Consider the following 144,179-nt stretch of genomic DNA (forward strand, 5'->3'; position numbering starts at 1 on the left):
TGAGGAGCAGTGGTCACACATTAGGAAGGGTAATTTTTGCCCTAAAGATTGGGAGGACCTGGTCTTCGCTCTGAATCGGAAGATCGAAGGTAGCTTCAACCCGGAGCACACAAGAAATCAAATCGACACACTAAAAAAGCTCCACAAAAAAGAGTTTTCCAAACAAAATTCTACTGGCAGTATCCCGAGCACTTGGTCGTTCTTTCTTGCGTGTGATGCTTGGTGGGGGAAGACTCCAAAGTGCTCAGGGATACCTGGTGCACTTGACAGCGAAAGCCACATGCCCGTATCCTCAATAGCAGATGCACCTATAGACCTAGATGATGTTGAAATCAATGGTGGCTCAGGTGAAAGTCCACAACCAGATTTTGTGGATTTGGACGGCGTATTGGTAAGAAGGTCAAGCAACCTAAAAAATCTAGCTTGGGCACAATGGCCAAGACGAGGGGTGATGGGATGAAACAAATTTGTGAGGCCTACGAGCGTGTAGAAGATAAGAAGACAAGCACCTCGAGAGAGCTTGAGACGGCTAGGATGCTACATGAGGAGAGACTCGCAAGGATAAGAGAGGAGGAAGCGACCAAGCGTCACCAGATTTTCTTGGAGATTGTAAAGCTTATCTCCAAGAAGCCAAAGTAGTAAGTTCATGTATACCTATTCACAGTAAAATCTTTATTTTCTTTGAGTGCAACCACATTACATTGCAGAAGAAATGATATATTACCATGTTTACTTTCATGCAGGTGAGGTTTTGCAGCCGCACTCCATTGTGTTCGCACGTGAGCATCCCTACTTGTTCTCAGGTATGTTATAACTTAATTTGCATTTTGGACATCTGTTTGCTTGTGTCGTTATTTTGCCTTTCCAAATCAGTATGTTTGTTTCCAATCATATGATGGAAGAGTGGGTACATCTCTTTGGGATGATGACATTATTGCGTGAGAGTACACAAGGACAAGCTACTGCATCACATGGCCAACGCTTTGAGGATTTGGAGAATAACAACTTCTTCATACATATGTTTGCTTATGCTTGGTTATGTTATGGGATGGCGGGGGCACTTGAGTCAGTGGCATGGCGTTTTTGCACCAAGAGTATGGTGGTGCCAACACACATTCTTTCGCAATGTGCAAAGTGTGCTTTGGTCTTCGGCTCACTTGGAAAATCAAGATCCCTACTATTTTGCGTATCGCATGTCTCGCAGATCCTTTCATGTGCTTCTAAACATGATTCGTCCACATCTACCTACAAGCAGAGACAAATTTGTCAGAGAGACCATTTATCCAGAGGCCGCTCTTTCTTGCGTCCTTTGGCGGCTCGCGCATGGACACTCCTCACGAAGCATGTCGAATCTTTTTGGCTTGGGTGGGAGCACCATTCGCAAATATGTGGTGATCATTTGTCACATTTTGAGCAGTGCTGACTTCTTTCATAGGTTCAGCATTAGAGTGCCGCATGGAGACCGTCTTGAGGAGATAATGGCAGGATTTTAGGCTATTTCTAGTTTTCCGCATATTGCCGAGGCACTTGATGGAACTCACATCCAGCTACAAAGAAAGCTAGCAAGAGAGTTATATCCATCACAATACATCAACAGGCATGGTTTTTTGAGCATCCTCCTACAGGGTATTGTGGACTCCAATAAACTTTTTTAGAGTGCAGTTTGTAGGCTGCAGGAGGGGTGCATGAATCTTCTCACTTCAAAGAATGCGACTTGTATGGTCAGCTTAAACAGAGAGAAGCATTCGATCGGCCACTATTGCACATTCAGGGGGAGACAATACGGCCTTATTTGATTGTAGACTCAGCCTACAAAGTGAGTACGTTATTTTTTATAAAGCCATATCAAGTGAAGACAGGGGAATTTTTACGTGAAAAGCGAGAGTTTGATAGGAAACTCTCAAAGGGGAGAGTGAATGTGGAAAATGCCTTTGGTCTCTTGAAGAATAGGTGGCAAATTTTACGAGATCTCAACGTCAATCTTCTTTTTTCACCTTGCGTGATAGGAGCATGTTGTTTCCTACACAACTTTGTGCAGATTCAAGGCAAGATGGAGCCTCAAGATCAGCGAGATCCATATCCCAACTCCCAAGAGCCACTTCCCAATGATGGCGGTAATCTAGCTCACCGCGAGATGGCCTTGTGGATAAGGGCATCCTTATTCCATCATAGTAGCTTGAGGGTTCAAAATGCGGCAGGTCCAGGTGTAGTAGGTTGTGAATTCATTGATTACTCTTATTTTTTAAATTGATTCTTTCTTTTTTTTCAACTAATGTCCAAATTATGTAATCTCTAATTTCATGAAGTTGTGTTTTGCAGGGATTGATGATGATGCAGAGTCCGAGGATTGAGTCATGTCCTCAGGGATGTAGTCTTTTTCATGTATCTTGCTTTATGGCTACAATGTTTTCATTATGATTCTTTAGCGTTTTCTTTTATGGCTACCAATGAGAAACAATGCCGAAGCTTTTGTATTGTTGTCAATGATCCTTTTTTGATATACTTAGAACAACTTTATTGATGGCTGTCAATCACTAGTTTATATGGTTGTCGAACATCGAGATCATTGTTCGTCCTGCATTTTTTTTAATGCATTTTGTACAATGTTATTATGCATTTTTTGAACGGACATGAACGGACGGCCACATGTGTGCACAGGACGTGGCCAGATAGAGCAGGTTGTTTTTTTTACCAAATGGAGTCATGAACGTGTGCATGTGCGTGAAATGGCAAAAAGTTCACATCCATTTGCTGGACTTTTTTGAGAACGGATGGCCGAGAATGGCCTCATGTGCGCTTTACACATCTCTCTCTCTCTCTCTCTCTCTCTCTCTCTCTCTCTCTCTCTCTCTCTCTCTCTCTCTCTCTCTCTCTCTCTCTCTCTCTCTCTCTCTCTCTCTCTCTCTCTCTCTCTCTCTCTCTCTCTCTCTATGTCGTTTTTCTGAGTAGTCACTCTCTCGGTGATTTTTTTTTGTATACAAGTGCATGTATGGATTAACCGAGTAGGTAAGAAGTTGCTCATGATTATTTCCTCATGTTTAACACACTGATTTATGCACATGATGCGATGTGTTTATGATCACATGTGTGCATAAAAAGCACTTTTCGTTTCACTCATAGAGGCAGTAGGAACATTGTTTTGGTCATAAATCACAAACCGTTATGAATCAGCCCGAACCCTTTATAGCAGAGATAAAACACATAATTTATAACATTTTCTCTCTTTGGTGTCATATGAAAAACACGGACGAGCTAAGAGATATGGTCAACCCTCTTAAGGCATCGGCCACAAGATCATATTCTCATAGCAACTCCATCCATCTTCGTTGCCACATATTAAGGTCAGGGTGGGTGTAGATCCACTTCATGCTTTTATGGTCATTTGAACCCCTTTAACCTTGGCCCCATGTTGAGATATATCCATAAGCACATGTCTATATTCTACCCTTCTTCCCATTTATTCTCCCACATTAAATGATCAGTTTGATATGAGAAAATCATTTGGGTTGGTTAGATATTAGATTTTATGACAAGTGAGCATCTCCTTAAGAGAATTCTTAATGAACATAGGGAGAGTACTTAATTGAAGATAGAAAAATAAGCATGAATAATACTTGCAAAAGAGAGAGAGAATTAGAGAAATTGACAACAATTGAGGACCAGATTTACTTGGAGACGATCCCTCCTCCAAAAGGCTTTTGTATTATAGGTTCTCCCATAAAGAGAGACTTGGTACAATACATTCTTTGTGTTCCTTGAGACCTTGTTGATTCCATGAAGATGGTAAGCTTTATGCACCAATGTTATGCCCATAGTTAACTTGCAATAAACATGAACTTGTCCCCGATCTCAATCCCAAGACCTCAAACGCCTTCAAAGGTGAAGAGAGCTAGCAAGGAGTGAGGGAAGGGAAGAGAAGATGTTTTTTTACAAGAAATAAGTAGTCTCCTCACATATCGTTACTCTTAAATCATAGCATAGCATAGTAATGGAGATGAAGAAGATGATAAGAAGTGCTTTGAAGCTTGACTCTTGGTTGAATTTTCATTCCATAGCCAAGAGGTGCTAGTGTAGGCTCTCTACTTCTCAAGCTTGGAGAAGGAGGTGGAGTTCTTGCTCAACACGATTGTATGCCCAAAAAGGAGGCCCTCATCTTGCTTTGGTCAACCCCTCTTTCCCTTAGCACTAGCTTGCACTCTATTGGCCCATGCCAAGGCCTAGCCAATCATATGCTTTGTTTGTAACTAGAAATAGAGGTAGCATTTGGACAAGTGTCCTCCTTTCCCCATTTCAGAGAGAGATCTTAATTGATTATTTAATTGAATATAAATTCTCATTGGACCTCCCTTAAGGCCATCCAATAGGATTCAGGCACACTATGAGGAGAGCATGGCTAGGGGCTTGACATGTGTCCTTTATGCCTCTTGTGGAGAGGGTGGCTCTTGAGAGTGTCGGGTTGTGTTCTCTCTCATCTCCTACCTTTAGGGCTCACCCCCTTCTTTGTAGGCATCATCTTTGACTTGAACACCTCAAGCACCTTGGTCATCAAGCCCCTCAAGCACTTTAGTCACTAAGCACCTCAAGAACCTTAGTCACTAAGCACCTCAAGCACCTTAGTCACTAAGCCCCTCAAGCACATGCCTAGCTTGCCTAAGGTCTAAAGTACCTAAAGGTCCTACATCTAAGGACTTTTAGCATTAACCTTTCGAGGTCTTTAATGAATATAACTCTAAGGTCTTTTAAGCTCCATTATCTGCACATTTTTTTTCAATAGACATCTCCTTTTGAGTCCACACATATCTATGTTCTATGCTGAAGTAGCACTAACAACACGTAATATGTTCTAGCTTGCTCCCCTTTTATCTTCCCATATTAAATGATCAGATTAACATGAGAAATCATTTGGTAAAATTAAATATTAGATTTTATGACAAGTTGTAAATTTGGGGCTATACTTTAAATGGCATGTGGATCTAATCGAGAAATTGGGAAAATATACATGGATTGTGATCCATATTGGGTCACAGATTGGGTCAAGACTTTGTGGGTACGTTCCTATAGCTAATCCTTGCATACTGGTGGAACCTTTTCAAATTCATATCTAAATTTACCAAGTTAATATAATTTCCTAGTTTATGGCCCTGTTTCCTTGACTTTGACCATATCTATTTTTTAGAATCCATTTTGGTGCATTCTTGTGGCGAATAGGTATTAGCTTTTTTTTATTTGATGCTTTTAACACCTCCATGTCTACTTGTTCTTCAAGTTTTACTCCAATCGGACTTTGACTGATCCTTCCATTTTAAGGTCCTTTTTTCCCACAGCTCTAACCGGTTGATACTAAGTGACTTTGCGGGTGCAAGATTTTGGGATTTAACCAATCTTATGAGTTTTTTCACACTTTTGATGCCTTTGATAGTCCAATATTGCTCTATTGATTTGACGTTTGCTTTTAGAACTTGATTTTGTCTCTCTCAGGTAGTTTTATTTAATTTTTATCCTTATTAGCAAAATATTAAAGAAAATTATTAAAAGTAATTATTATTTGGTAAAAAAATTAGCCAAAATTATTCCTTACACTCATATACAGAAACGTTCACTCTAGGCATCATGATTGTCAACATTTTGTCATATGGCTCATTCTTGTGTCTCATAGGAGGTAAAACCAAATAAAAAGCAAATAAAAGATAAAAATTAAGTGAAAAAAAAACTTTATACACTATACAAATGAATTCTTAGCATCTTATAGCTCATCATCTTGCAATATGCTATTACTCCCGCCTTCCCATTTTGAGTTTTCTCAGACAAAGGATTGTGCAATGTGCATGGGCGATAGCATGGTTTATATGCAAGGCCATGTAATGTGGCCCTATTATGCTAATGAAAACAATGCATGGGATAACAATATGTTATCCGAGGTGTGGGTATTGAATTGATTGTTCAGTGGTTTTTTCTTTCCAGGCTCTATCTATACTAAGTGGTCCAAAGAAAAGCGATTAAAGATATCATGCTCTGTTACTGGTGGATTTGTGGCCTTGGGTAGCCAAATTTGTTTAGGTTTTTTTGCCATGATTGACTTCTTCATCTATACATGCCTAAAGTATTGTCCGTTGAAGTGTCGTACAGGTGTGGTAATCATCATTGGCTGTGGATTTGCAACAAGGGGTTGTACCTCCTACATGTTATCATTATCACTTTGTGCCAAGGGAGTGATGTAAGAGGTGATGTTGAGTTGGAACTTTAAAGTATCCTACTGCCAATTCAAAATTGCTTTGTAAGTTTGCATCCAAGGAACACCTAGGATGACTGCTTTGTTGAGATCTATATCTACCATTACATGAAATTGATGTGGGCATTGATGGCTATCGATGTTGATTGGTAGATTGTCTTGTCCTAAGCTAAGTAAGTTTCTACAATTTTCAATCTTGAGCTCTATCTAATTTTTCGTTAATGGTACATTTTCCATATTCATGTAAGTAGATCATTTGATGATATTGTCTTGAGCTCCTATGTCCATAAGGGATTGCTCTATCAACCCACCCAAAAGTTGTATTTTGATGCATACATCCATACCTCCAAGCCAATTTTTCTATGTCTGTATTGCTTTGATTTGAGGAGATGCTATTGCTGGTTGTACTGGACTTTTCACGTTGTTTTGTTGTTCCTTGCACTTTTAAATCCACAATTAACTTCCTCTTGAGCCTATACTTGACTAGCATGGGCTTGCTTCTTCCTTTTAGTTGCTTCGTAGATCTTCTCTAGCATTTTAGTGGTTAATGAAAAATGATATTTCTTCAACTCTCAATCACTGATCCAATTGGGCATCTCTTCTCCCTGTAATGTTGCAAGCTTTATGGATCCACTTGATGATATGTCATGAATCATAAAGGGGCCATTCCCTCCCTTTTTTAACTTCTTGGAGTGTTTTTTCTGGGTGTAGACCAATACATAGTCTCCCTTTTTTCATTCCTTATTGATTACATGTTGATCACTGGATTCCTTCATGCATCTTTTTTGGGCATAGATGCGTGCAATAGCTCTTAAGTGTGTCTTGTCTAGCCTTTCAAGAATATCTAGCCTTTGTGATAGCATGTGACCTGTCATTCAAAGTTTTTGGCTACTCGCAATGTCAAAATCAAGAAATCTATGGGCAGTACGACATTAAGACCAAACACCAGGTTAAAACGTGTTGTTCTAATTGATGCTTTGTATGCTATTCAGTATGTCCATAAGGCTAAATATAGCTCTTGGTCTCAATCTGCTCTCGACTTACTCATTATCTTTGTGAGCATTGTGCATAGGATTTTGTTTGTGCTCTCTGCTTATCCATTAGCTTGAGGGTGATAGGGTGTTGATTTATGATGAATTATCATGAACTCATATAGCAAGAGTTCTATCACTTCATTAGGAAGTGAGTCCCTCTATCACTAACTATCTTGATTGGTAGCCCATATCTTCTAAAAATATTCTTAACAAGAATTGCACTAGTAGTTTTGTATCGTTATTTTGTGTAGCATTTTCTTCAACCCATTTGGTGAGATAATCCATGGTCACTATGATGTATTGAGCATGTGTACGATATCCAAGAGGTGCTATCATCCCGACAAACTCTATGTCCCACTTGGAAAATTCTCTTGTCTTCATCATTGATCGTAGATGCATTTCATCTTTTTGCATAGGTACCTTTGTTCATTAACAATTGTCACATCTCTTCACGTAGGCTTTAGCATCCATGAACAAGTTAGGCCACCAAATTCCTACAACAAGATTTTCTTGTGCCATTTTGCTAGCAAAAAAATATCCGCCTTTTTGCCTTCCATGAGCTTGCTCTAGAATCATAATATATTCGCTCTTCATGGCACACATCCATAGATGATCATCTTTTCCTCTCTTGTAAAGGTGATCCTCAATCAACACGTAACTCTCTTCTTTGGTCTAGATGGAGTTTATCTTGCTTTGCTCAACCCCTTTGAAAAGGTTCTTGTCATTCGGTAATCCACAATGTATGAGCTCCACTAGGTGCAACCATGATTCTAAATAGTGTTGCATGTTCAATAGGTGCATTGATTGTGCAAATGTTACATGAACTAATGTAGTCATAAACACTTTTATACATTTTAGGTCAATATACACCTAGTCTTTTTAGTCTCTGATATGTTTGTGCTTCTCCATTGTAAATTCCTATATTCTTCACAAGAGCCTGCTCAAGTACACATTTCTCTCATTTGTCTCTATAGATAGCCATAATATACCATCATTTCCTTACTTGTATGGACTTCAAGCTATAAGCACAAGTGTTTTGGTTTCTACAATGATAATTGTTTGCTTCTCAATTTGTAATGACACAATGGTGAGCAAAGTTATGAGATGTTCACTCCATCTTGGTACCATCTCAATGTTGAAAAGGTAAGAATCTAGCAAATCATCATCGACCCCAATGGGTGCTTCTTTGTGAGTCAATCTCAAGAAATGGTCTACCCTCTAGTATTTTGTTCCTTTTTTTTACCACCACTATGAAATCAAATTGAAGTAATATAATGAACCATCTAACAATGTGCCTTGTATTGCAAGGTTTGTTCACCAAGTACAATAGTGCTTGATGATCTACCAAGAATACAAACTTTTTTGCAAGAGGGTAGTATCTAAACTTCTTCATAGCATAGATCACCCCTAGCCCTTCTCTCTCCATGGTCATGTAATTCTTTTCTACACTATTCAATTGTCTATTGAGTAAATTATAGAAAATTCCATGTTGTTCTCTCCACGCTATGCTAAAATGCATCCTATAGCATAAACTGGTGCATTAATGTGGACATGAAAGATCTTTGTCCAATCAGGAGCTTTTAGAAGTGGAAAATCAAGCTTTGCTTCAATGTTTGCAAAGCTTCTTCGCGTTCTTTGGTCCACTCAAATTTTGTGATAAGAGAGTAGAGAGGTTTGTCAATAATTGCATACATGTAGATGAATCGCCAATAATATCCAGAATGGCCCATAAAGTCTTGTACCTCCCTAACTTTTGTCCATCTTGGTAGAGCTACAATCACTTGAATTTTCTCAAGATCCGTAGAAATGTCATTCTTGGACACAATGTGTCCTAGAATCTTCCCTTGTCTTACCAATGAAGAAACATTTTACTATGTTTAACTAGATGGGATATGTTTTGCACTTCTCAAAGATCTTCTTCAAGTGTTCTATGTGCTCCTTTCTTAGGAGATTATGCACGCATAAGTTGTCCATATAGATTTTTGAGAATTGTCTTAATATTCCTTAAAAGCATCAACCTTTGGAATGTGGCAGGTGCAATATGTTAAGCCAAATGGAATTACTTTGTAATGGAATATGTACCATTTTTTAGTGAGGTATGTCTTATGCTAATCCTTAGGCTTTATTACAAGCTGGTTATAGCCTAAAAACTCATCAAGATAGCTATAAGCTTCCTTTTTTGCAACTCCCAAGCTATCAATTGATCAATAATTGGCAGGGGATCATTGTCTCTTATAGTAGTTGCATTTACCTACTTGAGTTTCAGACATACTCCTAATTTTCTGTTTTTGTTGGGTACTACCACAATCAGTGATACCCGGTTAGTGTGCTCGATCTCGTAGATAAACTCTAATTCTTTAAGCTTGTCTATCTCCTCCTTGATCTTTTTCGTGAAAGTTTCATTATCAATATAGGGACATTGTCTGCAAGGCTTTGCATCACTCTTAAGGGGTATCGTGTGTTGACAAATGTTTGGTTCTACTCCCTTAAGGTCTCTATATGACTGTACAAACGCATTTCTATATTTTTTGAGCAAAGCTATCAAAAGTTGCTGTTATTCCTCTCTGAGGTCAACGACAATATATGCCAGTTTTGGTTCTCCTCCTGGTTCAGCTAAGTATATGTGCTTGGCTCTCTCAAGACCATCATAAGATGTCCTTGGTTCTTTAAGTTCTCACATCAATTGTTATTCTTGTATTGTGTTTTTTTGGTAGTGAGAATGTGCATCAAATTAATCCATATATGAGCCATCTTCACTCTCCATCTTGGTTGTCCAAACTTCTTTCAAAGTTTGCTTCAAATTTTGATATTCTTGTTTTTGCTCAGTTTTTTGTTTAAAAAGAATTGAAAGAGTGTGTCTTGCTAAAGATGGTGAAAAAATGCATGTATGTGGGAGGAAAGGGGGGGAGGGGGGAAGAGAGATATGTAGCCAAAGGTTTACACCAAATGCTTTTCACTTAAGATCTCATCAATGGTGTAAACTATACATAGGGATGGGAGAGGGTTTAAGTAGGGAGTTGAGGAATCAGTCTCCATTTCCCGAAGAGGGTACAAAATTTAAAAGAGATAATCTTTTAGGAGGGATAATTCTATATAATCTTCTTGGATTGGTGGTATCTTCAAGAAAGAAATTTGATACAATCAAGAATGTACTCTTCCACAGAAATGAAGAGAAAATAGAGGTGAAGAGGAATTGAAGAATGATAAGATGAGACTAGTCCATCATAAGGAAAGTCTCTAGGCCTTCATTACAAAAAAATGTAGGTATAAAGAAGGAGTGTCCATGGAAGTGCGGTAACACCTCATCCGGATAAAGTAAAGGAGGATGCTTGGTTATTGTGCTGCAAAGGGTGCTACAAAAAGAAAGGGTGGAGGTCATTTATAAAAGGAGTTTGTTGAGGTTAGGTGAGTTTAACCAACAAATTACTATTTTGGAACTATGTGAAGTTTGGGGTTATTGGATAGCCATTTGAAGATGTTTTTTTAACAAAGTAAGCTAAGCTGAGCCAAAGGGGGTGGGGTAAAAAAGGCTCTTTGACAAGAGTAGGAGAGGGGGGTGCTTTAGAGTTCTTTTCAAGGAGCAAAGATCTAAAATTGTAAGAGATGTAGAGAAAACATGACATCAAAAGAGGGAAGGTATATCCTTTAGCCCTTAGTCTAGAGAAAAAAAAGTTGCAAATAGAGATGAAACTTGAAAGAAAAACTTCTGTAATGATGTATCTTTTAAGCTCAGTATGGATAAAAGAAACTTTTTGATGCATTGGGTGCCAAGATTTCCATGGAATGTAGTTATAGGAATTCAGAAATTTTTTATGGAAGTTTGTATAAATTACACCATGTGAAACAAATGAGGGGCCCTTAAATAAGTGTACATCTAGAATAAAGGCTTGTTGGGCCCTCTGCTTGCCAAGCCAAACTATCTTATTGTAGAAATAGTGAGAACCACGGATAATGTCATATCATGGGATAGAGTTGGTCTGACTAGTGCATGCCGGCTACAAGAGATTGTCAGTCTCTCAAAAAACACACTCAATCCCTATCTAGCTCAAAACCACACTCATATGGTGATAATTAAGCTAAATTATTGTCTCTAGGGTGGTTGAGATCCATGGTGATATATGCTACAAACTGGGCTCGCAGATTATCTACTAATGGGTCAAAAATGTGGGAGTGGAAAGTGAAGAAGCCAATGTAGAAAGCTTCCTCAAGAGTCTGCATATAGTACAATGGCAGAAACATGACTCTTTCAAAGAGTCCATAGATAGAATTTCATCACTTGGCTAGCTAGAGATATCATAGCCCAAGCCTTAGTTGGCCTCCAAGAATGCTATCCATGGTGCATCACTTTGTTCTGCATGGTGGAATTTCTGAATGCATGTGAGTATCATCTTGGCAATCTTGATAAATATGATGCACACTAAATCCGGGATTCTCTTGAAGATTTCCACTGCTTCACTGAGGGTCTTTATTAGCATATAATCTTCATTTGGCTTACCTTTAGGTGGAGTAAGCCTGGGGTAGTTGAGCCAACTTGGATGCTTCTTGAGAATCTATTGACGGCTTCCCCAGCTTTTGACTCTAGGCAGCATTGGGATTTTTTTTTTATTCTTGTGGATCTCTGGAGGGGCTTGATTATATAGAATAGTATACATGGGTGCCTCTTGAGCCAGGTCCTTCTCCACAATGGGTGTGGATCCACAACGTCAGCAACTTGGTCCTTTACTAGTTGCTCTTTCACTTTGATGACTTCATACTTGATGAGTGGATATGGGAGATATTGGTGATTCCATGTAGCTATTATTTGCTGAGATGTGAGTTGAGATACATTAGCTGAATGCAAAATTCTCTCTTTCCATTCCATGGCTTCTTTCTATGTATCCTCTGTTTCTTGACCTATTTGAATATTTAATTATTTTTACACTTTAGTAGTGGAGTTGTCTAGGGGCCCTTCAGGCATTGGATCTATCATATCTTCTTCTTGGATAGAGTCAAATGTTTCTACCCCTTCTTCAGCCTTTGAGGGCTACGATGCACTATCTAAAACTTTGTTATCTTTTGATTCCATGCTTTGCTCTTCCTCACTGGCTTCACTCTCCCCTTCTGAAGGTAAAAAAAAACTTATTGTTGATCATCATAGTTGAGATGTGAGTGCATCCGATGCTCCTTTGTAATTGAATTGGCCTATTAACTTGAGAGTAGTGGAAATTAGAGAGAGTACTTTTGTGAGAGTATTTTGTGAGCATAGCAGTTGCACATAATTGATAGTAGCAACATAAACAAAACATTTAGTTAACTTGGCATGAACAATACTTTTGCAAGAGAAAGAATTTAGAGAAAATGACAACAGTTGAGGACCAGATTTATGTGGAGCCAGTCCCCCCTCCAATAGACATTTGTATTATGATTTCTCCCATCAAGAGAGAGTTGTTATAATACAATATTTGTGTTCCTTGTGACCTAGGTGATGCAATAAACATGGAAAGCTTCATGCATCACAAGCATAACACAAACTTTGTGGAAATCTTTAACTATCCCAAGCTTCAGTCCCAAGACCTCAAACATTTTCGAAGGTGGAGAGAGCTAGCAGGGAATGAGGGTAGAGAAGAGGAAGAAGAAACATTTCATAGGAGAAAGAACTAGTTCCTCACTTATCATCACTCTTCTTGCTAGCATACATGATAGCATAGTAATGAAGATGGAGAAGATGGAAAGCTTAAGCATTGAATCATGGCTCTTGGTTGGATTCGCATTCCATAGCTAGGAGTGTTGGTGTAGGCTCTCAACCTCTCTACTTGCTTGGAGAAGGAGAGGGAGCTCTTGCACTTTGCACTTCACACAAAGAGAGTGTGTGTGAGTGTATGTGGGAGAGTATACCACCTAAGCAGACCGCCTACTTGCTTTGATCAACCCCCCTTGTAGCTCATGCTTGAATCTCATTGGACCCCTCCAGGCCTAGCCAATCACAAGCAAGAGTCATACCAAGCAACAAGGGCAGCCTTGAGACAAGTGTCCCCCTTTCCCCTTTGAGAGAGAGGCCTTGATAAATGCTAAAACAATTAATTAAATCTCCTAAACTATCATTGGACCCCTTGGGTGGCCAACCAATAGGCTTCAAGAACACCATGAGGGCAACATGAGGAGGAACTTGACAAGTGTCCCTTTGCTTTCTTTGTACTAGGCATGCCTTGTGTGAGTGTATGTGTGTTCTCTCTCATCCCCCTCATGTAGGGCTTGCCCCCTCTTTGTAGGGATTGAATGAATATTTGACTTTTGATACCTCAAGCCCCTCAAGCTTAGACCCAGTTCCCACTATAAGGTTGGCCCTTAAGCACTTTAAGCTTGGGCTCGATTCTCACCTCAAGTACAACCCTAGCATCAAGCATGTCAAGCACCTCAACAATATCAATCATCAAGCATCTCAAACATCTCAAGCACCTTAGTCATCAAGCACCTTAAGCTTGGGCCGCGTTCCCACCTCAAGCACCTCAATCTTGGGCCGGGTTCCTACCTCAAGCTCAACCCTAGCTTACCTAAGGTCAAAGGAATTTTACACTAACTATTGGAGGTCTTCAATGAAGCTAACCCTAAGGTCTTATGCTCCATTGGTTAGCCTTGCTCTTTGATAGACCATCTCTCATTTGGGCCCCTTTACCATTGGCCACGTGTTGAGATAGATCTATAAGCACATGTCTATATCTTAACCCTTGTTCCCATTTATTCTCCCACATTAAATGATCAGTTTAATATGAGAAAAGCATTTGGGTTCGTTAGATATTAGAATAAGTTTCTCACTTATCATCACTTTTCTTGCTAGAATACATAATAGCATAGTAATGAAGATGGAGAAGATGCTAAGCTTAAGCATTGAAGCATGGCTATTGGTTGGATTTGCATTCCATATCCAAGAGTGTTGGTGTAGGCTCTCAACTTCTCTACTAGCTTGGAGAAGGAGATAGAGCTCTTGCACTTTGCACTTCACACCATCACAGGGTATGTGAGTGGGTGTGGGAGAGTATACCCCGTAAGCAGCCCCCCTTCTTGCTTTGGTCGTCGACCCCCCACCCCCTTGTAGTTCATGCTTGAAGCTCATTGGGCCCCTGCAAGCGTGTCCAATCAGATGCAGGATGCATAACAAGCAGACTTGGGAGAAGTGTCCCCCTTTCCGCTTTGAGAGAGAGGACTTGATAAATGCAAAAAAATTAATTAAATTAACTAATTTATCATTGCACCCCTTGGAAAGTTAACTAATAGGTTTTTAGGCACACCATGTGGGAAACATGGGTAGGGTCTTGACATGTGTCCTTGCTCCCTCTTGAAGCTTTGGCTTACCTAGTGTGTGTGTGTGTGTGTGTGTGTGTGTGTGTGTGTGTTCTCTCTCATCCCCCTAGCTTTAGGGCTCGCCCCCTCTCTTGTAGGGATGGGATTTGACTTTTTGAACACCTTACCCTCAAGCACCTTAGTCAGCAAGAACAAGCTGACAAAGCACCTCAAGCTTGGGTAGTGTTCTCACAAGCACCTCAAGCTCCCTAGTCAGCAAGCATGACAAGCACCTCAAACATCTTAGTTAGGAAGTATGACAATCACCTCAAGCACCTTAGTCATCAAGCATGACAAGCACCTGAGTCAGCAAAAGCACGACAAGCACCTCAAGCTTGAGCCGGGTTCCCACTTCAAGCACAGCCCTAGCTTACCTAAGGTCAAAGGACTTTTAACACTAACCTTTGCAGGTATTTAATTAAGCTAACCCTAAGGTATTCTAAGCTCCATTGGTTAGCCTTACTCTTTGACAAACCATGTCTCATTTGGACCCCTTTACCATTGGCCTTGTGTTGAGATAGATCTATAAGCACAGGTTTATATTCTAACCCTTGTTCCCGTTTATCCTCCCACTTTAAATGATCATTTTAATATGAGAAAATCATTTGGGTTGGTTAGATATTAGATTTTATGACATTTTCTATTTCACTTTGGCCATCCGTTTTTGGGTGATAGGCCGAGGAGAAATTTAACCTTGTACCTAGATTCTCAAAGAGACCCTTCCAAAAATTACTAGTCATTCTAGGATCTCTATTTGACACTATGGATATTGGCAATCCATGGTACTTGAAAATCTAAGATATGAAGAGAGTTTCCATTTGATGTGCCTTAATAGTCTTTTTCACAGATATAAAATGTGTTTGTTTGCTAAATCTGCCAACTATTATCCATATTCCTGTATTCCCACGGATAGACTTGAGAAATCCAAAGATAAATCCATGGATACGCTCTCCCATGGTGAATTAGGATTTGGCAATGGCTGAAGCAATCCAGGTTGCTTCCTTCTATCACACTTTGTCTCTTGAAACTACTAAATATTTTGAAACATACTCTTGTATGTCTACTTTCATAGTGGGCCAATAGAAGTAGGTCTCTACTCTCTAAAGAGTAGGTTGAATCCATCTATGCCCTGCATAAGGAGGAGCATGGGATTTGTACATTACTTTTTCATGAAGTGAGTTAATAACGCATAGCCTATTGCCATAGAGGAGGTAGCCATCCTGCAAGGTGAATGGTTCCTCTTTCTTCCCTAAGTCAAGGGCTGAAATGACATTCTTAAAATTGGGTTCAGGAGCATACTCGTCTATCATGAAAGATAGATCATTGTGAGTTGCTATACACATCATATTTGCTCTTGGTCGTCGTAATACTGTATCAACCACTTGACTGTGCAATAATGTGAGTAGTATGAAAGTTAAATTGCAAAAGAAAATTTGCCCACCTCATTTGCTTTTCGAAAATCTTGGTTTGTGTCGTGAAGTACTTAAGACTTTGGTGATCCGTTAGTAGGATAAATGGAGTCCCCAAAAGAGAATGCTTCCATGTGTCAAGGGCATGTAGAACAGCTAGTAGCTCCTTTTTGTATATGTCCAATACTCGCTCGTTGAATTGAGACTTTGACTCTCGTATGCTATGGCATGCCCTTCTTGAAGCTAGATTGCTCCAAGGATATCTCCACAAGCATCACATTGGACCTCAAATGGTTTTGAGAGATCCGGTAGTGTAAGCATAGGTTGAGAGGTAAGCTTCTCTTTGAGCTTCTCACAATCATTTTGTTCTTTTGCAATCCATGTATACTTCACTTTCTTTTGTGTTAAGTCATATAATGGTCCTTCTATTTGCGAGAATATTACTATGAAGAGTGTATATTATGCACACGTACCAATAAATCTTTGTTGCTCATGTAGATTCCTTGGATTCGGCCATCCTTTTATTACCTCTAGCCAGGTTGGATCCATACGGATGCCATTTTGACAGATAACATGGCTGTTTGGTGGACACAATGAACTCACACGTAAAAGGCGGATATACACCAAACTTTGTTGTACTCGCTCATTTTTTCAAAAGAAGCGATGTAATTCTGCTAAAATGAGGATTCTTAATTGTAATATATTTTGTCATTCCCTCTAAGCCTCTCTGTGCCTACACACCATGTAAGTGGATGAATGGCTGTGGGAAAGTCCCCCTAGCTCTTAAGTCAAAACCCTTAGTTTTGAAAAACACACAATCATTATCTTTAAAAGAATTGGACGTCAACTGTGAGAACTCTTTGCTACTACAAGTTGTAATCCGCTTTTCTCCTTGTCTGGTAATCAGAATTTGATTCTGAATAGCACATTGTGTTCCTTGTCTCTTGCTCTACAATCTAAGTGTAATCATTCTCAATTCTGTTGTGGTTTGCAACGTCTTATTTGTGAGCTAATTGCATTTATTTGAGGTCTTAAATGGTTGTTTTTTTATGTTTTGACCTTGGAAAAGTGTTTCTATGCTTAAGGGGGGTCTTTCCGTATAGTTTTGTTTTAGTTTTTTGCACATTTTTTGTGATGGATCGTGATTTATGTACCTTTCCAAATGGATGCAAAATTAGGTAGGAATGTCAAGCCCCTAGGTAGGTTCCCTCATTCCTCCCAAGGTTGGCACACCATGAGGGAACCTAGATAGGGGCTTGACATGTGCACCCCTTGCCCAAGGGGCAAGGGTTGCCCTTTGGGAGAGAGAGTTGTCAAGCAACCACCCCCAATGTCATCAAATCTAATATCTAACCAAATGATCTTCTCATATTAAACTGATCATTTAATGTGGAAGAATAAATGGGAACAAGGGTTAGGATATAGACATGTGCTTATAGATCTATCTCAACACCGGCCAATGGTAATGGGGCCCAAATGAAAGATGGTTTATCAAAGAGCAAGGCTAACCAATGGAGCATAAAGACCTTAGGGTTAGCTTCATTGAAGATGTCGTAAAATCTAATATCTAACCAACCCAAATGATTTTCTCATATTAAACTAATCATTTAATGTGGGAGAATAAATGGGAACAAGGGTTAAGATATAGACATGTGCTTATAGATCTATCTCAACACGGGGCCAATGGTAAAGGGGCCCAAATGAGAGATGGGCTATCAAAGAGCAAGGCTAAACAATGAAGCATAAGACCTTAGGGTTAGATTCATTGAAGACCTCCCAATGGTTAGTGTAAAAGTCCTTTGACCTTAGGTAAGCTAGGGCTAAGCTTGAGGCGGGAACCCGGCCCAAGCTTGAGGTGGGAACCCGGCCTAAGATCTAGGTGCTTGAAGTGCTTGATGAATAAGATGCTTGAGGTGCTTGATGATTGAGATGCTTGAGGTGCTTGTCATGCTTGAGATGCTAGGGTTGTACTTGAGGTGAGAACCCAGCCCAAGCTTGAAGTGCTTAAGGGCCAAGCTTGTGGTGGGAACTGGGCCTAAGCTTGAGGGGATTGAGGTGTCAAAAATTCAAATCTCCAATCCCTACAAGGAGGGGGAAAGCCCTACATGAGGGGAGATGAGAGCCTCACACAAGGCATGCCTAGTACAAAGAAAGCAAAGGGGACACTTGTCAAGTTCCTCCTCATGTTGCCCTCATGGTGTGCCTGAAGCCTATTGGTTGGCCACCCAAGGGGTCCAATGATAATTTAGGAGATTTAATTAATTGTCTTTGAATTTATCAAGTCCTCTCTCTCAAAGGGGAAAGGGGGACACTTTTCCCAAAGCTACCCTTGTTACTTGTAATGCCTCGTGCTTGTGATTGCCTGAGCCTGCAGGGGGGCTCAACCAAAGCAAGCTAAGGGGTTGCTTGAGGGGTATACTCTCCCACACACACTCACACACACTCTCATTATGCAATGTGCAAAGTGCAAGAGCTCCCTCTCCTTCTCCAAGCAAGTAGAGGTTGCGAGCCTACACCAGCACTATTGGCTATGGAGTGCAAATCCAACCAAGAGCCATGCTTCAGTGCTTAAGCTTGTCATCTTCTTGTTCTTCATTACTATGCTACTATGTATGCTAGCAAGAAGAGTTATGATAAGTGATGAGCTAATTCTTTCTCCTATGAAATGTTTCTTCTTCCTCTTCCCTACCCTTATTCCCTCATTAGTAAATTTCAGAGGTCATTTGGAGGGCCTTCTAAGAAAAATAGAATTTTGACTTTCTCTCTCTAGAAAATAGGTGTGGTAAACTTGGAATAACCATTTGAAAAGTGGACTTACAAGTAGATTCTTGCCGCAGTGTCATAACGACCGTGATGATTGAAGAATAAATCATTTTCAGTTGCATTTACTGAACGTCCTAGAATTGGAGCGAGTTTCTTGTACATGGAATGTATGACTAAAGGAAATAGGATGTATCCTTCCAAACCTGCTCTCTCCTTACTCTCTCACTGTTTGTGCGTTGACCTTAAAGAAATCCTCCCTTTCTTGCCCTGTTGCATACATGGCTTCTTCTTCCACCCAACAAATGTCCTCCTTAAAATACCCTTCTATCATCCACACATTGACTTGGATCCCCAATATACACCACTGTGTAAGCAAGGCAACACTAACATCAAAGTGACACCAATCATGACAGAGAGACTTAGAGCAGAGGGAGCAAAACACTTAGATATTTGGACAAAAGGCTCAGTCTATCCATTGAATCCCATGACCAATGCTTTCCCTGCATTTTCAAATCCCACTAACTTATTGACCTTTCCAGGTAATGGAGAGAATGGATTGCTTGGCTACTGTTAAGCTCTAAACAACAAATAAGAAACTTATGAAGACATGGTGAAGCACCAAGAAAATGAGATTCAAAGACTTTCAAACTTGCATCATGAGGACCAAAAGATTGTAATGTAGTGCACACAAGAATCACAGGTCTTGCGAACAAAGGTATGGTCATTACAAAACAAAGAGACAATGTTAGGCACTCGTGTGTGAAAGAACAAACTACGAAATCTTGAAACGTTGAAGGTAGGCTTTGGCAGCCTTAAGAAAAGAATCCAAGCATTGAGGTGAGCATTGTAAACTGTCTAATTAATTTAAACTAATCTAAGTTTTTGTTTATGTTAGTTATGCTTTCTTTGTAGAAATTCCATCTATCCAGACAAAGAAAACATAGACCTGAAGGCCAATGTAAGAAAGCAGTTAAATCCATTGATAACTAGTGGTCTTGCAAAGGATATAATGCATGACAAAAAGTTTAAGGTTTTGCAACAGGATGTCGTTGACAGATTCATTTCAAAGAATGCAGTGCTTGCCAAGCATATACAGGGTACATTGGACTCCTTTGGAGTTAGTAAAAGAGGTTACTCAGCTATTCAACAGTCTATCTCTTCCATGTTTGTGAAGAAGGGAATAAAGTCTAAGCTTTTACCAACAGCTACAAGTGTTTGGAAGGAAAGACTACAACTCAATAATGAACAAACAGACTTCATAGGATGTCCATTTCATATTCAAGATATTTATAGCTCACAGGGAACTACTGTCACTTATGATGAGTACAACATATTTTAATGGATCTCACTTTGTTGCAAACTAAAATGGTAGAGTTCTACAATATCACATTCAAAGAGACAGGTGGTGTTCTACATTTTGTTTTAAAGCTAGATGAGTGTGAGATTCTTAAAGAGAAGAAGCTAGAGCGAGTTACGATCACATTAATGAATAGGGCTCTTTCCAAATGTCCCACTGATGACCCTTCATACTTCAGTGTTCAATCAGAAACAAACATATGGTGGCTTGGTGCATTTCAGGTAATCCAGTTTTCTCCAATTTTGCAGCTCTAGCAAGCCCTCTATTGTACCCAAATTTTAGATTTATTTTTTGTATCTCATAAGGATTGATCTTGCAGGTAAAGAAAGAAGACCATGACATTTTATTTTGGGTTTTCCGTCAAAGCCCTATTCCAGATATCATTGATAGGCAAATGAATCGAGGAGAGGTATTGGCTATAGATAGGAGAGGAGACTGTCAAGTTCAATGGCATCTTGCAAGTGACCTCAAAACAGTGAAGTGTACGTATAATTGTGGAATGGGTGCCATGGCAAAGTCTCCATGCTTGTATTGCATGGAGCCTACAAAAGTGATGGACCCAAAGTGGTGGCGAAAGGCTCCTACTCGTCACAATCAAGAATCTAATTTTTTACCAGTTCTGGATATACCACTTGTTGATGTCCATATTTGTACAATGCATGGTCTCTGCCGAATTGTAGAGAAGTTGGTATATCTATACATTGGGTTTGCTTGGAAAATCAAAAAGTCATCTGAACAACAAGTCGCTCTAGAGGTTTTGGAACTAGTTTTTTCAGATATTGGTCTACATGGGGGCAATGTGAAAATATAGCGAGACGAAAAAAGGTCAACCAATGAGAAAGATGTACCCTACAAACCATCCATAGGTGGGGTCAAGGCACGCCATTTTCTATCTAAACCTCAAGGTATGAAAGATGTGAAGCTAACAAAGTGAGGGAGAGTATATCACTCTACCTACATTAGCAAAGTTGAGTATATGCACTGGAAAAAACTTCATTTAGCAGTGAGAGACCAAGAGCCAACAACTCGTAATGCAAAGGGTGATGTGTGGCATTCCATTGACATATTATTTCAAATGTGTGAGAATGAGGATTGGTCGCATGATAATCCCAGCAAGTTTAAGTAGAACCTTCAGCTGCTGAAAAAATCCTTCAAGACAGCATGGACTAACACTCAAATCACTCATTACATGGTAAATTCAAAGCACCTCAGATAGTCTTAGTACTAAGTTTGTGTTTAAATTTTTAAATAAATTTCTTGTTTTGCAGCACATTATTTTTAATCATTTTCCATACTTCATCCAAAAGTATGGGAATCCAGGTATATGGAACACCCAGGGCCTAGAGAAGTCTCATTACATGGCTAGAAATGCCTACTTCAGACACACACAGCATGGAGGCTCTCGAAATAAGGCAAACAGTCTGAAGGAATTATTTCAGTGGTTTTATTGCAAAATCATTCATCGCATGCAACAAAAGCAAGTATTGGCCTCTTCAACAACCGTACAGGCAATCAAACATTTGCAACTTCAGAAAAGAAAGCGAGCAGACGCATTCAACAACTCAAGTGCTCTTGAAAGTCAAATCAAGTGGAGGGAGACAATGCAATGTGCCAATCATCGGTGGAACAAAAGAGTTAGAGTTCATATGATCAGATGTACCACAAATGCCTATAAAATTAAACTCAATATGTACCACAACTATTTCAACATTTTGATGATTTGCAAATATCATTTGGAACCTCGCCCTTGTATCTGATCATTAAATGTTTGCCATACTCTAAGAGTTCGGTAGGGTTTTCTTTCCATAAAGATAATGACATTGCTGTGTATGTGTAGTAATATGTTGCATGGCCCCCAGTATATCCTGGTGAGTAACCAAAACATTCTCTCCCAAAAACCTTGTCAATGAGGATAACTTTGTCAGTATTTTGTGGCAGCATTGGACCACCTAAGAAGCAAGATAATGTCTTCAAAGCATAGGTTGCAGTATTCCCCTCTTGTGACATTCCGTTGTGGAAGATTAGGATGGGTGCCTCACATAAACTAGGAAGATATTGTCCTAGAGCTGCATCCCTACCACGGAACTTTCTTCTTCGACAACAAAGAAAGTCGTCCTTTTCAGCAATCCATGACTGTACACAGAAGAAGTGTTTTTGTATGTCAGAGAGAGAGAGAGAGAGATGTGTGTGTCTGTGTGTCTGTGTGTGTGTGTGTGTGTGGGGGGGGGGGGGGGGGGGGGGGGGGGGGGGGGGGGGCAGGATTTTATACCATAAAACACTCATCTTGCAAAAAACGTTCATCCTTCCATAGGTTGACTGATCCGGTTGACTCCTACGCTGGTCGCTTAAACCAATCCTCCATATCCTGTTTACTAGTTGATGGCTTAAGATTATTTTGAATAGTTTGAAATGTGGCTTCATCCGGAGGGCTTTCTTTATACTTTTCTACCTTTTCAAAGCAGAGTTTAAGGCAGTCCAGTGGGCTACTGGAGATCTCCATTGCCTCCTCATCACTATTGTCATTTGAAACAAATCCATTCCTCTCCTCTTGATACTTGGAGATAGTGACCAGTGCAAAGTCCTCCCGCAAACAAAAAATACTTTGTATATCATGAAGGAAAATGTAGGTAAAGGTTGATAAGATGGTATGGACAATTAGAAGAATTGAAGGAGGACATAAGATGACATGTTTTTGGACTCTACAAAATTGAACAGATAGATGTGGATGATTCATTTATGTTGGCTCACATGATGTTAAGCATGGGGTTGTAGCACCATGTTTTTGGGGTCACAACAAATACATAGCATCTAGGTCAAACCCTGGGGGGTCATGCAGGGTTATGTTTGGTTTTGCAATATAAGAAACACGCACACCCTCAATCGGATTGTTATAGGGCAAGATCAAAGCTAACAAGACAATTCTAGATTAGAGTTGATTTGGGTAACTGCATTACAATTGAGTTGATTAAATAGGTTATTATTGTGTGCAATGAGACACATGTTTTACAGTTTGGCACCCTTCACCAAGATGGAGCTCTTTCAAACCTTGGGTGGAGCACGACCAAATGTATAGCAATACTTTAAGTGTCTCAGGTTGTAAGAGTTTTACATTGTAGGGTATTTTGTTGTCGGCTATATAGGAGTAAGCACAAGTTTTTGAAATTAGTTTTATAATGAGGTTCTTGGATTTAGTGTTAATGATTGCTAGCACATTTTGCATATGTGTTTGTGACTATGTATCAAGGTGCATGTACACACATTAAAGTAAGCCGTATGGTTCTTTTATTTGAGACTATTTGAGAGGCAACATATTTACTTTGCTACACTATCCTCTATAGAGTAGCTATTGAAGTCTTGATCTAGTCTTTCTCATTGTATGTGCTTGCTCGCTTTCTTGTTTGCTAGAAAGTACTCGCTCGAGGACGAAGATTCCTCTTGGGACTGAGGCTTGGGATAGTTAAAGATTTCTTCAAAGTTTATGCTATGCTTGTGATGCATGAAGCTTTCCACCTTCATTGCATCACCTAGGTCACAAGGAACACAAAGATTTTATTGTAACAAGTCTCTCTTAATGGGATAAATCATAATACAAATCATTATTGGAGGGGGGACCGGCTCCACATAAATCCGGTCCTCAACTTTTGTCATGTTCTCTAAAAACTCTCTCTTGCAAAAGTATTGTTCATGCCAAGTAAACTAATTGCTATGCCTATGTTGTTATCTTCAATTATGTTCACCCACTATGCTCGCAAAGTAATTTCTCAAAAGTACTCTCATTAATTTCCGCTACTCTCAAGTTAATAGGCCAATTCCATTACAGAAGACCTCCAATAATTAGTGTTGAAAGTCCTTTGACCTTAGGTAAGCTAGGGTTGTGCTTGAGGTGGGAACTCGGCCCAAGCTTAAGGTTCTTGACATGCCTGATGATTGAGATTCTTGAGGCGATTGATGATTGAGATGCTTGAGGTGATTGTCATGCTTGAGATACTAGGGCTATACTTGAGGTGACAACCCAGCCCAAGCTTGAGGGGCTTAAGGACCAAGATTGTGGTGAGAACTAAGCTCAAGGTTGAGGGGCTTGAGGTGGCACAAAAGTCAAAATGAATCCCTGCAAGAGAGTGGGTCAAGCAACCACCCCCCCTTCTTGCATGGCTCGCCCCCTGTTTGTAGGGATTCATCTTGACTTTTGTGCCACCTCAACCTTGGGCCTAGTTCTCACCACAAGCTTGGCCCTTAAGCCCCTCAAGCTTGGGTTGGGTTCTCATCTCAATTACATCCCTAGCATCTCAATCATGACAAGCACCTCAAGCGTCTCAATCATCAATCACCTCAAGAATCTCGGTCATCATGCATGTCAAGCACCTTAAGCTTGGGCCGGGTTCCCACCTCAAGCACAGCCCTAGCTTACCTAAGGTCAAAGGACTCTTAACACTAACTATTGGAGGTCTTCAATGAAGCTACCCCTAAGGTCTTTATGCTCCATTGGTTAGCCTTGCTCTATGATAGACCATCTCTCATTTGGGTCCCATTACCATTGGCCCCGTGTTGAGATAGATCTATAAGCGCATGTCTATATACTTATCCTTGTTCCTGTTTATTCTCCCACATTAAATGATCAGTTTACTATGAGAAAATCATTTGGGTTGGTTAGATATTAGATTTTATGACATTACCTCTCTATTGAAATCATAGTCGTCCTCGACTATAAGGTAGAAGAGATAAAGCCTTAGTCATTAGTCAGTCTTACTTAGGGGGGTAGAGGATCCCTTTTTACCCTACAAAATCTTTCCAAGATGGATGACCAATCATTTGGTGCTTGGGAGACATAGCTGCCGCAAGCATGTCTACTTCTTAGTCCATTTCACTCTCCCAAATTAGAGTGACAAATTCTACTTGGTGTTTGAGAGTCGTCATCACAAACATGATTCTAAGCATGCATACTATTTAAATTTGTGCACGATTAAAAAGAGAACTAGTCTTATAAACAAAAACATGGGTCATTTAAAAGAAATTTGTACATTTTCTTACTCTAATGTAGCATTGTAAGTATTGACAAGGTTCATACTATCCTTAAGATGTATTCATTGCATCCATCTAGCATCTTCAAAAGGATAATTTTTTAACTTAATAAGATATCGTCGGATAATCTTACCATGTCATAGTACCTTGTCTTCATGCCGAAGAATAGCTTTGGGTTGTAGCGCCTCTTCTTGGCCTTCAACTTTGGGAGGGTCTTCAATAATTGTGGGACGGGTGTCTAACCTCACTCCTATCTTATTGCATACATAGTAAGAACCATGAATATAATTGTCAATCCATGGGATGAAGCTGACTCGACTAGTGCATAGAGGCTACAAGAGGTTTTCAATCTCCTGGAAAACAACAGACAACTTGCATCTAACTCAAGCTACACTCAAATGACAAAAATCACCAAAAGCTAGTCTCTCATCGGCAAACAAATCACATCTGCTACAGCATCAAACGACATCCAAACGTTACGAACCTTCTAGGGTATGTTTATAAGACCTAATCACACATGGTTATGGTCTCAAATCTCACTTTAGGTCAAGTGCAAAAATCGCAATTATTAACAGCAATGAGTTTTTGACCTAGTTATTTTCGACCCAAAATGCATCTAAATGCTTAGCAATGATGCCCCAATACCCCCCACCTATACTTATTTTATGATTTTGAAGCTTAAATTCCTACTTATGATGAAATTAGGCCGCAAAATGACTTTTTGTAAACACAAAATGATATTTCATCATACTCAAAATAGCCCACTATCACAAAACCATGGCAAAAAATTAAATGCTCTTTTTTTGCAAAGAGTGCAAGTGAAGGATGAAAATCTGTAAATCACTCTCTTAGCCAACGACTCAAGCTTTAGCATATTCTCACTAGAGTCGAAAGACGTCACCGCATCAATTAGATAAATAAAGCCTACATACATAGTAACAATCGAAAAACACACTCAAGCTGATCTTGTGTAAATAAAAACATGTCTATATTCTATTAAAAACAATGGTCAAATTTCTACCTACAAAATATGATCCTTCATGCTCATCTTGTAGAATAGGTCAAAAGAATTTGGAAGTTGTGGACCTTCTACTTGTAGCCTTTCAGTCATAAGTGTAACCTCCCCATGCAAGTGAGCCCAATAAGTTTCCTTTTTCATGTAACTTCTAAAAAGTTTGTAGTCATCAAAATGAAGATATTGTGGATCCTTAGACTTAGTGAGACTCATGAGGTGCAAAATTATCTTCTTTCTACAATAAATAAGAACAACATATCAATTAATCATATAGAAAAATGAAATGGCACGAACGTAATTATCAAATGAGAAACAAATAGCTTCATTACCTCTCAGGAAAATTCCACACTAGTTGAGAGATATTCAAGTTTTTGTGCTCTATTGTTTTCTAGAGGCAATGGGTAGAACAAGGAAAGAGGAGAAGCTTCAAACCAAGCTTGATAAGTGAAGGGATTAGCAGATTGAGGGACATACTAATGACAGCGTATGTGATTGAATAGTAACAACAATACCAATGCTCTTAATTGGAAGTTTTGTTGTTTTTTAGCATAAATTTATGCTTTCTTATTTCCTACTACTATTAACCATAACTAGTATGTGACCCACACATTTTGCCGGCCAAAGAAACATCACATCTATTCTCATATGGCTATCTTCTCTTCCAAGTGGAACACTATAGATACTCTCTTCCTACATGTATAGTTTGTCGCATTTCTAAAAGTGATACATGATAGATTCTAATAAGCATGAATATATATAAGATGCCACAAAATATTCTTTGATACCAAGCTTGGGAGCTTCTCATGGACATTATATTTATGAGATATTTTATTAGGTGCTAGCCCTTGCTCAACAAACTTAGAAGTGCTCTACTTCTATCGGGGTGGAGAGAGAGAGAGAGAGTCCTCGTCCTTTTGGCCTATCTTGGTCTTTGGAAATGCTACCAAGCTTGATTATGTAGATCAGATATTAGCATGGTGTGAAGAGATGAAAGCTAAGAGAAGTCATTGTAATCATAAAACTTTCTTTGAAAATGATGTGGGTTTTAGAATTGGTTTCAACAACGGAAACACAATTAGATTCAATGTATCTGCTCGACTCTCTTACTTGTTACCTTGATTATCTAAGAGCGGTTTGCAAAATAGAGAAAGGGGAGGCATGCCACTTGGCATTGGTTGATTGGAGAGGAAACGATAGAAGGCAGCGGCTAAATTTAGTACGAGCTTCATGCAAAAAACAGCGCTATCTACTTTTGTTGCAATAAAGAAGGCAGAGGATTTTGTGCTTGGCACTGCCGTGGTCAATAGGTGCACTCTTCAAAAAGCCAGCTTGAGGAGCTTGCTGTCAGGAATGGTGTCTCTTGGAATGCACTGATTGAAAGATATGCACAACAAGAGTAGGGACAAAAGGCTCTATGTTTTTTTCAGCGGATGCAAAGTGATGGCCCCTGTCCAGATGAAATCACCTACCCATGCATCTTGAAGGCATGTGGCTCTTTGCAGGATGTTGATATGGGCTTAAAAATTCACTGTTAGTCATGGGCAGTTGCAAAAAAATTTCGTGTTTGGCAATGCCTTATTCGATATGTATGCCTTGGTCAATACGGTGCACTCTTCAAAAATCAGCTCAAGGAGCTTGCTGTCCGGAATGGTGTCTCTTAAAATGTACTTATTGCGGGATACGCACAACAGGAGCATGGACAGAAGGCTCTACGCTGTTTTCAAAGGCTGCAAAGTGATGGCCTTTGTCCAGATGAAATCACCTACGCATGCATCTTGAAGGCATGTGGCTCTTCACAGGATGTTGATATGAGCTTAGAAGTTCACTGTTAGTCATGGGGAGTTGCAAAATAATGTCATGCTTGGCAATGCCTTATTTGATATGTATGCCAAATGTGGTGCACTTCAAAAAGTACAAAAAGTGTGTGAGGAACTTCCTGACTAGAATGTCGTCTCTTGGAGTGCATTGATTGCGGGATAAATGCAACAGAAGTAGGGTCAGATTACTCTAAGCTTCAGAAAGTACAAAAAGTGCTTCATCAGCTTTCTATCCAAAGTGAATCTTGGAATTCATTAATTGTAGGACTTGCCCCACAAGGATAGGGCCAGAAAGCTATAATTTTGTTTTCAACAGATGTAAAGCGAGGGCCTCTCTTGAGATGCAATCACTTACGCATGCATCTTGAAGGCATGTGGATCTATGCAAAATGCTGCTATGGGCACAAAAATTGCCTTAGTCGATATGTATGCCAAATGCGGTGCACTTGAGAAAGCACAAAAAGTGCTTGAGGAGCTTCCTGCCTGGAATGTCGTCTCTTTGAATTCATTGATTGCAGGATACTTCAAGGTAGATGCCATCACTTGCACCATTCTTATAAATACCCTTCTAAGAGCTGGGAAATTGAAGCCAGCCTCTCATTTCTTCTTCTCTATGGTGCACGACTACAGAGGAATGAAGACAATATTCGACACTCCCAAAGGCTAATGAAGTTGGCAAGAATATTTTCATAGTGATGACTTAAAGAATTGGAAATGCACTCGAGATGTGATCACCTACATAAGCCTAATGGATGCCTTGTTGAAGGCCAAGGAAGGCTCTTATTGTACTAACCAAAGTGGAGAAGATGGGATGCATCATAGATGTGGTTACTTACAGCAACCTGATGGATGGTGTGGTGAAGGCCAAGGAAGTTGACAAGGCTCTGTATTGGCTCAGACAGAGAAGAAGGGTGCATCTTAAATGTGGTTGCCTACAAAAACCTAATGGATGCCTTGATGAAAGCCCAGGAATGAGGTGCATCCCAGACGAAGAAGAGAGGGTGCATCTTAAGCGTGGTCGCTTACAACATCCTAATGCATGACTTGCTAAAAGCCCAAGAAGGGGGTATATCCCAAATGTGCTCACCTACAACAGCCTGATGGATGGCCAGATGAATAACAAAGAAGTCAACATGGATCTTATTGTATTGGCTTAGATGGAGAGAAGGGGGTGCTAATGGTAGAAATCTGAGAAGATATGATTATGAGATCGAATCAGACATCATTGATGCAATGATGGGAACCAGGGTAGGCATGGTCAAGATGATAGCACAATTGAATACGATAGCCACATCACATTAGACATGAGCCACATGACAATGACAGTCGCCATGTTGGCCATTCTAGTCGAAATTGCAAAAGATTTAAAGATGATGATGATGACAATGGACACCTATCCCAAAAACTGTAATTTTGTGTGTGTGTGTGTGTGTGTGTGTGTGTGTGTGTGTGTGTGTGTGTGTGTGTGTGTGAGAGAGAGAGAGAGAGTGAGTGAGTGAGAGAGAGAGAGAGAGAGCATGTGGGCTGACAAAACGATAGATTCAACAAAACTTTAAGGAGTTCCCAGCCAGAGAGTACAAGTTTATGTGGAGATTTCGCTAGACATCATCGACATAGCAATAGAAACTGCATTTTTAGCATGATAGCAGAGATGTGAATGTGATGAAGATGGTGGTTATTTCAGAAGAGATGTAGATGGTCATCATAGTGGACATGAGAGACACAATGATGAAGACAATAATTATTGGCAGAAATGCAAGAAGATATGATCATGGAGATCACGACATACATGATCGAGGCATGATGGGTATCGCAATCGACATGGTTCAGATGATAGCACAAGTGATGTGATCTAAGGTTATACCACAGCATTGCAGTCTAAAATGATACAAGCTTACATAACATCGACTACAGTAATGGGTTCTTCCTTATGTAACTGCAATATTTACAAAATAAGGAAGTCCCTCCAACACTAGGGGAGAAGCAAAAGTCCCCCTTCAACACTGGAGGGGATAAAAGTGGCGAGGGAAGGGCACGTTCCCTACGATGTTATTATAAATGTGGAGTACGGTGCCAACTCCACACCACACGTATGGTTTTTTTTTTTAATGGTCACAAGCATCAAAATGCACGCAATGCATCTCTCTATTTTTAAAAATTGCAATATGCCAGTTTTCTTCTCCAAACATCTACTAATACAAAATTTCGTTTATCTTGCGTGGTTGTGGAGTTTTTGGCAAAAGAGATGCAACTGACCGATAACAACAATTTATGTCGTTTGGTAAAAGCCTCTTTTTGAATTCTTACCATATTCTCAGTGAAGCAATCAAGGCAAACGAGTTTCTATCCTTACATCTTTCTTGTGAGCAAGGCATGGTAGTAATGCACGTCATAACCTCCTATATAGTAGGAAGGGTGTCTTTCCTTGGTCTACCTAGGGTTGGCAAAAGTGCTACCAAGTCTAGAAGTACAAATTGGGTAAGTCAGCAAGTTCATAATTGCTCCATTGTGTAATCATTAAAAATTTCATGTCTAATGGTGGTGGTGTGAAACGATTAAGGCTCATAGTTTCCAATGTACCAGGAGAGATTCAAGTTTCAAAGAGATGAGTTGGCTTTCTTTATATATCAAGAGTGAGATTAACCCTTCCATCTATGCTTCTCTCTAAATGCCTCTATGTTTTGTGCACAAGCATGGTAATAGTGTACATCATCACCTAATCATAACAATGCATAAGAATCTTACCACAATAAGGTGCACACTATTTGTTCATGTACACTTTTACACCATTTTCAAATTTAATTGTGATAAAAATGAAAGCAAAATAAGGTTTCTCAATGGTTTATTTTTGCAAAAAAAAATTATGCTAAACTAAAGGACGTGGTGCAAGATTGAGTCTATGACTTGAAATCATGCATGTCATTGATATCTCTTATGTCAAAACCATCTCATGGAGTGTCACACATGAGTGGAGGACACCAATGAATTGCTTTGATACTAGTTGAAGGGCATGGTATGTGGTCATGCCCACATGCAGGAAACGGAAGAAGAAGGAGAGAAATTGGGGGACCAACACACCAAGAGAATGAGTGTGTGTTATTTTTATTGTTATATGAAGAGTAGAGTTAATGTTTGATCATGGGTGGCCAACCACAGGCCTTTAACCCAACACCTAAAGTCAAATGGAGGGGGAGAGTACTTCTCCCATGAGTTTTGTAGTTTCTTGAGAGAGCATGGAATTCAAAGGTAGTTTTTATGTAGGTGAACTCTGCAACAAATGGTGTTGTTGAGAAGAAGAAAATACACACTGCAAAAATTACAATGATGAATGAGAAGTACATGCCTCATTGTTATTGGGATGAGGTAGTTTCTTTATATGTACATTATGAATAGGACACATGTCATAGAAACACTTCCAAAAGAGAACATGAACCATTGGTAGATTGTAGATTAGAAACACTACCAACCTAGTATGTGAATCCATACACATATACCTCTATATATGTGTCATAGAAGAGAGCATAATCCAGTGTAGCTCTCACATACCTCAAATATGCATCTCATGGAATCCAAGTGTGGCATCCTCAGAAGCTACATAAATTAGCTCACCAAACCAACAACATAGCTCAAATTTGGTTGTGAGAACATCACTTATATCAAGCTTCCCCCAATCTTTTGATACATTGTAGCATCCTCCAATGCTTCTCCCTCATCAACTCAAAGATTCAAATTATGTCCCAAGTGTGTGGAAATAGGCTTCAATCAGCTATACCATACTTTGGAATTATATCCACCCCATAAAATCTTTGTGATATCAGTATGCCATGTTTAGTGCATATCACCTCAATCTCCAAAAAATAGCAGAGATCCCACTAATGAGATCATCCACATAAATAGTAATGATCACAATCTTGGTATCTATCTTCTCCATTATGAGGAGGATGATATGGATGTATTTATTATGGTGCTCAAAGATCTCAATAAAAAAATAATTAGGATTGGTGAGATTATTCCAAATAATACTCTCGTGTAGAACAATCTCGATGCTTTACCAGATTCTTATCACATTTTTGCCTCCACCTTCATAATTGTATGTATGATGTAGATCCTAGATTTCATAAGGGAAATTTCTTCTTATGAATCATTTGATTTACACAGGGGGGCTTGCTTCGACCCATATAAAGCTTTTCAAATCTAACACACATAATTTGGGTGATGTGTCCTCATAACCTAGTGGCTACTCCATATACACTTACTCTTGAAAATCACCATCCAAGAAGGATTTCTTGACATCCATTTGATGTACACCAGCCCTTAGTGGCTAGTGCAATAACAGCTCTAAAACTTTCCATCTTGGACATGGAAGCAAATGTTCCTCATGATCAATCCCACATGTCTTTGCATAACCCTAGCCTTGTACCTCTTCACATTGATGTCATTGTTGTGGTTAATTTGTATGCTCATCTATATCCAATAGGTTTCTTCCTTTAAGCAATGTCACTAACTCCCATGTTTGATTTATATACAAGGCATCCACTCCTCAATCATAGCCTCTTGCCATTTTACATTTTCATTTGTCTCATCAAAACATGTAAGCTCAACATATTGTGCAACTTTGGCCACATATACATGATCTGTAGCACATAACTATCATACAGCATTCTCTATAAAATATTCTTATTTCTTCTTGATCTACGTGGCCATGGATCACTACTAGGTTTCCTTTTTTCAACATGCAATCTTCTCACACATGCACTCCTAATCGAGGGTATACCAAGCTCCTCATCTCAAGGCTATGTGATAAACCACTAGAGTCATCATTTACATCATCATGTCCTACAGTAGCATTAGGAATCCTCATGTCATCATCAACCCTCTCTTTACCTTGCCTAGAGGTACTTTCCTAGATACCTCTTTGCCTTGCCTAGATACATATGATGAGTTTGCAGGCCCGTCACTTTTCACACAAATATTTTACGCCATGGATTTACAACATGGCTACTACCTTGTGAGCCGTGGTGTCCGCAACACCTATGATTGTGCATCAAAACTACTAGCAAACAATCACATTATTTTTGTTTACATTAGCCTCCACATAATCTCTACATTAGCATACTAACTTGGCATTTCATCACACACTATATCTTGGCTCACCCTCACTTTACATGTGACACGATTGTGGCATTTATAACCTTTATGTCCAATCAAATAGCCAATAAATACACATTTTTCAGCCTTTGGATCAAGTTTTGTCCTCAACTCATCTAGCACATGTACATAAGCAATGTATCCAAACACTTGGAAATGTGAAATATCATGCTTTCTACCCATAAAATTTTCCTTAGGAGTTACATCATGCACAGCTGCGATGGGAGTCCTATTCATAATGTACATCCCAATCACATGAGGGCATATTCTTCTCACGCATGTACACAAATGCAACCTCTGCAATGCAACACCATTTTATTGCAACATGGAGCTAAATGAAAATTGTCAGTGAATTCTATTCTTTTTTAGAAAATTGAATTTATGGGATAGGTATTTTCCCCCTCCATTTGACCTCAGATGAGCCTCAGATACTATACATCCTTTCCTATTTTCTTTTCAATCATAGCCCTAAAACTCTAAAAAATGAGTGAACTCTTCACTCTTCTCCTTCATAGAACAAATCCACACTTTACACGAGCAATTATCAATGGATGTTACAAAAAACCTCCTTCTTTTTATTAATGCATTCTTTGCAAGACCCCATACATTCGAATCTACCAATTCCAATAAATTTCTTGTCACATGTCTTTCTGTAGAAAGGAACCTTTTTCTTGCTTCCCAAGTTGAAAAGGCTTATAAATTTTCTACATTTCTACAAATTCAGGTAGCAAACCTGTGACAAGTTCTTTACTCTACATCAATTTCAGCCTTTGCATAACGTATATATGGAAGATTCTAAATCTACAAAAAACAATTAAACCATGTGGCAACATTTATCTGAAGCATGTTCACATTGAGAGTGAACATCCTTCCTATTTGTTTTCCTTGCACAAGAAGTTTTCCATTTTTCTTCTACTCGTGCACATACAAATTGTTAGCATTAAATCTGACCTACAATCCTTGCTCACCCATTTTGTCCATAGATACAAAAATTCTTGTTATGTTTAGCACATTGAATACATTAGACGTGTATTTAAATTGTCCAATTTCCATATATAATGGCACAACACGTGTATGTGCCATAGAATGTGTTGTGCCATCCCAAATTTCCACAAACGAGCATGTTGCAAAGTGGGGGGTTTTGCGAGCATTTTCTAGTGAGCGTTTTTTGGAATCTAGTGAGAAGATTTCAAAAATATTATAGAGAGATAATGAAAGAGATGAAGAAAGAGAATACATACCACAAACATCTATCTAATCTATTTTCGTGACTCTCCCTCTCAATCTCCATCTTCATTGCGAGAGAATGGGCAAGAGAGAAAGAGAGAGAGAGAGAGAGAGAGAGTGAAAAAAATAGATCGGATATGTCTTTGTGGTATGAAGAGAGAGAAAATTCATACCACAAAGACATATCCGATCTATTTCTCTCTCTCTCTCTCTGTCTCTCTCTCCCCACACACACACACTTTCCCAAAGTGTCTACGACAAATAAATTTCTAATACAAAGATCACTGTGGAGAAATGATAGCTTCGCACACACACACACACACACACACACAAAGAGAGAGAGAGAGAGAGAGAGAGAGAGAGAGAGAGACGGGGGGGAGGGGGGAGATGGGGGGACAGAGAGAGAGGAGATAGATCGTGTGATACATAGGCATACATATTGTAACTATCGAAATGCTTCATTGCTCAAATCTTGGACAAGAATAACAAAGCTTCAAAAAGATGGGCATCCATTATCTAGAGAAAGCATTACATAATATATTACTTGTTCTGCATAGGGAAGCACTTCACATGTTTCATCCGTGATCTACTTCTCAAAGGCCCGATTTTGTAGTAGTACTACCCTCTATGGGTAAGAGATTAGTTACCATGTGCCATAGCTGCTCCTTTCCTCATCCTCCTCTGTGATGATCCCAATTGTCTTTAAGCAAGAGATGGCATTGAAATTGCCCCTTTTCATTCAATCTTTGCAACAAGCGCATCTTGAGCTTTGTGTGCATTCGATAAAGGAAATACATTTATGATATTGCCTTGATATCGTGCTTGAACCATTGGGCTCCATATGCTGCTTGGCCGTTGGAGATGGCCTCAAGGGCATCCCAGGAACACTTAATGGACGTCTCAATATCGTCAAACATTGTGGGAAGATTATTATGCTATATCATCTATTGAGTGTAATTTTAAAAAAATGTAAAGACAATGCCATTTTATAGCATTTGAGAGGCTATTACTTCAATATTAAGTGAATAGATGACTGATGTGACATCTCAACAACCTCATACCCTAGGGCACAATGTTAAAAATTTTATAAAACAATGCATTGTAACCTAAGCAAGACAAAGAAGATACATTACAAAAGCTTATTTAAAAACTCAAAATATCCATAATCCTTCATCATTGAGATTCCAAAACTGCAAATACTTGGAGAGGAGAGAACGTGTTTTATTATAGAGGTAAGTGAATTAAAACCCAGTTATATATCTATGGTAGGATAAGTGCGCTCTCCAATGAGCGCATTGAAGACTTAAACTTCACCAATAACTGGCTAATGGATAAACATATTCTTGTTTTACCATAAGCGTAAAACGTGTAAGATTACAAAGTAAATGTATTTACACACAAGATATGGTCTCCTGCATACAATACAATCTTGAAAATTCGGGGACGTGCAAGTTGGAGCTTTGCAAATTTGAACATGGTACATATTGCCACCGTCTCCTTCTCCACGTGTTTCCACCTTGAAAACTTCAATCACCCCTTGGGCCCGACAAATCTCCTCAGTCACCCTGGCCTTCAAAGCTAGAGCCAAAGCAATTTTGTGAGTTGCATCTACTGAAATTGCTCTGTGATCTTTGTTCATACCCCATCTTGAGTGTTGGAACGACCACTCTTCATTGGATTATGTGACGCCTCCATCACATTCTCATTGGCAATTGGAGTTTTCACATAGTAGTAGGAGCGTACTCCCTTGCAACTTGCTCCACTTGATACCCACCTTCATATAATATTGCACTTCCTCCGGAGTAAGGTTTGTGCCAATTCGCAATGACCAAACGATCAGTACTATTCCAAACTATGTGTCAATATTGCTATCCAAAATATGGCAATGTAATACATGCTCACGACAAAACTAAAACCATTGGAAAACCATTCTTCTAGGATGTTTGTGATATCCTTCAAAAGAGGGCGCCAAAACTCCCACAATAGACCCTGTAATGAACTTGTCGCATCTACGTCCCCCATTAGATGTCCTAGTACAAGTCACTTTGCGGCATGTGCGAGTGCACCAAGTAGCCCACATTGCTTTGTTGATCCCACTCTCCTTTACCATAGGCCTTGTCCCTAAATTCTCCCTAATTGGCATGTTTGTAGACCCTTCACCTGCAAAATTTATCTTCCTTGGCCGTCCACCTGGCTACCAATCCTTGGTGTCTGAATTGTACTCAAATCGATGAGTTGACTCATCCTCAACAGTAATCACATATGCTGACAACCTCTTTTTTTAAGAAATTTCATTGTTGCCCGTTACAGTTGAGGGCACTCTATAACATGGGGTTCCCTTGGTGACTTCATTAATAATCCATGTTACATGTGCCGGTCGATTACAAAGCCACTCATAAAATTGTTGCAAGGACTATTGACCTGGCTATCCATGAATCGCGATTTGTATACCTCTCAAATTCGAATTTTCAATGTCTAGATGTGTTCTATTAGCCTTGTATATAGTCTCCTAGAGTTTCGTAGCATTTTCACCTCGTTTAGCTAAGAAACCAGCGAGTGATTAGTTGGCATGAGGATTGACCATATGCCAAACAAGACCGATTCTTGATTGTTGATTTGCAATTGCTCTTGTGCATCTTTCTATGTAGGTTCACTTCATTGAGTCTGACAAACTCATTGTGTCTATGTACCCATCCAAGTTGCTTCCCTAAGATTGATATATTGTGTATATTAGTGCCAAAAAGTTGTGTTATAGGCGTCCATCAAGGCAATCCGCTAATATTCGCAATGTTGTCAGGGATTCAGTCTTATGATGGTCGCAACCTTGTAGCAATACTTGTGTCCATCTACATTTTAAACCCATTCCATTTTCACTAGTAATGAAAAAACAAGATTTTGTAACTTGATAGAGTACAGGAGTGGAAAACTTGCTAGCTCTTTCATTTGGTAGCAAAGAAGGTTTGTGATTGAAGCAAAACAAAGCATTTTCAGTCACCAATTTTCTCATTGCTTTTAGAGTGTTGTGCAATCCACACCTATTATTCGTTTTTTCAATTTTTATTTATTTCTTTGCTTTCTTTCATTTTAAGTTCATAGGAGTAGGTTAAATAGAAAAAACATCACGAATATGAGCTGCAAAAGTTGGAGAAAACTAGGACAAAAACATATTTTGGGTGAAAAGACCAATCTCTCAAATTTGAAGAAGTGTTAGGAAACGGATCAAATGTGTCTGATAAGTTTGGTCCAATTCTATGGAAAAACATGGATCACACTTCATGTACCTCATAGCAAAAACAAAAAATATTTATAGATCCTAAATCCTCATCACCTACAATTATCAAGTCCAAACGAAAATTTTGAGTTTTTGGTTATAAATTAAATTCAACTACAAATGATCTCCTCTACAAGTTGTATAAATCTTGCAGCTAGATCATGCCAAACATGAATCGTGATTCATGTATCTTGGAGTGATACTTGGCCAAAAAAATAATCATTACAAAGAGACAACAAGGAGAAAACTACCTTGAGGGTCTTGTGACCAAAAAGTTGAAAATCAAGAAAATTTTGCCAAAACTCGACAGATGAACAAAAACCCTAGTGCAAACCCAAGAACTGAGATTTGACCCATCAAAAGAAGTCCAAATTGGCAAGAGGTTGTGGATATAGCTTGTAGACATAGAGAGTGATAAGCTACCAAGGTTTGAAGTCCACATCCGACTAAACATGGATCGTGATTCATATGCCCTAGCCAACTTAAGATATTGAAACACAAATAACTCCATTAGTATATATAGACAATGGGTAATCACCTCATAAAATCTCATGTCAAACCTTGCAAAAGTTATATCGCTATCCAACGATTTCTGCCAAATAAGAGGGTTGATACCACAAGAGTCCACAGGAATTTTCAAAACTGAATTTGGACAAGTAAAGTGTGTCATCCAAGCTGACTTGAAAATAGACAGGTCGATACAAAATATTGGCATTTTGGACAAACAAAAGAGATCCAAATTGGACATAAACTAACCAAGAAGACATAACCATCCTCATATCCAAAAAACACGGATCGTGATCCACTTCATAGTAGGGATATCTGAGTTGATGAGCCTATAGACATACCTAAGTACGTCCTATATTTCAAGTTTGGGTCAAAAATGCCCTTCGGAGACCAAACAAATTCTTGTTTCTGTCTTAGAATTGTTTTGAGTTTTGTTTCAAGTTAAGTTCCCCAAAATTGCTTTAACTTTTGATACACAACTCCAAACTGAGTCTGATTTTGCTTGGATAAAAGCTATTTTTAAACAAGATTGCCAAATTCAAACTTTAAGGATGTTGAGAATAGGTGTCCTAAGACGTGAGGGCCAGCAAGACTTAACTTTTCAGAGACTTGACAAAGGGCAAAAAGGGATTGTTTGCATTGGGCCAAGGTGAGCTAGTCAAGGACTCCCTACCAAGTTAAAGTTATGCTTGCATGACGTTCAGCTGGTGCAAAACTTATATGATCAACAGCTTCTCATACCATACCAATGTTTTACCACAGAGGTAACAGCAAGAAAGACTTACAATTTTGTGCAAACAAAACAGAAACCTTCACTCAAAGTAGGTGCTTTTCACCAGACACGGCTGAAACATTACAAAACGCTACCTCATCCATATTTTGAACTGGATAAAACGGCTCACATGTGAGACGTATAACTGCTCAACCAACATGAGGGTTGACCATGCAGCAAAATAACTTATCTGAGGTTTTTTGTCCTCATCGTGTGCTTGCTGTAAAGCAGTCAACATATTTCAAATTCGTCGAATTCAATCTTCAAAGAAAAGTTAAATCCATGGCCTTGACCCATGCAAGTTTGCCTGCAACGTGCCCTCTTTAACCAGAAAATATCCAAGTCTAGTGTAGCAATGATCGTATTGCAGCCACAGCATCTCCTTTATGCTCTCGCAACATGCGCTCTGCTACCTTTTTGTCAAGCTGGAAAAAGAGCAGCAGCTTTCACACAGGCAAGCAAACTTTCATAAAGGTGCAATGATTATGTGGCACGCGCTAGTACCTCAAGTTCAGTGGCAATGACATCCACATCGGCAGCATTTATCTTGACAGCAGCCAGTTCCTTCTCCCTGTCCAAGAATATATAAATATTGTAACAAGAAAGCTCAGAAAAATACAAACACAAAAAACACGTGGAAAAGGACCCAAATGATTTGACGCCTGGTTGAACCAGCACCTCCTTGCTCACCTCAATCGTTGTGCATTTCTATCTGCCGCTGCATCTGCTTTTATTGAGGCCATGGCCTGAAAACAAAAGTTACATCAGCAAGATGAGCCTGCTAAGAAGACCAGACTGGACTAGTTTTGCCTACTTAAGTTTTGCCTATTCTTCTTGGCCGATGCTTCCAGCCTATAATGCGTGCGGGAGGGGTCGAGGCTGGCGATGGCCTGCTCGGCACTCTCACTCTTGGGAAGTTCCCAAGCAGCGAAGCACGTGGGGCTGCCGACTGCCTCTTTTCCAGTGATTCGCACTTCTATTACCAGCCATCCCCCATTCAAGCTAGCCTCCACCAGCAACACTGTCTAGCGCCCAACCACCACACCAGAAAGCTCTTTCGGGTTAGAAGAAAACAAAGCTCACACCTAACTGCACACAGGAAGTAGCAGACTGGTAGTCTCGGAGGCATTCACCACCACCATTGATCACAATTGCAAGACCCCAAACAAAGAAACTAAAACTACTTCATTCTTCGAAAGCATTCCTTATCTTTGTTCACCATCAACAATCTTTCATTCCCGATGATCCTTTTCAAAATGTAACAAAGGTAGTTGAGAAAACAAACCTGCTGCACACGGTTCGAGTCAAGTTGCCGATCCTCAACATGGTCAGTAAGAGAGTCTAAAGCTTTACTCTGCTGCTGCAAGTCTTTGGAGTCCGGAGGACGATTTACAGGATCTATAAGTTCATCTGCCATGACCGCACTACATAAATGTTTCACAACAAATGCACGCATGAATTCTTGACTCAATAATGGCAACCATTCAGAAATTGATGCTTATGTCACAATTCAAGCTAGCCCCTGAAGTGTGATACTCTTTAGGATGAATCAACCTCATTTGTTGACCCTTCATGGTTTTTCCACACTAGCATAAACCAGATTGATGAGTTATGCACACCACAGCCAGAAAAGCCCTTAGCCAAAAAAGTCGGTCAGTGAGGACCAGGTACTCTCCACTAAGACTACCCTCATGCTGGAGCATCGTAAAACCACCTCACAAACTTTTCACATTTTGATGCAAAATGTGCCTGAACAAGCAAGCTCTCGTCCTCAAAAAAAGGGAGGCAATAAAGGTAAGAGTCCATCATATACACTATCTTAGACTGTTGTGTTTTGAACAAAAGTCTCTTGATGAAATATAGATTGATCCATTTTGTGCAACACAGAAGGATTTTTATTTTTAAAAAATGCAAATTATTCATGAAATTCCCACCTTCACCTATAACATAAGTGCAAGTTATGATATCATGGTACGAGACAAGAAACCATCAGCTCCGACGAAAAACTATTGACCATGAGCCTTTATGAAAAATCCTAGCAATTATAACCAAACTGTAGATGCTAGTAGTCACCACCATCACTTCTGCAGTCACCGCCACATTGAAAGTAAATAAAAAGAAATGCCAGTTACATGTGCAGGTAAATAAACCATGAAATGCCCACCTTCACCTATGGCAGACAGTGCAAGCTATGATTGATAATCACAAAGTACAACTGCCAGAGAGGTGAGCTATGCAATCTGCAACCATGCATGATATGTCAAAGACTCACCCTCAGGGCCTTTTTATACGTACAAGGGGCCCCTAAACTAGGCGCCCCAAAAGCTGTTTAACTATTGAAAACCAAGGCCCCAAAAACTAGCCCAAAAGCAACCCCCAAATTGCCATACCATGTGCCACGTCAACAGCACACAAATCACGGCGCGAATTGCAGAGGAAAGTGCCACATCAGCCTTACGTGAATATTTGCCATGTCATCAAATTTTTGGCCGATCCGGTGATTGTCAAGCTGCCTTTAAGTGTCCAGCTTGCCACTTCATCACAATTGCGACATGCACAGGCTCTGGCTGTAGGAAGCCGACACAAATCTGCCAAAAGCTCTCTCTACCGTGAAGTGAAACCATGAAGGCCAGTACTAGCTACCAGAATGAAATAAGTATCCGCTGTAAGAAACCTCCAGTAGCAGCTCATAGAAGCCAAGGGACTGAAAAACCCATGTGTTGTGCCTCCGAAATCAACCACACCCATTCCATCATACTTGGATGTGGTACTCCCAAATAAGATGCAAATCTACGGCACAACCAAACTGTAAGAGTGTCACGTGCACACTTCACCAGCGCTACGTGGACATGCTTTTGCTATAGTCTAGCATCAGTCGTAGTTAGCTTAGGACCTAGCCTGGCACTTTGTGAGCCTCTAGCAGGACGTGCATGCCCAGGCAAGTCATAGTTGCATGACCTCTCTTGCACGGTATAGCATTTCAGCACATAGGTATTACCGCGCGTGAACCACCTCTTAAATTGCATTTTATTAATAAGTGATTTTTCATTTACCCTTGTTGGGATGGCTGCCTGACCCAGGCATTTGTACCTTTTTTTTCCGAGAAAAAGATCCTTCTATTAGTTAATGAAACTGCCCATAGGGCTACAACCACCTCTACTAGAGAGGGCTACAACAATCATAAGGGGGAGACTCTCCCAACGAAAAACAACATATGTACAATTGAGGCTAAATCAAGAGATGGGAGGAGGGAAAAGCCACACAGGTGGACGGTAGTGCCATCTCAGCACACCCTGGACCATGGTGAAGAAAGGCCCAAGGCGCCAGAGTCGAAGGAAAGCCTCTCTACGCTCCTCCATGCGGTCGGAGCTGCCCTAGAGTCTCTCGAACTGTCCCCTGAGAGTATGGACCAGCTCTAGCCAAAGATCACGAACAGTCTTTGCTGGTGGTACAGGGCGAGCCTCAAAGATGCGGAAGCAGCGGGCCCGCCAAAAGAACCAGAGTGTCAAGCCGCAGATGAGCTCCCAACACTCCTCTCGCTCGCTGCACCACTCTTGTGGAGTAAGCTCTGTAGTAGGCTAGAGTGTAGGTCGACCCACCTGCATCACTATCATCCTGCTGTGGAGGATAACTCAAACTGAAGTGTCGGGCCCGTGAAAGTGGACCAAGCAGTTGTCCTCCAAGTGTACTGCCGTGCTGTGGAAAGAGCTGGCATCAGCCGAAGGACACGAAGCCAAACCTGTTGCTAAATTGGCTTTATCTTATAGAAAAATAATTCTAAATGAATCATTGGATTTATAAGTGAGAGGGTTTTCTCGCTTGGAACACCAAGGAAAAATAATTCTAAATGAATTATTGGAATTTTAAGTGAGAGGGCTTTTCTCACTGGAGACATCCGAGTACAGAGTATTTCTAGTGCGTCATTTAAAGTAATGACGAGAACACTGAGAACGGGAATATCTGTAAGGCCACCAGGAACGGGTACTTCTGATGCGTCACATCCGATGGGTGACAGGGAGCATCGGAAAGAAGTATCCGACCATCCGGGAACGGACATCTCTGATGCGTCATAGGATGGGTGACATAGAGCATTGTGAAGAAGATTGTACGGTAAGTTCGGTAGGAAAGGACTAGGTGATGGGTATTCCTGATGCGTCACAAGGTGGGTGACGGGTGCATCGGAAAGGGAATATCCATAGTCGGGAGGAAATTCCGAACTGTGTTAGAATTGTGCACAAGGAAAAACAAGCACTTGAATGAAGATGGGTTCAGAGGAAACTTTGAGGAAAAACAGATGCTTTTTGAGAAAGCGGGATTGCCTTTCGGAAAAGCAGATGCTTTCTCGCGAGGAAGTCTATGTCTACATTGCAACTGTGCATGTGATTGCATCCAGGGACGCCTGGGAAGTGCTGTGAAAGCATTGTTTTTAACTTATAAGGTTTTATTGGGTTTTTGGACAGATTCAGACCATTTTTAAAGGTGACCGACCGCCCACTTAATAAGTGGGCAGCCATCTGATAAATAAGGCAACAGATCAGCTAGCGTTTTCTCTCTCTCTTTTTCAAGTAGAGCATCGAAAAAAAAAAAAAAACGGCCGCGATCTCTACGCGAGCAGCTATTCGTGCCCGTGGCTAGGAGCTATAAAAGCATCACATGCCCTTACTCAGAGAGGAGGACCAATCTTTGCAAGGAGGAGATGCTGCTGCAGATTTCAGCCGTAAAGAAGACGTTGCCGGTGATGCCCATGGCTGCCCCAAGTGTACCATATGTCGCCAAGCCCCAGTGCGCGAGTTCCCTCGCGAAGAAGTGCCTACGAAGCGTGTTTCCATCGCGACGACAAGTTGCTGTTTTTCTCTGTTTTCAGCCCATAAACGTCGTAGACGGGGCTGATTTACGAGAAGGAACCCGAGAACACACCTCTTTTGTGTGTAGGATTGGAAGAGAGGATTTTCTATGGAGAGATCTCTTCCGGAGAATTGCTTTTCGAGAACAGAGTTGCGTTTCGAGCGTCGAGACTTTGAAGGTAACGATTTTTATGTTATGAACTGTGAGTATTTGTTTGCAGGTGTACTTCCTCTTAGTGAGGGAGTAGGAGCAGAGGAAGGTATGAGCCTCTGCAGGAGAAAAGCACTATGAGGAACTAGAGCCAGATCAGCCCAAGGGTTTCGTACCCAAGTTTGGGAAGCAGATCCACGGATTGAAGAGAGGTAGACTCTCGAGATGTGATCCGGAAGTTGAAATTCCCAAGGGAAGGACTTCGTGTCCAAGAAAGCGGAGTTATTCTGCAGGAACAGGACTCTGGAAACAGAGTCGGAAAAGAATTGCAGGGATGCCATGCCCTGAGTCTGGAAGGTGTGATCCAGAGGCGAGAACCTTGGTTCTCAAGGATTTGGAATAAGGAATGGAAGTTCCTTGGAATAGGGTTTTGCCCTAGGAATCGGAAGCTGAGGCTTCCGGGAACCATCGAGTCTTATTCTAGAACGAACGTGGTAATACGTTCAGTTCAAGTGTTTGTATAGACTTCTCCTCGGTAATAAAGATACTATTACGGGGGGAGACCAGCCCATCTTCTGGTCCCCAGTACTGTGTCAATCTTCTCACTCTCTATCTCTCTCTCTATTTATTTCTCTCTATATCCTCTGGCTTCAGTAATAAGTGATAAATCCTATTTATCCGAATGTATTTTATATTGTTATGCGCTCCCGTTTGTGACAGTGGTATTAGAGCATGGTCTCCTCTCTTTCTCTGTAAAGGAGGACGACTCTGGGAAGATACGGGAAGAAGCCATGACAAGCCAAGAGAGAAGTAAGCAGGCGGAAACCTAAGTCCTACAGGAAAAGGCTCGCAGAGTTGGAATTTTTTTCTCTCTGCAAGAAGTCGACACAAGACTTGGGATTCTCTGAGAAGGCGACAAGAGCATGATGCTCAAGAACCTAGAGAATCCAAGGAGCCGAATGCTCGAGATTCTTCAGAATCCAGAAAATATCCATGAACGTCAATCCAGAACTATAGCCATGAAATCCCGTCATTCCGGGAAGGATATGAAGAAGGTCTCTAGACCTAGGAACACTTCCAGTCAAGTTTGATACTTTTGACGGAAGGGAAGATGCCCCGAAAGCTACCGCTTTGATTCAACAAGTTTGAAGTTGCCTTTGCAAACGGCAATTTCTGAAAAAGCGTCGAAGATGAGGCATGTGATTAAACACCTCTAGGGGATTGCAAGTACTTTGGTGGTATACCAAAGCTCTGCAAGGAACTTACAACAAGACTTGGATTAAATTCAAGGCTGAATTTTTTGACAAATTTTTTTTCCTCTACACTTTGAGGAAGGCATCCAAGAAGATTGGGATGGGTTTGCCCAATAGGAACACGAGTGAGTCAAAGGAAGTAGTGGTTCACTCTTGCCAAGGTAGCTCCACTCTCGATCCTCTCTGAGGAAGGAAAGATGAAGAAATTCAACAAAGGACTTTTACCCGAATTTTGTAAACGCATCTGCAAGATACTTTGCAGCAGATAGTGGAGTCAGAAATAAAAGCTGAAAGTGTACACCTTAGTGTACATAGAATACAATCCCCGCAGTGGGACAAGAACCATTGAACACAAAAACAATGAATTTTTGTTACCTCTCCTCGAAGGATATGTTGCTATCCAGAGAAAGTTTGGAGTAAGGGAATTCAATCCAACTCTTGAGTTTTTTGAAAGGAAGACCCTCAAACTTTAAGTAAGAGGGTAGGTCTTTGATCAAAGTTAAATCTTTGAGGAACCCATAAACTAAGTATTGCTTTTATGCACGAGATATGTATGTGTCTAACCAAGACTGATCATTCTTGAGTGCTTATGAGAGTAGGGTTGAGTCAGAACATTGTTTTATACGATGAACTACTTTGCTTAACCATCTGGAAGGTCCATAATTGATCTCGTATCCGGTAGTTCACCAACAAATTACCTGCTATTGCGGGTAGGACGGCAGAAAGCAAGGAACCATTCCGAGCTTTCAACCAAGAAAAGCTTTCACTAAGCTTATGAGCCAACACCCCCTGTCACCAGGAGGTGTATTTTTCCTGTTGCCTTCCGTAAATAAGTATTAGATCTATTTATTTTATTTTTACTTGTTTGTCCCAAAACCCTTGGAAAGGTGCAAGTGGACATTGTATGGCCAGAATGAAACGGCTGCAGCCAAATGGGTTTCTCACATCGGGGATCTAGGTCGGTCAAACAGGGACTGCCCGGGCCAGTTAGCATTGAATTCTGATGAGTATGGAAGCTCGTGTGCGCCAAACTGGAATTTGGGCCACTCGTCAAGTCACTGCAACTTTATAAGTTGAAAGGGGCCAGTAAATTAACCCACATTGTAGATGTTGGTCAAATGGTAGTCTTCAATGATGGTCAGGAGACCGATAGGGACGCCATGGAAGCATCTCCTAAAATTTAGGGAACTGCTATTTTTGACCGGAAAATGTGTTCGCGTCATTAGCTCTGAAATGACAAGGGGAACATTTTATTGCTCTACTGCCAAGTCAATTGACGCACCAGTTGAGATATTTTTAGCAGGGAAAGCCCAAACTCGGAAACTGGGCGACGTGTCAGCCTGTGAGCGATTCTGCCACTCTGGGAGGCAAAAACGAGCTGCATATCAACAAAGGGGGCGTCATTTTCAGCCTCAGGTGGATTGTAGCAGGTACAGAAGCTATGGAATACTTACCTTGCCCTCTATGCACAGTATGGTGACGGGAGTGATGCCCCGCACGCTACATACTGCTCTCTTTCTCCCCTACGTACAATATGTTATGCCCCACTAGTGGGCTTCTCATTTGACCTATGTACAGTTCTGGGGGTTTATGCACGTTTGCCAAGGCAAGAGCCTTCTGAACAGGAATCGGATTAGCTAATTGCTGATCCCCCACAGGTACGCACAGTTCCATCACGAAAGATTGCGAGTTTGGAGAGTTTTCTCGCGTGAAAACTCGTCCAATTCACAGGGAAACTGTCCCATTGCGTACGGGAGCCCTTGGGCCACGCGTAGGCGTGTTCGCTCCGCTAAAAACGATCCGAAACAGGGAATTACAGCCTGCTGTGTTTTTCTGCAGGTTTAGGGTTTCGCACCTAAACTGCAAGGGAACATCGGGGGAGCCTCGTGAGAGCCTTGGGATGCGTGCACAGGCTTTTGGGCTCCCGGCAGTGAAAAACAGAGAATTACAGCCCGCTGAATTTCTGTGACAGCTCACCAGAAAGCTTCCAGATATCGAGGGAATCCGTCCTAGACAGGTGTTTTTGACCTACAAGGATTTTTGCGCCGTTATGCTGTCGAAATCCGGTCGAAAACCTGCGTTTTCAGCCCTCGCCAGGTTTGGACAGCTTTGTGAAAGCTTGTGCTAAGTGGTCGGATCATCTACCTTAATTAGAATAAAGAAATACCGAAAGGGGCGCCAGTCTTTGGGGCCTACAGGGTGTCGGTCTCGTGTGCGCAGTGACATTCTAGTCGCTGGACGCAACTGTGTTCTCTTCCCTTCTCAGTGCTCTGTGTAAAGTTAACAGGTAATTGAAATAGTACCGCCCTCTACGTTGTACGGGCCGGTTATATGGTTCCATCGACGGGATAGTCACTTTTTCTTCAAAAAGTGCAACGTGGATTGTTGTGGGCGAAAGCAACACAAAGCTTGTCGATATGGCAGAGAAGAGAGACCAAGTACCTGAAGAGGGATCTTCCTCACATGGCACAGAGAAAATTCCTTCAACTCTTCAAGAAGAGGACAGGTTGTTTAGAACTCAACTGCATTGTTGCATGGACATGTTTCAGCAGTTGGCTAACAACCCAAGGATGCAGGAATTCTTACAGGCTCCGACACAGGGTTTTCAGCCTCCTACACAGGGCATGACTGAGCCGTTGCACGAAAAGGAGATTTCCAATGCGCAAAGGACTCATGATGCTCGAGGGAAAGCCCATGTGGTTGAGCAACTAGCGGTGTCCAATGATCCAAAGCAACTTGCTTTAGCTGGACAGGAACCGTTTGTGAATGGTCAAGGGAGCAATGAACAGGCTATGCGTCAGACCCTTCCATTACCTAATACTTATCCTGGTTATTTTGGAGGTGGTTCAGTGTTTCAAGCTATGGTTGGACCTACCACAGGTTATATGCCAGGGAATGTGTTCAGGACAATGCAAACAGGCATGGGTAACCCTATGTACGCGAACATGGGTGTCCAACTAGGTTTTCAGGGTGCCTATGGCCAGTTTCGAGTGCCTGGAACACAATTTGGTATGGCTGGTTTTTCGCAGCCATGCGTACAAAATGCAGATATGACAGGGAAAACAGTTGATGCGAGTGTTGGAATGAACACTCATGGAGCACCACTGCTACAGGCACCTGTTTATGATAATGTGGCTTCTTTGAGTCAGCCTAAGGATTACAAGGAAGGTGGGCAAGGAGTGAAGTTTGAAACTTTCAGAGGAACTGAGGACCAATTAAAGGCTTTGACCTTTATACAGCAGTTCGATGCAGCTTATGCTGGAGGCAACTTCACGGAATCTTCAAAGATACGCAAGGCTACCACTTTCTTGAAAGGGAATGCGCTCCAATGGTGGACCGCATTGTTGAACCAGGGTCAAGCCCCAACAACGTGGGTCCAATTCAAACAACTTTTTGCGCCCGCATGGTTGACAAACACTTTTGAAGTGGATGTAATGACGGAATGGCACGAGTTGAATGCTAAACAGTGTGCGGATCTGGAAGAGTACAATAAACGGTTTTGGGCCGCACTGTTGCCAGTTACCTCTTACAGGTTTGTGCCTTTGTCAGAACAAATTGAGAAGTACTGTTGCGGATTGCCCAAGAAAATCAGGGACTACTGCACAAAGACTACTGTCATGAATATGTTTCAATTGATAGAGAATGCAAGAGTGGCCAACAATCTGTCGAAGGGAGATTCCGATGGATTTAATAGCCACAAGAAAGGGGCCCAGGGCAAACAGTTTTCAGCCAAGGGCAATGTTGCAGCAAAGCCTTCTGAGTCTCCTGCAAAGAAGCCCTCCACTCAAGAAGCTGATACGTCCAAGAAGCAGTCTAAATCTTCTTCGGAACGAGGACAAGGACAAAAAAGGCATTTTGCTGGCAAAACTTTTCAAGAAAGGAAAGCTCTTAGGGAGGCCAAGAAATGCTACATTTGTGAACAGGAAGGACACTTTGCAAATGAGTGCCCACAGAAGAAGTCACAGGATAAGGATGACAAGTCAGACCATAAAGGAAAGAAGCCAAAGCCGAGTGCAGGACTTGTTCCAGATTTGGTTGGAGATCAGCCAAACACAGATGCCATGGAGCTGTGCAGAGCTTGGGGCAAAGTTAGAGACCAAACAGTGCTGGTTTTCTTTGATCCAGGAGCCCGTGCAAATTTCATATCACCAGAATTGGCATCAAAGTTGGGCAATCGTGCAAAGGAGATGGGTATGACAGGCGAAGCAGGTTTGGCATGCCCAGCACATTCAGAGCCTGTTACTCCCATTTTGGGAAAGCTTCGTCTGCACATTCAGAGCTATGTGGATGCGGAAGAATTTCATATTATGCCGCTTGAGGGCTGTGATGTGTTACTGGGTATCCCATGGTGTTACAGGTTGCATGCTATGGTGGATACTTACAACAAAAAGATTACCCTTGTACATAGAGGAAAGACTCATGTCCTTGATGTAAAGCTTAAAGGCGAGTCTGTTCCAGTTGTTTCTGCTTCTGCTATTTCATCTGTAATAAAGAATCATCTTTCTGCGTACTTGATCTTTGCAAAAGAAGTACCTCAAGTAGTATCTAATTTGTCTACCTTAGATAAAGACAGGTCAACTTTTTTGAGTGGTTTCAGTGATTGTTTTTCGGACTCTTTGCCAGGGGAGTTACCTCCTGAGAGACCTGAGGATCATACTATAGATCTTGTGCCAGGTTCTAGTCCACCGAATAGACCACCATACAGGGTTAGTGCAGCCCAGCAGAAAGAGATTATGGGTCAGGTCAACGAGCTTTTAGAGAAGGGGCTGATTCAGCCCAATTCATCCCCTTTTTGTTCGCCTGTACTCTTAGTGCAGAAGAAGGATGGTTCATGGCGCATGTGCATTGACTATCGCGCCTTGAATAAGAATACTATCAAGAACAGGTTACCCATACCGAGGATAAATGACATTCTTGATCGGCTTGAGGGAGCGTCATTGTTTACAAGAATAGACCTAAAGAGCGGGTATCATCAGATACGCATTAGACCAGAAGATGTCCATAAGACTGCGTTCAGGACAACATTTGGTCTCTATGAGTTTCTTGTCATGCCATTTGGTCTCACAAATGCTCCTGCCACATTTAATAGAATGATGGACAGAATTTTTAGACCACATAGAAACTTCGTGGGTACCTTCTTTGATGACATGATTGTCTACTCAAAGTCTGAAGAGGAGCATAGGGATCACTTGACCGCAGTTTTCAATGAGCTACGCAAGAATAGGCTACTCATCAATGCGAAGAAAAGTGAGTTCTTTTTGCAAGAAATTCACTTCCTTGGGCACATTGTTTCAAAGGATGGGGTACGCATGGATCCCGCTAAAGTGGAAGCAATTAGGTCATGGCCAGACTTGAAGTCCGTACATGACATTCGAAGCTTTCTAGGCTTATGTTCCTATTACAGGAGGTTCATCCGAAATTTTGCTGAGATTGCTTCTCCACTCCATGCACTGCAAGGAAAAGGAGTTACTTTCAAGTGGACAGCCAAGGAAATTTTAGCGTTCAAACACTTGAAAGAGAAGCTGACTTCAGATCCGGTAATTATTTTGCTAGATCTTTCTAAACCTTTTGTGGTTCAATGTGATGCGTGTGGCCATAGTCTTGGTGCAGTTTTAATGCACAATGGCCGAGTAGTCGCATATGAGAGCAGAATTCTTTTGAAGACTGAAAGGAACTTGCAAGTCTATGAGAAAGAATTGCTGGCAGTAATTCATGCTCTCACTAGTTGGAAACACTATTTGCTAGGGGCTGATTTTGTTGTCCAAACGGATCATCAAACCTTGCGATATTTTCTTACACAGACGAAGTTGTCTGAGAAGCACATGCGATGGGCAAACATCTTGTCAATGTTCCATTTTCAAATTGTGCATGTGCAAGGGAAAAAGAACGTGGTGGCTGATGCGTTGTCACGAAAGCCCCAAATTTCAGCAGTGTCAATTCCGTACCATTGTGAACTAGACGAAATGAAGACACAATATGCTGAAGATTCAGATTTTGCAAGGATCTATGACCAGCTTGTTGATGGGCAACATCATGAGCACTATATGCTTAAGAATGACTTTCTCATGATGCATGGAAAGTTATGCGTTACTAAACAGTTACGGCCAAAGATTTTGGTGGAAAGTCATGCTCCACCTTATGCTGGACATCGTGGAATTGATGCGACAGTGAAAGGGGTTGAGGCATTCTTCTATTGACCAGCTTTGCGTCAAGATGTTGACACATTTGTAAGATCATGCTTAGTATGCCAAAAAGTCAAATTTGACAGACAAAAGCAACCGGGATTGTTGCAGCCATTGCCGATCCCTGATAGGCCATGGGAAAGTATAGCAATGGACTTTATCTTTGATCTTCCAAGGACGCAAACAGGAAATGATGGATTTGGACTATCATTTGTAGGTTCAGTAAGCAGGCCCATTTCATTCCTGTTAGGAAGAAGATAAAGCCAGAACACATGGTCAAGATATTCATGAGCAATATCTTTAAATATCATGGGATGCCTCAGTCAATTTTCAGTGACAGGGATCCACGTATGACGAGTCTTTTCTGGAAGGCATTGTTTGAGAACATGGGCACTACGCTCAAGTTCTCTTCTTCGTTTCATCCGCAAACTGATGGACAGTCAGAAGAGGCAAATTCTACTGTCTTGGACCTGCTCAAATGTTATGTCTCAGAGCACAAGGCAACTTGGGAACACCATCTCCCATTGGTTGAATATGCTTACAATAACACTATGCATACGTCAACAGGTAAGGCACCATTTGAGATAGTAGAAGGAGGAAAGAAAGTCCCACCCATTTTGCAGACTAAGGACAAGATATTTGAGGCAGACAAGTATGTGCAAGATATGGATGAAACATACAGGAAGATAAAGATTGCTTTTGAGAAGACTCAGGCTAAGCAAAAGAAAGCTGTTGATCGTCACCGTCGTGAACTTGTATTTTCACTCGGTGATTGGGTACTTTTGCGCTTTGAAAAGGCCAGGTTAAGGAAAAGGAAAGGCAAGGAACGCTTGTTTCCTAAGCTCAGTATGCGATATTATGGTCCTTTTCAGATTTCAGAAAAGATCAGCGATGTAGCTTACAAGTTAAAGCTACCAGAAGGCTGGAAAATACATAATGCTTTTCATGTCAGCCTTCTAAGGCCCTTTGTTGGTGATGATGTGCCAGAGAATATGCTTGATCAGGAACAACCCGAAGTGGAAGAATTGGATGAAATCCTTGTTCCTGAACAGATATTGGCACATAAAGAAAGAAAGGTTAGAGGAAAGGTTGCAAGACGCTATTTGGTGAAGTTCAAGAACTATCCATCATTAGAAGCCAAATGGATGGAAGAGTCTGAATTGCTTGATTCACCTCAGCTATTGCAATTGTATCTTGAAGCCTTTCAAATGGAACCCACAGTGACTTGATGCAACCTTTTTGGAGCAAGGCAAGAGCATGGTTCATGATGCTCAAGAGAGTAGTTAAGCAATTGTATCTACTCTTTCCATACAGAATTTAGCTAGAGAAGTTTGTGCTCAAGAGTACACTAGAAGACTTCTATGCTTGATATATGTGTCGTAGCCAGGTTGGTGGGATTGTTTAATCGTCCAACGCTACATTTCCGAAAGCATGTATATCTTGGATTTCCCATCATAGAATATATGTGATATCAGGAGATATCTGCATGTATTATTGGCATGCAAGCGAGGTCGCTTGCAGTATTTCAAGGGTGGGGTGTGTCACCAGGAGGTGTATTTTTCCTGTTGCCTTCCGTAAATAAGTATTAGATCTATTTATTTTATTTTTACTTGTTTGTCCCAAAACCCTTGGAAAGGTGCAAGTGGACATTGCATGGCCAGTGTGAAACGGCTGCAGCCAAATGGGTTTCTCACATCGGGGATCTAGGTCGGTCAGACAGGGACTGCCCGGGCTAGTTAGCATTGAATTCTGATGAGTATGGAAGCTCGTGTGCGCCAAACTGGAATTTGGGCCACTCGTCAAGTCACTGCAACTTTATAAGTTGAAAGGGGCCAGTAAATTAACCCACATTGTAGATGTTGGTCAAATGGTAGTCTTCAATGATGGTCAGGAGACCGATAGGGACGCCATGGAAGCATCTCCTAAAATTTAGGGAACTGTTATTTTTGACCGGAAAATGTGTTCGCGTCATTAGCTCTGAAATGACAAGGGGAACATTTTATTGCTCTACTGCCAAGTCAATTGACGCACCAGTTGAGATATTTTTAGCAAGGAAAGCCCAAACTCGGAAACTGGGCGACGTGTCAACCTATGAGCGATTCTGCCACTCTGGGAGGCAAAAACGAGCTGCATATCAACAAAGGGGACGCCATTTTCAGCCTCAGGTGGATTGTAGCAGGTACAGAAGCTATGGAATGCTTACCTTGCCCTCTATGCACAGTATGGTGACGGGAGTGATGCCCCGCACGCTACATACTGCTCTCTTTCTCCCCTACGTACAGTATGTTATGCCCCACTAGTGGGCTTCTCATTTGACCTATGTACAGTTCTGGGGGTTTATGCGCGTTTGCCAAGGCAAGAGCCTTCTGAACAGGAACCGGATTAGCTAATTGCTAATCCCCCACAAGTACGCACAGTTCCATCACGAAAGATTGCGAGTTTGGAGAGTTTTCTCGCGTGAAAACTCGTCCAATTCACAGGGGAACTGTCCCATTGCGTGCGGGAGCCCTTGGGACACGCGTAGGCGTGTTCGCTCCGCTAAAAACGATCCGAAACAGGGAATTACAGCCTGCTGTGTTTTTCTGCAGGTTTAGGGTTTCGCACCTAAACTGCAAGGGAACATCGGAGGAGCCTCGTGAGAGCCTTGGGATGCGTGTACAGGCTTTTGGGCTCCCGGCAGTGAAAAACAGAGAATTACATCCCGCTGAATTTCTGTGACAGCTCACCAGAAAGCTTCCAAATATCGAGGGAATCCGTCCTAGACAGGTGTTTTTGACCTACAGGGGTTTTTGCGCCGTTATGCTGTCGAAATCCGGTCGAAAACCTGCGTTTTCAGCCCTCGCCAGGTTTGGACAGCTTTGTGAAAGCTTGTGCTAAGTGGTCGGATCGTCTACCTTAATTAGAATAAAGAAATACCGAAAGGGACGCCAGTCTTTGGGGCCTACAGGGTGTCGGTCTCGTGTGCGCAGTGACATTCTAGTCGCTGGACGCAACTGTGTTCTCTTCCCTTCTCAGTGCTCTGTGTAAAGTTAACAGGTAATTGAAATAGTACCGCCCTCTACGTTGTACGGGCCGTTTATACCCCCTACCCGATAAGGGAAGATACCGATAAGGGAAGATATGGTAGTGCTTTTCACACAAGTGAATGACTACTCTCTTTACAACGAAAGGAACAAGCGACGACTACGGCCTGTGCTCGAGGAATCCAAGGATTAAAATCCTAGATTATTTGATGAGCGGGTTTTGCTCTAAGATCGAGCCAAGTGATCATCAAGTTGAGCGTCTTCGCTCTAAGGATCTTACGAAGGGAAGGGAATTTCCCAGGTTCACCGAAACTTTAACACAGCTTAAGAATTATGTACACTTTTGAGTACATGGATAACACACGAAGATGCACACCTATGCCAAGGAACTGGACGAGAGTTTGTTATACTCTCTTGAGCGCCTTTTTGCGCGCAAGAATATTCCGACACGAGAATCTCTATTTGAGATGTGTTTGGTAGAAGGAATTTGAGCTTCTCTACGGAGAAGAGGTTTTCCGATGTCATTGATCATTGAGTACGCTATGTGCTTTTACCATTACAGTAGCAACTTTTGGTTGCGGTATATGTTTCTCCATGAGCGTTTCAAAATGGTAAGAATTACAAATGGGAGAATATCCCTGAGAATCAAAGAGGGTTCGCTCTATTGTGAACCGGGTTTGAACGTACGTTCAGAAAATGCTATGGCTAGAATCCTATCTGCCTGAGGTTTTGCAACTCGTCATTGATGCTCGCAAGGTGAATCATTTCTTATGATTTGTAAGGAAGAGACGCTAATGGGCGTCGGGAAATCACTGCTGGTGGTAATAACTCACAGGAGGAAACGATTGGAAGGAAGTGCTGTCGTGCACAAGGAATCTTCGGACTGGAACCGTCCGCCCACGTTGAGCGACGGCCTGGAACAAGAACCTTCTTTAAGGTGATCGCAAATTGTGGAAGAAAGACATCGAACTTAATGCTCTATGACTTGGGCATTCCCTATGTGGGAGGACACAAGAGGTTTAATACCCTCTGGACTAACAGCGTAGGATTATGCGGAAGGACAAATACCTAGATTGATTTCTAGTAAGATTATTCTTCTCGAATTTGAGAAGACAGAATCAAGTTAACAGAGTCTTAGATAAGGAAACTTTGGATCAGAACAATTGGCCTACCCAAAGCAAAGGCCCGGAATAAGAACTTACTTTGGTTAGACGATACACTTGTTCTGCCATAGGAAGATTCACATAAGCTTAATGCTCTCGACATGCCCTATGCGGGAGGACACAAGAGGTTTAATATCCTCAAGACTAATAGCAAAAGGTTATGCGCAAGGACAGACCTAGATTGATTTCTAGGAGGTTTATTCTTTTCGGAATTGAGAAGGTGGAATTGAGTTAACAGATTCTCGGATGAGGAAACTTCCAATCTGTTGGAAAGACGCGAAGGACGAGTTCTTACATGGCTCTTAACTTTAATGAAAGGTGAAGGATATCCTCGAGGTCCTAGAGCAAAGACATGAACCGGTAAGGTAAGTATTGAATTATTGAATTTTTGTTTAATTAAATTTTTAAGTTCTCTTTTGAGAAAGGACTAGCTCAACTCACCATTGAGCAAGATTTGGAATCTTTCCGATTTCTCCCCGGCAGTTCAGTTGGACCTCTACACTTGAGGACAACTATTTATAAGTGAGAGGGATGTTGCTAAATTGGCTTTATCTTACAGAAAAATAATTCTAAATGAATTATTGGATTTATAAGTGAGAGGGTTTTCTCGCTTGGAACACCAAGGAAAAATAATTCTAAATGAATTATTGGAATTTTAAGTGAGAGGGCTTTCTCACTGGAGACATCCAAGTACAGAGTATTCCTAGTGCGTCATTTAAAGTAATGACGAGAACACTGAGAACGGGAATATCTGTAAGGCCACCAAGAACGGGTACTTCTGATGCGTCACATCCGATGGGTGACAGGGAGCATCGGAAAGAAGTATCCGACCATCCGGGAACGGACATCTCTGATGCGTCATAGGATGGGTGACATAGAGCATTGTGAAGAAGATTGTACCGTAAGTTCGGTAGGAAAGGACTAGGTGATGGGTATTCCTGATGCGTCACAAGGTGGGTGACGGGTGCATCGGAAAGGGAATATCCATAGTCGGGAGGAAATTCCGAACTATGTTAGAATTGTGCACAAGGAAAAACAAGCACTTGAATGAAGATGGGTTCAGAGGAAATTTTGAGGAAAAACAGATGCTTTTTGAGAAAGCGGGATTGCCTTTCAGAAAAGCAGATGCTTTCTCGCGAGGAAGTCTATGTCTGCATTGCAACTGTGCATGTGATTGCATCCAGGGACGCCTGGGAAGTGCTGTGAAAGCATTGTTTTTAACTTATAAGGTTTTATTGGGTTTTTGGACAGATTCAGACCATTTTTAAAGGTGACCGACCGCCCACTTAATAAGTGGGCAGCCATCTGATAAATAAGGCAACAGATCAGCCAGCGTTTTCTCTCTCTCTTTTTCAAGCAGAGCATCGAAAAAAAAAAAACGGCCGCGATCTCTACGCGAGCAGCTATTCGTGCCCGTGGCTAGGAGCTATAAAAGCATCACATGCCCTTACTCAGAGAGGAGGACCAATCTTTGCAAGGAGGAGATGCTGCTGCAGATTTCAGCCGTAAAGAAGACGTTGCCGGTGATGCCCATGGCTGCCCCAAGTGTACCATATGTCGCCAAGCCCCAATGCGCGAGTTCCCTCGCGAAGAAGTGCCTACGAAGCGTGTTTGCATCGCGACAACAAGTTGCTGTTTTTCTCTGTTTTCAGCCCATAAACGTCGTGACGGGGCTGATTTACGAGAAGGAACCCGAGAACACGCCTCTTTTGTGTGTAGGATTGGAAGAGAGGATTTTCTATGGAGAGATCTCTTCCGGGGAATTGCTTTTCGAGAACGGAGTTGCGTTTCGAGCGTCGAGACTTTGAAGGTAACGATTTTCATGTTATGAACTCTGAGTATTTGTTTGCAGGTGTACTTCCTCTTAGTCAGGGAGTAGGAGCAGAGGAAGGTATGAGCCTCTGCAGGAGAAAAGTGCTCTGAGGAACTAGAGCCAGATCAGCCCAAGGGTTTCATACCCAAGTTTGGGAAGCAGATCCACGGATTGAAGAGAGGTAGACTCTCGAGATGTGATCTGGAAGTTGAAATCCCCAAGGGAAGGACTTCGTGTCCAAGAAAGCGGAGTTATTCTGCAGGAAATGGACTCTGGAAACAGAGTCGGAAAAGAGTTGCAGGGATGCCATGCCCTGAGTCTGGAAGGTGTGATCCAGAGGCGAGAACCTTGGTTCTCAAGGATTTGGAATAAGGAATGGAAGTTCCTTGGAATAGGGTTTTGCCCTAGGAATCGGAAGCTGAGGCTTCCGGGAACCATCCAGTCTTATTAGAACGAACGTGGTAATACGTTCGGTTCAAGTGTTTGTATAGACTTCTCCTTAGTAATCAAGATACTATTACGGGGGGGACCAGCCCATCTTCTAGTCCCCAGTACTGTGTCGATCTTCTCACTCTCTATCTCTCTCTCTATTTATTTCTCTCTATATCCTCTGGCTTCAGTAATAAGTGATAAATCCTATTTATCCGAATGTATTTTATATTGTTGTGCACTCCCACTTGTGACAGAACCTGTTGTGCCAAAGGACAATCCCAAAGACAATGGCGTTGACTCTCCACAGGATGGTCACAAGTTGCGCATGCTGCCGAGAGACCACTATGTACAAGCCAGCTCCCAACTGCTATAGCTCAATGTGCAATCGACCACTGGAACAAAGTGACCCGCCGCGACTGTCTGGAGTCCTACAACCTCCCCCAAAAAGCTGACAAGAACTCAGCTCTGAGACCCTCCTCCTGCCAATGAGGTGCTGTAGCAAGACGTGCCTCTCTCTGTGCTCCCAGTATGTGACGTCCTAGTCGAACAATGTACTGAAAGAAAGGGACACCTGGATGGTCGGCTGAGGAGAAAGGGTCCCTCCAAAACCACTCTCCAGGATCCCACTGCACTCGTGCCAATGGACAGCACTCCAAAGCCCACAGCCTCCAGTGGCCAGTCTCAAGAGCTTTTGGGTCAAGATCTATGACACTAGATGTCACAAAAAATACGGAAGCGTAAACTGACGTTTAATTGCACTTCAAATACTCAAGAGAATTAGAGGGAGCGAGAAAACTTGACACTTCATTGGGGACCAGAAGATGGGCTGGTCCCCCCCCCATAAAGAGAATATCTTTATTACTAAGGGAGAATCTTTACAAGCACAGGAACGGGGCATACACCCGTCCTCTATTCTTTCTTTTGTTCTGTTATGACTACTGACTGAGAAAGTGTTTCCGCTTTCTTACTGCTTAGGGGATTTCCCCTCTTCTGCGAGACTGGTTGGAAGCTCTCGAAAAGAGAGTCTATCTTCCGAAACAGCTCATCGGAAGCTCTCACAGAGGAGAGTCCATCTTCCGTTATGTGTTGCCTTCATGCTCATTCATTCATGCATCGAACACAAAAGAGAAACAAGCAAAATGCACACGCACATGCTTGCTGTAATTTTCTGCACATAACCTGAAATTCTTACCTGTGCACACCCCTACGCCGAAACAGAGGTCTTCTTCGCGATGGAATCGCGCCAAACTTGATGTAGACTTAGGATAAGGAGAGAGAAGAGAATTTCTATGGCTGATCTGCTGAAAACAGCCCTAATCTAGGTGATTAGGGGCTGAAAACAGAGAATTACAGCAGCCGCACTCTGCTAAGAGAGCGTCTACGACAGCTTCTCGCGATGAAACTTCACCAGAAGGTGTCTATGACTGTGAGATCCCTTGTTCTTGACAATGGGAGCACCAGGCTACCACATATGTCGCAAGGGGCTGCTCTCAAGCTTCAATGGAGGGCTCCACCGTGTAGAGCACGCTCACATTAGGGGGGGTAGGTGCACTGCCAACCCTGAAAATGGGGGAGGGGGGGCTCCTAAATAGCCATCAGGGAGAGGGGGCGCTAAGAAGAGAGAGAGGGTGAGAGTGAGAGTGAGAGTGAGAGTGAGAGAGAGTTAGTTTGCATTGGTAAGTGTGCCACTTGGCACACTTACTTTAAAAACTTAAAAACCATTCAACTTTTGACTTTAAAAACTTCTAGCTCATTAATTAAAAATGTGCAACTAACTAACAACTGCTACCAATGATTCTTTTATGAGAACACCAAAGGTCTGCCGGCGCAATGCCGCACGGGCACTGCACCGCCTTTACCTGTTCACACTTGTCCGGCCGCCCGCCCGGGCACGGACCGTTAAATTTAATTTCACGAAACTTACCCTAAGGCTTTATTAGCTTTATTAGCCTTAGGGTCACTGTTCTAAGGACCCCATCTCATTCATGTGCTTGTACTGACGCGCGTATTTTTCTGAGCCTAAAATCTGAGGCTACTGCTTACCCCTTTCTGAAGACCCGATTTCCCAATCACTAGGGCTTCAGGGTAATTTCTGCTAAGGTCCCTCTGAGGTGTTCTAGCCCGCCTTTAGGCTCACCTAAGGCCTTAGAACTGCTAGGTCTATTCTGGTGTGCACACAACTAATTAGATAATTTTTTTCTCGTAAATAAATTAATTATTTACAAAGTCTGACTTAGTTACACTAGATCCTCCCACAAATGCCCACAACTTGGATCCTCTGAAAACAGCACTCTGCCACCTGTGGGGCCTCTACTGAAACTTGGTGTAAACGACCCTCACCCTGTAGCTCGAAAAATAGGGAGGGTATAGTCTTTGAGCAAGCCCGAATTGCGATGAGAACCTCCAATCGCGTGAAGGCCCCCATCTATCAAGCGCTGCTGACTCGAGAGGTGTGAGCCACTCACCTAGTACTGCCTCTGTGATGTCCTAACACATGCTTTGCACCCCTCTTATGCCCTGTAGCTGGATGCTCTAAAGCTCCTCTGATAAGCCTCAAAACTGTAGCCAGTCACCTAAAGTGCGTGCTAGAATGAGGCCTACTACCAACCAAGTGGCCTCTCTGAGTGCTAACCGTGGGGTTCCAAACAAGGGGTTGTCTCACGCGCTCCTCCGTGCAAGTAGGCTAATGCTGCTCCAGGCCTCTCCGCAGCTACTCCCAGGAGCGGAGTAGACTCACACCAACACTAAAGCAAAAACTTGTTCCAGGGCTCCTCCCCTCTAAGTAATCCTCTGACAACAAACTTCCCAAGAAGGGCTCTACTCTGTTGTGTTGGGTCTATAATCCCCAACCCTCCCTGAGAACAAGGAAGAGTGATGACTTGCCGGGCCACTTTGGTCCGGGCTATCTGAGTGTCACGCCCTGACCAAAGGAAGTTCCTGATCAGCCTCTCTATCTGGCTGATGCAGGAACTCGAAAAGATTCAACAAGAAGTGATGTACCACATAGTAGCCAACAACACCTAGTTGGCCACTACAACTCTGCCTGCCAAATAAAGTCGTGCGGAGCTCCAATGTAACAACTTACTCCTGATGGATAGGAGGAGGAGAGCAATCTGTTGCTGAGGGACAAGTCCAAGCCAACCTGACAGCCCAAGTATCGAACTGTAGTCCCTGGGGAAATCCATCCGAAACCCTCACCTGGCAACCAATCACGCGTGGGAGCAGTACCAATCGAGAAAGCCGCTGCTGATCAACAACAAAAGGTCTCAAGAGCCTGCTCACGCATGTGAAGGTTGGCCTCCTGGCCCTCCAAGTACAAGGTTTAGTCGTCTGCAAAGTCAACATCCAAAAGCTCTCCCCGAATAGGGAGTACTAAGCCACGTAGACCAACATGCTGTGAAACCAAAAACCTGCTCATCGCCTCAGCATAGAACAGAAAAAGGAAGGGGGCAAGGGGGCAGCCCTGTCTGACTGAACGTGTGAGCATGAAACGATCTCCTCTACCACTTGACAAAAGTACCTGTTTGTGTGCCCGTCTGTAAAGAGCTCACACACCTCTGATCCATGCATCTGAGAAGCCCATCCTGCGTAGAGTGCCCTCCAAAAAATCCCAATCAACTCTATCGTAGGCCTTCTCAAAATCGAGAAGAAGTATCACCAGATCCTCACCACGGAGGCGCGCAAGGGCAGATGCCTCCCAGAAAGTAAAGATGTCGAGAAGGATACTACGCTTCTTGACAAAACCTATTTGTGTCCCATGTATCATGCTCTCTAGGAGTGGCTGAATCCTCAAACTCAGAGCCTTGGCAAGAATTTTGTAGGCTGAGTTGAGGATGGTGATGGGCCGCAACTGTCGAATCTCATCCAAGGAGCCACCCTCCTTGGGAATGAGGTAAATCAGGCCCTCACTCATGTTGTCAGGCATCTCTCCTATGTGTAGGATGTACTGAAAAGCGTTGCACAGATCTGAGCCAAGCAAGTCCCAGTACTCTAATAAAAAGTTGGGAGCCAAACCATCCTCACCTAGACTGCTACCACAGGGAAGTTGTCACGCGACACATCCCAACCCTATGTGTCCGTGGACAAGCTACAGCACAGCAGGGTTCACTCAGTCCGATCTGTTTAGAATAGCAATGATCCGGCACTTTTGTGAGTCTATTCGTAGACCGTGCATGCCCAGTCACTTAGCATAGATGCATATCCTCCGGCTGCACACAGCATGATCATCGGAATTCCCATCAGAATCCATTAGCATCAGTTGGGGGAATTTTCCAGTGCATTTAGCCTATTTTCCTATTTTGGTTATTTTCACTTATTATTTTTAAGTGACTTTCCAACAAAAGTAGGTAGGGCAATTTTGCTAAGTTAATATATAAGCAAACCCAAGTTAGCACTTTCTGGCAGAAGAGGCAGCAGGAGCTTCCCGCTCAACAAGCAACTTCTCAGCAGTAAACCGCCCCCCCCCCCCCCCCCCCCCCCCCCCCCCCCCCCCCCCCCCCAGCAGGCAGAGCCATCGCCACAATACTCCCCTTCCATTGGCGTTTTTCTAGCTCAGCCATCGCCACCCCATGTCCCTCATGCCTGGCGTTTTCACCATTCATTGGCAGCAGCAGTAGGATATCACTAACGCTAGCATATCAGTTGCAGATCTGCAGCGTTTTCAGCACCTAGACATTGCAAGGAATTCAGCCCCCTTAAACCTGTAATAGACCAGCGATTTCAGCATTGCAAGATCTGCTGTGGCAGCGTTTCCTCAGCCAAAGAGTCTCCCAAAAACACAGCCTCAATGTACAGGAAGTTCAGCGTTTTTTTACAACAGCCAATCAGCGTTTTTTATCTGCAGTTCAGGCCTTGAAGAAACGCAGATTTTCAGCCACAGAATCCGTAGCAGTTTCCCCCCAAGAAGGTTGCAGATTGATTCCCCATTTTCAGCCATAAGAACACAGCCCAAAACAGTCATTTTCAGCCCTAAAACAGTCCAAGAATTTCAGCCTAAAGAAGATCCCAGATTCAGCCATCCAGTCGTCGTCGTCATCACCATCATCGTCATCGGCATAGTCCCATTGCATCAATCCATTGCATTCGCATTGTACACCTTTGTGCAATCAAGTAGACCACTCTCGCCGACGAGAGTGGGGCCTTCGGAGGAGGGTCTCTTCTCGGTGTCGTATCTCTTCTCTCTCCTTCTCTCAGTCTCATTCACTTGCACGCACAATATCCACTCACTTTGTTCGTGATCACAGCACTCTCTATAAGACAGAAAGCTCTCTTTCCCTAAGAACTAAAAGGAACCTTGAGCAATAAAGATCACTAATCTTGAGAAAATACAACATTCATTCCGCTGCACCTAACATTGGTATCAGAGCTTTGGAAGTGTTCTACATTACTCAAGGAAAGAACCACAAGAACCACAAGAATTTTTTTGCTTGTTGTGATCGCACGAACCCAAGTTTACTTGGGCGTGGCGATTCCTAATCGTGTTTTGTTGAAGAGTGACAGGAATCCCAAGAAAGAAGGGCTTGTCCAGCCTCCCCTTGTGTCTCTTTTCACTCATTGAGAGCGGACCGTGCACTTAGCGGCCGGCCAATCGACGTGAGGTGGGAAAAAGCAACCTTGGTGTGAGCACAAGGCCGCCAAGGGGTGCGCTCGCAGAAAAGGGTAGAAGTGCTCTGAGGGTAGCGTGGGCTCCTCTAACTGAAGAAGCAGCTCAAGCCTCTAGCACATCTCCTCAGTCACAAGACAAGGCATCTGTATCCACATCTGCTCTCTGCATGCATCCTGACGCTCTAATTGAGGCTCTGCTGACAGCAAGCAGGTCACGGTAAAAGTCAATGGCAACTACACGCATGTCCTCTGGCTCTAAAGCAACTGACCCGTCAGGCCTCCTCAACTGGCTGACCCTCGCATGCGCATGTCGGGCCCCACTGTCTCAAAGAAAGCCCCTTTCACTCTGTCACCCACCTGGGTCCACTGAGATGCCAGTCGATGAAAAGAAAACTAGTGGCGCCTCTCCTCTATGCTGGCAAGCTCCCCGCGAGCCTACTGCAACTGTTCCTCCAACCAAGGACTATCTGGATGCTGCTCCAGCATCCTCTGCAAGGAAGCAACGCCCCGTCGGAGACACTGCTCCTCTCTCGCTGCAGCCAGGCGGCATGCGGGTCGTAGACTCCTGGAGAAATAGCCGACTAAGCTGAGCAAGTCCAAAGGCTACTCTGTCAGCAGGAGAGTCCTGCATGTCTAAGCCCTCTGTCCAAAGAGCCACCACTCGCTCTCTGATCGCAGAGTCCAACAAGACCCTTTCAGGGATGCGAAGCATCATGTTCCCCTCCTCTGTCTATCTGTCAGTGCGAGGTCACTGGTGCAGGGTCCGAAAAAGAAGTCCCAGCCAGAATGCAAACTGACCCACCCAAGTCACACAAGTGGTCACTAGTGTAGAAGCGATCTATCCGAGATAGATTCACTCCCTCTGCGGTCCGAACGAGAAAAGGACAGGCTCTCTGGAGGCCTCACAAAGCTAGAATGCTGCCACACATCTGAAACCCGCAAAGTCATACATAACCTCTCCCAAGCTGCCAACTCAACTCCATGCACAGTAGTATGGCTACCTCCAATCCTGTCAGAGGGGTCCTCCAACATGTTAAGTCACCCCCAATGCACCATTGCTCTGTCTACGGCAGAGACTCTACAATATGAGACCAAAACTTTGCACGTGCACTTGCCACATTGGGCACGCAGATATTCAGGAAGTCCATGAGGCAACCCTGAACCTGCATAGTAATCCACTGAGCCCTGCCTGGCACAATAATCCCTCTGCCCACAATGGCCTACTACAAAGAATCCGCAATAGTCATACATACCCCACCCTAGATGCCTCCAGGTCCAAATGCAGCAAACCAAACGTCTTATAGCGACCACGTAAAATCTGACCACACCGTATAATGCGGCTCTCACAAAGATGATGCTCTTGTAACATAAGAATGCCAATCTCACCACCCACAAGGCATCTCTGAAGCTCCTAACGCAGCCGACCCCTCTGACGCTGAAACTGGGGCCCTCCTAATCCCTGCACATTCCATGAGATGATCCTCATGGAGTCAATGGGAGAAACAGATGCTGCCACAGCAGCCAACCTCGCTATCTTTGAGGCCGGTTTGGATGGGGAGTAATCCGCATCCGAACGACCTCTAGACAAGCACGAAAGAAGTCTGTCCCGCCCAGGCCCAAGCTGAGCGTACAGCCCGAAGGGCTACAACCTCTATCCAAGAAGGTTCATCTGACGGGTAAGTCAATTTACCCGAATGTATAGCAGATCCCCGCTTCGCCCGCTTCGCGTGTCCCATCAACTGTTGTATAGACTTAGACTTCCTTTCAAGACATTAGTCTCAAATTTCTTTGGGAAGCCCTGAAAAGCCTTCAAGCTCAAAAGCATCTGGTCCAAAAGCAATGCCCAAAAGCTGCCAGTGTGAATTATAAAAATCCCAACAACTACCATGTGAGCAACGCAAATCGTGGAAGTCCGTACAAGCTGCCATGTCAACATGCCAACACAATTTTCGGGTTGTTCATACAGCTGCCACGTCATCAGTCCACGCGTGTGTGTGTGTGTGGGTCCTCCTTTATTTTAATGCCTTTATGTCACTTGGGCCCCATCGGACGGGGTCCCATAAGTTGGTAGGAACTCCTTCTTCGTCGTCTGCTTAATCTTAGGGTTTAGGCCCCTCAACGGGGATTTGCACAGTGACTCCGTTCTTCAGTGGCTTGACACGTCAGCAGTTTGTGACATCCGCCCTTCTTGAAAGAGCGTAATCTTTCATCTACGAAACAACTCAAGTTAGCTCAAAAATTTTCGAGGGTCATTCTGAGGGACAATCCGAGGGACAATCAGTTAACTCTTTCTGTTTTTGTTAAGGAGTTGGCTTCTCCTTTCGGCTCTTTTGATCAAGGAGTTGGCTTCTCCTTTCGTCCAGATGGGAACTCTTGATATTCCGGCGTAGTAAAATTAGCCATCTCATCGAGACCACACTGATCTTCCACGGGTGTCTTGATGCACTAAAATTATATACCTAGGCAATCTCATCCAATCAGGAATATTCAGCGGTTGGTACATCACAATGCAACACAAATGCGCACATATGCATGTTTCAAGACATAGAAACATAAAGTTGCTGATGAACACTCCTCCCGCATAACCTTAACAAGGTCCGGGTCGGGAGATATTCAACGACTCCCTCATCACTCCTCCCGCATAACCTAAAAAGGTAGATATAGAGGCCTTTTACAACCAAACGCCCCCCAGACCGCAGCCTGCGTCATTTGGAGGTGCTGAGAGTAACCACTACTCAGACTTCTTAATACTCCTCCTGCATAACCATCCAAGTCCGGGCCGTGAGTAACAACACCACTATTTTTCAAGCATACAACCAAACGTTCCCAAGACATGCCATCTGCATCGTTCGGAGGTTTTCTAGCATACAACGAAACACTCCCCAGACATCCCGTCTGCGTCGTTCCGAGGTTCAAACAATACCCAAACAGCATTTCTCACTACTCCACCCAGGAGTAAAATCACCAATCATTGAAACCAGTATTAAAACCAGAGTCAAACATCTCAAATCGGCACCAAGACAAGTTCAAAACAGATACCATCCACAGCAAGGTTGGATCAAAACGTACGTACTGATCCGTTCCGTACCGTACGGACGTTATGTACGGATCAGTACCGTACGGAACGATCCGTACGCCGTTTTTTTTTTTTTTTTTTGGGGTGTGGGAAGACCATACAATGCTGATTTTAAATAAAAATCCAAATCTCTTGCAATAGTTACACAGTATATGGTTGTCTTGTAAAACGTGTCTTTGAATGTCTCTATAAGTTGTTGGCTTCTCTCTTGTTTTTTATTGGAAATGTCCTAGAAAATTTAGTACTTTGCGATTTTTTTACAAGAGTACGTATTTTTACGTACGTAAAAAATTTTCCTGTATGGAACAACGTACAGTACGTACATATACGCCACGTACAGTACGTTTGGTACCACCTTGATCCACAGACTGAACAGACTTTTAGCACTTCAATAACGATTGAAACTAAAAGAGAGAGAGCACATGTGACACAAGGTAGAGGAATTCCACCCAGAGAGTATTGGCCCCAAACCTTGGCGTCCCTTTCGGTATTTCTTCATATTACTTGAACTCACTACAAGCCGGTACTCCATCCTGTGCACCTTCATCAGAAGCATGCCAACAAATGAGCCCATGGCCTCATATTTGAAGGCCCTAGGCCCAAAAGCAGTTTACATGAAAAGCCTTCAAACTCAAAAGCATCTGGTCCAAAAGCAATGCCCAAAAGCTGCTGGCGTGATTTACGAAAATCCAAGCTGCCGGCGTGATTTACGAAAATCCAACAACTCCACGTCAACAACACGAATAGCGGAAGTCCGTACAGGCTCCCATGTCAACATTTCAGCGCAATTTTCGGGTTGTCCGTACAAATGCCACGTCACCAGTCTACGCGTGTGTGTGTGTGTGGGTCCTGCTTTATTTTAATGCCTTTATGTCACTTGGGCCCCATCGGACGGGGTCCCATAAGTTGGTAGAAACTTCTTCGTCGTCTACTTAATCTTAAGGTTTAGGCCCCTCAGTCGGGACCTGCACAGTGATCCGTTCTTTAGTGGCTTGACACGTCAGCAGTTTGTGACACAGGCTAACCACTAGCACTCTGCCTGTGGAGGTTGATAACTACAAATGAGACCTTGAACTCCCTTTTATAATAATGACCGACCACACTGGCCAAGTTCACACTACGTTCGCCCAGACATTGGACGCCCATCCTGACAACGTCTAGGCTAGATTCCCCCCTCTTGTGAGCAGGACATAACAGAGTCATTGCATGAAAAGAACTCTCTCCTTGTCATGTCTTCTCCGAAGCACGACACGCATTTTTTGCATCATAGCACTGTGATTGTTCGTAAGGATCATCAAGTCTTCCAGTTGCTCTAGTCTGTACCAAGTACACCTTGGGGTGACCGTCTAGCTAGATGGTTCCAATCTTGTGAGCAATTTGGTGGTTTGGATGATTGTGTTTCTAGTGAAGCTAACCCCATTGCAGATACAATCAATCACGCAAGACCAATCTTGGCTCTTGAGTCAAGGTCCAAAGAACCCATTGAGGAAGTATTTTGTCTTTGCATGATTAGTCAGTACGCATTGTTCGAGTTTCTCATTCGTAATGGTCTCTTGTATTTTTGTCACCGTCTTTATGTGTTCCCTTTTCACAAGCATGCCGTATTGCACGATGCACATGATTCACTCATAGATGAGCACGGATATATACCGGGCACTCTCCCAAAGTTAGAAAATTTGCATTCAAGGAATTCACAATGTGAGGGCGGACAAGCAATAAAATTTGATACCTTTTCAGGTTTTCGAGATGCACACAAGGCCCTCGCTTTCATTCAACAATTTGACATCGCTTTTTCTGTTGGGCGCTATTCAAAGCACTCCAAGATAAGAAAGGTAGCATCCTATTTGAAAATAAATGCACGGACATGGTGGTCCACTTTTCTATTACGAAAAGAAGCACCGACAAAGTGGCTAAAGTATAAAAGACTTTTTATTTCCTTGTAGCTCACTCAAGAGTACGAACGTGACATGATTACCACCTGGAATCATCTTAAGATGGCCAAGCCAAATACTTTGGATACTTATTGCGAGAGATTTTGGGATGTTTTTCTACCTGCTTCATCCTTTAAAAAGATCACTTCTAAGCAAGAAATCAAGCGATTTTGCTATGGACTGCCCAAAGAGATACGAGATTACTATTTGTTACAGAAATCTGAGACTATACAGCAGTTGAAGGGACATGCTAAGCAAGGCTTTGCCATGCATTCAAGTAACTTGACTTATCCAACAAATCGACTTTTGACAAGTGATGACAAAAGCAGAAGAAAGAACGTCCTCGACTGACAAAGGAACAAAAAGACATATACCTCAAAACGGAAAAGTGTTTTGACTGTGGGGAACAAGGACACATATATGCGTGGTGCCCAAAAAAGGCACAAGAATGAGAACAACCGACATACTAAAATAGAACTGGGCGAGAAGATACTCGCTAGTGCCGGTTTGCTCAGTCTGCTCTTTGGTGGGACCGATATGCTTTCAAAAAAGCACATGCCTCAAGCTTTGATACCACTATCACGGGAGACGGGCACCACGTGCCAACGGAAAAGAACAGACTGAACACACTTTTAGCACTTCAATAACAAATGAACGAAAGAGATAGACGACACAGAGAGTGACAGACTTCCACCCCTAGAGAGAACTAGCCCCAAACATTGGCGCCCCTTCCAGTATTTCTTTATATTACTTGAACTCGGTACAATGTCGGTACTCACGCTCTGCACCTTCACCCAGAAGAGTGCCAAAGAATGAGCTATCACGTGACACGTCCAACCCTATGTGTCCATGGACAAGCTACAGCATGACCAAGGTTCAGTTCAATCAAGTCAGTCTAGGATAGGAAGTGATCTGGCACTTTTGTGAGTCTGTTCGCAGACCGTGCATGTCCAGACACTTAGATTAGATGCATATCCTCAGCATGACCATCAGATTCCCATCAAGAGCATTTTTGCAGTGCATAGACCTATTTTCCCTATTTTGACATTTTTCACTTATTATTTTTAAGTGACTTTTGTTGGAAACTAGGTAGGGCAAATTTACTAAGTTGTATATAAGAAAACCTAGCGCTAGCACTTTCTGGCAGAAGAGGCAACAGGAGCACCGCTCAACAGGCACCGTCTCAGCAGGACCCCCGGCTGCATGACCTAGCGTTTTTGCAACTTAGCATCAAGCTAGCGTTTTTGCAAGACAGATCAGCCTTGGCCATTTTGCATTGCAGAGGAGCTTCGACATTAGCAAACACAGCAGAACCACTTCACGACAGCAAATCAGCCCTAGCGTTAGTGGATTTCCCACAGCAGCAGAATTCAGCCCCTAGCGTTTTTGGATCAGCCTTGACCGCAGTGTTTTTGCAGTTCGTCGTGACAAGGCCACAAGAAGACCAGCGTTTTCAGTTTTCAGCAATCAATAACCGCAAAAGAAGTCCCGAACCTCGCAGATCTCACCTTCCCGCAGCAGTTCCTCGCCGCATGGTCAGATTCTGCAAGGTTTACAGTTTCAGCCTGGAAAACGCAGATTTCAGCATCTGCGTTTTCAGCGCGTCATCGTTGCATCGTCGTCATCGACATCATCACCGACATAGAGTCAGAATTCAGCAGATAAAGATTTGCAGATTTCAGCCATTAGCATTTTCAGATTTCAGCCCGTCTCATCGTCGTCAACATCATCGGCAAGTCCAAGCATTGTAGATATTTGTGCAATCATAAGTAGACCTCTCTCGCCACAGAGAGTGGGGCCTTCGGAGGAGAGTTTTACAACATCCCTGGTGTCGTATTCTCTTCTCTCTCTATCTCTCTGTCCATTGCACTCTCTCACTAAAGGAACGGAAGGCTGTAAGTAAAAGGAATCCTTGAGCACAGTTTGGAGCACTCGTCTTGAGCAAAGTTCAACATTCGTTCCGCTGCACCTTACATTGGTATCAGAGCTTTGGCAGTGTTCTGTATTCTGTAACACTCAAGGAAAGAACCACAGATTTATTTTTTTTGCTTGTTGAGGTCGCACGTAACCCAAGACTTCTTGGGTGTGTCGATTCCTAATCATGTTTTTGAAGAGTGACAGGAAACCCAAGAAAGAAGGGCTTGTCCAGCCTGCCCTTGTTTCTCTTTTCACTCATTGAGAACAAACCGTGCACTTAGCGGCCGGCCACTCGACGTGAGGTGGGAAAAAGCAACCTTGGTGTGAGCGCAAGGCCGCCAAGGGGTGCGCCCGCGGAAAAGAGCAGAACTCGGGTGAAGAGAAGAAGCTTCTCTAATACAGATTGCAAGCGTAAGAAGAACCTCAAGAACTCAAGAACCCCAAGAACCAAGACCCCAAGAACCCAAGTTCCTCGTGAACTTAAGAACCCAAGACCACAAGAACCCACGACTTCAATGAATACTCATCACTCGAAGCGGAATGGATACTTCACTTGGAGGTGATGAGCATGAGAGAGGCGAAGAAGAATTTTCCCCACCAAGAGGTTTTTCTGACCCTCTCCCTTCCCCATCTACGCCAAGGATTGCACTAACTCCTATGAAGGAGTTGACGCAGTTGTTTATGGACAACAAGTTCGAACGCGAAGCAAGAGAAGCAGAAAGAAAGGCCTACGAAGAAAGAAGGGCAACCATAGATCGTGACTACGAAGAAATAGTGGCAGCCATAGAGCGTAAGTACGACTTGGAAGCCAAAGAAAGACAAGCAGACTTTGACCGCGAGACCAAAGCAAGAAAAGAAAAGAGCGACCAACACATGAAAGAATTCTGACGACTCTTTTCTATTGTGCAAGCGCAGTTTGCACAGAATCAGGAACAGGAGACTCTCTCAGTCTCTTCTTCTCCAAAGCATGATACAAAGGATTTGCATGATGACAAGCATGATGATTTGCATGATCAAGATGTGATTTCGCACACGCATGATGATTTGCATAAAGATGATGTGATTGTTCACAAGGATGATGTGTTAGTTGATACTTTTTCTAGTGAAGCTAACCTCATTGCAAATTCGATCAATCACGAAGAACCGATATTGGCTCTCGAGTCGAGGTCCAAAGAACCCCCTCAGGAAGAACCGATCTTGGCTCTCAAGTCTAGGTCCAAAGAACCCTTACAGGAAGTACTATGTGTTCGAATGATTAGTCAGCATGCATTGTTCAAGTGTTTCATTTGTGATCGTTTCCTGTATTTTAGTCAGCGTCTTTATGTGATCCCTTTTTCTAGGCGTGACATATTGTACATTGAGCACGTTTCACTCATGAATGAGCACGGATGTATGCGGATAATTCATGAAAAGCTGAAAAGTATGCATTCAAGGAAGTCACATTCCATGTCTCTCCCTTGGCACGACACAGTTATGAAAAGAGCACATGAAAGTATAAGCACCAAGCATCGGCATTTCCGCTGTGTTTTGCCACAGTTGATTGATGTAGATCAGAAAGACAAGATTCGATCTCATTGTTTGCGTGTGTGTGGTGAACGGTTTGGCACTCCGTCTATTTGTTCATCTACATTGCATGCCCAGTCAGAATTTTTCCAGTCACTTTACATGGAATGGGTATGTTCATATTTTTGTGTTGGAAGTGGTTTCAAGAATTTTCAGCCATGGAGATTCTTGAAGAAGGTGGACATACGTCCATAGACAAAGTTGAAGCATTGAAGGAGCTACCAATGACTTTGTGTCGCTTTCGGTGCAGCCCAAAGAAGCAAGCGTTGCAGACCTTTATGAAGTTCAAGTACCGCACGCCCCACACATCAGAGTGAGCCGACGAAGAGTCCCTTCCAGGATTCCGGATGCTATTGGCGATATCCCTCGACGCCATACAGTTCGGTACCAGTACCTCACTTTGAAAAGGAGGGAATGTCACGTGACACATCCAACCATATGTGTCCGTGGACAAGCTACAGCATGACCAGGGTTCAGTTCGGTCAAGTCAGTCTAGGATAGAAAGTGATCTCGCACTTTTGAGAGTCTGTTCGCAGACCGTGCATGTCCAGACACTTAGATTAGATGCATATCCTCTAGTTGCACACAGCATGACCATCAGATTCCCATCACATCCCATCAAGAGCATTTTTACAGTGCATAGACCTATTTTCCCTATTTTTGACATTTTTCACTCATTATTTTTAAGTGACTTTTGTTGGAAACTAGGTAGGGCAAATTTACTAAGTTGTATATAAGAAAACCTAGCGCTAGCACTTTCTGGCAGAAGAGGCAGCAGGAGCACCGCTCAACAGGCACCTTCTCAGCAGGACCCCTGACTGCATGACCTACCATTTTTGCAACTTAGCATCAAGCTAGCATTTTTGCAAGACAGATCAACCTTGGCGATTTTGCATTGCAGAGGAGCTTCTGAAACCGGCTTGTACTTTCAAAAAGGGCGGTAGACTTTACTTCAAACCTTGATTTAGCTTTCACCCATTATTAGTCGTCTATTCTACCTGTACTTTCAAGACACAACACGGGGGAAAGGGATACAGGCTGCTAGAATGCACCTGTATGAGAAGACCGACACCAGATTGGCCCCTAACTTAGGCGCCCCTTTCGGTATTTCTTTATTGTTTAAAAGAGGGAATAAACGCTATGGTTCCCTACAAGCTGCCCCGCACAAACTTGGCTGAATTTCAACTATTCCGGCCCGATTTCGGCAACATAACTGTACTAGGATCCTTCACAATCAGTATTCCCACGCATTGAATGACCTTCCCGACGCATACGGGCACTTTGCAAAACCTGGCGAGAATCTGCAGCACGCTGAATTCTCTGTTTTCAGCCCCAAAAATGCGCCAGATCACCTGTACAGCGGTCCCCTCGCGTCCCCGAACCTCCTGGGGGTATTAGGGACCGTTTAGGGCCAAAACCCTAAACCTGCAAAAATACACAGCAGGCTGTAATTTACTGTTTCGGGCTCCGTTTCGCGTGCCGGTCGCATCCCTAGCAAGTCCTCGAGCTCCCGCACCTGTAGGGCTACTTGCCCTTTGAATCGGACGAGATTTCTGGCGTGAAACCTCTCCGAATTCACCTGTACCTGCGGGGGATTAGCCACTAGCTAATCCAGTACCTGTGCAAGAGGCTCTTGCCTCGGCAATCGCGCATGAACCCACACAACTGTACATTGGTCAAATGAAAAGCCCACTAGAGGGGCAACATACTGCCATAGGGGAGAGAGAGGGCAGTGCGTAGCGTGCAGGGCATCACTCCTGGCACCGCACTGTACATAGGAGGGAAAGCAAGCACTCCATAGCTCTTAACCTGTGACAGGAACTTGAAAATGAGCTCACAGCTGAAAATCACGTTTTTGCCTTCTCTATAAGTAGTAAACTGGCCTCAGAGTGCCAAGTGTCACTCATTTGTGCATTTTCCCGCTTTAGACCCTCGGGTCTAAAAATATCTCACCTGCAGCCTCTGTTGACTTGGCCACAGAGTAACAAAATGATCCCCATGTCAAACTGCACGTAATGACGCGAAGACATTTTCAGGTCCCAAAATAGCAGTTCCCTAAATTTTAGGAGATGCTGCCATTGTATCTTTCTAGGTCATCTGACCCCCTTTGTACACTGCAGCCACACCCATAACTGAAATGTAGCCTCTGTAGCAAAGGATTCCACTTTGGCTAGTCAATGACCCCAGTTTGGCTAACCATAGTCCTTGTTCAACCTTAGTGCTCTCTTGCCCTCCGGCCTGGACTCCCTCTGGACAGTTCCACACTAGCTATGCAATGCAGGGCAGTTAGATTTCCCGAGGGGTGTTTCCAAAAAGTGAAAGTAAATAAATAATAAGAAAGAAATCAACAAAAAGGATAGATAGTAGTCACACGCTGGTGACATACCCCCCCCTTGAAATCTCAAACGTCTTCGTTTGCATCTATGTCGTACATGCTCACAGTCAACACTGATGTATTCAACACCTGTCGACACATGTACGACACATACATGCTCATTGTCAACCCTGGTGTATTCAACACCTCGTCGACACATGTATTGTCTGCGTGTGAACCTTGTCCCAATGACATAGTGGTAGCTTCGCACTCTGCCATTGCTTTGAGTCACTAATTTTCCAATGACAAAATGATAGCCACACATTTTGCCACTGTCTTATAGTACACGTTGGGGCCAGTAACACTTTCGAGCATACCCAAACCGACAGTTTAAGAATGCAGTTACACATGTACCCTTTAATAGAAGCAATTACTGTATCCTTGACAGACTGACAAGAAATACTCACTTCTATAGCACTAACCAAACTTTTGGACATTCCATAAGAGCAATTGCCAAACTGACAATCTGTACAGCTCTAACATTCATGTAACATGTATTTGATTTGAGCTCACTTTAAATACCATGTACATCATTTGTTTCAGAAGCCATTGTCACACTGACAATCCATGTAGCTTTGCAACTCAAGGGGTCAAGGTAGGTTGCAAATCGAAGGCTTCAAGGTAAAGTGATAACACAGTTGGTGACTCTGCAAGTTCACCTTCTTCCATCCACTTAGCATCCATTGGTGGATAGTTTCTGAACTTTACCAAGTAACGCCTAGCAACCTTGCCTTTCACTTTTCTTTCTTTATGTACCAAAATCTGTTCCGGGACCAAGATCTCCTCAAGTTCCTCGACTTCCGGCCGGTCTTCAGCTGGCATATCTTCTGGCACATCACCCACATAGGGTCTGAGAAGACTCACATGAAACGCATTGTGAATCTTCCAGCTGTCAGGCAATTTCAGCCTATATGCAACATCACTGATTATGTCGCACACTTGAAAAGGCCCATAGTAACGCATGTTGAGCTTTGGAAACAATCTTTCCTTGCCCTTCATCTTCTTTAAACTTGCCTTTTCAAAGCGTAAAAGCACCCAATAACCAAGTGAATATACTACTTCACGACGGTGACGATCAGCTGCTTTCTTTTGCTTTGCCTGAGTCTTTTCTAAGGCCACTTTGACCTTCTTGTACATTTCATCCATGTCATGAACATACTTATCTGCTTCAAATATCTTGTCCTTTGTATGCAGTATGGGAGGAACTTTCTTGCCACCTTCAACAATCTCAAAAGGTGCCTTGCCAGTTGATGAATGCACTGTCTTATTGTATGCATACTCCACCAATGGCAAATACTGCTCCCACTTTCCTTTATGCTCTGACACATAACACTTCAGCAGATCTAGGACAGTAGAATTTGCCTCTTCTGACTGCCCATCTGTTTGAGGATGAAATGACGAAGAGAATTTGAGCGTTGTGCCCATATTCTCAAACAAGCCTCTCCAGAACAAACTTGTCATGCGTGGATCACGATCGCTAGCAATCGACTGTGACATGCCATGATACTTGAAAATATTGCTCATAAACAAGCGTGCCATCTGATCTGGCTTTATCTTCTTCCTGACAAGAATAAAATGAGCCTGCTTGCTGAATCTGCAAATAATGGTCCAAATACCATCGTTTCCTATCTGCGTTCTCGGAAGATCAAAGATAAAATCCATAGCAATACTTTCCCATGGTTTATCTGGAATAGGTAGTGGTTGCAATAACCCTGGTGCCTTTTGCTTGTCAAACTTGACCTTCTGGCAAATTAGGCATTCTCGCACAAAGGCATCCACATCTCTTCTCAATGTAGGCCAATAGAAGAATGTCTCAACCGCTTTAACTGTAGCATCGATACCACGATGCCCTGCATACGGTGGGACATGACTCTCTTCTATAACTTTGCGTCGCAATGGCTTTGTGACACACAATCTGCCATGCATCATCATGAACCCATCTTTGAGAAGATAGTGTTCATGACATTGTCCATCCATTAGTTGCTCGAAGAACCTTGCAAAATCTTCATCATTTGCATACTGTTCTCTCATATCATCAAGTTCATGATGCTAAGGAATTGACACAGCTGAAATTTGTGGCTTCCTTGACAAGGCATCAGCCACAACGTTCTTCTTGCCTTCCACATGCACAATCTGAAAATGGAACATGGACAAGATATTTGCCCATCGCATATGCATCTCAGATAACTTTGTCTGTGTCAAGAAGTATCGCAAGGTCTGATGGTCTGTTTGGACAACGAAATCTGCACCTAGCAGGTAGTGTTTTCAACTTAAGAGCGCATGAATCACAGCCAGTAACTCTTTCTCATAGACCTGCATGGTCATCTCTGGCCCTTGCAAAATTCTGCTCTCATAGGCTACTACCCTGCCATCTTGCATTAGCACTGCACCAATGCTACTACCACAGGCGTCACACTAGACCACAAATGACTTCCTAAGATCTGGCAACACAATGACTGGATCTGAAGTCATCTTTTCCTTTAAGAGATTAAAAGCTGAAATCTCTTTCTGTGTCCATCTAAAGGTGACTGACTGCCTTCTTTTGAAGAGCATGTAAAGGTGAAGCAATCTCAGCGAAATTTCGGATAAACCTTCTGTAATAGGAGCATAGTCCCAAGAAACTTCGGACATCGTGCACCGTCTTCAAATCTGGCCATGACTTGATCGCTTCAACTTTTGCAGAATCCATTCTGACACCATCCTTTGAGACAATGTGTCCCAGAAAGTGAATCTCTTCCAGAAAAAACTCACTTTTCTTTGCATTGATGAGCAACCTATGACTGCGTAGCTCTTTGAACACAATGGCCAAGTGATGCCTATGCTCCTCTTCATTCTTTGAGTAGACTATCATGTCATCAAAGAATGTACCAACAAACTGCTGGTGTGGACGGAAAATTCTGTCCATCATCCTATTGAACGTAGCAGGAGCATTTGTGAGACCAAAGGGCATCACTAAAAATTCGTAAAGGCCAAACGTCGTTCTAAAAGCAGTCTTGTGCACATCCTCTGATCTAATGCGGATTTGATGGTACCCACTCTTTAGATCTATCCTGCTAAACATAGCTGCTGCTCCTAATTTGTCCCAAATATCATCAATTCTAGGTATAGGGAACCTATTCTTGATGGTATTCTTGTTCAGTGCACGGTAGTCGATGCACATACGCCATGAGCCATCCTTTTTCTGCACCAACAACACTGGAGAACAGAATGGAGATGAACTGGGCTGAATCAGCCCCTTTTCTAACAGCTCCTGTACTTGGCCCATTATCTCTTTCTGCTGAGCCGCACTAACCCTGTACGGAGGCTTATTTGGTGGGCTACTGCCTGGCACCAAATCTATCGCATGGTCCTCGGGTCTCTCTAGCGGTAATTGAGACGATAATGAATCGGAAAAACAGTCACTATACTGTTGTAAAAACATTGACCTTTCTTTATCTAGCACAGATAAATTTGATTCATCACAATCTGACACTTCACGTGCAAAAACCAAGTACGCAGAAAGATGCTTTTTCATTACAGAAGTAATAGAAGAAGCTAATACAGTGGGAATAGACTCCCCTTTAAGCTTTACGTCCAGAATGTGCGTCTTTCCCCTGCTCTGTACAGTGATCTTTTTGTTGTAGGCATCCATGATTCCCTGTACACGAAATAACCAAGGAATACCTAACAACACATAACATCCGTCCAATGGCATGATGTAAAATTCCATGGGCTTCTTTCCTTTCCTGTCCTCCTTGTCTTCAGAATCAGCTGGCCTTTTCTTTGTAGGACAATTGTAAGCAATGTGGCCTGGCTGCTCACAGATAAAGCATTTGTTCTCTGACCTCAGGACCTTCTTTTGCTCTTCCGACTTGCGAGGAAAACGTCTTTTGCATTTCTTCGCTGGTCCCTTTTCTGATTCAGCCGTAGCTTTGTCTTTCCCTGCGTTGGCCGGCTCCTGAGTCACTTTCGGAGCCTCCTTGGAAACATACTTCTTTGCTGAATTTTTCTTGGTTGATCCTTCCTTGACGCCAATATTGAATTCACAATCTTCTCCCTTGAGCAAACCATTGCCACTGTTTACTACCTCGATGAGCTGCGTCAAAGTAGTGACTTTGGTCTTCGTACAGTACTTTCTCAATCCTTTGGGTAGGCCACAACAGTATTTTTCAATCTGTTATGTCAATGGCACAAACCTATAGGAAGTTACTGGAAGTAGAGCTTTCCAAAACTTCCAATTGTAGTCATCCAGATTCTTGCAAGTAGCAGCATTAAGCTGGTGCCATTCTGTCATGACATCTGCTTCAAAGTCATCAGATAACCATGCTGTTGCAAAAATTTGCTTGAAGTAAATCCACGTGGACGGAGCTTGCCCTAACAGCAATAAAGTTGTCCACCATTGTCCCGCATTCCCTGTCGAGAAAGTGGCTGCCTTGCGGACCTTTGAAGCCTCTGTAAAGTTTCCCCCTGCATAGGCCTTGTCAAACTGCTGGAGGAATGAGAGCCTTCTTCCTGTCATCAAACCCTGTAAAGGTCATGAATGTCACACCTTTGCCACCTTCTTTGTACGGAGTTGGCCTCTCCAATGGCGTTAAGTTGTCATATGGAAGTGACTGAAACATGGGAACACTGTTAGTGTTCATTTGTGTTTCCTGACCGCAATTAAGTTGACCTGGAAATGCCATATTTGGCTGCTGATTTGTAATTCCAGCCATACCAAAATTTGCCTGTGGCATCCCAAATTGGCCCTGAGTGCTTTGAAACCCTGGTAGCATGCCCGTGACACCATACATGGGGTTGGGCATCATCATTTGAGCACCCCCCAACACTGTTCCTAGCGTGTAAAACTAATTTCCAGGTGCATGACCAGCCATGCTCTGGAATACCGATCCACCTCCAAAATAGCCAGGGTGTACTGAAGGTGGTGGGAAGACTTGTTGCATAGCCTATAGGTTGCTTCCCTGCCCATTAGAACCAGCTATAGGCTGCTGAAAGGTAGCGGGCTGAACTGGTACAGCTTGATAGACTGGCATCTCAGCCACCTGTTCTTGCACCTTAGGCACAGGTTGTGGAGACTGCATGTTCTCCGTCAAGTGTACAGGTGTTTCCATTGACTGGGCAGTATGAATCACCTGTGCTCGAGCCTTAACAAGCTTTTGAATATAATCCAGTGACCCAACTTGCTGAGACGGAAGAGGAGGTTGCAGAAAGGCCAAAAACCTCGGATTCTGCATTACTTGTGTGAACATAGCCACAGCAGTAGCCAACTTGGTCCTGAATATATCATCATCCGTCTGTGGTGATCTTAAAGACTCATCCACTTCATGTGTCTGTTGACCTTGTGAAGAGGAAACCTCTTCAGTCACATCATCTGGTCTGTCAGCTATAATTGCAATTCCCTGTGTCCGGTCTATGATCCCCTGTGTCTTCAAACCCAACCTGACCAAGGCTCACTTCTATGGGAAAAAGTGATTTAATCCCATCGATGGAACCATGAAACCGGCCTGTACTTTCAAAAAGGACGGTAGACTTTACTTCAAACCTTGATTTAGCTTTCACCCATTATTAGTCGTCTATTCTACCTGTACTTTCAAGACACAACACGGGGGAAAGGGATACAGGCTGCTAGAATGCACCTGTATGAGAAGACCGACACTAGATTGGCCCCTAACTTAGGCACCCCTTTCGGTATTTCCCTACAAGCTGCCCCGCACAAACTTGGCGGAATTTCAACTATTCCGGCCCGATTTCGGCAACATAACTGTACTAGGATCCTTCACAGTCAGTATTCCCACACATTGAATGACCTTCCCGACGCATACGGGCACTTTGCAAAACCTGGCGAGAATCTGCAGCACGCTGAATTCTCTGTTTTCAGCCCCAAAAATGCGCCAGATCACCTGTACAACGGTCCCCTCGCGTCCCCGAACCTCCTGGGGGTATTAGGGACCGTTTAGGGCCAAAACCCTAAACCTGCAAAAATACACAGCAGGCTGTAATTTACTGTTTCGGGCTCCGTTTCGCGTGCCGGTCGCATCCGTAGCAAGTCCTCGAGCTCCCGCACCTGTAGGGCTACTTGCCCTTTGAATCGGACGAGATTTCTGGCGTGAAACCTCTCCGAATTCACCTGTACCTGCGGGGGATTAGCCACTAGCTAATCCAGTACCTGTGCAAGAGGCTCTTGCCTCGGCAATCGCGCATGAACCCACACAATTGTACATTGGTCAAATGAAAAGCCCACTAGAGGGGCATAACATACTGCCATAGGGGAGAGAGAGGACAGTGCGTAGCGTGCAGGGCATCACTCCTGGCACCGCATGTACATAGGAGGGAAAGCAAGCACTCCATAGCTCTTAACCTGTGACAGGAACTTGAAAATGAGCTCACAGCTGAAAATCACGTTTTTGCCTTCTCTATAAGTAGTAAACTGGCCTCAGAGTGCCAAGTGTCACTCATTTGTGCATTTTCCCGCTTTAGACCCTCGGGTCTAAAAATATCTCACCTGCAGGCTCTGTTGACTTGGCCACAGAGTAACAAAATGATCCCCATGTCAAACTGTACGTAATGACGCGAAGACATTTTCAAGTCCCAAAATAGCAGTTCCCTAAATTTTAGGAGATGCTGCCATTGTATCTTTCTAGGTCATCTGACCCCCTTTGTACACTGCAGCCACACCCATAACTGAAATGTAGCCTCTGTAGCAAAGGATTCCACTTTGGCTAGTCAATGACCCCGGTTTGGCTAACCGTAGTCCTTGTCCAACCTTAGTGCTCTCTTGCCCTCAGGCTTGGACTCCCTCTGGAAAGTTCCACACTAGCTATGCAATGCGGGGCAGTTAGATTTCCCGAGGGGTGTTTCCAAAAAGTGAAAGTAAATAAATAATAAGAAAGAAATCAACAAAAAGGATAGATAGTAGTCACACGCTGGTGACAGCTTCGGCATTAGCAGACACAGCAGAACCACTTCATGACAGCAAATCAGCCCTAGCGTTAGTGGATTTCCCACAGCAGCAGAATTCAGCCCCTAGTGTTTTTGGATCGGCCTGGACCTCAGCGGTTTTGCAGTTCCATCGCGACAAGGCCATAAGAAGACCAGTGTTTTCAGTTTTCAGCAGTCAGTAACCGCAGAAGAAGTCCCGAACCTCGCAGATCTCACCTTCCCGCAGCAGTTCCTCGCCGCACAGTCAGATTCCGCAAGGTTTACAGTTTCAGCCTGGAAAACGCAGATTTCAGCATCTGCATTTTCAGCGCGTCGTCGTTGCATCGTCGTCACCGACATAGAGTCAAAATTCAGCAGATAAAGATTTGCACATTTCAGCCATTAGCATTTTCAGATTTCAGCCTGTCTCGTCGTCGTCCTCATCGTCGTCGACATCATCGGTAAGTCCAAGCATTGTAGAGATTTGTGCAATCATAAGTAGACCGCTCTCGCCACAGAGAGTGGGGCCTTCGGAGGAGGGTTTTACAACATCCCTGGTGTCGTATTCTCTTCTCTCTCTATCTCTCAGTCTCATGCACCTTCTTTCACAGTGTTCACCACTTTGTTTGTGTCCATTGCACTCTCTCACTAAAGGAACGAAAGGCTCTCCCTTCCGTAAGTAAAAGGAATCCTTGAGCACAGTTCGGAGCACTCATCTTGAGCAAAGTTCAACATTCATTCCGTTGCACCTTACATGAGCCCTCTGCACATATTTAAAGGCCCTTGGCCTATGAAAAGTAGTTTACATGAAAAGCTTAAAACTCAAAATCATCTCGCCCCAAAAGCACTAGCGCCCAAAAGCCGCCAATGTGCTTTGCGAAAATCCCTGCACTGCCACATCATCATGTCAACGCCAATTGCAGAAATCTGTACAGCTGGCACGTCATCATGTCAACACAAATTCCGAGAATCCGTACAGCTGCCACGTCATCGATTCTCCGCGTGTGTGTGTGTGTGGGCTTGCTTTATTTTAATGCCTTTATGTCACTTGGGCCCCATTGGACGGGGTCCCATAAGTTGGTGGGAACTTCTTTTGCTTCTTCTTCTTCTTCTGTTGCTTGTGCTTCTTAGGGTTTAGGCCTCTGGGCCGGGATCTGCAGATTGGCTCCGTTCTTAAGTGGCTTGATACGTCAGCAATTTGTGACAATAATCGAGGACGTTTACAATTCTTTCAAGAGGGGGGTATGTCACAAAGTGATAACGTGGCATGACCACCTAGGACAGAAGGTGACGACGTGGTGGGAAATACAATTCTTTCAAGAGGGGGCAGTACAATTCTTTCAAGAGGGGGGTATGTCACAAAGTGATAACGTGGCATGACCACCTAGGACAGAAGGTGACGACGTGGTGGGCAGTACTGATTTCCGCATATGGCGCTGACATGCTAACGTGGACTGCCATACGGATTTCTGTAAAAAGCACTGACATGCTATAGGCTGTATGGATTTCCGGAAATTACGCTAGCTGCTTTTCAGGAGTTCCCATCGCTAGCTTTTGAGAGCGAACTGAATGCTTTTGGGGCTTTGCTTTTGAGCATCCCTTGTAAGTTAATAAGAACCTCTGGGGCCTCACTCTGCAGAGAATTTGGACGCAGAGTCTAAGAGCAGAGGTCCCTCAGAAGTTGTAACTTTGCTCAAGCATTAATATAAAAATAAATACAGAAAGGGGCGCCATCTTTGGGGCCAATACCTCTGGGCACGAAACAACGCCGGGCCATGTCGACTCTGTTTCAAAAGTGTGATAAAATTGTGAAGTATTTTAAGTGATCCTCTCGTGTGCCGTGCCCGATTTCCGACTTGGGGTGCCCAAGTCTGTCACAGTCGGGTAGTTCTTAAACTTAACTAGATGTCGGCATATCACTTTACCTTTCACTTTCCTTTCCTTCTGAGCCAGTATCTGATATGGAATGAGAATCTCCTCGGTCTCTTTCACTTCAGATTGCTCTTCAGGCTCCCTGTCCATTGGCACCTCACCTTTGAGAGGTTTCAACACACTCACATAAAATGCATTGTGAATCTTCCAAGTAGCTAGTGTGACTGGGACAGGCACCACATACCAACAAGAAAGAACAGATTGAACAACTTTAAGCACTTCAAATAACAATTGAATTGAAAAAGATGCACGACACGAGACGGGGAGTAATGCAGTTTCACCCCAAGAGAGCATTGGCCCTAAACGTTGGTGTCCCTTTCGGTATTTCTTTATATTGCTTGAACTTAGTACATCATCGATACAGTGCAAGAGAATGAGCCATTGGCCTCTCAAAAGCAATTTACATGAAAAGGTATAAACTCAAAAGCCTCTAGTCCCAAAAGCACTAGCGCCAAAAGTTGCTAGCGTTTTTGCGGAATCCGTACAGATGCCACATCAGCACAGTCAGCGCCAAATGCGGAAAACCGTATTGTTGCCACGTCACATGTCAACGCAATTTGCAGGTTGTCCATGCAGTTGCTGCCACGTCATCATTTCTTTACGCTGTCTGCCTTGTTTTGATGTCTTAGGTCACTTGCACCCCATCGGAGGGTCCCATAAGTTGGTGGAAACTCCTCTTTAGAAATAGGCCACTCGGCAAGTCTTTGCAAGTTGATGAAACGTCTTCTGCTACTTGTGCTTCTTCGGCTGCCTCTAGGGTTTAGGCTTCTCAAAAGGGATCTGCAGGTTGGCTCCATTCTTCAGTTGCTTGACACGTCAGCAGTTTGTGACATCCCCCCTTCTTGAAAGAAAGTAGTCGTCCGTAATTACCGTATATCTGCAAAACAACTCAAGTTAGCTCAAAAATTTCCGAGACACAATCCAAGGGACAATCAGTTTTCTCGTTCCAGATTGGAGCTCTTGATATCCTAGGTCGTTGGCTTCCCATAAAAATCTCATCCAATAAGGAATCTCATTCCAGCTTGGAGCTCTTGATATCCTCGGTCATTGGCTTCCTAGAAAAATCTCATCCAATAAGGAATATTCAGTACTTGCCACATCACAATGCAACACAAATGCTCACATATGCATGTCACAAGACACAACGAACAGCGCCGCTTAGTACTCCCTTGAGACAGACGGTTTGCGATATGAAGCTACTCAACGACTACCTCGTCACTCCCCTCGCAAATAACCTAAAAAGTTATGGGCCATGAGCTCAGTGGACTAATACAACCAAACGATCCCCAGACCGCAGCCTGCCTCGCTTGGAGGTCCAAGCATACAACCAAACGCTCCCCAGACATCCCGTCTGCGTCATTCGGAGATTTTCCACCATACAATGAAACGCTCCCCAGACATCCCGTCTGCGTCTCAGACAATACCACAACAACATTTTTCAATACTCCACCCGGGAGTAAATCACCAAGCATTGAAACCAGTATTAAAACCAGAGTCAAACAGTTCAAATTAGCACCAAGACAGGTTTAAAGCAGATACCATCCATTTCAAACAAATTCCAAACAGGATCATCAAAACAAGTTCTCAAACAGATCTCAAACTTAAAAAGCAATCTCGACATCAATCGAGCTCGAAAGTCAACTTGCTTTCCATTTTGAAACTTGCACCAAAATTAGGGTTAGATTTCTTCAATAAGGTTGTAGCCGATCGCAACATGGTCCATAAACTCTTGAATAGTCGAAACAAGCCTCGACAAGCAATGTTCTTGTGGAGGTGATGGTAGCCCCAAAATATAGCAATTACATTGAGCCTCCAAGGTTATTAGCTTGAGAAGAGACACCTCATGAGAAGAGTCGAGAAATTTCAAGTTGTACTCTACAAGGGTTCTCCGTGGCAAGCATTTCCGGATACCCCACTCTGCCAGAAGCTACACTCCGAAGAAAGATGTCTAAAGGCATATAACTTCAGGTAAAAATTTTCTTGAAAGCTTGCCAAGTCCTTGGAGTGTGCGGCTTGGTAGCTATAAACATCCACCACTCCATGGCATTGCCTATGAGAAAAACAGTGGCTTGAAAAAAAAAAAAAAAAACCTTAATCCTTCTCTTGCAAGTGATCTTTATGGCTTATGCCCTATAAGACAGAGCGATGAAGATGGGAGCACGTCCGATGCGCGATGGAGTAAGGGTGGGAGTGCCTAAGAAGTCCGGGGTTGGAACACAAAGTTTCTTTAATAAATTTCGTATAAACTTTGGAAGCACCGCCTTCCTCTGTCTGCTCTTTGGTAATTTTTTTAGGACCGATATGCTTTCAGAAAAACCACACGCATGAAGCTCTAATACCACTGTCACAAGGATGGGCACCACACGCCAACGGAAAAGCACACACTGAACAACTTTAAGCACTTCAAATAACAATTGAATTGAAAGCGATGCACGACACGAGACGCGAAGTCAAGAGAGCAATGGCCCCAAACGTTGGCGCCCCTTTCGGTATTTCTTTATACTGCTTGAACTCAGTACATCGCCGGTACTCCATCCTCTGCACCTTCTCCTCGAAGCGTGCCAGAGAATGAGTCCTTGGCTCATATTTAAAGGCCCTTGGCCTCTCAAAAGTAGTTTACATGAAAATCTATAAACGCAAAAGCATCTGGTCCCAAAAGCACTAGCGCCAAAAGCTGCCAACGCGTTTTGCGAAAATCCAAACAGGTGCCACGTTAGCACAGTCAGTGCCAAATGCGAAAAACCGTATTGTTGCCACGTCAGCATGTCAACGCAATTTGCAGGTTGTCCGTGCAGCTGCTGCCACGTCATCGGATCTTTACACAAAAGAAAATTGTGTGTGTCTGCTTTGTTTTGATGTCTTGGGTCACTTGGGCCCCATAAAACGGGGTCCCATAAGTTGGTGGGGGTCCCATAAGTTGGTGGGAACTCCTCTTTAGAAATAGGCCACTCGGCAAGACTTTGCAAGTTGGTAAAACTTCTTATGCTGCTTGTGCTTCTTCTGCTGCTTCTAGGGTTTAGGCTTCTCGGTCGGGATCTACAGGTTGGCTCTGTTCTTCAGTGGCTTGACATGTCATCAGTTTTTGACACAGTGTAAAATCTTCATGTCATGGATGTAGAAAAATTCAATTTCTCAGTGGAGAACTACAAATGACGCCAGAGGTAATCTCTTGTGCTAGAAATGAAAGTACTTCTACCCAACAAGACGATGCCCTCCACCTCACCTTCCACAATGGCTAAACAACACGTTAGCCACTCGGATTTTAACCCAAGCGAAGAAACATACGACTAGTAGGCTGACGACGCCTCTGTGAGACAGAACCTCAACCCAGTCACCAATCTTCTACAAGAGATCTTCAGATATGATCATGGATGGTCTCATATCACACTAGCACGAGGAAGATATACTGCAATACCTACTATCTCCCTAGGGCTAACTCACCCAAAACGACTACTTCGTAGTCACTTCCAACGTTTGGTAAGGGAATGCACCTATTCAAATACAACTTCGCTAGCAGTCTTCTTAAAACCTTGCAAGCTTGGAATATCAAAACATAGCACCAAGGAAGATCTCGACGGTGGGGGTGTCCGATAGGCAATGGGAACGCAAGCAGGCAGACGGGCAGGCGGCCAAGCAAGGGGCAAGCGGCCGGGCAATGCAGCGCCATTCTATAAGGTGCAGCGGAATGAATGTTTGAACTTTGCTCAAGATGAGTGCTCCGAACTGTGCTCAAGGATCCTTTTGTTCTTATGGAAGATAGAGCCTTCCGTTCTTAATGAGAGAATGCTATGATCACAAACAAAGTGAATGGACATTGTGCGTGCAAGTGTATGAGACTGAGAGATAGAGAGAGAAGAGAATACGACACCAGAGACGTTGTAAAACCCTCCTCCGAAGGCCCCACTCTCGTCGGCAAGAGTGGTCTACTTATGATTGCACAATCTGGTACAAAGTGAATGCATGTGACTCATGCAAGTTTAGGCTATGTCGACGATGACGACGGGGATGGCGAAGCCGACGATCTAAGGGCTGAAATCTGCAATCTTTTATCTGCTGTCCAAAAACGCTATGGGCTGAAATCTGCTATAAATCCAAAAACGCTGGTTTTGGGGCTGACTCTGCTGATCTTTGTCGCTGAAATTCTGCAGGTCTTAGGGCTGAAATTGATGGTATTTTATGGCTGAAAATCATCTGCTACTCTTTAGGGGCTGAAGCTTGCTATGACCAAAAACGCTAGGCATGAGGTTTCTGTTGCCGACGACAAGGGCTGAAAACGCTGATGTTTGCAGTTTGCCGGCGATGGAACTTTGCAAAAACGCTAGGCTTGGGCTTGCTTGCGGTGAAGATCTGCTGATGCAAAAACGCTAAGGCAAGGGACTTGCTAGCGATGATCCAAATGCTGAAAACGCAAGGCTGATGCAGATGAAGAAAACGCTAGGTTGAGTCTTGCTTGGAGGGAAGTCCACCAAGGGGTCTTGTTGAGAAGTTGCATGCTGAGCTTGGCTCCTGTTGCCTCTTCTGCCCTTTTAGTGCTAGTTTAGGTTTGCTTATATACAAACTTACTCAATTTGCCCTACCTACTTTCCAACAAAAGTCACTTAAAAATAATAAGTGAAAAATGTCAAAAATAGGTAAAATAGGCTAATGCACTGGAAAATTCAAGGATTCTAATGGGTTCTGATGAGAATGCTTATGATCATGCTGTGTGCAACCAGAGATATGCATCTACACTAAGTGACTGGGCATGCACTGTCTGCGAACAGACTCACAAAAGTGCCAGATCACTTCCTATTCTAGACTGACTTGACTGAACTGAACCCTGATCATGTTGTAGCTTGTCCACGGACACATAAGGTTGGATGTGTCACGTGACATCCCCTCCTTTTCAAAGTGAGGTACTGGTACCGAACTGTATGGCGTCGAGGGAGATTGCTAATAGCATCCGGAAGCCTGGAAAGGACTCGTCGTCGGCCCACTCTGATGCGTGGGTCATGCGATAATGAGATCGAATCTTTCTCTTTTGATCTAAAGCAATCAACTGTGGCAATTCACAACGGAAATGCCCATGCTTGGTGCTCATACTTTCATGTGCTCTTTCTACAACTGTGTCGTGCCAAGGAAGAGACATGGAATGTGACTTCCTTGAATGCATACTTTTGAGCTTTTCATGAACAGTTCGTGCTCATTCATGAGTGAAACGTGCTCAACGTACAATATGTCATGCCTAGGAAAAGGGATCACATAAAGACACTAACGAAAATACAGGAAACGATCACAAATGAAACACTCGAACAATGCGTACGTATCAATCATGCGAACACATAATACTTCCTCGGGGGGTTCTGTGGACCTAGGCTCGAGAGCCAAGATCGGTTCTTCCTGGGGGGTTTCTTTGGACTTAGGCTCGAGAGCCAAGATCGATCTTTTGTGATTGATCGAATCTGCAACGAGGTTAGCTTTGCTAGAAAAAGCCTCAACTAACACATCATCCTTGTGAACAATCACATCATCTTCATGCAACTCATTATGCTTCTGAGAAATCAAATCTTGATCATGCAAATCATCATGCTTGTGAGAAATCACATCTTGATCATGCAAATCATCATGCTCATCATTATCATCCAAATCATCATGCGTATCATCATGCAAATCATGTGTATCATGCTTTGGAGAAGAAGAGACTGATAGAGTCTTCTTCTCCTGATCTGTGCAAAGTACGCTTGCACTTGAGAAAAAAATCATAACATCTCTTCCATGTGTCGGTCGTTCATTGCCTTTCTTGCTTTCTTCTCGCAATCAAATTCGGCTTGTCTTTCTTTGGCTCCCAGGCGTGCTTGCTCGCTCTCACGCGCTATGGTTGCCATTCTTTATTGGTGTTCGCGCTCCATTTCTGCTTTTCTTTCTACTCTTCTTGCTTCGCGTTGTAACTTCCTGTCCATAAACATTTGCTCCAACTCCTCCATAGGAATTAGTGCAATCCTTGGCGTAGATGGGGAAGGGGGAGGGTCGGAAAAACCTCCTGGTGGGGAAAATTCTTCTTCGCCTCTCTCATGCTCATCATCTCCAAGCGAAGTATCCATTCTGCTTCGAGTGATGACCATTCTAAAGTCGTGGGTTCTTGTGGTCTTGGATTCACGAGGAACTTGGGTTCTTGAGGGTTCTTCAGTTCTTGAGGTTCTTGCGGGTCTTGAGGTTCTTGAGGTCCTTCTTTAGCTTGCAATCTGTGTTAGAGAAGGATCTTCTCTTCACCCGAGTTCTGCTCTTTTTTGCGGGCGCACCCCTTGGCGGCCTTGCGCTCACACCAAGGTTGCTTTTTCCCACCTCACGTCGATTGGCCGGCCGCTAAGTGCACAGTCCGCTCTCAATGAGTGAAAAGAGGCACAAGGGGAGGCTGGACAAGCCCTTCTTTCTTAGGTTTCCTGTCACTCTTCAAAAACACGATTAGGAATCGACACGCCCAAGTGAACTTGGGTTCGAGCGACCGCAACAAGCAAAAAAAAAATCTTGTGATTCTTGTGGTTCTTTCCTTGAGTGATACAGAACACTGCCAAAGCTCTGATACCAATGTTAGGTGCAGCGGAATGAATGTTTGAACTTTGCTCAAGATGAGTGCTCCGAACTGTGCTCAAGGTTCCTTTTGTTCTTATGGAAGGGAGAGCCTTCCGTTCTTAATGAGAGAATGCTATGATCACAAACAAAGTGAATGGACATTGTGCGTGCAAGTGTATGAGACTGAGAGATAGAGAGAGAAGAGAATACGACACCAGAGACGTTGTAAAACCCTCGTCCGAAGGCCCCACTCTCGTCGGCGAGAGTGGTCTATTTATGATTGCACAATCTGGTACAAAGTGAATGCATGTGACTCATGCAAGTTTAGGCTATGTCGACGATGATGACGGGGATGGCGAAGCCGATCTAAGGGCTGAAATCTGCAACCTTTTATATGCTGTCCAAAAACCGTATGGGCTGAAATCTGCTACAAATCCAAAAACGTTGGTTTTGGGGCTGATTCTGCTGATCTTTGTCGCTGAAATTTTGTAGGTCTTAGGGCTGAAATTGATGGTATTTTATGGCTGAAAATCATCCGCTACTCTTTAGGGGCTGAAGCTTGCTATGACCAAAAATGCTAGGCATGAGGTTTTTGTTGCCGACGACAAGGGCTGAAAACGCTGATGTTTGCAGTTTTGCCGGCGATGGAACTTTGCAAAAACGCTAGGCTTGGGCTTGCTTGCGGCGAAGATCTGTTGATGCAAAAACGCTAAGGCAAGGGACTTGCTGGCGATGATCCAAATGCTGAAAAAGCAAGGCTGATGCAGATGAAGAAAACGCTAGGTTGAGTCTTGCTTGGAGGGAAGTCCACCAAGGGGTCTTGTTGAGAAGTTGCATGCTGAGCTTGGCTCCTGTTGCCTCTTCTGCCCTTTTAGTGCTAGTCTAGGTTTGCTTATATACAAAGTTACTCAATTTGCCCTACCTACTTTCCAACAAAAGTCACTTAAAAATAATAAGTGAAAAATGTCAAAAATAGGTAAAATAGGCTAAATGCACTGGAAAATTCCCCTGAAGGATTCTAATGGATTCTGATGGGAATGCTTATGATCATGCTGTGTGCAACCAGAGGATATGCATCTACACTAAGTGACTAGGCATGCACGGTCTGCGAACAGACTCACAAAAGTGCCAGATCACTTCCTATTCTAGACTGACTTGACTGAACTGAACCCTGATCATGCTGTAGCTTGTCCACGGACACATAGGGTTGGACGTGTAACGTGACACATTCAGTTGTAACAGCAACTAGTACAGCAGAGCGCTCTTTAACAAAGGATCAATGAGCGCGCAAGGCAAGGAGAAAATCAGCGACCCTACATTGAAAACACGAGCAAAGACTAGGGATGCAGCGGGCTCGATAGCACTTCAGGTTTTTCCTCCACAATGTTAGGGTTTCGACATGGCACTTAGGGTTTTGAGACTCTCTCTCTCTCTCTCTCTCTCTCTCACACACACACCCCTGGCTTTTGGGTACTATTTATTTTCAGTTTTCTCATTATTTATATTGAGATATGCTTTTGTCTTGTGACACTAGGGGTCATTTTCAACACACAAGTTGCACATGTCAATAGAAAAAGAATTTCAGCCCGGGGTGCCCATTCCTCTCTCTGGCAATTTGGGTAGCATGCAGGCAGCCCTCGTTTAGCAAGGGCAATCCTCTAGGATTGTTAGGTGCAGCGGAATGAATGTTTGAACTTTGCTCAAGATGAGTGCTCCGAACTGTGCTCAAGGTTCCTTTTGTTCTTATGGAAAGGAGAGCCTTCCGTTCTTAATGAGAGTGCAATGATCACAAACAAAGTGAATGGACACAGTGAATGGAAGTGTATGAGACTGAGAGATAGAGAAGAGAACACGACACCAGAGACGTTGTAAAACCCTCCTCCGAAGGCCCCAATCTCTATGGCGAGAGCGGTCTACTTATGATTGCACAATCTCTACAATGCTTGGACTTGCCGACGATGTCGACGACGATGAGGACAACGACGAGACGGGCTGAAATCTGAAAGTGCTAATGGCTGAAATCTGCAAATCTTTCTTTGCTGAATTCTGACTCTATGTCGATGACGACGATGCGACGACGACGCACTGAAAACACAGATGCTGAAATCTGCGTTTTCCGGGCTGAAACTGTAAACCTTGCGGAAACTGACTGGGCGGCAAGGAACAGCTGCGGGAAGGTGAGATCTGCGAGGTTCGGGACTTGATCTGCGGTGTTTAAAGGCTGAAAACTGAAAACGCTGGTCCTATGGCTGATTCTGTCGCGCTGATCTGCAAAAACGCTAATGTTGTTCTACAAACCAAAAACGCTAGGGCTGAAAACTGACCTTGCGGGGAAATCTGCTAACGCTAGAAAATCTGTTGTGTTGGTGTGGGAATCTGCTAACGCTAGGGCTGATCTGTTGTCTACTATCGTCACCGGGAATCTACAAGTGCAAAAATGCTGGCTGATCTGGTGCAAAAATGCTAGGCCTTCTGTTGAGAGAAAACGCTAGAGTTGTCATGGGGGTTGGTCTTGCTGAGAAGTTGCCTGTTGAGCAAGGTGCTCCTGCTGCCTCTTCTGCCAATTAGCGCTAGTCTAGGTTTGCTTATAAAAAAACTTACTCAATTTGCCCTACCTACTTTCCAACAAAAATCACTTAAAAATAATAAGTGAAAAACGTCAAAAATAGGTAAAATAGGCTAAATGCACTGGAAAATTCCCCTGAAGGATTCTGATGGATTTTGATGGGAATGCTTATGATCATGCTGTGTGCAACCAGAGGATATGCATCTACACTAAGTGACTGGGCATGCACGGTCTACGAATAGACTCACAAAAGTGCCAGATCACTTCTAAATCTAGACTGACTGGACTGACTGAACCCTTGTCGTACTGTAGCTTGTCCACAGACACAGGTTGGATGTGTCACGTGACATCCCCTCCTTTTCAAAGTGAGGTACTGGTACCGGACTGTATGGCGTCGAGGGAGATCGCCAATAACATCCGGAATCCTCGAAAAAGACTCTTCGCCGGCTCACCCTGAGGTGTGGGTCGTGCGGTACTTGAACTTCAGAAAGGTCTGCAACGTTTGCTTCTTTGGGCCGCGCCGAAAGCGACACAAAGTCTTTTGTGGCTCCTTCGATGCTTCAACTTCGTCGAGTGTCATGCTTCTTTCTTCTTCAAGAATCTCCATGGCTGAAAATTCCTGAAACCATTTCCAACACAAAACCATGAACATACCCATTCCATGTAAAGTGAGTGGAAAAAATCTTGTCGTCCTAATAGATTGTGCATGCAATGTAGATGAACAAAGAGACGGAGTGCCAAACCGTTCACCACACAAACGCAAACAATGAGATCAAATCGTTCTTTTCTGATCTAAAGCAATCAACTATGGCAATTCACAACGGAAATGCCCATACTTGGTGCTCATACTTTCATGTGCTCTTACTACCAATGTGTCGTGCCAAGGAAGAGACATGAACTGTGACTTCCTTGAATGCATACTTTTCAGCTTTTCATGAGAAATCCGCATACATCCGTGCTCATTCATAAGTGAAACGTGCTCAACATACAATATGTCATACCTAGGAAAAGGGATCACATATAGACGCTGACTAAAATACAGGAAACGATTACAAATGAAACACTCCAACAATGCGTGCTCACGAATCATGCGAACACATAATACTTCCTGTAAGGGTTCTTTGGACCTAGGCTCGAGAGCCAAGATCGGTTCTTCGTGATTGATCGAATCTGCAATGAGGTTAGCTTCGCTAGAAAAAGCATCAACTAACTCATCATCCTTGTGAACAATCACGTCATCTTCATGCAAATCATCATGCTTGAGAGAAAATCACATCTTGATCATGCAAATCATCCTGCTTGTAAGAAATCACATCTTGATCATGCAAATCATGTGTGTCATGCTTTGGAGAAGAAGAGACCGAAAGAGTCTCCTTTTACCGAATCTCTTGCATCTATGCCTGCACTTGAGAAAAGGGTCGCAAAAACTCTTTCATGTGTTGGTCGCTCTTTTCTTTGATGGCTTTGTTCTCGCGATCAAATTCTGCTTGACTTTCTTTGATCTCGCGATCCAATTTGGCTTGTCTTTCTTTGTCTTCCAAGTCGTACTTACGCTCTATGGCTGCCATACTTTCTTCATATTCACGATCTATGTCTGCCATTATTTTCTTCGTAGGCCTTTCTCTGCTTCTCTTTCTGCTTTTCGTGCTTCGCGGTCTAGCTGTCGTTCCATAAACAATTGCTCTAACCTCTCCATAGGAGTTAGTGCAATCCTTTGCGTAGATGGGGAAGGGGGAGGGTCGGAAAAACCTCCTCGTGGGGAAAATACTTCTTCGCCTCTCTCATGCTCATAACCTCCAAGCGAAGTATCCATTCCGCTTCGAGTGATGACCATCCACTGAAGTCGTGGGTTCTTGTGGGTTCTTGTGGTCTTGGGTTCTTAAGTTCACGAGGAACTTGGGTTCTTGTGGGTCTTGGGTTCTTGGGTTGTTGAGGTTCTTGAGGTCTTGAGGTTCTTCACGTTCTTGAGGGTCTTCTTTCGCTTGCAATCTGTGTTTGAGAAGAATCTTCTCTTCACCCGAGTTCTGCTCTTTTTTGCGGGCGCACCCCTTGACGGCCTTGCGCTCACACCAAGGTTGCTTTTTCCCACCTCACGTCGATTGGCCAGCCGCTAAGTGCACGGTCCGCTCTCAATGAATGAAAAGAGGCACAAGGGGAGGCTGGACAAGCCCTTCTTTCTTGGGATTCTTGTCACTCTTCAAAAACACGATTAGGAATCGACACGCCCAAGCGAACTTGGGTTCGTGCGAACGCTACAAGCAAAAAAAATTATGTCATTCTTGTGGTTCTTTCCTTGAGTGATATAGAACACTGCCAAAGCTCTGATACCAATGTTAGGTGCAGCGGAATGAATTTTAACTTTGCTCAAGATGAGTGCTCCGAACTGTGCTCAAGGTTCCTTTTGTTCTTATGGAAGGGAGATTTCCGTTCTTAATGAGAGAGTGCAATGATCACAAACAAAGTGAATGGACACAGTGAATGGAAGTGTATGAGACTGAGAGATAGAGAAGAGAATACGACACCAGAGACGTAAAACCCTCTAGGCCCCAATCTCTATGGCGAGAGCGGTCTACTTATGATTGCACAATCTCTACAATGCTTGGACTTGCCGACGATGTCGACGACGATGAGGACAACGACGAGACGGGCTGAAATCTGAAAGTGCTAATGGTTGAAATCTGCAAATCATTCTCTGCTGAATTCTGACTCTATGTCGATGACGACGATGCGACGACGACGCACTGAAAACACAGATGCTGAAATCTGCGTTTTCCGGGCTGAAACTGTAAACCTTGCGGAAACTGACTGTGCGGCGAGGAACTGCTGCGGGAAGGTGAGATCTGCGAGGTTCGGGACTTGATCTGTGGTGTCTAAAGGCTGAAAACTGAAAACGTTGGTCCTATGGCTGATTCTGTCGCGATGATCTGCAAAAACGTTGATGTTGTTCTACAAACCAAAAACGCTAGGGCTGAAAACTGACCTTGCGGGGAAATCTGCTAACGCTAGAAAATTTGTTGTGTTGGTGTGGGAATCTGCTAACGCTAGGGCTTATCTGTTGTCTACTGTCGCCGGGAATCTGCAAGTGCAAAAACGCTGGCTGATCTAGTGCAAAAATGCTAGGCCTTCTGTTGAGAGAAAACGCTAGAGTTGTCATGGGGGTTGGTCTTGCTGAGAAGTTGCCTGTTGAGCAAGGTGCTCCTGCTGCCTCTTCTTCCAATTAGCGCTAGTCTAGGTTTGCTTATATACAAACTTGCTCAATTTGCCCTACCTACTTTCCAACAAAAGTCACTTAAAAATAATAAGTGAAAAACGTCAAAAATAGGTAAAATAGGCTAAATGCACTGAAAAATTCCCCTGAAGGATTCTGATAGATTCTAATGGGAATGCTTATGATCATGCTGTGTGCAACCAAAGGATATGCATCTACACTAAGTGACTGAGCATGCACGGTCTACGAATAGACTCACAAAAGTGCCAGATCACTTCTAAATCTAGAATGACTGGACTGACTGAACCCTTGCCGTACTGCAGCTTGTCCACGGACACATATGGTTGGATGTGTCACGTGACAAGGAGTGGCTAGATCTGCCCTTGCCAACACTAGAACCAGCCAGGGCAGCTGCATTTCTTGAGTTCTGATGCCACATTTGCAAAGCAAAGCCCTGCGTTTTTGGGAGCAGTCTGGTCCATCCTAAGCCACGCCCAGGTGCCTCCAAGAGAAGCAGATTCAGCCAAGACACGCCAATAAGCCTGCCCATCTGTTTTTTGGCCACAGCAAGCAGCCCTTGGATCTGCACTTTTCAACCGTTTATAGCCGTGCTGAAGAAGCTTTAGCACAGCCTGAGAGGTAGAAAAAAGTAGACGAGTCCCATAAATTGCAAAATCCAACCGAGAAGAAGTTCCATCCGCATCTCCTAGATGGTTCCGTATCAACCCAAGAGGTGCCTTGTTACAAGATTTGCTTGAAGCCATCGAGTCGAGCAAGTTTGAAGCCTCAGAAAGCTGTTGTTGCCAAGTTGTTTGTAACCACTTCTGGCAAGTGGTTGGAAGAGAAGACAGTGAGCTAACAAATTTGAAAAACTTGAATCAACTTTCCTACTTCAAAACAACCAAACAAACTGGGCTGAACAAGAGAGTGAAGGGAGATGGAGAAGATGGTGGAGTGACACTAGCTCAGCATTCTCGACAAGTTGTTCTGTTCCACAATCGTTCACAACAGGATGAATTTCAGCGGGCAATTCTTGCATTTGGCACTTGATTATCTTTTGGAAGACCACTTTACATATCTTCAGAGTAGCAACACGCTTTCTATGCATCTTATCTTCATTGAAGTGAAAATCAATACTTCTCTGACTTTCAAATCCCACAAACACTAAGCCATTACTCGCCAAACCAAAGAAAGATGCACTTTTTTACAACTTTGAGTCAAGCGTATTCAACATCTCCTTTACAGCATAGCTAGATGCTTCACTACCAAAGTACTCTAGGAGGCGCATAATAAAGGTGGCTTATCAAGCCTAAACTCTTTTGAAATCCTTCATATCTTTGGAGACCTATTGATACGATAAACTACAACTTCAGCACAAAATCCATCATGCAATTGTGCATTGGATAACATACTACACACATTTTCGTGCTCTCCGCCTGACATCTATGTTTCCTCAGCATAAAGACAATGTTCATTGCCCCCCTGATAGGTCTTTTGCATTTGCATAAATCCGACTTGTGAGATATGCACACAATGCTAGAAAGTCCCCTAACACCAATAAAGTCAGCCTTCATTATCTCCCATGTTGCAGTGTACTAAAACAACGTTACAAACTTTTCACTTAATGATGAGAGATGTGCCCTGACAAGCAAGCTCTCATCCTCCAGAGGAAGAAGGCCCTAAATGATAGATCCACATGAACGCTATCTTAGACAGCTGTGTTTTGAACATAAGACTCTTGATGGGCTATAGATTGACCCATTTTGTGTGACACAGAAGGAAGCAAATAAACAGAACTGGCAGTTACAACTGCAAGAATTTTCCATGAAAAACCCGCCTTCACCTATACCAGACAGTGCAAGTTATGATTGCAAGGTACAAGACAAGAAACCATCAGCTCGACCATCACATATACTCCTTACACTCATAACCAACTGCAAACTGCATAATCAAAAGCGGGGACTGGGTCAGGACAAGTCCACAGTCAAATTGGGCAGCCCTAATCGATGCATACACGAGAAGCTGCTTCTTGGTGGATGTACTTTCTCCAGCTCACACATGCATCCCTATTTATAGCCTCCCTCCATCAAGAAAGCGGTGTTCGAGCCTTGTCGGTCACAGATGCTACTTTCTACTTCCCCTGCCAAAGGCAACCACCAACGACCCAAGACAGCTATTCAAGAATTTGAAAATTTAAATCAGCTTAGATGTACAGCTTATGCTGTAGGACAAAACAAAGACATCAATGCAGCTTGGGAACGGAGAGAGAGAGAGAGAGAGAGAGAGAGAGGCCCAACCTGCGAAATCCCGCGGGCCCCGAGTCTGAGCTCTGCACGCACAGCTTTGCAACACACGAGTGTCGATGCGTCTCGTCGTCAGAAGAGTCACGTAATGCGACAAGGTTGTCTACAGTAGCGGAAGGCACTGCCTTTGAGCGAAAAAAACAAAATTCAATGTGCATCAGAAAAAAACTGAAAAAAATCCAATTACTAGCCTCAAGCTGGCACATCACAAAGAAAACAAGGTGAAGGGTCACAATGGCCTACTGATAATGTGGTATCTAGTTAAGTGAGGCTGGGGTGTTTAGAATTCATTTATGGCTCTAAATCTTGGGACTTTTGTTCGCCATCCTAATCTGAAGAGCGGACATCACACGCTACCTCTTCCATCCAAGAGCAAAGGAGTAAATTTGGGCTCAAGAGCATGTAATCAATTATGCTCTCATGTCAAAGGCTATCTTAAACAAAACATAGGAGACCTCCTAATTATCTCACAAGCCTTTGGATTTCATTTTAAAGTGGGAGAGGCAAGCTCTGTAGCTTTTTCACACCTTGCAATTTCAACACTCGGAGTATGTATAGCAACCATTCAAAAGTACACCTCAACAAATAAGAGAAGGGGAGTTGAAAATAGGGTCCTTTATCTAGGGCAATGAAAGCACCATGATTGCAAGTACATGGGACAAACTACCACAAACCACATGCTCTCTTCTATTGCCAATCTACTATGAATTCCAAGTTGAAGCAGCCTCGTTGTTATAGTACTCTCACCAACTCGCTTATGCATGGGACTATAATAAGTTCATCTACACACCAAAAATTTCTAGTTCTTGCAATGATCCCAACTTGCATGTGAACTTAGGATAGGTTGCTGCTCTAAAAGGCAAAGAAGAGGCCACGCAATAGCTACAGAAACGAATAGACATGCATTGTACTCACAGAGAGAGAGAGAGAGAGAGAGAGAGAGAGAGAGAGTTCAAAATTTACCCACTTGATCACAATATACAAGGATCAAGGAAAAAACAAACAAATTCTTACCATAGCACACAAGCGTGCAATCTTGAAAATGATTAATCTTAAGAGAGCAGAATTGATTGAGCTAATATAATCTCTCCAAAAATTTAGCGAACTAGATCTATCTCCTAGTAGGTAAGATGTATATCACATAGGATGGACAAAAACTAAAGGATTACTTCAAAAATCTCCCAAAATAATCAATCCCTTGCAAGAGGAGAAATCACTCCCTAGAGCAATTCTGTCAGAGAACATGCATGCCCTTCAGTGTTCAAGAACCTAAGGCAAGAACCATGGCAACGTGAACACCTCATACAAACATGTGTCCCTTCCTTAGGGAGTCTCAAGGAAACCAAGAGCTCATGGGCAACAAGCTTGATTCATAAAGTATTATTTGATTTTTGTTGTTGAAAGGAATCCAAACAACAATTGTATCATTGATATTCACTTATTAATATACAAAGGCCATAATGATAGCGCGTTCAACCTATGAAGATTGATAACATAAAATAAATATTATCACACCTTGTGAAATATCACTCGATTATACCATTTAGGATAGAGTTCCTTACCTCTAAAGAAAATAAATATGAAGAACAACTCGGCATGTTACGGAACCATATATCGACCAACCAAATAGGAAGCAAGTCAGATCTTGCTCAAAAGAAACAATGTTACATCTCCTAACTTCAACACATTTTTAGCAACCAAATTTTAACACAACAATGCATTCTAAATGTTGTGGTCCGTCATTCAATTGTTTCTTTTTAGTTCGAAACAATAGGACTGTAGCTACTTGTAAAAATTCTATATGGGTTCATATAAGAGGTGTGCAATTCTCGGAGGCACTAAAATTTTTACCCTCAAATAAGAGTCGAACTTTGTAGACATAAGCAGTTATAAGATACTAATGGAATTTGTTCAATCAAGGGAAACACGAGTGAATTTTCTCTATTGGTGCTAGAATGATGGACATATATCATGAGAGACTTCATCTTTTATTGAAACATACCGTAGGCATGGGATCCTTTTTATTATTTGCAATTAGAGGATGCCTCCTAAAAATATGGAACATGCTACAACAAAAGTTGACTAGTCATAATCAAGAAAATTGCACTAAACGAATGCACACTTGAAGTTCACCTCCGATTGGTACCAATAAAAAACTTCCCAAAGAATGGGAAAAATGCATAAATTGCGAATGTATGTCTGACTCAACCTGCCACATGGTCCATTATAGCGGCATAATCTAAATGATAACAACAACCAAATGTTGGTTAAATTTCACAACTAAAGGATATAATTTCAGTGTCGAATTACCAAGGAAGTGAGATGGAAATCCATAAAAACCCAGAAACATCTACCACATACAGAACCACAAGGCTAAAATTCTACAATCTTCCCCATAACCTTACAATTAAAAACAACTTTGTTCACATAATGTCCTTTTCTATGAGTTGTAGAAATTACATACTCACATAAACAAGCTAGAGGCTACTAAGCTTTCCACATGAGGGAGAAAATGTCTTATTTTGTGCGTGTTTACTATCAATTGCAGAGGGAAGAGAAGTCCATAGATAGTTTGGGGGCGCTCAAGCTTTTGTGTGCACAGTAAGAGTTGGGAGCAAAATTTAAAGGATAAGGGAGACTAGTGTGTTGATCTCCACCCAACCATATCCTATTATAGGCCCTTAGCCTATCTTTAAGGACAACAGAACATACACACCTAGCCGACCGTGCATAGGACCTTGTCCACCCTAGTCTTACCCTTGTCCTTACATTACTCCCCCCTTGAAGGAAAAATTTTGTCCACGTAAACATCAATGGACATCTCTTCCTAAGAACACTAATGTTTCTCTAATCAAAACCTGCATCGAGTGAGCTGAGCCAATAAATAAGTACCAAAGTTGATACCATATATGTGGAATGATCTATTCATAGAAAAAGAACTAATATGAATGAGTGCAATCCTTATCTTCATAAGAGGTTATTCCTTGGGCCAAAAGGAACCTCTAGCTATTTCTCATACTAGTCGTGAAGCCTATCTCAAATGAGATGCTCAAATTGAGAAAACTTATTGCTCCTACTAGGTAAATAAATGCAAAGCCGATCTCAAGTGAGACGCTCTAACTTGTGACTATCATTTTTCTACTCTTATTTTTCTGCTAATGTAGAGATTATCTCAAATGAGACGCATAACCAACTCTATTATCCTTGTGCTACTCTCATTTTGCAATTATTGTAGAGCATATCTCAAGGGAGACTCTCTAACAGAGCAAAGCCAACTCACTTGTCTCAAGCAATTCCTTTCAAAAATTGGGATGCTTTTCTAATGCAGATCGTTCAAGTGATGATGAGAATTCAAACTTTCCTTTAACACATAACAAAAGGTTGGCACCATGTGTTTATGTGGGTACATTTACTCTCCACATGCAAAGGAAATCCCAAAATTTTGTTGTTCTTTGTTAAAGAAGTAGAACCTTCTGTGGAGTATCTCTACTTAGCAAGATCCCTAAACTTCTTAACTCCACAATCTGAGGAATGTTGCAAATTGCCCAATCATGGCTACACAAGAACTACACTTACATCCCTTTTCTAAAATCTTTGTGCCCTAATAGCTAGACTTTTCCTCTAGTTTGAATAGGCATATGTGATCCTAGATATGATCAAAGCTAGCTGCAAACTGCACAACTATTGTAGTGATGCTAACAAGAAAATCCAAAATTATACATAGAATTCTTACTTGGTCGCAGCCATATATGCATCAAAATATCCATAGTACCTTATAGGTGGATAACTGAGTAACCAAAGATGAGCAACAAATGATTACACTAACCTCAAAGTTGCACACTCATAGTGTCTTGATTGAGTGAGAATGGATCTAATTTGAATACTTACCAAACAATGTACTCACCTTTTTATGTGATCACCTCGTAGAGGTTCTTAGCAAGCAACTAGATCAAAATTGCACACTCATTGTATCTTGATTGAGTTAGAATGGACCTTGATTTGAATACTTACGAAACAATGTACTCACCCTTTTAGGCGATCACCTCGTAGGGGTATTTTGAAAGCAACTGAAAAGTTGGAACAGTATTCCTTAACTATAACCCATTGAATGTCCCATACCACTATGTTGGAGGGAAGAAATACTATTGTAAATACCCACTCTACTGCTATCTAGCATAGCGAAACGTGACACACACCATATAGAAAGCCTTGCTTAGTGAAACTTGGCTGGCTAGGCTCAAGGCCAGGCTCAAGGCCAAAGCATAGACTATTTGGATGATCTATACAAGATTAAACAAATTGAGACCCATCATAGGGTGTGTAGATTGCAAAAAAAAGGTCCCTTGAGCACGTTGCTAGAGGTGAAACTTTTAATTAAAAATTCACCCGTGTGAAAGCACTTTGCTATGGTGATAACCAATCATAGATAAGAAAAAATAGCATCTATTGCATGCATAGAGAATAGCCAAACTCAATCATAAATGAGTTTTTGTCAAACTACAGAGAAAAAATTGATGCCAATCATAAAGGTTTTGTGCACTGTTTGCAAAATTCTATAGCATCTTCGTGCCAAAAACCATAATTGAAAACATATGGACATATGCACCTTTGTGCGTACCTTGCAGAACTACATTAGAATTGACCTTGTAGATCGTCTAATAATTAAACGACCTTGTTAAGTGTTGAAAGTCGTAGTAGTGAAAGCATTAAAGAGTCTCCTAGTAACCTTGGTTTCCCTATTGAGACCACTTGGTGCATGTTGATTATGTGCCACTTGTGAGTAGTGCTCGGCTATTAAAATCAACACTTACATTTGCAGCCATCAAGAATGCAACATGCAAAAATTGAACTAGCAACTTCAAAATCACCTAGGATTCTCATTGAACCTAATTCTTTGATGTCGTGCCTTACACTACACAATTTGAAAAAACCAAAAATGGAGTTGCAAAAATTATGCATACCGATCTTGTGACATCTTGTGTATACCATCTTGTTGATTTTGATTGGTAACCATTGCAAAAAAATAATGTGTCGATGCTTTTTTTGGCTTCACCAAAGCACGTCAAGACTTGCTATTCAAAGTGGCATGCATAAGAACTCAATAAATACCTTGATAGGCCATTAGCATCACTAAGTAAATTGAATCAAGTTGATCGATTTGTGGTTTTCAGCATGTAAATTTTACATGCCCCAATAGATCATATCAAAGTTGTGCTATACAAGAGAAATCGATGCACGTTGTGATTGAATTCTAAAGAACTTTGGAAAGTTTAGAATGTTTAAATGTAACTTTCTTTATGGCTATGGAAAGTCCAAAAGAAGTTCCAAGCTAATATTCCTTGCCCATGGTGACCATGACTTGGGATCAAAAGCTCACCTTCGTATAGGCATGAGGTCTTTACATAGATTTTTGAGAATACACCATGTCCAAACAACAAAATTGTCGAAGCCTTTGCTAGTTGCACGACCCTTGCCTTTTTCTTGATAGCATGCGGCCTTTGTGGCCTTCACCACCCTTGCATGGGCATGCATGCCAAGAAACATCCATAAATATCGAGGGCCGAGGCCCTTAGCTGGGGACTGTGCCCAAAATAGGGTGCCCACTTGTAGCTTGACCCCCAAAAAAGTGTGAACAATATGTGCTCCAGTGATGGCGCTCACAGACAACACGCATAAGAGATGGTTAACATCTACCATTGGCTCTAACCCTGAAGGGTGTTGGGCATGAAGTGTGAACAATATGTGCTCTTATGATTGCGCTCACAGACAACACGCATAAGAGATGTTTAACATCTACCATTGGCTCTGACCCTCGAAGGGTGTTGGGCATGAAGTGAGAACCAACCCCACACCATTGTGCTCTTGTTGAGCTTGGCCTTGCGTGAGATCGTGCAAGCCAGTCAGACCCACCTTGTGTGTGCAAGGGACCCTGTACATGCTACTGTTCATTGGCATCAAAGAAGAAGCACAACCATGCAACCTTGACTATGCATATCATGCAATTTCCTCCACGACCCCTCTCTCCCCTAGGATGTAGAAATCACTCTAATACCATTGAAAGGACAAAGGGAGATTGATGTGCTCATCTCCACCCAACCATATTGTCACCCTCAACCTATCTTTAGGAACCCCTAAACATACACACCTAGATGGTCGTTCCTAGGACCTTGTCCCGCTTGGTCATACCCTTGTCCTTAAAGAAATGGCAATGCACCAGGGCATACAAAGAACTCTAGATCAGAGAGCAAGGGGAAGGCGGTTGCATGCGAAGGATGAGGGCTGGCTAAGAAGGAGAAACTGCTCAAGGCTACTGCACATGGTGAGAATGAGGGAGTCTATGGAAACAACCTCTATTGTTTGTAAGTGCTTACTATGGCCCGTGATCGCTCATGTGGGCAAAAGAAGCTATGTATGATAGGCAAGTGTGAGGGTCTCTCTTGTGATGGAATTTGCCTATGTAGACATCTTGACTTTGCAAAGGAGGTAGTGGGTGCAAGGTAGTTCGAGGTTGGGTGAAGAAGGTGAGATCTTGAGTGAGTGGTTGAAACAACACAACCAACAACGCACTTATGTTGCTACTGATAGCGGAAGAGTGAGTAAGCTTTAGTGTATGGCTGCAAAAAGCGCTGAGAGGGGGGAGGGGGGGATCAAGAAAAGGCAAAGGATGAGATCAGGGGAGGAGGGAGGAGCAGGAGGAGTAGGAGAGAGGAAGAAGAAGGGATATGGACTCTCCATGCAGCACAAAGGTTGTCGATGTTCAAACTAGTAAAAAGGAATCTTTTTAGTAATTGATGATTTTGCTTTACCAAACCCAAATAAGAAGATTAGTATGTTCCCTATGATAGTGAAAAAATGGTAAATAGGTGGAATCGTCATGAGGTGCTCTCACTCCCTGGACTTTTTAAGTGTGCCAAGTGGTCTTAGGGGTCAACAGTACGGGTTTGGAATGAATGAGGTCTTTGAGGTGCTTCAAGAGAACAAAAAGCTAGTACCAGTTTGTGCACGTGGGCCCAACTTTTTCCACAAAATGGAATTATGGATTTTATTTCCCTATGCAATGTTATTTTGGTGCTAAAAAATAGGCCTCGTGTTGCATATACAAAAACCTTCTACTACATCTGCTATTATAGCACTTAGTAGTGGTCCTAGCGATGTAGGTAGGGCAAGGCATAGGCAAGTGGAGAGAGAGAGAGAGAGAGAGAGAGAGAGAGAGAGAGAGAGAGAGAGAGAGAGAGAGAGAGAGAGAGAGAGAGAGAGAGAGAGAGAGAGAGAGAAGGTGCCAGGGACGTAGAGGATGTCGGGAAGAGAGGGAATTTAGCATAGAGGAAGTGATCAGGGAGGGTGAGGGTGGATTGCAAGATTCCATGGAATCTCTTAAACAAATGAATTAATTTTCATGTTTGCCAATAATTATGTATGCTTATTGAAAACATCTCATTCCTTTAAAACCAAGACAAAATCAAGGAGCAGTAAAGCTTTCGCTCTATAAATTTTTTGAAAATTTATAAACTGCGTGTACTACTTGAGTGCCATACCAAAGTATGGTGGAGAGTTAGCACAACGTCTCCTTGAAATTTATAAGAATGGAAGCCATGCCCTGGTTATAGTCAACACACCCTGCATGGAAATTGATAACAAGATTAAATCTTGAAAATTGTTGGATCCATGTTACAAACTTCATCTTGTCACTATCAAAGCTTGTTTCTTATGGTTCTCTAAATCTAATAGATCGCCTAACTCCTAGAAAACACACCTTTATAATATTAAAAAAAAGTTGTTTACAAGTGTCTATCAACTCTATCTTTTTGTAAGTGTAAATGAATTTTGCTTATTTTTTCACTTAGTGTGATAAGATGATTGTCATTCATATTACCTTAGTTCTCATGTTAAGTCTGCAAGAAAAAACTCACAATTAGGAGTTTCAAGGAAAACTTACAACTAGATTGTGTTTTGTAAAGTTGGTGCAACATTGATTACAAGACTTATTTGCAAAAGAATTTCATGTGAGTAACTTCAAAGAGGACTTTGCTATTTGAAGTCGTCCAATAATGGCAATGCAAATCATTGCTTCACCCTCAACTAGACTGCAAGTACATAGGTCAACTTGGTGACATTGAGCCATACATATTTGCTATTCTCAAGGACACAAGTCACAACACTTTTGCAAAGCCATTTCCAAAGGATCAGGTCCTCTAAGGTCTAAAGATCTCCCTATTGATGATTGATTAAAAATAAGAAAAATAAAGACCCAGTCAGCATGTCTCTGGCCAAGGGGTAAGGTTTGCCTGCCTTGAGGAGGTTTCTTCAGTCAAGTCCAAGGTGTGCAATATCATAGAAATTGTGCCCTTTTCAAGAGAAATGTTACATGAAACACCTAAAACAAATGGAAAAAAAAGAAAAGTGATTGAAGTTAGCAATATATAGTGGGCCAAGCAAGATCCACTATCTAAGAAAAATCATGTGATTAAAAGCACATTATCTAGTGCTTACCTCTAGGTTTTGTTGAGTTAAAAGAGGGTGATCATGGGCTATAGGTTACATATTGCATTATGCCGCAAACTATCAGGCACTCCACAATGGGATTGCATGAACTAGCACGCTTGTTTGACAACATTTGTGACCCTATAGACATATCGTTTATTGAAAATTTGGTTGCTAATAGCTTCTCAAATTGATATCTAGAAGATAAGTGGAAGTTTTTTGATATGGAGATTGACCACAAATGCATTGTTGGGTTGGAAAATGGTTATATCCAAATAATGTGGAGCACTTTCATCTTAAAGGTGACTCCAACCATACAAGACTAAAGTCTAGGAGGATAGTCTTGAATTTTAGGTCATGCATTTAGCAAAGAAAGGATGTATATTTATGCAAGGAGTAGTTTTTTTGCCTAGGTCCTCCTTTATTCTATGGGTGCTTACTAGCAATCGAGATTCAACAACAGAGTAATCATTAGAGTACAAGATGATCAAAATCTTCTCCAACCTCCTTTAATTTTCTCTATTGAGTTGATATTGTCAAGGTTTACAAAGATGTATACTTGGTCCCTTATTTTTTATTTACTTCTCATAGATAAATTTTGTTTGAACAATAGTGTTATAGTTGAAATAAGTAAAAGACATGGAGATAAAATATTTGAGAATGTTCTTTGTCCTACATGCAATTGAAACAAGAAAAATAAAATCAAGCTAAGAGACATGAAAATAAATTTAGAGAGTAAGGATTCTTTAAGAAAATTTTTAGATGAGATTTGAGATGTTATCTCAACAACTAGGGAGCTGGTTTGCCACCACATTATGAGATGGTCCATAGCACTTTTTGGGGTGAGGAGGTTCATTACAGTAGCATTCCTTATAATTCAAAGAGTACTTAATGACACAAGAGATAACCCAAAATTAAAATAGAATTGCATTACTAATCAACCCCTTGAAAGTCACACCACTATCATAATATGGTAACAAATCTTCCATCAGAGTGATGCGGTGAACATGAGATGGCATGCATATATAAGGAAGTGTCAAACCCTACATGATCAATCTACAAGGGGATTAAGCTCAAAGATGTCATAAAATCTAATATCTAACCAACCCAAATGATTTTCTCATATAAACTGATCATTTAATGTGGGAGAATAAACGGGAACAAGGGTTAGAATATAGACATGTGCTTATGGATCTGTCTCAACACGGGGCCAAGGTTAAAAGGGGTCAAAATGAGAGATGGTATGTTAAAGAGAAATGCTACTTAATGGAGCTTAAAGATCGTAGGGGTAGCTTCATTAAAGACCTCCAAAAGTTAGTGTTCAAAAGTCCTTTGACCTTAGGCAAGCTAGGGCTGACCTTGAGGTGGGAATCCTACCCAAGCATGAGGTGCTCTTTGGCTTGTTAAGTGTTAGTGGGAACCTTACCCAAAAACTTGAGGTGTTTCTCAGATGCTTAAATGACTAAAGTTCTTGAAGTATTCAATTCAAAGATAACTCTCAAGAGGCATCAATGTTTCCATGCTTGATTGACTAAGTCATGAAGTATTCAATTTAACCAAATGACTTCATAAGCATAAAAGACACATGTTCAATGATCCTCCACATGTGGCCCTCATGATGTGTTTGAATGCTATTGGATAGGTTTTAAAGGGGTCCAATGAGAATTTAGATACATAAAAATAACTAATTAAGTTCTTTCTCTCAAAGAAGAAAAAAAGGACACATGTCCAAATGAAATAATAAAATAATACGCGAGAGAGAGAGAGAGAGAGAGAGAGAGAGAGAGAGAGAGAGAGAGGTGGACCAAGCATGAGAGGGGGGGTATACTCTCCCACATAGACACACACATTCTCTCATTGTGTGGAGTGCAAAATGCAAGAGCTCCATCTCCTTCTCCAAGCTTGTTGAGAAGTGGAGAGCCTACACCAACACTCTTGGCTATGGAATGCAAATCCAACCAAGAGCCATGCTTCAATGTTTAAGCTTGCCATCTTCTTCATCTTTATTACTATGATATTATGCCATGATAAGCAAGAAGAGTGATGATAAGTGAGGAACTATTTCTTTCTCCTATGGATGATTCTTCTTCCTCTTCCCTACCCTCATTCCCCGCTAGCTCTCTCCACCTTCAAAGGTGTTTGAGGCCATGGGACTGAGGCTTGGGATAGTTAATGCTTTTTGTGAAGTTTATGTTAAGCTCGTGATGCAATAAGCTTTCCATATTCATAGCATCACCAAGGTCACAAGCAACACAAAGATTGTATTGTAACAAGTCTCTCTTGATGTGAGGATCTATAATACAAACGCATTTTGAAGGGGGTACCGGCTCCAAGTAAATCCGATCCTTAACTATTGTCATGTTCTCTAATACTCTCTCTCTTGCAAAATTATTGTTCATGCCAAGTTAATTAAGTACTATGTTTATGTTGCTACCATCATTTAAGTTCACCCTCCATGTTGTCAAAGTAATCTCACAAAAATGCTCACTCCAATTCTGTTAATTCCATTATTATCAAAGTTCATAGGCCATTTCCATTACATTGGTATCAAAGCATTTGGTTTCTCTTTTCTTGCTTAAGAAGATAGGCCCTTAAGTAGCCTATTAATGGTTGATTTCGTTAATTATATTAGGGTAAGTGGGATTGGGATCTATTATTGGTTTTGTTGAGCCCACTATGTAGGATATGGTGCAAACCTCGGGAGCTTTGGTCTTCATAATGGAGTCTTTTTAGACTTGCCTACGTCTTTACCATTATTGATCCATAAGAAGTCTGAAAGGAGCTATCCCTCAACAATTCTGCTATGTTAGTACCACCCCACTGCTCTCTATAATTAACCAATTTTGAGCCGTGGGTGTAGATACTTAAGTGCTTATTTTCAAAGGCTAAGAGGAGTAGCAACTAAGGTTTTGAGTTGCCAAAGAATACACTAAGTAAACACATAAGTATAATTAGCATGGCTGACAATAACCAAGAGAGTAGAATGAACATTGATAACTTTGATTTTTCACATGAAGGTGCTAATGATGATGCCCCCATGTTTATCAATTATCTTGTTACTAGGTTGCATCAAGCTATGGGCAACCCTACTTTGCAAGCTGAAGTTACTCATCAACTTCATGCTTATGGGATTTCCCTTCCTCTCCAAGAGGAAAGAGAGCTTAGGAGTCCTCTTGAGACCCCCAAAAGAAGACTCTCTCCCATACAAGAGGAGGAATCCAAGGAACAAGAAAGTAATGAATCCCTAAGTTCCTCTAAAGATGTGACTCCATGAAGACGGCGGTCTAGATGATCGTCAACTCCTCCCATGAGAAAACGGTCAACACACAGTCCTTCTCCTCGTCACTCCAAAAGGAAAGAGAGGAAAAAAAGGTCAAGAAAGAGGTCACCATCTTCTCCCTGTTCTTCACCTTCCTCCTCTCCTGACGAAATCTATGCGGGAGGACATCACAAATCATACCCTGCATGGCAAAGATCACAAAAGCTCAAGAAGTTCAAAGAGGGAGGAAAGAGTATCTCTTTTCTCACCTATGATGGCACCTTTGGTGCCATCGACAAAGTATTGGCCTTCATTCAACAATTTGATGCGGCCTTTGGAGACGAGGGCTTCACGAAGCCTCCAAGCTACGCCATGTAGCTATGCACTTCCAAAAATTGGCTCGTCAATGGTGGGCTAGCGTTCATTGCAATGGTGAAGCCCCAAAGACATGGAAAACTCTACGAGTTCCATCGTGATGCAAAGGACAAAGTACTTACCGAATGGCGCAGTTTGAAGCTTGTCTATTCACAAATATGTGGACAAGTTTTGGGAGTTACATCTCAAGGCTACTACTGTCTTCCAAAAGATAAGACTTCGCCGAGAAAAAGCAACAATTTTGTGCTGGATTACCTGAAGAAATGGCCAAGTATGTCAACTCCCAACGGCCTGGTTCTATCACCGAAGTAATCAACCACACCATGGTTGCTTCCTGCATCAATTTCCAACAAGGGGTGTAGCATTTAATGGCCAAGTAGCTTGTGTGTAGTGGAAAATAGCATAAACACAGTGAGCATTTCATTAGAATAGATTCCTAATGAGCATAGCAAGAGTGCTTGGATGAAGAGAGCAACAAAAAGCATAACACCTAGTTAGATAGGCATGAACAATACTTCAAAAGAGAGAGTAATTAAGCTATTGATAACATTTGAGGACCAAATTTACATGGAGCCGGCCCCCCTTCCAAAGGCTTTGTATTATAGGTTTCCCCCATCAAGGGAGACATTTTACAATACAATTCTTTGTGTACCTTCAGTAACTAGCTAGTGCAATGAAGATGGAAGCTTCAAGAACTAAGCAAACACTTTAAAACACAACATCAATTCCTCATTGGTCTCACACCCAAGACCTCACACACCTTTGAAGATGGTGAGAGCTAGCAGGGTATGAGAGTAGATTGAGAGAAAGAAGGAGTATTCTTACGAGAAAGAAGTATCTCTCCTCACATAATCACTCATAAAAGCTTAGCATAGCTTAGTAAATAGCATGGTAGAGGAGATGAGCATGCATTGGAGCTTGGCTTTTGGTTGGATTTACATCACAAAGCTAAGAGTTGTTGGTGTAGGCCTCCCTTCTCACAAGCTTGGAGTAGATGATGAGCTTTCCATTAAAGCTTGAGAAGGAGATAGACCTTCTTGACTTCACACATGAGCTAGTGTGAGTGTGTGTGGAATAATGCCTCACAGTCAGCCCTCTCTCTCATCTTGGTTGACCCCTCTCGCTAATTCTTCTTGCTGGCTTCCCATTGGACCACTCCAAGCTTAGACAATAGGGATTAAGTGGTCAAATGAAGAGCCTTGTGACGTGTGTGTCTCTCTTTCCCCTTTAGTGAGAGCTTAATCAATAATATTAATTCTATTAAATCCCTATTGGACCTTTTCCCTTCAGGACAATAGGAATTAAGCAAGCCATTGGGCTGCTTAATTCCTATTGGACCCCTCGGCAAGTTGTCCAATAATCATCCAGGAGACTTAATTTTCATTGGTTCTTTTTATATAGTGTTTATAAATTAATTAGACTAAATTTATTCTAGCTTAATTCTCATTGGTCCACCTCTTGGTCATCCAATAGGATTTGAATACTCTTCGGGGGCAATTGGGCTAGGAACCTGACATGTGTCCACTATGCCCTTTGTGTAAGGGGGAGCCTTTCAGTGTGTGTTTTATCTCACCTCTTTCTCTCTCTTCTCCTACCTTTAGGGCCCGCCCCCTCCCATGTAGGGATCTAGGAAGAGTTTGTGTACACTTACAAAGCATCCAATTTCCTTAAGCTTGACCATTTGGACTTACTCTGTGAAATTTGGAACCTTAGCATTTTGGAAGTCTTATTGGGCTGAACCTTAGTTCTTTGAAGCCCATTGCTTGCACATTGCTCTTCTGCAAATGGTCCCCCCTTGGATCCCTATTTTCTCTCCTTTGGATCCCTACTGTGACCAGTCTGCTAGCCTTACCAATAATATAGCTGGCCACATTTTTGGTCAATCCTACTAAAGTAGGTCGACCCTTGCAGCTTATCAAATAGGTCTTCTACCCGTGGAGCGGGAAACCTATTCTTGATAGTGATCCTATTTAGTGCTCTATAGTCGACACACATACGATATGTGTCATCTTTTTTTGCACTAATAGCATGGGTGAACAAAATGGAGATGAGCTAGGCCTAACCATTCCCTTCTCAACTAACTCATCCACTTGCCGCATAATCTCCTCTTGCTGAGCTTGAGAAACTCTATAAGGAGGTTAATTAGGTGGTGAACTTCCTGGAAGAAGTCCAATTGCATGATCATCATTGCCTCGTTTAGGAGGTAGTTCACAAGGGATGTCGTCAATAAAAACATCTTGAAATCCCTTGAGAAAATTGGATAACTTTAATTCCTTGTGATTGTTTATATTTTCTTTTGCTAAAGCATTAGGTTCATTTTGAGAATTTTTAACAAAAATCACATACACAAAAATAGAGCTCTTTATTGAATTATTGAAAGGTTGCGTATGTACAGTGGGTATGGTGTTACCCATCTCCTTAGCATCTATGTACATATCTTTTTCCCTGAACCTAAAGTAGATTTTCCTTTCAGGGAATTTAACATTGGCAGCCATGCGATCAAACCATGGTGCCCCTAGGATTACATCCTCGTTTCTGAGAGGAGAGATAAAGAAGTCCTCTTTGTCCACATAGCTTTGGACATGGAGCCTCAATTTCCCAATTAAGGGGGTGACTAAAGCTTCTTGCCCCTTGAAAGCACCATCGGCGGGTAGGACATCTCCCATCTCATAGGCTTGAATGCCCAGCTTGGTGGCCAACTCTGTGGATATGAATTTGTGAGTAGAACCAGGGTCAAAGAGAATAAAAGCATCATGTTCTCTTACCTTTCCCCAAGCATGGCATAGAGGAGATCCTTTGTGGTGAGCATCCTCTTCTTAGATTTCGACCAAGGTAGCTCTAGGAGGCTCGTTTCGTGTATTCTTGTAGGGGCAAGCATGATAAGCATGCCCTTGCTCCCCGCACTTGAAACAACGGTTATCTTTACGATAACGCTGAAGCTCTTCAGGAGAGAGTTTATTTTTGCCTTTATAAACTCCCTTCTCGTTAGCTTTGTTGTTGTTGGCGTTGACTTTAGGAGACTTTTGAACATTGTCCTTCCCCTTAGGCTTATTGTTACGGTCCTTATTCTCTATGAGCTTAAGATTTCTCTTAGCCCATATTTGGAAATTGATTCGTGAAGCCACCATGGTATGGTGATGATCGCAGATATGGTGTGTGGCCTTTGGGAGTTGACATACTCCGCCATATCTTTAGGTAAGCCCGCACAAAATTGTTGTTTTTGCTCTCCAAAATCCATCTTTTTGAAGACAGTGGCTTTGAGATGTAAGTCCCAATACTTGTCTACATATTTGTGAATAGATTCGTAGTGACAGAGCTTTAAGATTCGCCATTCGGTGAGTACTTTGTCTTTGGAATCAGTAGCCAAAAACTGCTTCATGATGGAAGCTCTTAAAGCTTTCCATGTTAGTGGGGCTTCACCGTTTGCCCATAGGCTAGACCATCATTGACTGGCGAACTTTTGAAAATGCATAGCTACATGGTGTAGCTTAGAGGACTCCGTGAAGCCCTCATCTCCAAACACCACATCAAATTGTTGGATGAAGGCCAAGACTTTGTCCGTAGCACTAAAGGTGCCATCACAGGTAAGGAAAGAGATGTTCTTTCCTCCCTCTTTGAACTTCTTGAGCTTGAATGACCTCTTCCACGCCCGGGGCAGTCACTTATCAAAAGACCCCTATATCACGTGCGTTCAAGAGGTAATTAATAATACCCCAATATACATACTATAGTACACTGTGAGCCTATTTAAAAAACCCCCACCCCCCTCTGTATGTATACATTTTTATACATTTTGGTCTTTTAATAATCCTCTCCGGTTAACTCACGTGATATCATATACATTCTAAAAAGTGACCGCCCCGGGCTTCCACGCGGCATAGGATTTCCTATGGCCTCTTCTTTGTGGTGGTTCGAAAGTTGTCCCATCACTTTCTTCAGAGGAGGAAGAATTTGAGGAAGATGGAGAAGAGGATGACCCCTTTCTTGCCTTTTTCTTGCCTTAACCTTCCTTGTCTGCACCATCACTTTCTTCATAAGAAGAAGAAGATGGAGAAGAGGGTGACCTCTTTCTCGCCTTTTTCTTCTCTTGTTTTCTATCATCCCTCTTTGAATTATGGTGTGGAGAAGCGTGCGATGGTCTTCTCCAATTAGAGGTGATGGAAAGCGTTTTGCCCGCCGTCTTCATGGGCTGAGGTGGCAGGAGACTCACTTATTTCTCGTTCTTTTGGTGGGGGCTCTTGAGTTCTCCTTTGGGAAGGAGATGCGTCACGTCGTCAAGTAGTAAATTTTTGAGCCCTTCGTACGGATCCTCTTCTTCTTCCCAAATTGAAGAGAGGCCTCTTTTGGAAGTCTCACAAGGAGGCTTCCTAGGTACACTCTCTTCATGGTGGGGAGTTTGGAGAATCCCATGAGCACGTAGCTACCATTGCACTTCACTTTGGAGGGATGGATTGCCTATGGCTTGTTGAAGCCTAGAAAGAAGGTAGTTAACAAGCATAGGGGCATCATTAGTAGCCTGCTCATTAGCAAAATCAAAGTTATCAACATTAATTTCACTCTCTTTACGATTTCAACCATTCTAACAACTTTTAGGTGTAATATTTTTAGGTGTACTTTGGCACTTCAAGCCCTAGTTGCTGCTCCTCTTAACCCCTTTAGAAAAGCACTCAAGCTCCTGTACCCGTGGCTCGAATATCATTAATTGCAAGGAATAGAAGAGAGGGTCTTTCAACACCAAAACAATACCGGCTCCTGTCAAGCTTGTAATAGCTCAATAGTGGTTAAGTCGTAGGCAAAAGCCCCGTAGGAATCCAATATTAAGACCATAACTCTTGACGGTGATGTCCCGTTATTTGCATGAAGCAGGTGCATTGTAAGGCTGAAAAATCCCTATTCTACCTACCCAATCGCAATTAATAATACCAACCATTTATAGTTAGCTCGAGGACCTCCCTTCTTGAGCAAGAAAAGAGAAACCTTGTTCTCTGATACCAATGTAACATTTAATGGCCTAGTAACTTGTGTGTAGCGGAAAATAGCATAAACATAGTGAGCATTTCATTAGAATAGATTCCTAATAAGCATAGCAAGAGTGCTTGGACGAAGAGAGCAACAAAAAACATAACACCTAGTTAGATAGGCATGAACAATACTTCAAAAGAGAGAGAAATTAAGCTATTGACAACAGTTGAGGACCGGATTTACATAGAGCCGGTCCCCCCTCCAAAAGGCTTTGTATTATAGGTTTTTCCCATCAAGGGAGACATTTTACAATACAGTTCTTTGTGTTCCTTCAATAACTAGCTAGTGCAATGAATATGGAAGCTTCAAGCACTAAGAAAACACTTTAAAACACAACATCAATTCCTCATTGGTCTCAGACCCAAGACCTCACACACCTAAGTATACATGCTTATGGTTTCAAATTCCACTTTAGGTCAGGTGCCAAAATCACGATTATTAACAGCAGTGGATTTTTGACCTAGTCGTTTTCGACCCAGAATGCACCTAAATGCTTAGCAATGATGCCCCAATACCCCGCCTATACTTAGTTTTTGATTTTGAAGTGTAAATTCCTACTTATGATAAAATTAGGCCGTGGGTCGGTGATGCCAAAAGCTACGAAATACTGTGAACTGCTTACATCAATGCATAGAGCTCTTACTTGCGGTTGCAATGCAACAAACGTGACTGCAATGTGACAATCGAGGAGGGAGTCGGAAGCACGAGAAGGAGAGAAGTGAGCGCCGTTAGCTCATGCTGTGTATTTCATTAACCAAAACTTAATAATACCTTACAAAAATTGGCTTTTATACCTTAGCCAAGGTTTTTGGTGGTCAAAACTAATAATTTGGGAGCTCTAACTAAAGATAGGTAATGATAGATTGATATAATTTGGAAGCTTGTAGCCTCGGCTTATCTATTACACGGTTTATCCAAAAAATAAGAGTTACAATATTCCCGATTTATAAAATATAATAAGTGTTTTTACAATGAGAACTCCAAAAAATGGTATTTGAGTTAGCTTGTTGCTAACATTTCCCCCTCCTTGCCTGTGTCGTCCCTTGATACAACTTTATGGGCTGAAATAGTCTTTAAGTTGACGGCTGACGAGGCGGTCTTTAAGCGCATTTAGAGCCTTTTCATATCTGATCTTTCTCTCTTTATCAGGCACCTGCAAAAACTGCATTGTGACTCTGTTTTTAAGCTCCACTACTGAGTAGCCTACAAATCTCGAAGTCAAGTTGCTGATCACTAGCCCAAATATCTTCATTCGTCAAGTGAAGAACCCTGTGTAGAACGCTTCCTCAAAAGTCAACATATTGTGTGAAGGTAAGAACATACATCTGGCGTAGAAGCCATAGAGGACTTCTTCGAAAGGTTGGCCATTGAGATCATAGCATAAACCTTTATTACCCTCGAGGAATGACATCCACGAGGCTCCTGCTTGCTCTGGCTCATGGAAAACTTCGATGCAAGTGAGCTGCATTCGACAGTTTTTATATAGCATTGCACATGATAGATCCGGTAGACTTTTGAAGAAGGACATGGCACCGGTTAGGGTTTTCACCATGTATTCTTCTATAGGTGGTCCCTTTTCTGGAGCAGGCAATCTTGGGTAGTTCAGCCAGGTTGGCCGCTTCTTTGTTGTTGCCTCATGTGCTTGCCAGTTCCTTACTCTTGGTACATGACAAAAAGTTGGATCCTTTTGTAGTGTTGTAGGTGCTCTTGTGAACAGAATCAAATACCTTGGATTCTTGTTCAACCATCTCAGCCTCCACTTTGGGTGGTCTTCATTTGTGCCTTCTTCTTGCATGTCTTTGTAAAGCCTCTCTTTGACTTGGAGCAACTCCACCTTTATCAAAGGACATGGCAGGGATTGTTGATGCCATTGCACATTGATTTGATTGGGAGTGAGTTGTGTAATGTTGATGGAGTGAAGAACTCTCAAATCCCAATCCATCACTGCTTTCTGTTGCTCATGCACCTCTTATGTAATCTTTTCTTTCAGTGCATCTTCCTCAGCTTTTGACAGCTGGACCATTGGCACTGTATCAATTTCTGTTATTTGTACCTGGAATTCATCCTCGCCACCTAGCCCTTTTGCTGGTTGTGTCTCCATCTCAGTGAAAGAAACTGAGGGGATATCTATCTATGGCTGTTCTGAAGTTCCCGCCTCTTCTTGAGTTTCTGGCCGTCCATCTCTTAGCAACTGGTTAACTCTTTTAAGCTCGGCTATTTCTTTTAGTAGCTCTTCTTCTCGTTGCACTCGCATTAAAGCCAGGTCTCTGCACTGAGACTGCTCCAGTTTAAGCTCTAGCTCGAGGTCCTTGTTCTTTTTCTCTAATGCTTTGTAGACCTTGTCTGTTCCTTTGATCGAGCCTACTGCGGGATTTTCTTGTATTTGCCACAAGAAAGTTGCCTTATCATTTATTCTCTCCTCTGAGTATTGGAAGGAAGTGTTTGCTACATCTAACTATACTCGAATCTTTTGAACTGACAGGGTTGTAGATAGAATTTCGTTTGTAACTTTTGTCAGCTGTTCATCTTTGGCTTTACAAGCATCTGTGAGCTTCATAAGTAGGTCACCAAGCTCCTCCATCTCTTTTTGCTGTTTATCACTTGCTAGTTGATGTTGTTCAGCTTCAGCTTTCAATTCCTGCACTTGCCTTTGTAGATCGGTGATGACATTTAATATGTCGTCTAGCTCCCCTTGGAGAGCGTCAATCACCATCTCTAGTTATTTAGCCTTTGTGTTGCGGCTAAGTGCTGCTAATCGGAGTCTTTCCGTCATGTCCTGCATTTGCTTTGCATATTCGTTGACTTGCAGGATTACCTCATCGTTTGATTGCCAATCTTCATTTCTTGCTAGCTGCCTAGATGTCTTGGCAATCTCTTGTGTCTTTTTTGGCTGCGTCGTGGTGGCTGGCTGTTCTTGCCCTTGAGGCTGTGGCTAGTCTTCTTTTGCTTTGTCATTCTGAGGCTTTGTGGATGCCTCGCCTTTTCTTGCTGTGTAGAGGTAGAAGGAGTTTCTTCAAAATCCTGTTCTCTTGTTTATTCAAACTTTGTGGTGTCCTCTGGTGCAGGACTCGCTCCCGACTCGCTGCTCTTTCTAGCTCTGGTTCTTGCTCTTTGTGTTGCTCTTGTGTAGTAGCTGCCTGTTGTGCATATTCGGTTGCTTCTCTTTGTTCAGGCTCTGTCTCTTTTGTGGGCACAGTTTCTATGGCTTTATCTGTTGGTGATGGTGGTGGGCTTGGCATGGGGTGATCATGATGTTCTGAAGCAGGTGAAGAAGGTCGGGGAGACATATCAACTCGTTCATGCTATGCTTCTCCTTGTGCATTTGCTTCCTCTGCTTGTTTTTGATGCTCCGCCGCCTCTTTAGCTTTCCGTTCCGCTTCTTGGGCTTCCTTTAGCTTCAAATCTTCTGCTTCTTGATACATTTTTTCGAGTAACTCCGTGGGATCTTCTGCCTGTTTCCTGGCATGGTGCTTTATTCTTGGTCCTTTCAATTCAATTGGTACCCACTTTTCCGAGTCCTTGCCTTGTGCTTGGTGGCTGCGTTCGTAGGATTGCTTTTCTCTTTCCAACCTGGCTTGTTTCTGTACGGCTCCTCCTGCTGTGCGGCCACGGCTTTTCTTTTCATTTCTTCCCTTTGTGCTCTTTTTTCCTCATTGTCGGAGCTGTTACTGCTATGCCTTTCGGGAGAGCTCTCTGCAGATTCTTCATCATGCGTGGTAGGTCTTGTGGCTCGAGGGGATGGTTGTGTAGATACAATCCAAGTGTTCTGATCTAGGGCAGGTGGCAGTTGTCGGCCATGTTGATAGCATGGTAGGCAATTCTGGTTAGAACCTCTGATGCTTCCAGATATGTTATCTTTCAGTGTGGACAACACGTACTGTGCATGGTCAATTGGTTGCCTGGTTGTTGATTTGAGAACTTGTGTAAATTTTTTGGCAACCGCATGATTGGGTGTCGTATACCTTGGCGATCTCTTGGCGAGGAAGTGAAAGTGCTGACGATACGATCTTGCAGGCTCTCCCACCTGTTTTTGGATGAGGTCGGCAAATGTCGCAACGGCGGTTTCCTTGGTGAAAGTTCCTGCCGTCTTTCCATTTCTTGTCCTCATTGCCATTCCTTCTGTTTGCAATTTGAGAGCTTCTGCCACTATGTATTTTGTAATCACACTTCGACTTTGTTCCCTTGCTGGTCATAGATTTGAGCGGTTTAATCTTCTTTAATTGTGGACAAGAGCTCATAATCTTTTTGGAAGTCCACTCCACATGGTTCTTGTTCGTAAAAATCTCTGAGTCCCAGCCTTCGGTTGGCTTCTTTAGTCTTGGGCTTTGCGGCAACATCATAAACTTATTTTGTACCTGATGTCCTTCTTTGCTCTTGAATCTACCTGTGAACACTGTGGTGTTATGCTCTTCCAACTGTTCTCTTGACAGATAGGTCGCTTTGGCAGTTTTGACTAAACTAGGGTCCACTTGGTATGGCGGCAGCTCTTGTAACTTATCCTTTTGTGAGAGCTTCTTCTTGGCCATCTCTGCAGCTTGCATGGCTCTTGTTGAGTGAATAGAGTGTCAAAGTTAGCAAATTTGGTAGATTTTTCTCTGAAATGTCCTTCAGTCCGAAATGCTGACAATTTTGGTCCAATTTGCTTCAAATCAAATTTTGAACATGCATAGATGCATAAAAACATGTAAAGGTCAAATTCATGAAGTCAAAACAAAAAATTGCAACAAAAGTAAATAATCACAATTATTTACAGCTGAGTAATTTTTTCAACTTTTTGCAAATTTGACATTATAGGCTTGAAGTATACATCAATTAGATACTCTGAGTGAAATATGGGCTCATTTGGGTGCACAGGATGAAAATGGTGTCAAATTTAGGTTTTAGGTCTTTGAAACAGTAGATGTAAGGAAATTTTGAGATTTTGAGCTCCAAATTTTTTCAAACTTGGCTAGTGGGCTTAGGACATCATGTACTTTGGATCTATGATGGCAAAGTTGCAAATTCTTTCATCTTGGCCAAAAAGTAAATAATCGTGATTATTAACTTTTTCATCAAAATAAACATTTTTTTGGTACAACTTGGTTCTAGGCATGGTATAGACCCTGTGTATGTGATATGAGGTAATTTGGATCAAAAAATGTGGCTCATAACTCAGAAATCGGCTTGCAAGGACTTCTTTGCGTTTTTTGGCAATTTCCCAAGTTATAGTTGATCATTTGGCTCATATTTGAAATCTGGCATGTAATAGGTGTGTACAAGTGATAGGTGAGGTGATGATACAATTTTCAAGCCAATTAGTGCAAAAAGTAAATAATAAAGATTATTTACAGCAGTCAACATTTTCTTGCAAAACTTGTAAATTTTTACTTAAACACATTCTATACAACTAAAACAAGTCCTAAATTGAATTTGGTAAAGTTTGGTCTTACCGGCATCACTATGTGCTTTGTTGACTCTGAAATCACCGATTTCTATGACTACACTGCCTGTAGAGTAGGTTAGTCACTTTTGAGGCTATGGATATGTCCGCAACATAGTCGTGAAGCAACTCATCCAATTTTGGCCCATTTGGAGTCAATTTGACTTCGTATGCCGAATTTAACGCTTTGTAGCCTTCGAGCCGTTTTCTGCTTTTCGAGGGCTTGGCTTGATTGATTTTATGAAACCAATCATATACATTGTGTATAGACCTCATATGTAAGTTGTCTATGGAGTCAGAATCCAATTCTGGCATTTGCCAAAAACCTAGCTTTTCTACTTGGGACCCCCCCGACCCTTGTCGAATGGTCAATTGTTGATATAGAAGTATTCTATTATGTTGGGACATGCTACAATTCAAATCTCATCCAATTTGGCTGAGCTGACATGCCGCTATGGTCGATTTTTGGTCGTAGGTCTTCGTGCACTGCTCGGATTCTAGGGTTTTTTCCAAGGGTTTAGACTAGCTACTAGCCATACAAAATGGATCATTGATGAGTAAAGAACTTACCCCTCATGTCTTGTGTGAGACGGCGCTGAAAACGGGTGACCGTGGACTCTGAAAAATACGCGCGAAGGAGGTCAAAAAGCTCTCTCTCCAAAGGCAACAAGTGGAAATGAGGTGATTTTAGCCTACCTTGGGTATCTATACTTGGACTTCCCGAATCATTTTTCCCCAAATTCCCTTGTTAGTCCTACTAGGCCATGAAATCCATGTTAAAGTCAAAAATTTCCCAATCGGATTCCTGTAGCTCATTCTGCAAGAATTCTGCAAAAGTAGGCCTGGCCGCCTAATTTAGGCTTCCCGCTTCTATCTGCCGATTTGATTGAAATTTTTTGTGCTTGTCCGCCTTGTCTTTTTGATCACCACCATGTCTTCAGTTTTTCCATCTGAGCTTCGTTGCTATTTATTATTAAATTTTGACATGTTTATTGGAAAAATCAAAGAAAATAACAAAATGCGCTAAAAAAACAAAGTGAAAATCCAATAATTAAGAAAGTCCATTGAAAAACACATCTTTATTGTTTTTTGTTGGATTTCTCTATTTTTAAGTCTCAATATCAAGAAAAATAACAAAAAAGGACTATTTTTAATGATGTTTTAATAATATATACACTATTTACATTCATCGAGGAGATATTATCAGTTAAATTTTCCTTGTTGATGAATTATAAGGGCATTATTAGGTAATTTTGCAAAAAATCACACGTTAACATCAACTTTTTTCCTCCCTCTTCAAACATTGCCCTTAATTACTTCGTACTCTTTCACCCCTCCTAGATGGCGTACTCCGGGACGACTGTGTGTATGGGTTGAACAATCGTGTCTATGCATAGCCTTGGTTGGCTCTACCATGCTTTGAAGATCAATGCAGTTCAAACCAATATGGTGTGCAAGAGTTGGGTCTTGAGTAATTAACTCAAGGGTTTCTGATGTTAAGGCTTTCTGATGCTGTCTTCCAAAGAGCAATTCTTGTAGCTTGTGTGCTCTTTGCTTGATTGTACCATCAGAATGCTTTAGCACGTTGATTGCCTGAGCTGTCGGTATCACTTTCGACTGTTGTCGAGCTTTTATTGCCATTGATACCTTGGTTTGCTTGGTGTAGAATAGTGTGGTTGAGGTTTCTGATACTTAACTCTCCATTGCTTGATCGGTTTTACGGTTTGCGAAGAAGATAAGTGTTCTTTTTTCTTTCAAATCCATTTTGTGTTAGGTTCCTTACTTGAAGATGCTCGTCTCTGTGTTTTGATCTTTGGAACCGTCTTTAGAATTGTCGATGATGTTTTGGGCACCCAGATTTGAATCGGCTTGTCCTTAAGCTGTGCTTTTGGTACCCAAATTTGCTGACTCCTTGCATGCTACTTGTAGCATTTGCTTGTCCGTAGGATGGAGAAGATTGATTGCTTTGTGGTCTGTTCTGATGGTTGCTTCCTTTTCATTCCTCCTTGCTTGGTGCAATTGGAACAATGAGTTGTCCGCCTTTAGGTGATAGCTTGAGCTGATTTGTATCCCAATCTGGTATTGCCTTGTATGTCCGCATCCATGAAATTCCCAGAATCATTGTCTCATTCATGTGTTCATCTGGCAATCATACAAACTGATGAGGACATGAACATCCATGTACTATCACATTCAAGTTGACTACTCCCAATGTTGGTGTTGGATTCTTGTTGCATCCTTTGATAGTCGCTATTCCTGCTGTCAAAGGCTGACTTGTTGCTTTCTTGTACGTGGAATAACTGCTTGCATTTACTCGAAATCATGTGTCAACCGAAGCATTGGTACTATGGTTGTTGAGCTGTACTTTGATGCGAAGGTCCATTCCATCTAACCATTCATCATCTCTTGACACTGCATCTTTTGGCAATTCCCATTGTTGGTCATCTTTTTCCAGGGTGTTGATGGGAATAGGTATTTGTTGATTCTTGAGAGCAGCCTTTCTTTTGATTACTTGAAGCCAAGCTTCCTCCTTGGCTTCATCAATAACCTGCTGTAGTTTTATCTTTCTTTGCTTGGTTGCATGCATTGTTTCTAGCAATTCATGGGTTAGTGGTAAATCCACTCGGAGATAGATCTTCAATGATAAACGGTCCGTTTTTCTTTTTCTTAAACTTGGGAATGTGTTGCTTAAGGGAATAGACTAAAACTAAGCCCCCTTTTTTGAAGATTTTTGTAATAGGATGGGAATCAAAAAACTGTTTTTGTTTTCGCTTTTGTGCATAGATGTGAGCTACAGCTGTTAGCCTTTGCTTGTCTAGCTTTTCTAAATCTTCAAGTCTTTCTGACAGTTCATGTCTAGTCCACTCAAGATCCTTTGCTACCCTTCGTATCGACAATAGAAATTCTATTGGTAGCATCAAGACCATAAACAAGGTTAAAGGGTGTAGCATTTAAAGCTGTTCTGAATAAAACTTGATAAGCCCATAGAGAAGCATGGAGATTCATTTCCCAGTCCGTTCTTTTTGAACTAACCACTTTAGTCAATACCGAGCTAAGAATTTTATTTGTATGATCAGCTTGTCTGTTTGTTTGTGGGTGATAGGGAGTTGATTTATTATGGATAACCATAAATTCATTAAGCACATACTCAATTACCTCATTGAGGAAATGAGTTCCCCTATCACTGACAATTTCTATTGGCAGTCCATATCTTGTGAACACATACTCATATATGAATGCGGCAGTGGTTCTGGCATCATTCTTTTAAGTTGCTTTAGCTTCGGTCCACTTAGTCAAATAGTCCGTAGCTACAATGATATATTGAGTCTAGGTTCTATAAGCAGGTGGCTGTATTGGTCCAACAAAGTCTATACCCCATTTTGCTAAAGCTCTAGCTCCCATCATTGCTCTTAAGGGCATGCTATCTACTCGTGTTGGCATTTTTGCTGGTTGACAAGCATCACATCTTTGAATATACTCTTTGGCATCTGCAAAAAGTATTGGCCACCATATGCCTGCCATTAAGATTGCTCTTGCAGTGGTCTCACTAGAAAAGTGACCTCCAGCTAATCTAGCATGTGCTTGTTCTATAATCGGAATATATTTGTCTTCATTTGCACAAAGACGCAAATGTTGATCCTTACCTCTCCGATACAATTGGTTTCCAATAAGAGCATAGTCTCTTGCTTCAGTTTCAATTGCTCTTTGATGACATTTACTCATATCCTCAGGAAATGTTTGGCTCGATAAGTAAGTAACTAGATAGTTACTCCACTTAGAAACATGTGAAATTTGAAACCATGTTACATGAGGTATGGGTGTTTTTTTTTGACATTGAGGACAATCCTTTACAAAAGAGTGAACATCTCTCCTCATAGTTGGCCAAAATACTCCAAGTCTCAAGATCCTTTGGATAGTTTGGTCTTCCGCAAAGTGAAGTCCTACTATAAAACATGTGCTTGACTTAGGTATTGGGTTTTCTCTTCAGGATTAATGCATAAGAGCAATATTCCTTCTTGGTTTCTTTTGTATAGCCTACCAACTAGTAACTAATACATAGCTGATTGCTTGATTAATTTGACTGTAATAGGAAGTGGTATTTGCGAATCCACTTGAGCTATGGTCATCAATGATACCATATTTTCTGACCCCATCGAGGTATCATTTCCACGGAGAACAGATATGCATCTGGTAGATCATCATCTACCCCTTTAGGTGATTTTCCTAAAACAATCCTAGACAAATGATCTGCTCTTTGATGAGTGGTGCCCTTTTTTACAACCACAGTGAAATCAAATTCCAAAAGAATGATGAACCATCTCACTATTCTTCCTGTGCTGCATGGCTTGTTGACCAAGTACAATAAAGCTTGGTAGTCCACAAAAGAACACAAATTTGTTTGCTAATAGGTAATGTCTATACTTTTTTACGGCATAGATCATCTCTAATCCTTCCCTTTCAATGGTGATGTAATTTTTTCTGCAATGTTCAACTGTCGGCTAGCATAAGAAATAGGAAAATCAATTTTCCCGTCTCCTGGTTGAGCTAGTATACACCCAATGGTAAGATTGGAAGCATCTACATGTATGTGGAATATCTTATTCCAATCTGGTGCTTTCAATATTGGAGCTGAGGTGAGAGCTTGCTTAAGTTTCATGAAGGATTCTTCACACTCATTAGTCCATTCAAAGTGTGTAATCGAGCTATACATGGGTTTTGCAATTATAGCGTACATGTAAATAAACCGTCTATAATAGCCACAATGTCCCATGAAGGCTTGAATCCCCTTGACTGTTGTTGGTCTAGGCAAATCAGTGATGACATGAATTTTGTCCATATCAGTAGCTATGCCATTTTCAGACACTATATGTCTAAGATTTTTTCCTTGTCTACTCATGAATGTGCACTTTTCAGGATTTAAGCAAATCCTATAAAGTCTACATTTTTCGCATACCTTTTTGAGGTGTTCAAAATGATTAGCCCGGATTGATGAAGGTACGCATAGATCATCCATATATACTTCTAAGAATTTCCTAAGATATTCTTTAAAAGCATGACTCATCAATCTTTGAAAGGTGGCAGGAGCATTAGTTAACCCAAATGGCATAACCCAATAGGCAAAAAGACCCCAGTTCGTTGCAAAAGCAGTTTTATGTTGAACTTTTGGATCAACCAAAAGTTGATTGTATCCCAAAAAGCCATCTAAGAAGCTCTAAGATTCTTTTCTTGCAGCTCGTTCTAAAACATGCTCAATGATTGGAAGAGGAAAGTTGTCTCTAATGGTAGCCGCATTCACTTTCTTGAGGTTGACACACACTCGTAATTTTCCATTCTTCTTGGGTACTACCACAATTGGAGACACCCAGTCTGTGTGTTCAATATTGTAAACAAATTTGGCTTCCTTTAGTTTTTCAATCTCTTCCTTAATCTTCCTATCAAATGTTTCATTGTATGTGTATGGCCTTTGTCTACTTGGTTTCACATCATCTCTCATGGGTATGGTATGTTGACGGATTTTTGGATCAACAACCTTGAGATCCTTGTAAGACCAAGCAAAGATATCTCGGTACTCTTTCAACAAGCTTAAAAAAAGCTCTTCTTCTTCTTCTGTAAGGTCGTTTGCAATGTAGGTTGGCCTAGGCTCTTCTCCTGGTTTAGCCAAATCTTTCTTTTTCGCGTTTTAGGCCCTCCGTAGGACTCGCCTTGTTTTTGTAGTTCTCTACCAGGTTGTTTGACTATGATTTTTTGATCTTGGAGAGTATATTTCTTGTAATGGGATGGAACACTCATTACATCTTTACCATCCTCTTCTGTGGTTTTCATTTCGGTCGTATATATCTCCTTTATAGAGCTTTTTTCAACTCTTGATACTTCTTTTTTCGTTCAACTCGTGTCATGGTTGACTCCTTGTCCTGTTTTTTTGGCTTTGCTTGAGTATCTTTCCTCGTTTTTCTCAATGTTTTCGACATTTTTGGATTTTTGTTTGAAGGATATCTACATTAATTTTGTCCTTGACACAATCATGTGCATCTATCTGCATCAGGAACCGTGTTCTACTGGAGACTGATGGCATAGGCCTAGCTTTCACGTTTTTGGTGTCTCTTTTTTGTCTATACCATTTTTGTCTTCTCAGTTTTTGGTTAGGAAAGTCAAAAAACTTTTCCTCCCCTCCTTTCATGAGTAGCTTAACTCTCACATGTTCTTTTCCTGACCCCGAGTCCTCTGAGGTGGCTGAATGTTCTTCTAACTCATATGTTGCATCGTAGTAGAGGTCTGAAAAGACTTGTTGAGCTTTCATCAAGTCCTTGGGTTCCTCATTTTCATCTTTAATGTGGTGTTGAGATCATTTGGATGGGGATTATGTCAAAGCCATCCTCATTGCAAAATTGAGTAGGCATAGACGTATTCACACATACATCCATTGTCGCTAAAATTTGAGTCCACTCAAATGGCTCAAACAAATGCTCTGGAAAGGGTTCAGGTACATACGCTCCATCGGTGCAATCCCTTTCTAAGATACATTCTTCTCTTTTTAAGCTCCCGTTTTCTAAAGCTCCATAAATCCAAATAGGAGTGTCTTTGTTCAACCACAATAGAAGCTTAGTTTCAGCCGAAGAGACTAAATCAAACTCTTGTATGTGTGTTTTCATGACATCTCTATAAGTGTGATCTTTTAGATTAACTCTTGTTATTGATCTCACTTGCTTCAAGTACAGATAATTGTCTTCCCAATCTTGGATGAGCTGTACCTGTCGCATGAAAGGTCTTCCCAATATGATTTTGTAATTGAGTTTCTTCCCAAAGTACTATGGAAAAAGCGTGTTGATACTCAATTCCACAGGAATTAACTATCACTTTTTCAAGCAGTCCTAATGGTCTTTCAATGTGTCCATCAGCCAATTGCAATTTCATTTGAGTTTGTCTAATGGCTGGTTGTCCCTAGGATTCCCAGGCTGCTTTTGCGGCTATGGCTATGCCTGTCCTGCTATTCAATATTGCCATGGTTTCTATGTCATTATGTTTCATTGGAAGGGTGGTGTTTCCTTCTTCCCTTTGTAATATTCTCTGACTTTGTTCATCCGGAACAAATCGAATCTCCTTGTTATTCATTTCGTGTTTCAATCTTTCCAAATTTTTTTGTGATGAGCCTCATTATTCCCACCTTCTCTAGGGTTTTTTGTAGATCATTCCATAGATATGGTCTGATTTTTAACACTTCTCCCAAGGTAAGAGTGCATTGGATGGGTGTAGACTGATTGAATGAATGTTGTCTACTTCTAGGGTCTGTTCCGTTCTTTTTACTTGAGTGGTCTTACACACTATGGATTCATCTTTGTTATCTCCCAAGTAAAAGGGTAATGTTTTTAAGGTCAATGGTTTAGACAATCTTGAAGCTTCAGATCCGCAATCCCCATACAAGGATTGTACGTCCATGTCCATATCAGGAGGTAGCTTCTCTAACCAAACTTCCTCTATAGGAGCTGACTTTAGAGTTAGGCTCACATCATTGATCTCTCTAACTTTTTTCCATAAGTGTCCTGGCCAGTCTTCCTCTACGAATGGAATTCTGTCTAAGGCATCTTCGCTATCGGCACTATAAGTTTTGGCTCTTTTGGTTCAATGTGGGGTTCTACCACCACTTCGGATTTTTCTTGATTGTCTCTTACCACAAGCTCCATACTTTCAAGCTTGGGTTTTTGTTTTTCCAGCATTTCTTGCGTGATTCTTACCAAATTTTGATAAGCTTTAAGCTTAGCTGCTTCCATGTCTGGAAAAGGATAGTTTTTTCATTTATTTTTCATGTTTTGGCCTGCTTTAAGTCCTGCTTGGTAGGCTTCCAAGGCTGCATTAATAGGCCAAAAATTCTGTCAACCAAAATTGATCCTCCAGATTTCACGGTTGTTTCTTTGATTTTGCTTCCAGTTTCTTTTCACCTTTTCCTGGAATAGCTTCTTTGCTTTCTCCTCAATTTCAGCCTTTTGTTTCTGCCGTCCCATCTCATACCTTTTGCTTTTGCTTCTTTTGGTCTTTTGATAGGCAATTTTTGTATTCTTCGAATCATCAGAGGAGTTATGTTTCTTTTTCTTGGAGTGGACTCTAGTGATTACCTTGATTGGAACAATTGGTTCACTCTCAGATGAGCTACTAGGTATCACTTGGACTATGTTTACTACTATTTTACCCTTGTTTAAAGGATTATAGGAAAATATTTCGGGAAGTGTCCTCCCTGTTTGTAACATTGTAAGCTTCAACTGGCTTGAGATTCTTGTCAGGCTGCTCTGGGCATTCATTTTTCCAATGATCATTTGCACCAAAGTTATGACAGTTTCCCATTCTTGGCTTAATCATGGGTCTTACCATAGGAGGTCTAACACCTTGATTAGCTACATAATACATTGGTGCAAGATCTGGTGGAGCATAAGTCACAGGTTCTTCCATTGGTGGTGGATGTGAATTATACCAATCTCCTTCTACCATGACTGTAGACGGACTAGGCTCAGCATAGGGTGTAACAGGCACTAGTGCTTGTTCATCTATGACTCCTTCTGAATGCATGTACTTTACAGACACTGCATTATGTCTTGGATACAGAGATTGTTGACCCAACACGGGTTGAGGTCTTTCCATGCCCATCGGTGGTCTTTGAGCTGAGGCCATGTTAGGCTGGTATCTGTACATGGGTTGTCCTTGTGGCCTCATGGGCACGTACTGAACATTCCCATCATACTTTGGTCGGTAGTAGCACTCATTGGTCTCATGGTTGGTCCATTTACCCTAGATTGCACACCATTTTTGTGGTCTAACTAGTTATCCTTGTTGAGGTATCCCTTGCCCTGGTCCCCTCATCGATGCTTTTTGCATGTTATTCATCATGTCATTCATCCTTTTGAGCATGTCTTCTATGGATAAAAGTGGTGTTGCAGCAGCCATTCCCACTTGAGCTGGTTTGGTAGATGATGTTTTCTCACTTTGGTTATTAGGAACATCTTCTTCGTTAAAAATATCACAATTGTCTCTTAAGTCAATAGCATCTGACACACAATCTTCTAGGGTTGTATGCTTCTTGCTATACATTATAGCATGAATTTATTTGTTTAGCAATCCCTCTAGAGACAATGATACTAGTCATTCTTCTGTAGGTATCTCTAGCCCTGGGCATATGGCAATGTATTGTTTCATTTGAGTTGCAGAATCCCTAACAGACTCACCATGTTTCTGTTTAAAGCTATAGATTTGAGCTACCGTATTGTGTTTGATTCCCGTTTTAGAACAAGCAGCTACAAATCATTGAGTGTGTTCAAGTCCATGATTGACCTTGGTGGAATGTTTTGGAACCATGTCAATGCTTTCCCTTCTAATGTCATTCCAAACCCCTCGAATTGAGTATGGAAATTGAATATGCGTTTTGCTCTTAGCACTTGCTTAAAGCTTGCTAAGTGGTTGTATGGATCCCCAGATCTACTGTATTTTTTGACCCATTTTTTAAAATCAGCTGGTCTGACACATCTATTTGGGTCAACTCCGGGTCTCTCAAACTAGTCTGTTGAAAATAGTGACTCATGTAGCCCCGGACTAACCTTAGTGTCACTCGGTTTTCGTTATGGAATACCCTTGGGGTTTGTTCTACCTCCTTAGGACTCATCATAACAAAGTTTTTGTTATAACAATCCATAAACAGGTAGGTTGGTAGATCTTCTGATCCCTTATCTTTGATCTTGAAGATATAGATGATCTTCATGGGTGTTAGTTGTCTTGATTTGGCATGCGAGGTCCACAGAAGATCTTTTACATTTTTAACCTCCCAACAATTGACTCCGATCTTAGGATTATCTGTACTAAGCCTTTTCAAGGGCTTCAAATCAACTTGATTGTATCCATCAAATTCTAAAGTTGGTGGTCCTTCTTTTGCGGCCATATCTGGAATTATGGTATTTACTTCTAACCCCCGTTTGTCTATCACGTCAAGATTTTCAACTTGTAAATACTGAGTTCCATTTCTATCCATGTACGTTTTTCCTTGTTTGTTTGCCTTGATCTCTTCTTCAAACTCAATACCATGGTCATCAATGCGAATAGCATACTCTTCGTTAGGATCCAGGTAAACCTGAGCTCCATGGCAATTAGTCTTATAAAATGAGAGTATATGCTTGTAGTGCATTGTCGTTCTGGTTTCTAAGTGAGTCGAATAGGAAGACATTTCGGATGTTGAATCAGAAAAAGTGTCTGAGACTTCTTCAGGGATAGTGTGCAAGGAATTGCCTTGATTCACACTTTCTTCAGTGGATACTCTACTGGAGGTTTCTCCAAATATGCCTTGATTTCCTAGTACATGACCAAATCTAAGGTTCATAAAAACTTGTGAAGCCCTGGATAGAGTACTTACCTTCGGATTGACTTGTTGTCAATTTCTTCCACTTGACTGGATTGCAACTTCTGTCAAGCTGTCAATTCCTCGTCTGCAACCTGATTCCTATACAAATTTTGATCAAGTTAGCTATTCTTTCACAAAGACTGTGTAGTTTTTGCTACCTACTGTGATTGGTCTATGTGGATCACTTCAATTCGAGCTATGGAGTTAGCAATTGAGACTTTCAGACTTGAATTTGGCAAAAATCAAGGATTAATCTGCAACCTGGAAACTAAGTGAACATGTACCAATTTGGATCCGATTGAACCCAAAATTGCCGGTGGCTTTGTATTATGCTGGTCTAGCACTGTACAAGTTCAAAAGTCAAAATTGGTGGCTCTGTGTAGCAGTAGTAAATAATCACGATTATCTACTTTTGTCAAATTTTTTTGTCAGTTTTTATGTACTTTTTGGCTTGGTTTGCCAAGTATACAACTTGTTAAGGTCCCTGGAAAAGTTTCACTAAGTTTATCAACCGTTTCATGTCCATAGACTCTGATTTCAAGAATGTGACTTAAGTCTCACTTTTGTGATCCAAATTTCACCAAAATTGATTTGTGTGGTCTACTTGATATGCTTGACCTTGTGAATATACTCAAATATAAGGGAAGTATGTGCCACTTCCCCCAACTTTCCAGCCCCGTTTTCAAGTGATTACTCGCGTCCCTTGTATTCGGCACTTTCTTATGATATTGATCATTCGTTCGCGTCCCTCATTCTCGTGTCCCTCTTGCGTTCAGTTTTCAAGTTGCGTTCTTGTATGTGCGTTTGCTTGCCTGCAGGTCCCGTTTGCATCGCAGGTGAGCCGGCGTGGCCCCGTTTCCGCGACGCCCCGAACGAGGGCGTCACACTTGGTATCAGAGCTTCGGCTCGAGTCCCCGCTGACCCGACGTCGGCCCGCGGCCCGTGGTTGTCACCACGTTTTCGGCGCGTCTGCCTCGTTTTTCCACGTTTTCTCCGCGTTTTCGGCCCGTGTGGTCCCGTTTTGCCCCGTTTCACCACGTCCCTTGCGTGATTGCCCCGTTTTGCCCCGTTCCTTGCGTTTTCTCCACGTTCCTCACAGTTTTTCACCGTTTTGCATCGTTTGACCCGCGTTTCGCCCCGTTTTCACTGCGTTCTTCGCATTCTTGGCCCGTTTTGCCCCGTTTCTCAGCGTTTTACCTCGTTTTGCCCGTCTTACACCGTTTGGGACCGGTTTTCACCATTTTTGAGCCGTTTTTCGCGGTTTTCGTCGTTTTGGACCCAGTTTCGCACTGTTTCATAGTTTTTCAACGTTTTCAAGCCGTTTTCGCACAGTTTTTCAGTTTTCGACATTTTTGAGTTTTTCTTTTCGGTTTCGGCCACAAAAGTACAGGAATGGCTGGAGATCAAGAATATGATGACGGATACAGAACCAAACTTGATCTAAATAAGAAGAAGAAGAAAGAAACAAAGACACGACAAGATGCACAAGACACAATAGAAAGAAGATTGGAGGCCCGCATCATGGCCTCCGTGGAACAACAAATCACCCTGATGTCGGCTAACCTGGGTGAATTGATTCAAACACAGCTAGGCCAGCGATACGAAGACCAACCAGGTCCCAGCAATGCCAACACGCGGCGTCACACACAAAGACGACCACGACCCGAAGACGAAGACGACCAGGATGATCGAAGTGAAAGACGCTACTACAGCCCTGACAGACATCTAGAAGACGAAAACAGACTGGGAAAATTCAAACCCAGTCCCCCAGAGAAATACAAAGGCAACCGCTCCTCACTGGAACTCAACAAGTGGTTCAGCGAGGTAGAAGACTACATGCAGTGGAACAGCATAGGCAGACGCAGATATGTGCAAGTGGCCAAAACCTTTCTGGCCGACGACGCCTATGTCTGGTTCCTCACTGAACAGCAATCAAAGCACTGGGAGGACTGGGAGGATCTACAAAAAGACATGCTCAGCTACTTTGTCCCAGAAAATGAGGGCAACAAAGTCAGGGATTCGTGGCGCGATCTACACCAAGACGGCCACATATCAGACTACATTGTCAAATACCGGCGACTCATGCTTCAACTCCCATTGATGCACACAGCAGACAGGCTACATGGTTTCCTGTATGGCCTTAAGCACTGGGCCCGTCGAGAGGTAGAGAAACAAAATCCCAACACCTGGGAAGTGGCCGCCAACATGGCAGAAAAGCTCCATGACACAAACACCACACCAGGTTTGCCTCCAAACAACCCTCGCCCCAACAATTTTGCACCCAACCACTGGCCTAACCCACCCGTCGGGCAAGGTCACGGATTTGTACATAATAACAGAAGCAATGTTACCCGCCCCCCACCACCCAATCCCAACCCGGGACTAGGCCGCGGAAATGGCGCCTTAGTCCCACGCAGCGTTTTTGCAAGCAACTCCTACAACCCCACACCCAACGGTTTTGCCTCTCAGCATTACAACGGCAATAATAACAACCTGTTCCCTGACCGCGTCTGGTGCAATGACTGCAGGAAGGATCATGGTCCCTTCTACGCTTGTGTACGCAAGCGCAATTATGCCTCAACATCATCTAGCAGAGCCAACACCATACAAATCAAAGAACCACCCTCCCCCCCCCAATGAAGAATAGAAGAAACGACTGACAATAGTACTGACCAACAACTTCGGATTGGAGCAGTATCTCTCCACCCTCAATGCATGGCAGCAGCGATCACGGACATTCAGAACTTGTATGTCCAGACAACAATTGGGACCCAGCAACAATGGATCATGGTAGACTCAGGCGCTACACACAACTTTCTATCCCCACAGTGCGCCGCTCGCCTGGGCCTACGTCTCACCACCGTCAATGAAACTACAGTCAAGTTTGCCCAAGGAAAGGATAGCAACGTAAAGGCAACACGTCAAGTCAGGGTCGAGATGGGTGAATTCACATGTCTCCTTGACTTCATAGTGGTCCCAATGGACGACTTTGAGGCCATCATTGGTCCGTCCTTCAACGACAAGTATCTCATTGCACTCCTCGGCATGAAGGTGGATCCCATCAACCGCCAAGACCCTGCGCAGTTAGCAGCAATGAAAGGAAAATAGAAACTCCCAGAATACTCGTCCCCCAAACTCAACCTCATGAGTGCAAAGCAAGCAGAGAGGGCTCTCAAGAAAGGAGCTCAGGTTCACCTTTGCATCATGCAAGCAAAGGAACAACCCACAGCAAGGCTCAACTCCATCACCATCGAGCAAGCCAAAGTGGGCGACCCCTCCCTTACCCCCATCCTCCAGAAGTACAAGGATGTCATGCCCCCAGAACTGCCCCCCGGCCTACCCCCTCCTCGTCAAATTCAACATGAGATTGACCTCATCCCACGAAGCACACCCCCGGCAAAGGCCCCCTACCGCATGAACGACACCGAGCTCAAAGAGCTCAAGAAGCAACTCCAAGAGTTAGAGGACCAAGGGTTCATCCGACCAAGCAGCTCCCCTTTTGGCGCCCCAGTCCTATTCGTCAAGAAGAAAGACGGTTTGATGCGACTCTACGTGGATTACCGGGCCCTTAACAAGATCACTATCAAGAACAGGTACCCAGTCCCCCTCATGGAAGATCTGCTGGACAGACTACAGGGAGCCCAATACTTCACTCGCATCCACCTCCGATCAGGCTACCACCAAGTCCGCATCGCCTCTAAAGACATCCCGAAGACGGCCTTCCGCACCCGCTACGGCTCCTGGGAATGGATGGTCCTGGGGTTCGGTCTCACCGGCGGTCCGGGTACTTTCTGCAGAATCATCCATGACAGTTTCCGCGACATGATTGATGACTACCTCATCACTTACATCGATGATCTGCTCATCTACAGCAAAACCTTAGAAGAGCACCAGAAGCATGTCGCCGCAGTACTCCAGCGCCTTCGGGAACAACAACTTTATGCCAAGCTGGAGAAGTGTGAGTTCGCTGTCCAGAAGATCGAGTTCCTTGGCTTCATTGCCCCGTCCGAAGGGATTATGGTGGACCCCAAGAAAGTCGACGCGGTCATCAAGTGGGCTCCACCGACATCCATCAAAGAAGTCCGAGAGTTCGTGGGTTTCTGTCAGTACACCCGCCGGTTCATCCGCGACTTCAGCAAGATTGTGGCGCCACTGACAGAGATAACCAAAGGCCACAAACCCTTTCAATGGACCTCTAAAGAAGAAGAAGCCTTTGAGAACCTGAAGATAGCTATGTGCAGTACCCCCGTCCTTCGACTACCCGACTTCACCAAACCCTTTGAAGTCCACACCGATGCCTCCGATGGTGCCATTGGCGGTGTCCTCATGCAAGAACATCAACCCATCGCCTACGAGTCCCACAAGTTCACAGATGTGGAGACCAGATGGACCACCCATGAGAAGGAAATGCTCGCTGTCGTCCACTGCCTTCGAAAGTGGCGACACTATGTCCAAGACAAACACACCAAGGTATACACTGACAACATCTCCCTCAAGTACTTCCAGACACAACCCAAACTCACCCCGAAGCAAGCTAGATGGCAAGATACTCTCGCAGAATACGACATCGACATCATCCACAAACCAGGTACTACAAATGTCATGCTAGATGCTCTCAGCTGAATGCCCACCCTCACGGCTATCTCCACAGCAACCAGCACTTTATGCCAACGCATCCTCGACGCCCAAAAAGCTGATCCTGCTGTCCTCCGCATGCTCAACGACCACATCTCTGGGAAAGCGGCAGTGGGTCTTTTTGAAGTCAAAGATAGCCTCTTCTACGCACATGGAAAAATCTACATCCCCAATGATCCAGAGTTAAAGAAAGACCTCATGTGGGAGGCTCATGACTGCAAGCTAGCTGGACATGGGGGCCAGAAGAGATCTTATGACAAACTCCATCAACACTACATGTGGCCAAAAATGAAGGACGACGTAATCAACTACGTGCGCACCTGCCCAACCTGCCAACTGGTCAAAGCTCAAAGAGTCAAGCCTACTGGCCTCCTCCACCCAATGCCAACACCCTCCCGGCCTTGGGACATGGTAAGTATGGATTTCATCGTCGACCTCCCCCCCTCCCACGGCCACACTACCATCATCGTGGTCGTCGACTACTTCACCAAGCAAGCTCACTTCATACCTGCAAAGCCTCCCGTCACAGCCTACCAAGTAGCCAAACACTTCTTCGCCAAAGTCTTCAAATACCACGGCCTCCCCTTAGCCATAGTTTTTGATCGCGACACCCGCTTCCTCAGCGACCTCTGGCGCGAGCTCTTCAAGCTGCTAGGAACCCAGCTCCGCTTCTCCTCCGCCTACCACCCAGAAACCGATGGCCAAACAGAAAGAGTCAACCAAGGCATTGAAGACTACATCCGCAGCTACGTCAAAGCAGATCAAAAGGACTGGTCCGAATACATGGACATCCTGGAATTCCACTACAACAACTCCATCCATAGCAGCACTGGCTACACCCCCTTCGAGCTCTCCACAGGTAAAGAAGTCATCACCCCTCTTGCACTGGCAACCGGCGATGTGCATGCCTAGGATCTGGAATGTGAAGAATTTCTGCAGCAATGGCAAACACGCATGCAACGCGCAAAGAAGAGTCTCGAGCAAAGCAAGGTACGCATAGCCAAATACGCCAACCTAAAGAGAAGACCGGCCGAGCTGTTCCAAGAAGGTGACTTGGTACTGGTAAGCTCCCAAAATATCAACCTCCCTCAAGGCCTCTCCCCGAAGTTCAACCACCGATTCTACGGGCCATACAAGGTGCTCAAGAGCTACAACGACATCACCTACAAGCTGGAGCTACCCCCACAGATCAACATCCACAACGCTTTCCATGTAAGTCTCCTCAAGAGGTTTGCACCGGATAGCACCTATGGTCGGAATGTCCCCGAATATGTAAAGGATGGCCCGCCAAATGAGCCGGAGGCCATCCTAAAGTCGCGCTTTGGGCGTCGAGGACAACTATTCTATGTCAAGTGGCGCAACCGACCCATGACGGAATGCACTTGGGTACCTGAAGAAATCATGCTTCGTCTCGGACGACCCCTTGTGCTCCGATTCTACAACATGCCCACTGAAGAGGAGGACATCGATCAACATGTCACCACATAGAATAGTCCTCACCCCCCTTGTAACTAGCACCACCCTAGGTAGCTAGACATTTTTGCGCAACAACCAAACTCCCCTCTTTGTAAATATCCACCCCTCAACCTCGGCAACAAATTTTGTATCGGCACGCCTCAAACCCCGGCTTGACGTGGGCGTCAAGCTCTCTCAACCCGGGGGAGTATATAAGGGAAGTATGTGCCACTTCCCCCAACTTTCTAGCCCCGTTTTCAAGTGATTACTCGCGTCCCTTGTATTCGGCACTTTCTTATGATATTGATCATTCGTTCGCGTCCCTCATTCTCGTGTCCCTCTTGCGTTCAGTTTTCAAGTTGCGTTCTTGTATGTGCGTTTGCTTGCCTGCAGGTCCCCTTTGCATCGTAGGTGAGCCGGCGCGGCCCCGTTTCCGCGACGCCCCGAACGAGGGCGTCACACTAATGTGCAAGGTTGTCAATTTTTGAAGCAGGTGTAAATAATCGTGATTATTTACTCTAGCTAATTTTTTGCAAGTTTTTGTCCTAGTCTTGACACGATTTGTTAAGCACTTCAACTTAAGGTCTCTACCCAAGTTTCATCAAGTTTGGACTATTTTTGGTCAATTGGTCATCAGTTTTGTGTTCGAAGACTAACTTTGCAAATTTGGTCACAATTTTCAATCCGATGATCCAAATCTTACCAAATTTGGTTTGTGGGCTTATTATAACATGGTAAAACTAGTGGATGTTAACTTGGTTAAAAAAGGTTGAAAAATGGGGTAGATGTATATAATTGCAATTATTTACTTCTGGTAACTTTTTGCATCTTTTTGGTCAAGTGAGCATGTACACATGTCTATCACATAAATATAAGCCTATGAATCAAATTTCATTTAGTTTGGATAATTTTTTTCCCAATTTACACTCGAGTTCTCGAAAGTCAGTACAAACTTTAGTTTTTATCCAGTTTTTTGCCAGTTTGGTGATCCAAATCCAATGTGCCTTTACAAAAGTTGTTTGTACACATGGAATGAGTCACTGATATCAACCTTGGTCAATTTTGAGATGAAAGTAAATAATCGTGATTATTTACTTTAGGCTTAAAATGAACCATTTTTTGCACTTTTTTCGTGGACAGTCTTTTCATGAGTTATTTTAAGCCTATGAATCAAGTCAAAGCTTAATCTGACCTAATATGTCAAGAAAAAGTAAATATCTGAGTTTTTGCAAACTCTTGAAATTTTTACCTCAATGTGTCCTTTAGCTTACCCACTGGTTCATACAACTCTTAAGCATACTCTCCAGTCAGATTGAGTGGTTTGAGTCTTTTCGTTCTATTTATAGCCGTAGACCTAAAATTTTGCAACTTCAAATAACAACTCACAATGATTCTTTTGGAGAGAGAAATGTTCTGAAATCCATATCGGATTCTACTTATCCCACTCTTAGGTTCTCATGCAACGGGGTTGTGGGAAGTGTCCACAAACACTCGTTTTTTTGTTTTTTAAGGTTTCTTGAGCATTGATCTTAAGACTTGTCTCGTTTATCAATCATTCTCAAAATCCTAATCTAATCCTACAATCCTAAAAGCACTCAACAAGTACGATTACTTCCAAGCTACCTCTACATAGCAAAAGAAGACAATCTTAAGCTATGCGGTTTCTAAAAAGAGAGCTTTGACTCTAGGAGATTCTAGAGGAAGTTAAAGGATAACTTCACAAGCGGCTCGTGTTTTCCCTAGTTTAGGTCTCTTCGATCCCCGGCGGAGCAGCGCTAAATGTGGGACGGGTGTATAACCTCACTCCTATCTTATAACAAATTTAGCGAGAACCACGATTAAATTGTCAATCCATGGGACGAAGCTGACTCGACTAGTGCACAGAGGCTACAAGAGGTTGTCAATCTCTCGGAAAACAACAAACAACTCGCATCTAACTCAAGCTACACTCAAGTGACTGAAATCACCAAAAGCCAATCGCTCATTGACAAACAAATCACATCCGTTACAGCATCAAATGACATCCAAACGTAACGAAACTTCTAAAACATGTTTATAAGACCTAAGAAAACATGCTTATGGTCTCAAATTCCACTTTAGGTCAGGTGCCAAAATCGCGATTATTAACAGCAAAGGATTTTTGACCTAGTCGTTTTCGACCCAGAATGCACCTAAATGCTTAGCAAGGATGCCCCAATATCCCGCCTATACTTAGTTTTTGATTTTGAAGTGTAAATTCCTACTAACCAGTGTACAATTCTCCCTGTATTGCATGGTTTATTCACCATATACAAAAGATCTTGATGATTTGTGAAGAACACAAATTTGTTTGTGAGCAAATAATGCCGAAATTTCTTTACAGCATAAATCATTCCTAACCCCTCTCTTTCGGTGGTTGTGCAGTTCTTTTCCGCACTGTTTAACTGTCGGCTTGCATAACAAACTGGAAAATCCATTGTGTCGTCTCCAGGTTGAGCCAGAATACTCCTGATTGCATATGCAGAAGCATCAATGTGAACATGGAATATTTTTTTCCAATCCAGTGCTTTAAGTACAAGTGTTGATACAAGTTTTTCCTTCAGCTTTTGGAATGAAGTTTCACACTCCTCAGTCCAGTCGAAATTGACTAGCAAACGATACAGAGGTTGTGCAATGACTGCATACATATAAATGAATCTTCAATAATATCCGCAGTGTTCCATGAAGGATTGCACTTGTTTCGCATTAGTAGGACTGGGCAGGTCTACTATGACTTTGATTTTGTCTAGGTCTGTTATGCCATTTCTTGAGACAATATGTCCTAAGATGCGGCCTTGTCTAACCATAAAAATGCACTTTTCTGGGTTAAGACAGATTCGATATGTTCTGCATTTTTCAAATACCTTTTGGAAATGGTCAATATGTTCTCTCGTAGAAGAGAGTGTACACAAAGATCATCCATATATATTTCTATGAATATTCTCAGGTATTCTTTGAACGCATGTGTCATTAACCTTTGAAAGGTAGCGGGGGCATTAGTTAAGCCAAAAGGCATAACTCGATACGCATATATTCCCCATTCTGTGGCAAACGTTGTTTTGTGTTGATCCTCCATTGCAATTGCCAATTGGTTGTATCCTGAAAACCCATCTAGAAAAGAATAAGCCCGTTTCCTGGCCACCCTCTCAAGTACACGTTCCGTGATCGGCAAGGGATAATTATCCCTTATGGTGGCTGCATTTACCTTTTTGAGGTTTACACACACTCACAGTTTTTCATTCTTTTTGGGGACTACCACAATGGGTAACACCCAATCCATATGATCAATTTCATAGATGAATTCAGCCTCCATCAGCTTGTCAATCTCTTCTTTGATTCTTTTAGCAAATGTGTCATTATATGTATAAGGACGCTGTTTGCTAGGTTTTGCGTCTGATTTCAAAGGAATTATATGTTGGCATATTGATGGAACAACTCCTCTGAGGTCTTTGTAGGACCATGCAAACACATCTTTATACTTCTTGACAAGTTGTGTTAGCCGTTCTTCTTCTTCAGGCTCTAAATCGGTTGCGATATAGACCGAGTGAGGCTTTTCTCCTGGTCCAGCGAGGTCTATCCTTTTTGCATTTTCTGGCCCATCGTAAGATTCCTGGTTTGTTCTTCCCCTGACTGGTGATGTCATTATGATTTTTCTGTCCTGGATGGTGAATTTTCGATAGTGCGATGGTACATTCATGTTCCTTTTTCTGACTCCCCTTTACCATCACTATCTTCCTCAGTAGTCCATATCTCTCGTAAAGACCGTTTCAGTCCTTGGTATTTCTGTTTACGCTCCAGTTTGGTCCACTCTTGTCCTTTCGTTGTTTCTTTCTTTGATTTTTGAGTTTTTTGTGATTTTATTTTTGTTTTAGATTTCCGTACTTGTCTTATTTCCTCTCGCGTTATTTCCCTTCGAACTTTTGAGAATCTTCCTGATATTTGATCTTTTACACAATCCTTTGCTTTTACAAGCGTCAGATAGTGAGTTTTATCTTTCATCCTGGGCATCAGGTTCTCTCTCGCTTTGTTTCCTGCTCGTTTTCTCCTATAATGTTCTTGGCGTCTAGGGTGTTGATTAGCAAAATCATAAAACTTTATATTCTCTGTTTCCCCCCCACGCTCACTTGAGTTGTCTGAACACTCATTATCGGCATCGTTGTTTACCTCCAGATGTTCAGAGGAGTTATAAAACTCTTCTTGTTCTGGTGGTTCTACCATCTCATCTCCTCCTGGTATAATGCTTACCATGTAATAGGGTAGCACATCATAGCCATCCCTATCGTAAAATTTTGTTGTTGGACTATCTGTAATGGTACAGACATCCAATGTTGCTAGTATGTGTTCCCATTCTAGAGGTTCCAAGGCATCTTCAGGAAAAGGTTCCGGAATATAATCCTTGTCCTCAATCTCTCTTTCTAAGACGCATTCCTCTCTTTTTAAGCTCCCACAATGTGAAGCTCCGCACATCCATAGCTCTTTTTGTTGCCCTAACCACGCTGGGAGTTCCGACCCTGCTAATGTAGCTGAATCAAACTCTTCCACTGGTGTCTGGTTCACATCCTTGTAACTATGGTCCTTCAGGTGTATTTTGGTTATTGTCTCACCATGTCTGAGGTATATGTGGTCGTAACCCCAATCGTGGACCATCTTTAATTGTCTCATGAATGGTCTTCCTAAGATGATCTCGTAATTGTTCTTTTTGTCGACATCGACTATTGCAAACGTATGCTCATACTCGATTCCGCATGAAGTGACAATCACTTTTTCTAAGAGTCCTAGAGGCTTCTCCATGAACCCATCTGCCAATTGTAATTTCATTCTAGTAGCTGTCAAAGCTGGTTTTTCCCATTTTTTCCAAATTTCCTTGGTGGCTATAGCAACTCCTGCTCCACTGTAAAGAATAGCTTTGGAAACTACTCCTTGGAATTCTAGTGGTAGCGTGGTGTTTCCATCTTCTCCCTCACAATACTCTCCAACTTTGTTTAATGGTACCGGCCTAGTGTTTAGTTGAGGCCTGTCCAATTCTCTGATCCCTTCGTGAAGCTTCGAGGTGGGGTCTTTTACTCCAAATTTTTCTAGGCATTTTCCTACTGTGGTCCACATGTTTGGTCGTAACCTTAGGAGTTCGGCTAATGTGATTGTGCATGCCACCGGGGTGGACAATAACTCAATCAACCCTTGTGAATCCATCACTTTGTTAGAAGAAAGTCTTTGATATGGGATTGCTCTCACCTCAGACTTGGCTTCATACTCTCCTAGGTAAGAGGGTAGAGTTTTCAACGAGTTTGGCTGGCTGTGCTCCGAACTAATTGATCCTTGGTCTCCCCCTTGTGAATGTATATCAAAGTTCATTTGTGATCTTGCCTCAAATTCTTCAATAGACGGTACGATCTTGTTTTTCTCTTTTCTCGTGCTGCTCATGTGGTTACTCACCCTATTAGCTTCGTTGACCTCACGGATTTTCTTCCACAGATCATCTAGACCGTTACAATCCTTACCCATTTATGCCAATATTTTAGGCTGGAACCTGTCACTTTCCTCATTTGTTGTATTTGGCACTACGATAGGCTCTCTCCTAGACTCATAGGCATTCGTGAGTCTTTCCTTCGTTTCTACTTGTTCCTCTAAAGTTGGTTTGATAGGGGTTGAAGCTGGTACTTCATGCCGATTTGCAGGTTTACCAAGCGAGTTTTCCATCAAAGATTGAGCTATTTCAATCATCTTTCTACACATTTCCAACCTTTGTTTTTCTATTTGAGCATATGGATAAGTCATCCATCTTTGCTCTTGGGTTTGGTTCTTTTTGAGTCTGGCTTCGTAAGCTTTTAGAAGTGCATCTAACTGCTCATTTACCTTGTCTGCCAGTACTGATCCTCCTGCTCCTGCACTTTTGGGTTCTGCTATTTCCTTGGGTGCTATGGTTGCCGCGGTGTGTGAGCTTAGGCTAGTTAGATCCTCTAACCGCTCTAATCTATCCTTTGTGTGTTTTAACTCCTTGGATAGAGCCATTTGCTCTTGTTCTTTCCTGGCTTTCATCCGCGCCTTTCTAGCTTTCCAAGTGCTTCTCTGATTTTTCGTTTCTGAACTTGGGGCATCGGTTTTTGGCTCTTCAATTATGGGTTCGCTCGTCATTCTTTGAGCTTGTGCTCGTGTCACCACCTGAATAGGTATGATTGTTTCATTTTCTTACCCTCCACTGGAAGGCACTGCTTCCAGCATGTTCAAGGTAGTTTTTGCTCCTTTGCTCGGGTTCTTAAGGCAATCAGGAATCAAATGAGTAACTCCATACTCGGTGCAATATACGTTGACTCTAATGATTTCATCATGAGGACAGTCTCTTAGCCAATGGTCTCCACCACACTTGTAGCAGGGTCCCTTGGGTTGTTGAGGTGCTCCTTGAGCTCCTCTTTGTTGGTATGCATGTCTCTATCTGCCCATGCCTCCATTGGCTATGAACAACAATGTTCGTTCATCTAAGCTATATCTTCCTTCTCCTGCTGCCTGTGCAGCTGTTGGTGTTCCTGTATTTCCTATCATGCTCCATGGTTCTGGTGTCGAGGGTTCTTCCGGTGGATAATAGACAGATTTTGACGCATATCCATTGGGATCTTCATAATATGCATGCATAGGCACCAAAGCCTTCTCTTCTGATTCGGTTACGGTTGGTGTGTATCTTATGCCGACTGGTCGTAATCTTGGTAGGGGTGGTTGTTGCCCCAACACTGGTTGTGGTCTTTCTACACCTACAGGTCCTGGTAGGTTGCCTGCTTGATACCTAGGCATCGGTGGAACTTGAGGAGAAGCTACCTGAGCTTGGGGAGCGTAAGGTCTTTCTCTCACATATCCCTTGTTATAATAATATTCCTCCGTCCCATGGTTTGTCCATTTTTTCTCAATAGCACACCACTTGGGCTGTTTAGCCTGGGGTTTGGCATACAAGTTAATCTTTTTTAGCACTTCCTCTACAAGCTGCTCCTGGTTTACAACTACTTCTCCTTTCAGTGCCATCTTAGAAGACTTGCTTCCACTTTGTTGTGAGGATGAATCGTCGTCAAGATCCTTGAATTCACCCTCTTTGTAGACTGCACAATTGTCTACAAGGTAAAGAGCCTCCTTGGTTAACTCATTCAACATCATGCTCCTCTTCATATGTAAGTCCTTCTGGAGATCTGCATTCCTTAGTCCTTGGATAAATATAAGCATAAGTCTAAACTGAGTTGGCAGTTCTTCCACAGGGAAGAACTTAACACACCTTTTTAGTCTTAGGGCTACCTTTCGCACAGATTCTCCATCTTTCTGTTTGAATTTATGGATTTGTGAGACGGTATTATAATCAACCCCCCTTTGTGAGAATTCCTCGATAAACTCGTCAAACACTTCCTCCATAGACTCAAAGTCTCTACGCTCCACAGAGTCAAACCAAGTAGCAGTGTCATCCTCTAAGGTTAGTCCAAACCCTGCAAATTGGGTAGGGAAC

General features: G+C 42.6%; 1 protein-coding gene across 4 annotated transcripts; it reads right to left on the reverse strand.

Moving 5' to 3' along the window:
- Nucleotides 1-38,924: 38,924 nt before the first annotated feature.
- Nucleotides 38,925-97,887, reverse strand: LOC147424578 (uncharacterized). Of its 4 annotated transcripts, XM_086499527.1 has the most exons (6): nt 97,661-97,800; nt 97,378-97,503; nt 40,171-40,295; nt 39,576-39,631; nt 39,390-39,456; nt 38,925-39,310 (listed from the first exon to the last, which is right to left on the reverse strand). In XM_086499527.1, exons 2-6 carry the CDS (start codon nt 97,421-97,423, stop codon nt 39,230-39,232), a joined length of 375 nt encoding a protein of 124 aa, XP_086355653.1. In that variant the 5' UTR covers nt 97,424-97,503; nt 97,661-97,800; the 3' UTR covers nt 38,925-39,229. The 4 variants fall into 4 exon arrangements, with proteins under 4 accessions (XP_086355653.1, XP_086355652.1, XP_086355655.1 ...); XM_086499526.1 differs by lacking the exon at nt 97,378-97,503 and having other exon boundaries at nt 40,171-40,309; nt 97,661-97,887; XM_086499529.1 differs by lacking the exon at nt 97,661-97,800 and having other exon boundaries at nt 40,171-40,309.
- Between the last annotated feature and the right edge of the window lie 46,292 nt (nt 97,888-144,179).

Source organism: Adiantum capillus-veneris, chromosome 25, assembly GCF_014529385.1.
Source record: "Adiantum capillus-veneris isolate H3 chromosome 25, ASM1452938v2, whole genome shotgun sequence".
Lineage (NCBI taxonomy): Eukaryota > Viridiplantae > Streptophyta > Polypodiopsida > Polypodiales > Pteridaceae > Adiantum > Adiantum capillus-veneris.

What these genes read in the sequence shown, in the direction of transcription:
- LOC147424578 (XM_086499526.1), bottom strand. Translation starts at nt 97,872, where the DNA reads ATGTGCCAGCTTGAGGCTAGTAATTGGATTTTTTTCAGTTTTTTTCTG. An exon ending in GGGCCCGCGGGATTTCGCAG is followed by an intron (nt 40,310 to 97,660) that starts GTTGGGCCTCTC and finishes ACATTTATGTAG; the next exon opens with TGCGGTCATGGCAGATGAAC. An exon ending in AGAAATGCACAACGATTGAG is followed by an intron (nt 39,457 to 39,575) that starts GTGAGCAAGGAG and finishes ATTCTTGGACAG; the next exon opens with GGAGAAGGAACTGGCTGCTG.